This window comes from Odocoileus virginianus, chromosome 5, assembly GCF_023699985.2.
Source record: "Odocoileus virginianus isolate 20LAN1187 ecotype Illinois chromosome 5, Ovbor_1.2, whole genome shotgun sequence".
In the NCBI taxonomy this organism is placed as follows: Eukaryota; Metazoa; Chordata; class Mammalia; order Artiodactyla; family Cervidae; genus Odocoileus; species Odocoileus virginianus.
The window spans coordinates 48,413,035-48,557,213 of NC_069678.1; the positions used below are offsets into that span (position 1 = coordinate 48,413,035).

A 144,179-nucleotide genomic window follows, 5' to 3' on the forward strand; every position below is an offset into this window, starting at 1 on the left:
CTTCAGCATCAGTCCTTCCAATGAATATTCAGGGTTGATTTCCTTTAGGATTGACTGGTTTGATCTCCTTGCAGTCCAAGGACTCTCAAGAGTCTTCTCTAGCACCACAGTTCTAAAGCATCAGTTCTTCAGTGTTCAACCTTCTTTATGGTCCAGCTCTCACACTCCTACATAACTACTGGAAAAATAACTTTGACTAGATGGACCTTTGTCAGCTAAGTGATGCCTCTGCTTTTTAATACACTGTCTAGATTGATCATAGTTTTTCTTCCAAGGAGCAAGCGCATCTTTTACTTTTGTGGCTGTATGCATCATTCACAGTGACTTTGGAGCCCAAGAAAATAAAATCTGCCACTGTTTCCACTTTTTCCTCATCTATTTGTCATGAAATGATGGGACCAAAGGCCATGATCTTAGTTATTTTAATGTTGAGTTTTAAGCCAGCTTTTTAACTCTTTTTCAGCCTCATCAAGAGGCTCTTTAGTTTTCACTCTCTGTCATTAGAATGGTATCAACTGCATATCTGAGGTTGCTGATATTTCTCCCTGCAATCTTGATTCCAGCCTGTAATTCACCTTAGTGAGTGTGAATTGATGTCTTATTGTGGTTTCACAATGTTTTAATTACCCTAACATAATAAATTTAATGATTTCTGCTTTAGCAAGTATCTCTTCCTATTTTTTGAAGCAATAAACTAAATTTATTTATTTTTAAATGACCTTTATATTAATATTTTCAGGTTGAAAACAATTGTAATTTTCACTGGTACTGTGCTACTTTTAGTGATTAATTTAGGGAAGTTTTATATACTTACAACTTTTGAAGATTCTTTTGTGTCTCTTAATAAGATTTTGTATTTTTCATTTAGATCCTGAACATTTTTATTATGCTTATCCCTAGAAATATGACACCCACTGGTTTGGCTACCACACAGGAAAACTATTACAGGTATTGTCATTTTATTTTGTTAACTGGTAATCCAAAGACTGAATCCAGACTAAAAGCAAGATATTTTATTTTGAATTTTTTGTTTCAAAAACTTTAACTATTCCAGGTACTTTTGAAAAATTAAAAGATCTAGCCTCTTCCCAGAAGCTACCAGTTGGCTGGAGTTTAGGGGCACTGTTCCCCTTACATGGGAAATGCTTTACCCAGTTCACTTTCATCTCCACTACTCCTTGCTTTATTCCAAAAATTAAACTAAGGCTGAGTAAGAAGGGATAAACATGTGTTTTTAAGCTGTTGTTGATGTAGTTTTTCCAATAACAGAGCTAGCAAAATAGAACATTTCCTATAAATGTGTCTTGGTTGAGTTTCTCAGAAAGCATAGCCTGTGACAAGGACTTTGAAGGTGGAGAGTTTATCTGGGAAGGAATGAGGGAAGCCAGAATGAGGGAGTAGGAAGATTGAGAAAGGGAGAGAGAGAGAAACAAGGGAATATACTCTAGTGAACTGGTTAGTGCAGTAAACAATGGAGGCACAAGCCCCACAAGGACCTCTGAGAACTGTGTAGGTGTCACGTCAAAAAAAAGAAAGTGAAAATGTCGTCTCTCAGTCGTGTCTGACTCTTTGCAACCCCATGGACTGTAGCCCAGCCATCTTCTCTGTCCATGGGACTCTCCAGGCAAGAATGCTGGAATGTGTTGCCATTTTCTTCTCCAGGGGATCTCTCCGACTCAGGGATTGAACCCCAGTATCCCACATTGCAGGCAGATTCTTTACCATCTGAATCATTCCTTCAAATAAAGAGAGGCTGTTGTACTCATCCGCTGCTCCCCCCAATCTACATTAGTTGAGAGCTGCAGCAGGGACACTTCATCCCACCCCCAAATCAGGGCAGAATCAGCTCCCTTGGCTTTGGGGAAAGCCTTGAGGCAGAAAAATTGAGCAATACTGCTGGTGCTTCAGGCACAAAGCAGGAAAGTATCCATCACAGTCACATCCAAAATCAAAGCTTGAAGAGGATGTGGCTGGGGAAACCCAATAGCATCCACAAAACCATTTTTCTGTCAAAAGTGGGAAAATCAAGATAAAACCAAATGAACACATGTCTAAATAAAGTATCCCAGTGTCCAAAAAGATACAATTTAAGACTCCACTGTGAAATAAACCATAGTGACAACTACAGCTGTGGTACAAAAATATGCACATTATGAAAGTTAGTGTATAAGAAAAAAGACAAATTTCCACTGAGCTTTTTTTAATGCAAATAAAATACATGACATTGCTATATATATATAAAAAAATGATGAAGTAAGTGAAAAGTTGCCCAGGCATCAGAATCTCTTTACAGATAGCAAATTTATAAAAGAGTGGCCATGAATTACAGAAGAAATTGGATATCCTGAATGAAGATATGAACTCACAAATTTAGTCCCAATGGAAACATTAGATCAGATTGTTGAAAGTAAGGTGGATAAATCACAAAACATCTTTCATTTCATGTTTTTAAAAAGGTAGTAAATCATTTGTGTCTTCCCACACAGTTAATGAGTACTTAGTTACACATTAAAATACCTGGGGATCTATAGTTATTTGCAGTGTCAATGTGTGTTTTGGCGAGACTGAAGGTATTTAGGGCATACTGCTCAAGACAGATATAATACACAAAGAAGGCTTATACTTGTGTTGAGAAAATTCTGAATACCTCAGTATAACCTGCTCAGAAGTAGTATGTGTGCTATGTGCTTAGTCACTCAGCTGTGTTCTACTTTCTGCGACCCCATGGACTGTAGCCCGCCAGGCTCCTCTGTCCACAGGATTTTTCAGGCAAGAATACTGGAGTGAGCTGCCATTTCCTCCTCCAGGGGATCTTCCCAACCCAGTGATCAAACTCTTGCCTTCTGCATAGCAGGCAGATTTTTTACCTGCTGAGCCAAAGTAATATACATAATTAAAAGTGAAATTCCTTTAATAATTGAGGTTAACATTAGGCTCCTTAGAATATAAAATAGATAACAATTATCTACTAGGCAGTACTAGATACTGTAATGAGCTATGTGGGTGCATACATATATTTATTCAATTTATAATTTTTAATGTATAAAACCTTATGGGGGTAGGTACCATTACTACACCAGTTTTATAGATGAGGAAAATGAGGGAAAGGGAAATTAAATAGCTTGCCCAAGGTTACACAGTATGTCAGTGAGGGTTCTCCAGAAGAACACAACACATAAGATTTATTTCAGGAAACTGTCTCAAACAACTGTGGAGGCTGACAACTCTGAAATACATACAGCAGGCTGGCAGACTGGAACCTCAGGCAAGAGTTGCTTTTGCAGTTTTGAGTTTGAAATCTGTAGGGCAGGTCATCAGGCTGGAAACTCAGGCAAGATTTTTATATTACAGTCTTGAGGTAGAATTCTTTCTTTCCCAAGGAAACTTCAGTCTTTTGCTCTTCAAATGATTAGATGTGGTTCAACCACCTTATCAAGAGTAATATCCTTTAACTCAACTGATTGTAGATATTAATCATATATATAAAATACCTTCATTGTCATTTTAATGTCAGTATTGTATTATGCTAATGGCTGATGACTAGAATCAGAGACAGAAATGAAAAATAACTACCTTTACTTTTTACATCCATAAATTGTTTCCTCAACCAATTGTAATTCTCTCTACAATTCAGGAGAAGGAAATGGCAACCCACTCCAGTATTCTTGCTTGGAGAATTCCATGGACAGAGGAGCCTGGTGGGCTACAGTCCATGGGGTCGCAAAGAGTTGGACACAACTGAGTGACTAACACACACACTACAATTCAACTGAGAGGCACTTGGAATAGTAATAAGACCAGAGTGGACAGAGCATCTAAAGGAATATTCTCATTATAGTATATATTTATTCAGCTTTTAGTGAGAGACATGCCAGCACATTAGACCTTTAAGAGTTGTTATTGTTCAGTCACTAAGTCATGTCTGGCTCCTTGCCATTCCATGGACTTCAGGACACCAGACTTCCCTGTCCTTCACTATCTCCCTGAGTTTGCTCAAATTCATATCCATTGAGTCAGTGATGCTATCTAACCATCTCATCCTCTGCTCCCCTCTTCTCCTCTTGCCCTCAAACTTCCCCAGCATCAGGATCTTTTCCAGTGAGTCAGCTCTTCTAATCAAGTGACCAAAGTATTAGAGCTTCAGCTTTAGCATCAGTCTTTAAAATGAATATTCAGGGTTGATTCCTTTAGGAGTGACTGATTCGATCTCTTCACAGTCCAAGGAACTCTCAAGAGTCTTCTCCAGCATCGCAGTTTGAAAGGATCACTTCTTCAGTGTTCAGCCTTCTTTATGGTCCAACTCTCACATCTGTACGTGACTACTGGAAAAACCATACCTTTGACTAGATGGACCTTTGTCAGCAAAGTGATGTCTTTGCTTTCTAATGCACTGTCTAGTTTTTACACAGCTTTTCTTCCAAGGAGCAAGAATATTTTAATTCCATGGCTGCAGTCACTGTCTACAGTGATTTTGGAGACCCAAAAAATAAAACTTGTCACTGTTTCCAATTTTTTCTCAGTCTATAGGCCATGAAGTGATGGGACTGGATGCCATGATCTCAGGTTTTTGAATGCTGAGTTTTAAGCCAACTTTTTCACTTAAGAGTGCTCACTGCCAAATGCCTTATATGCATTATATTAAAACATTACAAATATGTCTCCTTCTTCAGATCTATAATTACTTCATTCTCTCTCATGTTTCTGCTGTTGAAGCTCAATGTTCAATGGAATTTAAAACCTGTCACTAGCTGTATCCTAAAGGGTATAAATAAAATAGAGTAATATGCTAATAGATTCATTGAGGGAATGAAAGGGCTTCCCTTGTGGCTCATCTGGTAAAGAATCTGCCTGCAATGCAGGAGACCTGGGTTTGATCCCTAGGTTGGGAAGATCTCTTGGAGAAGGGAAAGGCTACACACTCCAGTATTCTGGCCTGAAGAATTCCATGGACTGTAGAATCCATGGGGTAGCAAAGAGTCAGACATGACTGAACAACTTTCACCTCACTTCACTTCTTAGTCAATTGCTTCAAAATTGATTGGCAGTGCTTACAAAAAAGAGTATACTGCCCCAAGTTCCTTTCAGCTGATGAGAGACCTATAACTAAATTCTGGTCCTAAATATCAGCAGAAGTGTTTTGTAGGACTTGAGAACAATTGGTTGAAAGGTGTTACTAAAGTTAGTTGGAGTTCATTATTTTTCCTTATACTATTCCTCCTTCTGAGAAGGCAAAATGATAGGACACTGAAAGATGAACTCCCCAGGTCGGTAGGTGTCCAATATGCTACTGGAGATCAGTGGAGAAATAACTCCAGAAAGAATGAAGGGATGGAGTCAAAGCAAAAACAATACCCAGTTGTGGATGTGACTGGTGATAGAAGCAAGGTTCGATGCTGTAAAGAGCAACATTGCATAGGAACCTGGAATGTTAGGTCCATGAATCAAGGCAAATTGGAAGAGGTAAAACAGGATATGGCAAGAGTGAACATTGACATTCTAGGCATCAGCAAACTAAAATGGACTGGAATGGGTGAATTTAACTCAGATGACCATATATATCTACTACTGTGGGCAGGAATCCCTTAGAAGAAATGGAATAGCCATCAGAGTCGACAAAAGAGTCCGAAATGCAGTACTTGGATGAAACCTCAAAAATGACAGAATGATCTCTGTTCATTTCCAAGGCAAACCATTCAATATCATGGTAATCCAAGCCTATGCCCCAATCAGTAATGCTGAAGAACCTGAAGTTAAAGGGTTCTATGAAGACTACAAGACCTTTTAGAACTAACACCCCAAAAAAGATATCCTTTTCATTATAGGGGACTGGAATGCAAAAGTAGGAAGTCAAGAAACACCTGGAGTAACAGGCAAATTTGGCCTTGCAGTATGGAATGAAGCAGGGCAAAGGCTAATAGAGTTTGGCCAAGAGGACGCACTGGTCATAGCAAACACCCTCTTCTAACAACACAAGAGAAGACTCTACACATGGACATCACCAGATGGTCAACACTGAAATCAGACTGATTATATTCTTTGCAGCCAAAGATGGAGAAGCTCTATACAGTCTATACAGCTCTATACAGTCAGCAAAAGCAAGACCAGGAGCTGACTGTGGGCTCAGATCATAAACTCCTTATTGTGAAATTCAGACTTAAATTGAAGAAAGTAGGGATAACCACTAGACCATTCAGGTATGACTTAAATCATATCCCTTATGTCTATACAGTGGAAGTAAGAAATAGATCTAAGGGCATAGATCTGATAGACAGAGTGCCTGATGAACTATGAACAGAGGATCGTGACATTGTACAGGAGACAGGGATCAAGACCATCCCCATGGAAAAGAAATGCAAAAAGGCAAAATGGTTGTCTGAGGAGGCCTTACAAATAGCTGTGAAATGAAGAGAAGCAAAAAGCAAAGGAAAAAAGGAAAGATATTCCCATTTGAATGTAGAGTTCCAAAGAATATCCAGGAGAGATAAGAAAGCCTTCCTCAGAGATCAATGCAAAGAAATAGAGGGAAACAACAGAATGGGAAAGACTAGAGATCTCTTCAAGAAAATTAGAGATACCAAGGGAACATTTCATGCAAAGATGGGCTCAATAAAGGACAGAAATGGTATGGACCTAACAGAAGCAGAAGATATTAAGAAGAGGTGGAAAGAATACACAAAAGAACTATACAAAAAAGATCTTCACGAGCCAGATAATCACGATGGTGTGATCACTCACCTAGAGCCAGACATCCTGGAATGTGAAGTCAAGTGGGCCTTAGAAAGCATCACTGTGAACAAAGCTAGTGGAGGTGATGGAATTCCAGTTGAGCTATTTCAAATCCTGAAAGATGATGCTGTGAAAGTGCTGCACTCAATATGCCAGCAAATTTGGAAAACTCAACAGTGGCCACAGGACTGGAAAGGGTCAGTTTTCATTCCAATCCCAAAGAATGCTTAAACTACTGCACAATTGCACTCATCTCACATGCTAGTAAAGTAATGCTCAAAATTCTCCAAGTCAGGCTTCAGCAATACATGAACCGTGAACTTCCAGATGTTCAAGCTGGTTTTAGAAAAGGCAGAGGAACCAGAGATCAAATTGCCAATATACTCTGGGTCATCGAAAAAGCAAGAGAGTTCCAGAAAAACATCTATTTCTGCTTTATTGACTACGCCAAAGCCTTCGACTGTGTGGGTCACAATAAACTGTGGAAAATTCTGAAAGAGATGGGAATACCATACCACCTGACCTGCCTCTTGAGAAACCTGTATGTAGGTCAGGAAGCAACAGTTAGAACTGGACATGGAAGAACAGACTGGTTCCAAATAGGAAAAGGAATTCGTCAAGCTGTATATTGTCACCCTGCTTATTTAACTTATATGCAGAGTACATCATGAGAAACGCTGGGCTGGAAGAAGCACAAGCTGGAATCAAAATAGCCAGGAGAAATATCAATAATCTCAGATATGCAGATGACACCACCCTTATAGCAGAAAGTGAAGAGGAACTAAAAAGCCCCTTGATGAAAGTGAAAGAGAGTGGAAAAGTTGGCTTAAAGTTCAACATTCAGAAAACTAAGATCATGGCATCTGGTCCCATCACCTCATGGGAAATAGATGGGGAGACAGTGGAAACAGTGTCAGACTTTATTTTTTTGGGCTCCAAAATCACTGCAGATGGTGACTGCAGCCATGAAATTAAAAGACGCTTACTCCTTGGAAGGAAAGTTATGACCAACCTAGACAGCATATTCAAAAGCAGAGACATTACTTTGCCAACAAAGGTCTATCTGGTCAAGGCTATGGTTTTTCCAGTGGTCATGTATGGATGTGAGAGTTGGACTGTGAAGAAAGCTGAGCACTGAAAAATTGATGCTTTTGAACTATGGTGTTGGAGAAGACTCTTGAGAGTCCCTTGGACTGCAAGGAGATCCAACCAGTCCATCCTAAAGGAGATCAGTCCTGGGTGTTCATTGGAAGGACTGATGCTGAAGCTGAAACTCCAATACTTTGGCCACCTCATGCGAAGAGTTGACTCATTGGAAAAGACCCTGATGCTGGGAGGGATTGGGGGCAGGAGGAGAAGTGGATGACAGAGGATGAGATGGTTGGATGGCATTACTGACTCGATGGACATGAGTTTGAGTAAACTCCTGGAGTTGGTGATGGACAGGGAGGCCTGGTGTGCTGCAATTCATGGGGTCGCAGAGAGTCGGACATGACTGAGTGACTGAACTGAACTAAACTGATTCTTCTGCAACTCAAACAAGATGACTGAAGCTCCTCCTGCCATTTTGGATTGTGTGGTGACCTGAAGAAGGAAACCACACCCTTCCATGGTAGAACTCAGAATTAGTTTGGCTGCCTAATGAAGCTCTGTGACTGCCATACTAACCTCTGGATTTCATAGTTCCTTCTTTCTTTTCATGCCCTCCAATCTTCTACTGTTGCCACATGATAGACTACAGTAGTAGAGAAATCGATGAATGCAGTCCATTGATGTCAGCCTATGGAAGCATAGATTAGGGTAGAGAAAAAGAGAAAAGTACCTATCATTCCAAGGTGTAAAATTATGTTACAGATGTGAAACACTGATCTCAGAGAAGTTAAGGAGCCTCCCAAATTACAAAAATTATAAATGATAAGGTCTGGTCTTAAACTCATACTTTAATCCTTTCTATGGAGAAGGAAATGGCAACCCACTCCAGTATTCATGCCTGGAGAAGGAAATGGCAACCCATCCTCCTTGGACCGAGGAGCCTGGTGGGCTACAGCCCATGGGGTCACAAAAAGTTGGACATGACTGACCTACTTCACTTCTCTCATGCTAGCATGAAGGATTAATTAACAATTAATTAATGCAGTTAATTAATTGCATTAGGATTAATTAACACAGGATGAGAAAGAATAGGTCTAGACAACCGTGGAGTCAACATGGACCATAGTGGATAAATTATATAGAATGACGAAAAGAAAAGGAGGGTTGGAGGTGAGTTCCAGAAGAGACAAGGTAAATAAAAGATTGTCTCTTAGACAAAGTAACAGTCATTACATCACATTGAAATAATCCCCCTCTGATTGAAAGAACAGCAAGCAGAATTTACAAGCAACTGTCATCGTGTAATAGAGCTAAGGTTGAGTGTACAGAGTCTGAAGATTACCTTTACTCAGAAGATCTTATGACAGCTTCTCACTAACTGTGGTCAGCATAGTCTTTTAGAATGACTGTTGCTTCTGTCAGACTTTGGATGACATGAACAACACTATGTCTTCACTTTTGTATCCTCACTATCTAATGCAGGTCTAGACACATGGTAGGTGCTCAGTAAAACTTGCAGAATAAATTAACACAAATACATTGGTGGTAGTGTCATGCCCTCTGTAGGAAAAAAAGAAATGGCTAGATTGGACCCAAATTCTACAATTTAAGTTACTTGGAACAACTTTGTTAACTTTTACACTTATTAATCAGTAAATTGAGGAAAATGACATCTTCCTTAGATAATTGTTTGGAATAATAAATGAACACAGGTAAAACAATGCCTGGAATGTAATAAGCATTCAATGTGTGTTAACTCTAATTCTTACATGTTTTAAAATATCTTTTCTTAATTATGTTCCTTTGATTAAAAAAAATTTAGCCTAGTTGAATATGAGTATTTGGGAAAAATAAGAGAATGAGAGAAAACATTTTTGTGAGAGAGGAAAATTTGTGAGATAGTCATTGGAGAGAATGGGTTAGGACTCAATGTCAAAGAAACTGTGAGTTCATGGTGTTGAATACTTGATTGATGTTGGTGATCAGCAGTCTGTGGCCCCAGTAAGCTCTGCAAATGTGATGTTCCTCCAGCAACGTTCCACTGCTTAAGTACAGATACAAAGACAGTATGCAATTTGGTTTATTCAATTTTGCCAATCAGATGAGTTAAATAAAAGAAAGGAGTAAGGGATTGGGAGAACCTGAACAAATGATAAAGCATGACAACTAGCGAGGTTATGACCAGAATTCCTAAGATTTCAGAGGTGATTCTGTTTTCTCATGATTTATATCTCAGAGGTAACTACAGTATTGGACAGTGAAGTACAATGGTGGAAAAGACCATTAAAGAGATGGAGAGCAATATCTGAGAGACCAAGATATTGGTTAAACCATGGAAAATATCATGGTCAAGGTGGTAATGTTTCCACTATGTGATAATAATGTTTCTACCAAAAGATCTACATTGATTCCAGGAGTGGGTAAGGTGGCATAACAGGATGTTATTATAGGCTCTAAAAAGCTGTGGACTTTATAAGAGAAAGGGCTAAGAAACACAGACATCCTTATATCAGCTTTGTGGACTTTATAAGAGAAAGGGCTAAGAAACACAGACATCCTTATATCAGCTTCTAAGTCTAACCATCTATATTTAAAATAAGAAGTTCACACAGATACCTCCAATTCCAACCCATTAACTTAGGGATTATTTTACCCTTGCCTTGTCCCTTTTCATATTTATAAATCCCTTCCCTGACAGTGAAAAGCCTGACTCCCATGATCCATGGCCTACTTACTTATTTATTTAATCCCCACTGTATGTAACTAACTCCTAGTCAAGCGAGGTGAAATCTTAGCCCAGGACTCCCAGTTGTTCCTCACTTCCTGATGGGGAGGGCCAGGGGGCTGCTGGTTAAGACAGTTGGAGGAATAGGGAAGAAGGTAGAAGAATAATGTCCAGTTACAAAGCATGGCTTCAAGGAGTGCACTACAACTACTGATCCCATGCTCTAAAGTCTTTGAACCATAACTACTGAAGCCTGCACACTCTGGGGCCACAACCAATGAGCCCCTGGGCCACAATTACTGAAGCCCATGCACCCTAGAACCAGCAGGCTGCAACTACTGAAGCCTCTGTGCCTAAAGCCTGTGCCCCACAACAAGAGGAGCCACCACAATGAGAAGCTCTTGTACCATTGCTAGAGAGTAGCCCCCACTCTCCACAACTAGAGAAACGCCCATGCAGCAACAAATACCCAGCGCAACCAAAAATAAGTATTTTTTTTTAATTAAGTGAATTTAAAAGAAAGTGTGGCTTGGCACTCGCTGCTCTCCTGCTCTTGTGCAGAAAGTACTGAGAATTTTGTCTAGAACCAAAATCTCTGCCTCCCCTCGCCCCCATCCCCCTGTGAAGGGCTTGATCCCCATGGCAAGGGAAGAAAATATTTTCAGTTAGGTAAAGTTGGCCCCTTAAAGTCCTTTAAGTGTACTGCACTGACCTCTCCACATCTTAATTACTAATACTACTCAGTTAGAGATCTTCAACTTAGTAATTAGCACTACTGTTGTTGACTGAGACTAAATTAACTTTCAAAACTAGATTTCTTCTTCTTTTCCTATTTCTTCCCATCTTCCCCAGCTGCTCTGCCTTAGTGCTATGAAGTGTAGGCAGTGGCTGAGTGTCTCTGACCAATAGCTCCTGCCAAGTACCCTCTCCTGCATGGCTCCAGCCCTCTTGAACTCAGGTCACATTCATTCCCCTTGTTCCTTCAAGCCTCCATGAGTCATAACATTTTGCCACTGTTGCTGGGCTCCAGGCACTTCAGTATCATTTGTTGGCTCTCTTAATTCTGTCCTCACTTGTGTTAAAGTCTTTTCAGTAGATTCACTATGTGGAATTCTATTTTCCACCAAGATTCTCACTGATAAAAGATTAAAAACTGAGTGCAAGTTGCTTCCTAGAGTACCTTAACATATACCATGTAGCTATTAACAATAGCTCTTATAACTGAGTTATTATATTGCATCTCCAAAGTTTTCAACAGAGCCAAATATGTATCCAGAGGTAGGATTTGAAACATCATTTCCTTCTCATGTATTTGAAATAAACTTGATATATCAAAAGTATTTAGGTACAACACTAATATTTCATGGGCATCAGCAGCTTTTAATGCACACTTTTAAATGTACACCTAGGCCATCTTAAAAAAACTATTTTTATATATCACGTTAGCATGGGTATACATATTATTTATAAAAGTTTTCAGGAAAAAAAGCTTTTAGGATAAGAATAAATTAGATAGCATTTATTCTATTGGAATATAAAAATTTGAGTTACATTTATTGGAAGATTAGTTATGAACCTTACAAAATAAAACATATCTTCCCAAATATTTACTGCTTTCCAATAACTAAGTGTCCTAATTTGCATAGATTTACAATATAAGTTAGTAGAAAAAGCCACTGCAAGACTTCTAGCCAATAATAATCCCACGTATCCATCCAGTGCTTCTAACATACAAACTGAAAGTCAGTTCCCATGTACTTTAACTGATTATGGTAAATTTTATTTTTCTCTCATTCTACTCCATACTCTTGAGAGTCCCTTGGACAGTAAGGAGATCAAACCAGTCAATCCTAAAGGAAATCAACCCTGAGTATTCACTGGAAGGACTGATGCTGAAGCTGAAGCTCCAATACTTTGGCCACCTGAGGTGAACAGTTAACTCACTGGAAAAGCCCCCAATGCTGGGAAAGATTGAAGGCAGGAGGAGAACGGGACGACAGATGATATGGTTGAATGGTCTCACTGACTCGATGGACATGAGTTTGAGCATCCTCTGGGAGATGATGAAAGACAGGCAAGCCTGGCATGCTGCAGTCCATGGGGTCGCAAAGAGCTGGACATGACTGATTGACTGAACAGCAACAACCCTATACCATGCTCCTCACTCATCCCTAGCATATGTGTGTACATAATCATATGTGCATGCAGACAGTGACTGTTTAGGAGAGGCTACCCAAACTAGAATAGATAAAAAATAAGAACTAATAAAACCATTAAGTTCCACAGTGGATAAGGTGCTCAGCAGGTTTTGTGAGTTATGCCTTATACGCTCTCATCCCACCCTTTCCTTCAGAGTGGTCTCTGGATTTTCAGACAACCCAAAGGGTGTATGTGATCTAAACACAAAGTTCCTCTTGACTTTCCTCCTGCTGTGTTTCATTGTTCAGCTGCTATTTATTCCCATTGCTGCTATATGCCAGAGAGTTGTCACAGTCACAACAGTGCAGTAGCTGATTTATCAATAGCTGTAACTTTCCCAACTGCTGATCAGTGCCCTCTAGCAGAAAGGAGTTGTTCAATATGGGGGATACAGGTACCACGCTACAGCCACCCTGTCTCCTTACTGGCCATATAAGCTTCTATGAGCCTCTCTGGGCCTCAGTTTCCTCTTTCTCTAAAGTTTAGGATTGTCGTTATCTTATTGCTGTTGTTCAGCCCCTAACTCATGTCCGACTCTGCCACCCCATGGACTGCAGCACACCAGGCTTCCCTGTCCTTCACTATCTCAATTTACATAATCCTTTCTGTTCTTAAATTTAGATTAAAACAATTCACAAAATCATCTAAATGTTTTAGAGGCTTGAAGTAATTTCCTCCTTTGCCGATGAAACTAAAATGCTTCATTTGTTGGCAATTTGTTCATTAAAAGCTTCATTAAATCTGACTTGTTAGTTCTCAAACATAACTTCTACCAAAAATTCCTCCCAAATCTCAATGGTTAATTCAGTGAAGTTTATTCTTCACTCATGAAACAGTCCAATACAAAGTGGTAGGGGAGTGGATGGAGGGTGTCCCTCTGCTGCATGCAGCCAGTCAGGAACCCAAGCTGAGTAAGCCTCCACCATCCTCAACACAAAGTTCCCAAGGTTGCTGTAGGCAATGATATCCCCAGCACTGGAAGAAGAAACACAAATAGGATCAGGCAGAAGGCTTTAGGAGCCAGCGCTGGATTCAAGATTGCCGGGAGAAATATCAATAACCTCAGATATGCAGATGACACCACCCTTATGGCAGAAAGCAAAGAAGAACTAAAGAGCCTCTTGATGAAAGTGAAAGAGGAGAGTGAAAAATGTTGGCTTAAAACTCAACATTCAGAAAACTAAGATCATGGCATCTGGTCCCATCACTTCATGGCAAATAGATGGGAAAGCAATGGAAACAGTGACAGACTATTTTGGTAGGCTCCAAAATCACAGCAGATGGTGACTGCAGACATGAAATAAAAAGACACTTACTCCTTGGAAAGAAAGCTATGACCAGACTAGACAGCATATTAAAAAGCAGAGACATTACTTTGACAGCAAAGGTCCATCTAGTCAAAGCTATGGTTTTCCCAGTAGTCATGTATGGATGTGAGTGTTGGACTATAAAGAAAGCTGAATGCCAAAGAATTGATGCTTTTGAACTGTGGTGTTGGAGAAGACTCCTGAGAGTCCCTTGGACTGCAAGGTGATCCAACCAGTCCATCCTAAAGGAAATCAGTTCTGAATATTCATTGGAAGAACTGATGCTGAACCTGAAACTCCAATACTTTGGCCACCTGATGCGAAAAACTGACTCATTTGAAAAGACCCTGATGCTAGGAAGGATTGAAGGCAGGAGGGGAAGAGGAGGACAGAGGATGAGATGGTTGGATGGCATAACCGACTCAATGGATGTGAGTTTGAGTAAGCTTCAGGAGTTGGTGATGGACAGGGAAGCCTGGCATGCTGCAGTCCATGAGGCTGCAAAGAATCAGACATGACTGAGCAACTGAACTGAACTGAACTGGTAGGTAGAGTTTCAGTTGGAAACAAATGGTCAGCATATTATTTTTAATAATCATTTTATTTTGGAATAATTTTAGATTTTTTTAAATTTCAGCTTAGTATAGAGTTCCCATATTTCATCACCCTGTTTCCCCTAATATCTAATATAACCTTGGTAAATTTGTCAAAACTATGAAACCAATATTGGTACATTACTGTTACTAAATGCCAGACTGTATTAGGGTTTCACTAGTTTATCCACTAGTCTTGTTTTTTTATCATTGTTCCAGAATACAGTCCAGGACTTCACATTTCATGTAGTTTCTTCTGGCCTGTGACAATTTCTCAGTCTCTCCTTGTTTTTCATAACCTTGATAGTTTTAAGGAGCATTGATCAATGATTTTATAGAAAGTCCTACAAATTGAATTCATCTGATGGTTTGCTTATGATTACACTGGGGCTATGATGTCAGGAAAAAGTGCCACAGAGGTAAAACTGAAGTGCCCTTCATATCACAACTTATTAATGAATACATGCTATCAACACTCACCACTGGTAACGTTTATCAGGATCACTTGGTTAAGGCAGTACTTGCAAAGTCATTATTTTCTCCTATTCCATCCTTCAGAAGCAAGCCATTAAGCCCAGATCACATTTGGAGGATATTTTAGGTTAAAACCAAGCAGAGTAAAAAGTTATTGAAAAACACAATTCCTGTTCCATGTTATTCTTGTCTCCATTCATAGACAATAGACACTAATGTCTACATTACAGTAAATAATAAAAGGCTATCTGTATTTACTGTCTAAAAAGCACTTTGAACCAGATGAATTTAGTGTTGCTTATTCATTGTTAAATTTTAAGCTAGCTCTTTTAGTAGTATTTAATACAATCTTAATTGAAGCAAAAGTTCATTCACACAGAATTAGTCTGGGATAGCTTCTCCTATAAATCAGATAGAACCAATAGTACGTAAAGTAGAAAGTGTTAGTCACTCAGTCACATCCAATTCTTTGTGACCCCATGAACTGTAGCCCACATGACTCCTCTGTCCATGGAATTCTCCAGCAAGAATACTGAGGTGGGTAGCCACTCCCTTCTCCAGGGGATCTTCCCAACCCAGGAACTGAACCCTGGTCTCCCACATTGTAGTCAGATTCAATACCATCTGAGCCACCAGGTCACTCCTAAAATTACATTTTTAAAAATAATTCACATTGGCCTTCAAACAATGTTTTTCTAAATTACATGGAATTATTTCAAAGTACAAACCTTAGTTTAAAATACATTTATATTTACTGCTTAATATTTGCCTTTAAGAGCTTAAAATTTTATTTTGGCAAAGTAAACACTTTAAAAGCTGTTTCACATGTGAAATTCTCTTTGATGTGTAATTTAATAAAATGATCAACATACATGTGTTTCTACATTTTTTTTATAACAAGCTCTAAAAATCTGGCAAATTGTATTTAATTTTGTTTGTTTTGATTTTGTTCTGAGAATTTTTTTTATTCTTAAGTAACCAACAAGGGAATGGAGAAATGTCTCCAATGGATGAAACTCAGGATTCCTTCTATTCTTTACAATATATATGGTATATGTGGTAAATCTATTATTCTTGGTATGACAACCACTATGCTAGAGTTTTTTAACATTTCACAAGCTGAATGATTTGTTTGTTTAACTAATATATGGGGTGGGGGGGAATACTACAAAAATGTAGTACTGAAATCTCTCAACTCTTCTTCTTCCCCAGATTGGGAATGCTTAATTAAGATTCTTCAAAGAAAGTGAATTATTTCATTATAACTTGATGTACAGCAGGCCTTTCCTGAGGTTTACAAAGGTTTGCAAGGCTGTGTGTAGCCTATTACCATTTTATAAGTGGCTGGATGTTCTCTAAAATCAAAATAGAGGGAGACAAGACAGTAATTGGTCTTGTCATCAAACAATAAAGCAAATTAGCTTTTTGTTGGTTTTTTCTTCCCTTTAAAGTTTCCTTAAATTTCAAAGTCAAAGAAAATAAAATCTCTCTGGCCATCAAGCAAGCAGCCCGTTAAGAAAAACAACTTCTGATGACAGCAAAATGCTAAATAAAGCTCTTTCGATTTGGAGAAGCCTCTTCTCTGTCTCAGGGTGGATTTCACCAAAACCATCCCCGATCAGAAGATATCAGTTATGTTTTTAAAGATATTCACAGAAGTAAATTTCATTACTGCTCTTAGGAAAACATCTTCTGTTAACAAAATACCAGTGCAACAAACATTGCTGCCTCCAGCCACTGAGGTATGCTTTGTGATTCTATCTTCAATTTCTGAAGTTACTGAAATTTTAGCCTGGAAAGCTGGCAGTAGAAAAAAAATCAGAGAACAAGAATATGCAAGTAGCAAAGGATAAAATTGAAACTTATTCCAAATCTGGAAAAAATCTACCAAATTACAAATATTTTTCAGACAATTTAATTGATAGCATAGATACAGGTCTAATAAGTACTCATATAGTATTTATTAAATAAATAAATGCCATAAAATGTTTATAGCATCACCATGATATAGATCTCCCCTATCAGTATGATTCTTCCTGTGAGAAATTTATATGTAGCAATAAGCCAGGATAGGAATTTTAAAGAGGAATTTATTTTATTTTACCTTATAAAGAAAATGACACATAATATCTGAAATAACTGACATTTTTCATATTTTAAGCTTTTAGAACAGATGTATTAAAACAGCATAGTTATTTAAACTGATTTTGCTCTTACCTTTGAAGTCTTCCTTCCATTTTTATCTCATTAAGTATTTATTCCAAATAACAATGTGACAGACAACAAAGATATTGATAACGAGGTGAGAGGGGCAGAGGAGCTGATAAATGTTGCTTTCTATTTCTTTACATTTTGTGGCAAAAATTGCATAAGAATTAATAATGTATTATAGTCAGTATTTAAGTTCTAATTCTGACTCTCAATAAACTTAGTATCATTTGGCCTCCATTTGCAGAAATCAGCAACAGTAATAACCTACCACAGAACTATTATGATGATAAAAGGAGACCATGTATGAAAAATAATTCTGGCAGTCAGACATGAACTGAGTGTGTTAATATATGCCAGGCACTATGCTGAATTCTTTTCATGTGTTATCTCATTTTCAGTGTTTAAAGAACCCTACAAAAAGAAATTTTCTTTCTCTCAATGTGTTGCTGTGATTGGAGAAGGCAATGGCACCCCACTCCAGTGCTCTTGCCTGGAAAATCCCATGGACGGAGGAGCCTGGTGGGCTGCAGTCCATGGGGTTGTGAAGAGCCGGACACAACTGAACGACTTCACTTTCACTTTTCACTTTCATGCATTGGAGAAGGAAATGGCAACCCACTCCAGTGTTCTTGCCTGGAGAATCCCAGGGACGGGGGAGCCTGGTGGGCTGCCGTCTATGGGGTCACACAGAGTTGGACACGACTGAAGCGACTTAGCAGCAGCAGTTGCTGTGATTAGTCGCCAGCCAGACTCCTCTGTCCATGGGGATTCTCCAGGCAAGAATACTGGACTTGGTTGCCATGCCCTTATTCAGGGGATCTTCCCAATCCAATAACCAGGTCTCCCACATTGCAGGCAGGTTCTTTAGCGTCTGAGCCACCAGGGGAAGCGAAGAATACTGGAGTGGGTAGCCTAGCCCTTCTCCAGGGGAACTTCCCCACCCAGGAATTGAACTGGGGTCCCCTGCACTTCGGTCAGCTTCTTAACCAGCTGAGTTACCCGGGAAGCCCCTCTCCTGTGTTAATATGTACATTTTGCATTACAGTAGCTATACAGCATAGATGGGGAAACAACGGAAACAGTGAGAGACTTTATTTTCTTGGGCTCCAAAATCACTGCAGATGGTGACTACAGACATGAAATTAAAAGACACTTGCTCTTTGGAAGAAAGCTATGACCAACGTAATCAGTATATTGAAAAGAAGAGACATTACTTTGCCAACAAATGTCTGTCTAACAAAAGCTATGGCTTTTCCAGTAGTCATGTATGAATGTGAGAGTTGGACTATAAAGAAACCTGAGCATCGAAGAATTGATGCTTTTGAACTACTGTGCTGGAGAAGATTCTTGAGAGTCCCTTGGACTGTAAGGAGATCAAACCAGTCAATCCTAAAGTAAATCAGTCCTGAATATTAACTGGAAGTACATACTGAAGCTGAAACTGCAATACTTTGGCCACCTGATCCAAAGAACTGACCCATTAGAAAAGACCCTGATGCTGGGAAAGATGGAAGGCAGGAGGAGGGGACAACACAGGATGAGATGGTTGGATGGCATCACTGACTCAATGGACGTGAGTTTGAGAAAGCTCCAGGAGTTGGTTATGGACAGGGAAGCCTGGCATGCTGCAGTACATGGGGTCACAAAGAGTCAGACACAATTGAGCGACTGAACTGAACTGAACTGAGTTTAAGTCCTTCAGCTTAATTTTTCTTTTTCAAGATTGTGTTGGCAATTCTATAGATCTTTTACATTTCCATATAAATTTTAGAATTCATTCAGCAGTTGTTTTTTTTTTTAATCTGCCGCCTTATAGCTTATTCTAACATAATGTTTACGGTAATATATCATCATGATTTGTTTAAATACCTGTTTCTCTTCTACTGCGAGATCCCTCAAAGAAATGAATGTGTCTTGTTTATTATATTCTTAGAATCTAGACTCTTATTATAGAGAGTGCACTTTTGAGATTTCTGATTATTTGTTAATAATACAATTAAGTCAGCCTTGAGTTGGTTCTTATGGTGTCTATGAAACAGAGTACAGTCTTTCTCATAGGTTTTCCCCTAGGAAGCAACAATTCAAAAAAAAAAGTGTCCTTTGTATTTTAGCTATTTGAGACTATTGAGCTTGTCTCCCCACTCCTTACCTATGATATAATTCATTTTCCTAAATTGATCCATTTTCTCTAAATATCCAAATTATTGACTAATCTACTAAGGTTAGAACATATTGCCACTTACCCAATAGGTCAAAAAGGGCCAAGATACACAACACTGTTGAGAAAAATTAACAAAGACCTATATTATAAACATGCTGTGTTCATCGGTTAAAAGACTCAATGTTATTAAAAATGTCTATTCTTCCAAATTGATCAAAGAGTCAACATAATCATTACCAAATTTGATTTAGTAGTGAGAAATTGGTGAACTAATTCTAAAATTTATTTGGCAACATAAAGGATCCAGAATTACCAACATAATCTTGAAAAAAGAGAAAGTTGAAGTACTAATCTCAGATTTACTGTGAGACTCATTGTGAAGTTACTTCAGTACAAAAAAAAAAAAGTGTTATGATATGAGGATCTGTTCTGCTCTGTTCAGTCGCATGATATGAGGATCTGTTCTGCTCTGTTCAGTCGCTCAGTCATGTCCAACTCTTTGCAACTTCATGAACTGCAGCACGCCAGGCTTCCCTCTCTATCACCAAATCCTGGAACTTACTCAAATTCATGACCATAGAGTCGATGATGCCATCCAACCATCTCATCCTCTGTCGTCCGCTTCTCCTCCTGCCCCCAATCCCTCCCAGCATCAGGGTCTTTTCCTTTGAGTCAGTTCTTTGCATCAGGCGGCCAAAGTATTGGAGTTTCAGCTTCAGCATCAGTCCTTCAGTGAATATTCAGGACTGATTTCCTTTAGGATGGACTGGTTGGATCTCCTTGCAGTCCAAGGGACTCTCAAGAGTCTTCTCCAATACCACAGTTCAAAAATATGAGGATAGACCAATAGAAAAAATAATAGAATCTAGGGATAGACCCACATATACACATTCAATTGATTTTCAACTAAGGTGCCAAGACAATTCAATAGCATCAGTGTTTCTAATAAATGACATTAAAACAACTGAATATTCATATGGAAATAAACCGAAGGTACCCCATATACAAAAATTAATTTAATAAAGTCCGTGTACCACACAGAAAACCCACAACCAAAAGTTCTTAGAATAAAACATAAAGAAATATATTCTTTTCCTTTTATTAGGCAAGAATTTTTTGGATAACACACAAAAAAGAAAAAAATACATGTTTCGATGCTGTTCTCTTGAAACATCCCACCCTCGCCTTCTCCCACAGAGTCCAAAAGTCTGTTCTATGCATCTGTGTCTTTTTTTCTGTTTTGCATATAGGGTTATCGTTACCATCTTTCTAAATTCCATATATATGTGTTAGTATACTGTAATGGTCTTATCTTTCTGGCTTACTTCACTCTGTATAATGGGCTCCAGTTTCATCCATCTCATTATGGCTGCATGAGACAAGTGCTCGGACCTGGTGCACTGGGAAGACCCAGAGGAATCGGGCGGAGAGGGAGGTGGGAGTGGGGACCAGGATGGGGAATACATGTAAATCCATGGCTTATTCATGTCAATGTATGACAAAAACCACTACAATATTGTGAAGTAATTAGCCTCCAGCTAATAAAAAAAATTAAAATTAAAAAAAAGAAAAATAATAAATTGGACTTCATCAAAATTTTAAAGTTTTTTCAATCCAAAGACACTACTAAAGTGACAATAAAAAAGATGAATGACCCAATTAGAAAACAATCAAAACACTTGAACAGACACTTTACAAAAGAAGATATATAATTGGTCAACAAGCACATAAAAAGATGCTTAATGTTTTATTTCAACTCCTTTTTACTTAAGAGAAATTAAAACATAGATGTCTATCAACAGAAAAGCTTATCTTTGAATGCTCACAGCAGCTTTAATAAGCCCCAAACATGGAACAGACCAAATATCCATCAACAGGAAAATAGATCAGCAAATTGTGGTAAGTTCAAACAAAGAAATACCATTCAGTTAAAAAATAGAAGGTGATGCGAACAAATTACTAATCCATGAGTTAATATCAAAAACATTTTGCTGAGTGAAAGAAGGCAGACACAAGAATATACATATATAATTCCTTTCATGTTCCTTGTAAGAATAGACAAATTGATCTCCAGTGATACAAGTACATGGAGGATTCTACAAATGAGGCAGCTTTCTTGGGGCTCCATTAGCAGAAATGTAATAATAGCAATACTTTCCACAGAACAGTTATGATGATAAAATAAGACCATGTATGAAAAAATAGTTAGTAGCTGTCAGTAACATGAATTGAGTATGTAATATGTGCCAGGCACTATGCTGTTTGATTTATGGATTCTTCCAGGTACTTGAACTTGATCTGTTTCCATGCTGATTTCCTCAGATCAAACATGGCTTCACTCCTAAGTTTGTGAACTCAGGATTCTAAGCCAAAACTTAGGATTTAATAAGCATTTAGGCTCATCAAAACACCTTGAGTTATCCCAAGTGCAATAGCACCCCTGACCTAATCTGTTAAATAATTATTACCTCTAAGTTCTCACTCATCTTACACAGCACAAGATTCCAGATGTATTAACACACACACACACACACACACACACACACACACAAAGTAGATTTGCTGCCTTCATTTCCACTTTTAAGGTTTCCACACTGATTTCTAAAGTGCTCAGTACAATATTCTTCACCTAGTGAGTTCTGTCATGCATAGTGATGATTAACTGACATTGAAAAGGTACATACCAACAAGATTAGGTTGATTCTATTAATGATTAATGTATTCTATTACCCTATAAAGGATAAGCCTTTTGGGACTCTGATATTTTTTAAAAAACATCTTTAAAATATCATGTGCCTATTCAATATCTCAAAAATATCAAACACTTTGATTCCAGAAATACATTACTGAAGCATTCAAGAGATGAATGCCCAGTGATCAAAAACCTTTAGCAAAAGAGTTCCCATCATGGATTTTATTTTGCCAGTTCCAGGATGGGATGGGCAAGGGCTGGGGGAAGGGGATTGGTAACACTTTATTTGCCAAAAGCATCTAATAAAACGAATTGCTTTACAAACTAATGAGAAAAACCCTAAGAACAAAGCAGATCTTCTTGGAATATTACTTGTAGGATAAATAAACCATAGAGTAGGAGCAAATAACATGTTCAGCCACACAATTCACTTTTTTTCTTTCCAGCAACATGCATTATTTGAAAGTTGAACCAGTACCAAAGAAAGGCATTCTAGGAAAATGAAGCAGAGAAAGGAGGAAAGAAGAAGCTAGTATATTCACTTAGAAATCCTGAAGGCACAGAATATCAAAGTGAAAAAGAAAATGTGGATATTGTACCACAGCCTTTCCCAGTGTACAAGGCCGTTTTCAGATCTCTAAGACTGAGTGATTCCTGTAACAGCGTCTTGCTCTCCTGTCCCAAGTGCTAACATGGTCAATTCTCTGTGATTTTTCTTTAGATAACCATCATCCGCCCCAATGAAAGAAAGTGGTAAAATAATTTTTAAAACTGGGGATTTACAAGCTTCTAGCATCTCATTGCTTGTCACAGTTTGGTAATTCTCAAAATAAAGTCATTTAACATTCCCATTAGTTTGCCAACAAAGGTCTGTAGAGTCAAAGTTATGGTTTTTCCAGTAGTCTTGTACAGATGTGAGAGTTGGACCATAAAGAAGCCTGAGTGCCGAAGAAGTGATGCTTTTGAACTGTGGTGTTGGAGAAGACTCTTGAGAGTTCCTTGGACTGCAAGGAGATCAAACCAATCCATCCTAAAGGAAATCAACCCTGAATATTCATTGGAAGGACTGATGAGCTGAAGCTCCAATACTCTGGCTACCTGATGTGAAGAGCCAACTCAATAAAAAAGACCCTGAACCACAATGAGGTACCATTACATGCCAGTCAGGATGGCTGCTATCCAAAAGTCTACAAGCAATAAATGCTGGAGAGGGTGTGGAGAAAAGGGAACCCTCTTACACTGTTGGTGGGAATGCAAATTAGTACAGCCACTATGGAAAACAGTGTGGAGATTCCTTAAAAAGCTGCTGGAAATAGATCTGCCATATGACCCAGCAATACCACTTCTAGGCATACACACTGAGGAAACCAGATCCGAAAGAGACACGTGCACCCCAATGTTCATCGCAGCACTGTTTATAATAGCCAGGACATGGAAGCAACCTAGATGCCCATCAGCAGACGAATGGATGAGGAAGCTGTGGTACATATACACCATGGAATATTACTCAGCCATTAAAAAGAATTCATTTGAATCAGTTCTAATGAGATGGGTGAAACTGGAGCCCATTATACAGAGCGAAGTAAGCCAGAAAGATAAAGACCATTACAGTATACTAACACATATATATGGAATTTAGAAAGATGGTAACGATAACCCTATATGCAAAAAAAGAAAAAGAGACTCAGATGTATAGAACAGACTTGTGGACTCTGTAGGAGAAGGCGAGGGTGGGATGTGTCAAGAGAACAGCATCGAAACATGTATATCTAGGGTGAAACAGATCACCAGCCCAGGTTGGATGCATGAGACAAGTGCTCAGGTCTGGTGCACTGGGAAGACCCAGAGGGATGGGGTGGAGAGGGAGGTGGGAGGGGGGACCGGGATGGGGAATACATGTAAATCCATGGCTAATTCATTTCAATGTATGACAAAAACCACTGCAATGTTGTAAAGTAATTAGCCTCCAACTAATAAAAATAAATGGAGGAAAAAAAAGAAAAGACCCTGATACAGGGAAACAATGAGATCAGGAGGAAAAGGGGACAACAGAGGATGAGATGGTTGAATGGCATCACTGACTCAATGGACATGAGTTTGAGCAAGCTCCAGGAGATGGTGAAGGACAGGGAACTCTGGCATGCTGCAGTCCATGGGGTTGCAGAGTCAGACATGATGGAGCAACTGAACAAAGTTCCCATGACAAAAATTAACTTAGATCTCACAGGGAGATTGACTATATTTAGATTTCTCTTACCTGCCAACTACGACTTTATTAGTGCAATTCTCCTAATAGTTTTGGGGGGTTTTGGAGGGAGGGGTACTAACATAATTCCCCACTATATTAATATTTAATAGTAATGTTATGGTATGATAAATGCACAAAGCCTCTTGGAGATTTACAAAGCACTTTTTGTTTACTTCAGTTTCATTGTAAAATAGTGACAGTAATATATGTTTCATGGGATTTTCTTATTTTATTTTTGTTTGCACTGGGTCTTCACTACTGCACACAAACTTTCTCTAGTTACGAGTTGGGGTTACTTTTTGTTATAGAGCATGGGCTCTAGATTGCCGGCTCAGTAGTTGTGGAGCAGGAGCTTAGCTGTTCCATGGCACGTGGGATCTTCCTGGACCAGGAATTGAACCTGTGTCCCCTGCATTGGCAGGCAAATTCTTAACCACTCTACAACCAGGGAAGTCCTCAAGGGTTTTTTTTTGAGGGCTAAAAAATGTCCAAGTTCAACTATTGGAATGGAGAATACTCCAAAAATGTGTTTCCCACCCCTCTGGGCACACACACATATATCCCCCTTTACCCAACTGCCCACTTGCAATTGGTGTAGAGATATATGAACATTAGCAATGTCAAAGGATGTCATTAGCCCTAAATTTCTAAAAGCCAATTATCAATTAGAAATGAATATTTCTTTTTTAAAAGGTATATTCATCCTGTACATAAATAAAAAATATTTATTCTTTTTTTCTAGAAACCATAAATAAAACTTGTTGATTAAATGTACTTACAATGCAGAGTTTCAATTTAGGAAGGTGAAGAATTTGGGAGATGAATGCTGGTGAGAGTTGTACAACAATGTGAATGTACTAGTGCCATTGGACTGTATGGTTAAATATGATTAAAATATTAACAGTATGCTTCATATTATGTGACTACTGCAATTAAAAAAACATTTAAAGTATAGGCATAGCAAAAAAAAAGATGGTTGAGTATATTTCTAGAAGAAAACAAAGAAAGTGGTAAAATAATGAGTAGTATTTGGAGTATATACACTACATAATAGAAACCTTTAATCATTAAAAAAAAAAAAAAAAACACTAGGGTAATGGTGGTGCTAGAGGTGAAGAATCCACCTGTCGATGAAGGAGATGCATGTTTCAATCCCTGAGTTGGGAAGATACCTTGGAGTAGCAAGCAGCAACCACTCAGTATTCTTGCCTGGAGAATTCCATGGACAGAGAAACCTGGTAGGCTACAATTCATGGGGCCACAAAGAGTCAGATATGACTTGAGTGACTGCGCAATGGAATTGTCAATCATGGTATCAATGTCCAGTCCTATAAACTATGTAATTTACACAGCTCCTTAATTATACCACCACATTAAAAATTACTTTTCATAGCATCAGTGTAGCCTCGATCTTAAGAGACTGGTGTTTTAATCCTCTCTCTGTGCTTTTAAGCAAATATTTTCACCAAGTTACAGATTTTGTCTATTTAAAATGACGTAATAATATAATGGAATAATACTACCAAGTATGGATCAAATTAGATCACTGATAAGCTTCTAAATCTAAAATTTCAGGCAAGAGAATTTGATTTTCAGAACTTGATAAAGAGGCCTACTTGTGGTCAAATTCAATTAGTCTCAGAGCACAAGCACAATTAGAGGCTTCCCTGGTGGTTCAGAGGTAAAGAATCCGCCTGCAGGAGACGTGGGTTCAATCCCTGGGTTGGGAAGATCCCCTGGAGAAGGAACTGGCAATACACTCCAGTATTCTTGCCTGGAAAATCCTATGAACAGAGGAGCCTGTAGGGCTGTAATCCATGGGGTCGCAAAGAGTTGGACACATCTGAGTATGCAGGCATTCACAAGCATATTTATTGGTAAACACATCTGAAAAGTAGAAGGGGACTCAGAAATCTCAGAGAAGGGAAAATGGTTTATTGGATTACCCAGACTCTCCAGAAAGGACCCAGTAAAGACAAGATAATGAAGAACTTTGTTTGTCATGCTAAGTAATTTGGACAAATTTGATAGTAATGAAGACTGGAAATAATTTAAAATCAGTTTGTAACTGTTGTTCAGTCACTCAGTTGTGTACAACTCTTTGCAAGCCCATGGCCTGCAGCAAGCCAGGTTTCCCTGTCCTTCACTATCTCCTGGAATTTGCTCAAACTCATGTCCATTGAGTTAGTGATGTCATCCAACCATCTCACCCTGTTGTCCCCTTTTCCTCCTGCTCAAAGTGCTTCCCAACATTAGGGTCTATTCTAATGAGTCAGCCCTTCACACCACGCAGCCAAAGTATTAGAGCTTCAGTTTTGGCATCAGTCCTTCCAGTGAATATTCAGGGTTGGTTTCCTTTAGGATTAGCTGGTTTGATCCCCTTGCTATCCAATGGACTCTCAAGTCTTCTCTAGCACCATGGTTCAAAGGCATCAATTCTTTGGTGCTCAGCCTTATTCATGGTCCAACTCTCACATCCATACATGATCACTGGAAAAACCATAGCTTTATCTAGATAGACCTTTGTTGGCAAGGTGATATCTCTGCTTTTTAATGCACTGCCTAGGTTTGTCATGGCTTTTCTTCCAAGGTGAAAGCGTCTTTAAATTTTATGGCCATAGTCACCATTTGCAGTGATTTTGGAGCCCTAGAAAATAGTCTATCACTGTTTCCATTTTTTCCCATCTATTTGCCATGAAGTGATTGAAACAGATGCCATGATCTTTGTCTTTTGAATGTTGTTTTAACCCAGCTTTTTCACTCTCCTCTTTCACTTTGATCAAGAGGTTCTTTAGTTCTTTGCTTTCTGCCATAAGGGTGGTGTCATCTGCATATCTGAGGTTATTGATATTTCTCCCTGCAATCTTGATTCCAGCTTGTGCTTCATCCAGTCTGGCATTTTGCATGATGTACTCTGCATATAAGTTAAATAAGCAAGGTGACGATATACAGCCTTGACATATTTCTTTCCCAATTTTTAACCAATCTGTTTTTCCATGTTCAGTTCTAACTGTTGCCTCTTGACCTACATACAGGTTTCTCAGGAGGCAATTAAGGTGGCCTGGTATTCCCATCTCTTTAAGAATTTTCCACAGTTTTTTTGTGATCCACACAGTCAAAGGCTTTAGCATTGTTAATGAAGCAGAAGTATGTGTTTTTCTGGAATTCTCTTGCCTTTTGCATGATCCAGTGGATGTTGGCAACTTGGTCTCTGGTTCCTCTGCCTTTTCTAAATCCAGTTTGTACATCTGGATGTTCTTGGTTCACATACTGTTGAAGCCTATAGCTTGAAGGATTTTGAGCTTTACCTGGTAAAGTCTTTCCCTAGTAGTCCAGTGGTTAAGATTTTACCTTCCAATGCAGGGAGTATAGGTTATATCACTGGTGAGGAGATAAGATCCCACATGCCTAGAAGCCAAAAGAAACAAAACATAAAACAGAAACATTGTTGTAAAAACTTCAACAAATAAAGACCTTAAAATGGTCCACATCAAAAAAACAGGTAACTAAAATAGAAATATTTTTAGGAGGAAAATTCCACATTCAATGTAAATGGTCAAAGTGGTTATTTGTGCACAAAGTGGTTATAAAAAACAGCTAGGCAGACATAGATCAGGTGAAATGTAATACTTGATTGCAGAGGGAATTATAATGAAGAGCAAAATTTAAAAACTTACACGTTGGGACTCAACAGCCAGCTACCCTCTCTTAATCATCAGAGCAAAGAATGACTTGTGTCCATAAAGAAATGTGTCACTGGGCAAGTGAAGGTCGAACCACACAGGCTCAGATGGTATTAATAGTTACAAATTTAATAATGAGACTCTCACTGACTTGCAAAACTTTTCAGAATTACGATTGAAATGCTGAATTTCAGGGGGTCATCATCTTGTAAAGAATTACTGGCATTGCTTATGAGAGTTGAATTATTTCCAAGGGCAGTGTTGTAATATGATGGTGTATCATCATCCATTTCTCCTTTTTAAATTAATTTTTTGGGAATATAATTGCTATACTATGTTTAGTTTCTACTATACAGTCTCTACCATATATAGTATATATTCTACCATAGTCTCTACTATATATTCAATTCACCACAGTGCATTAAAAGTAGAATTCCCAGTAACCTGCCAGGCTCCTCTCTCTGTGGAATTTTCTAGGCAATGATACTGGAGCCGGTTGCCATTCCCTTCTCCAGGGGATCTTCCTAACTCAAGGATTTGACCCGTGTCTCTTATGTCTACTGCATTGGCAGGCAGTTTCCTTACCATTAGCACCTTCTGGAAAGCTCAGTAGTATATATATATATATATATATATATATATATGTATATATATATATATATATATATATGTCAATCCCAATCTCCCTATTCCTCCCACCACCCCACTTTCCTCCTTGGTATCCATACATTTGTTCTCTATGTCTGTGTCTCTATTTCTGCTTTGTTATGCTTCAGATCTGAAGAAGTTTTTCTTCTGAGGCTAAAAACAATAATTCTTTCCCCTGATGCTTCCTTCTCACAAATTAAAATTCAGAAAGCTTTCTAAATACCTACAGGTGAATGACTGCAATGCCAGCACATAAGCTAAGCAATTGATGCCGCTTCATTAGGTCAGAATGAATTGCTGTCTCACTTCTGAACTGAATCACAATCCATGATAGGTTCTCTTGAGAGGTAAAGGCAAGCTGGTCCAAAATGTATTTCTATTTTAGTCAGACATAAACTGTAATGGGTTTAAATCAGTAGAGGGCAAACAATATATCATCAAAGGCGTGAAGGATGGACTAGCATATTTAGAAAAAAAGCCAATTGATACCTCTGCGATAGCACAAAACCACAACCAATGCACAGATCCAAGCTGCCCTTCTCCTCAAGGCCTTGGCATGTGGAGTTCCTGGAACACCCGTCCCGATCACCACAAGTTTCTGATTAGTACAATTAATACGGGCTGGGAGATGAGTGCCACATGCCAGAAAGAGGGCAAGACCCACAGGAGCCAGAGTGAGATCATCTGGCACATGCTCCCTCATGGGAAATGCCACTGTTTCTTAAGGCATCACTGAAAGCATCACTTAATGACAATTTTAATATCTGCTTAACCACAGTTTGGAAAGCAAACAGCTATGTAGTGCTTCTAATTTTAGCTTCTTTAATTCTCAGGACCTTTTTATTCTGTGTAGCATTTTCTTTTGAGCATTGCTGTGAGGAAATCACTAATCTTATAAAATAAAATCATAGAGTGATGACAAATGTCACAATCTTCAGGAAACTGCATCCAGTTGCTATTTTCCACTCTTTTAATAGTGCCATGTTTTACAGATTAGTGTATTTGGCACTGAGATTTCAGAATGATATATTTATTTAAAGAAGTGGCTACTTAAAACATGTTTATCTGTGTTTATGTTGCTTTGTAAGTCTCCCAGTAACCAATGATACACTATTCTTAAAAGGGAGAGGAGCTTCCCTGGTAGAACCTTGTCTTGAAAAAGCACAGCCTGGGCCTTTGCTTCTGTAGTTTTTTCCCTTTACCTTAGAAATACCATTTATTTGGTCTTGCATAACAGACCTTGTACTTTAACACCTTTAGAATGAGATTTTGTGTTCAAGTATTTTTATTTAGTTTTGGTCTGTTTATTGTCTACAGTTAATCTAATTTAATTAACTTTACCCAAAAGCATTAGTATTACATTTTATTTGGAAACTGAAACATTTCAGTACCCCTCTGGGAAGCCAAAAACTGACTAAAGATTTATTTTACCAAAGCAGCAAATTATTTTAAGATTAACTGAACTCAAGCAAGAATGGAAAATGTGAGGATCAAAGAAGATTGTAAACATTGAAAGTGTAGGCAGGAAAATACAAAATTTATCCAAATAGCCTTGTAAAAGGTTTTTGGTTTGGGTTATAAAGGGTAAGCAATATTTTTGGGCTACTATGGGAATTTTGCCAGTGTACGACACAAAACTTCCCTTGACACCCATAAGAAATTTATAACCAGCTAAACTGTGGCCTCACTTATGTCTCCTTTGTCTTTTTGAATATGATTTTTACTGTCAATCTATATCATCCCATATTCTCCTAGCCTCTTTCTAGATAGCTCTTAAATTTTTCAAGGCAAATTTTTTGGGATTGGAGCAAAAAGAGTGTTTATGAAACGAATTAAATTACCAGTACTAAAACAGTGATACCATTTTTCCCTGTCAAAAAGTCGTTTCTTGGTTTATTGTGAGTACTTGATAGACCAGTGGTTCTCAGTGTGGTCCTCAGACCAGCGTTGCCTAGGGACCTTCCCCTGGATCTTGTTGCTACTGCTGCTAAGTGGCTTCAGTCGTGTCTCACTCTTTGCGGCCCCATAGACTACAGTCCAACAGTCTCCTCTGGCCATGACCCTCCAGGCAAGAATACTGGAGTGGGTAGGCATTTACTCTTCCAGAGGACCTTCACAACGCAGGGATCAACCCTCATCTCCTACATCTCCTGCATTGGTAGGCAGGTTCTTGTTCAGTTCAGTTCAGTTGCTCAGTCATCTTCGACTATTTGTGACCCCATGGACTGCAGCACACCAGGCTTTCCTGTCCATCACCAACTCCTGCAGCTTACTCAAACTCATGTCCATTGAGTCTGTGATGCCATCCAGCCATCTCATCCTCAGTCATCCCCTTCTCCTCCTGCCTTCAATCTTTCCCAGCATCAGGGTCTTTTCCAAATGAGTCAGTTCTTCATATCAGGTGGCCAAAGTTTTGGAGTTTCAGGTTCAGCATCAGTCCTTCCAATGAATATTCAGGACTGATTTCCTTTAGGTTGGATCTCCTTGCAGTCCAAAGGACTCTCAAGAGTCTTCTCCAACACCACAGTTCAAAAGCACCAATTCTTTGGCATTCAGCTTTCTTTATAGTCCAGTACTCACATCCATACATGACTACTGGAAAAACCATAGATTTGACTAGATACACCTTTGCTGTCAAAGTAATGTCTCTGCTTTTTAATATGCTATCTAGTCTGGTCATAGCTTTTCTTCTAAGGAGCAAGCGTCTTTTTATTTCATGTCTGCAATCACCATCTGCAATTATTTTAGAGCCCCTCAAAAATAGTCTCTCACTGTTTCCATTGTTTCCCCATCTATTCGCCATGAAGTTATGGGACCAGATGCCATGATCTTAATTTTCTGAATGTTGAGTTTTAAGCCAACTTTTTCACTCTCTTCCTTCACTTTCTTCAAGAGGCTCACTTTCTCCATAAAGGTGGTGTTATCTGCATATCTAAGGTTGTTGATGTTTCTCCCAGCAATTTTGATTCCAGCTTGTGCTTCATCCAGCCCAGCATTTCTCATGATGTACTCAGCATAGAAGTTAAATAAGCAGGGTGACAATATAAAGTCTTGACTTATTCCTTTCCTGATTTGGAATCATACTGTTGTTCCAGTTCTAACTGTTGCTTCTTGACCTGCATACAGATTTCTCAGGAGGCAGGTCAGGTGGTCTGGTATTCCCATCTCTTGAAGAATTTTCCACAGTTTGTTGTGATCCACACAGTCAAAGGCTTTGGCGTAGTCAATAAAGAAGAAGTAGATGTTTTTCTGATATTCTCTTGCTTTTCCGATGATCAACCAGATGTTGGCAATATGATCTCTTTTCCTATGGCATTTCTAAATCCTTCTTGAACATCTGGAATTTCACAGTTCACATACTGTTGAGGCCTGACTTGGAGAATTTTGAGTATTACTTTGCCAGCAAGTGAGATGAGTGCAATTGTGCAGTAGTTTGAACATTCTTTGGCATTGCCTTTCTTTGGCATTGGAATGAGAACTGACCTTTTCCAGTCTTGTGGCCACTGCTGAGTTTTCCAAATTTGCTGGCATATTGAGTGCAGCACTTTCACAGCATCATCTTTCAGGATTTGAAATAGTTCAACTGGAATTCCTTCACTTCCACTAGCTTTGCTTGTAGTGATGCTTCCTAAGGCCCACTTGACTTTGCATTCTAGGATGTCTGACTCTAGTCCAGTGATCACATCATTGTGGTTATCTGGGTCATGAAGATTTTTTTTGTATAGTTCTTCTGTGTACTCTTGTCACCTCTTCTTAATATCTTCTGCTTCTGTTAGGTCCATACCATTTCTGTCCTTCATTGTGCCCAACTTTGCATGAAATGTTCCCTTGGTATCTCTAATTTCTCTAATTTTCTTGAAAAGATCTCTAATCTTTCCCATTCTATTGTTTTCCTCTATTTTATTGCATTGATCACTGAAGAAGGCTTTCTCATCTCTCCTTGCTATTCTTTGGAACTCTGCATTCACGTGGGTATCTTTCCTTTTCTCCTTTGCCTTTAGCTTCTCTTCTTTCTCAGCACTTTGTAAGTCTTCCTCAGACAACCCTTTTGCCTTTCTGCATTCCTTTCTCTTAGGGATGGTCTTGCTCCCTGCCTCTTGTCTAATGTCAGGAACCTCCATCCATGGTTCTCCAGGCATTCTGTCTATCAGATCTAATCTCTTGAATCTATGTGTCACTTCCACTGTATAATCGTAAGGGATTTGATTAGGTCATACCTGTATGACCTAGTGGTTTTCCCTACTTTCTTCAATTTAAGTCTGTATTTGGCAATAAAAAGTTCATGATCTGAGCCACTGTCAGCTCCTGGTCTTGTTTTTGCTAACTATATAGAGATTCTCCATCTTTGGCTGCAAAGAACATAATCAATCTGATTTTGGTATTGACCATCTGGTGATGTACTTGTGTAGAGTCTTCTCTTATGTTGTTGGAAGAGGGTGTTTGCTATGACCAGTGCATTCTCTTGGCAAAACTCTGTTAGCCTTTGATGTTCTTCATTTTGTACTCCAAGGCCAAATTTGCCTGTTACTCCAGGTATCTCTTGAATTCCTACTTTTGCAATCCAGTCCCCTATAATGAAAAGGACACCTTTTGGGGGTGATAGTTCTAGAAGGTCTTATAGGTTTTCATAGAACCATTCAACTTCAGCTTCTTCAGCATTACTTGTTGGGGCATAGATTTGGATTACTGTGATATTGAATGGTTTACCTTGGAAATGAACAGAGATCATTCTGTCATTTTTGAGGTTTCATCCAAGTACTGCATTTCAGACTCTTTTGTTGACTATGATGGCTACTCCATTTCTTCTAAGGAAGTCTTGCCCACAGTAGTAGATATAATTGTCATCTGAGTTAAATTCACCCATTCCAGTTCACTGATTCCTAAAATATGTTCTCTCTTGCCATATCCTGTTTGACCTCTTCCAATTTGCCTTGATTCAAGGACCTATCATTCCAGGTTCATATGCAATATTGCTCTTTACAGCATTGGACTTTACTTCCATCACAAGTAACATCCACAATTTAATGGTGTTTTTGCTTTGCCTCCATCTCTTCATTCTTTTTGGAGTTATTTCTCCACTATCAGTGGAGTAGCATATTGGGCACCTCCTCACCTGGAGAATTCATCTTTCAGTGTCCTATCCTTTTGCCTTTTCATACTGTTCATGGGGTTCTCAAGGCAAGAATACTGAAGTGGTTTGCCATTCCCTTTTCCAGTGGACTACGTTCTTTCAGAAATCTCCACCATGACCTGTCCATCTTGGGTGGCCCCACACAGCATGGCTCATAGCTTCATTGAGTTAGACAAGGCTGTGGTCCTTGTAATCAGATTGGTTAGTTTTCTGTGATTGTGGTTTTCATTTTGTCTGCCCTCTGATGAGAAGGATAAGAGGCTTATGGAAGCTTCCTGATGGAAGAGACTGACTGAGGGGGAAACTGGGTCTTGTTCTGATGGGTGGGGCCATGCTCAGTAAATCTTTAATCCAATTTTCTGCTGATGGCTGTGTTCCCTCCCTGTTGTTTGACCTGAGGCCAAACTGTGGTGGAGGTAATGAAGGTAATGGTGACCTCCTTCAAAAGGTCCCCTGCATGCACTACTCCTCTCAGTGCCTCCAGCCTGCAGAAGGCCACCACCCACCCACGCCTCCACTGGACACTCCTGGACACTCACGGGCAAGTCTGGGTCAGTCTCTTCTGGGGTCACTGCTCTTTTCTCTTGGGTCCTGGTACACACGAGATTTGTTTGTGCCCCCCAAGAGTCTGTTTCCTCAGCCCTGTTTAAGTTCTGGCAGCTCTCTGGTGGGGTTAATGGTGACCTCCTCCAAGAGGGCTTATGCCATAGCCAGGTCTATGGCACCCAGAGCCCCTGCCCCTTCAGCAGTCCACTGCTGACCTGTATGTCAAGAGGAGACACTCAAACACAGTTCTGGCCCAGACTCTGTGGGGTCTCTGGGTCCTGGTGTGCACAAGATTTGCTTGAACACTCTAAGCATCTCTGGCTAGTGTGGGGTTTGATTCTAAATGTGATTTCACCCCTCCTACCATCTTGCTGGGACTTCTCCTTTGCCCTTGGATGTGGGATATCTTTTCTTGGTGGGAGCCAACATTCTCCTGTCTGTGGCTGTTCAGCAGCCAGTTGTAGTTTTGGAGTTCTCACAGGAGAAGATGAGTGCACATCCTTCCGCTCGGCCATCTTGCCACATCTTGTTAGAGATGTAAATTTGGTGGTTCCTCCCAAGACCTACTGAATAAGTCAGTGGAATAGAGTCAAGCAATCTGATTCAGCAAGGCGTTCAGGTTAAAAGGGTTTTCCAGGTGGCACAGTGGTAAAGAATTCACCTGCAATGCAGGAGGCCTGAATGCAGCCTCCATCCCTGGAGGATGAAAGATCACCTGGAAAAAGAAATGGCAGCCCACACTAGTATTCTTGCCTGAGAAATCCCATGGGCAGAGGAGCCTGGTGGGTTATGGGGTCTCAAAAGAGTCAGACATAACATATCAGTTAAACAACAGCAAGGTTAAATGAGATCCCCGGGATGGACCCTAATCCAATATTACAATATTATCCTCATCAGAAGAGGATATTACACACAGACAAAAGACCATGTGAAGATAAAGGAAACAGACAGGGAGACAGGCTTCATTAGAAATCAACCCAACTGACAGCTTGGTCTCAAACTTCTAGCCTCCAGAAATTTGAGGAAATACACTTCTGTTGTTTAAGCCACCTAGTCTGTGGTGCTTTATTACAGCTCCAGCAAAATAATATACCTCCTAATTAACCCACTTAACCACCTGGAAACTACTCATGGTCATGGAAGACATATGGCAAACAGGAAAAATGGTATTACACAAATATTCTTTACTCAAAAAACAATTCAAATGCTGAGTCCTACTAGTGATAGTGGCATTGTTTAATACTAAGGGTACTATTGTTTTATTATTGTGTGGTCTAGACCACTGTTACCCATTCTGAGTTAACAATAGAGGCCAGGTGAGCTAAGTGCAATATTTCAAAAAGCCTAGTGGAAATCTATCCAAGATAAGACTTCAAAAATATAACTTAGAAAAAAAATTCTGAAATTAATCTCATGATGTGGGATCTATTGGTTATATATCTGGAATTTAAAAAGAAAAATTAGAGGCCCGTTTCACATGACACACAAACATACATCCCATGAAAACTACACAGTTTAAAGATTAAAAACAAAACTCAACTTGTAGAAAACGACATAAGGGGATATATTTATAATCTTTGAGGACAGAAAGTCTTTCTAAACAAAAAACAAAAGAAGGAATCCATTAAAGTTTAGTTCTGCCTAAGTGAAAATGTAAAATTCTTGTGTGCTGAAAGACACCTTCAATGCAGAAGAAAGTGGCAGCCTGATAGAAAAGTATTTGCAGCAAACATAGAAAAGTATCAATACCTGCTGTGGACACAATCACGTTTCCCTCGCACCAAATTCCCACATGTAAGCCCTGTCTCCCAATGTAACGGTATTTAGAGATGGGGCCTTTGGGGGGTAATTTAGTCTTTATTTTTTAATTAATTTTCATTGGAGTACAGTTGCTTTAAAATGTTCTGTTAGTTTCTACCATACAGCAAAGTGAATCACCTATAATATACACATATCCCCTCTTTTTTTAATTTCCTTCCCATTTAGCTCACACGGAGCACTGAGTTTCCTGTACTGTAACAGTAGGTTATCATTTGATGAGGTCCTGAGGGCAAGGTCTTCATAAGGGAATTAGTGCCCTTAGAAAAGAGACCGGACAGTTTGCTTCCTCTCTCTGCCAAGTGAGGACACAGCATATAGGATACAGCAAGAAGATGCTTAGAAGGAGAGCCCTTGCCAGTTAATTGTCTAACACCTTAATCTTGGGTTTTCCTGCCTCCAGAACAGGGAGAAATAAATTTCAATTGTTTAAGCCATCTAGTCTATGGTACTTTGTTAGAGAAGACCAAGCTGACAAAGATAATATCCTTAATATGCACAGTCTTCCTGCAAGTCAAGAAGAAAAAATGAGCATATTAAAAATGGATAAAGGTCAGGGACAGGAAATTTACAGAGGAAGCGCAAATGACTCATAAACGTATAAAAAGTTGCTCATCTTCATTAGCAATGGAAAATGCAAGTAACCTCAAGGATGACTTAAATATAATTTATTTTTTGCCAATCAAATTGGTGACAATACAAAGATTGCTGGAATACACAATAGCTGATGTCATGAATAGGGCATCTCCTCTTAAAAGAGGATGGGGGTACACATTGCACAATTTAGCAATGCATATGAACATTGAAAATGAGCAGGTCTTAAGTTAGCAATTCCACAAAACACACATACACAAAACCATAAAGGTGTGCATATCAAAATAACATCATTTTTAAAAGGGAAATAACTGAAAACAAAAACAACTTTCCCTCAAATAGGAAAATTGTTAATTTAAATTATAGCACATTTATATTATGTAACACATTTATAAATGTGTATAAATACACATTTATTTATATTATTTATATTATGTAGTGCTATTTAGCTGTTAGCAGTATTCTGAATATATTGACATGGACTACAGGAGATCCAACCAGTCAATCCTAAAGGAAATCAATCCTGAATATTCACTGGAAGGACTGATCCTGAAGCTGAAGCTCCAGTACTTTGGCCACTTAATGCAAAGAGCTGACTCATTCAAAATGAACCTGATGCTGGCAAAGATTAAGGCAGGAGAAGAGGATGACAGAGAATGAGATGGTTGGATGGCATCACAGACTCAAAGGACGTGAGTTTGAGCAAGCTCCAGAAGACAGTGAAGGACAGGGAAGCCTGGCACCCTGCAGTCTGTGGGGTTGCAAAAAGTTGGACACGACTGAACAACTGAATGACAAATTGAAACTAAAAAGTGCAGAACACAATAGCATGTCTTATATGATCTTATTTGTTAAAACTAATATGATGTAGGTGTAAAATTGTCTCCTTTAACATGGGAAAAGTAGCAACATGACAACAGGTGCAATTTGCTAATTTGGAGTTTTACCAATCAGACATTAAAAATAACTCAGATGAAATTAAATATGAAACTCTAAGATTGAGTTTACATCCTAAGTAGAAAAGTAAAGGGCACTTCAAATCTAAAATACAGTTCCTTCAGATTTCAGTAATTCTATGTCTCCTTTTTAGGACTAAGATGCCTATAAAACCGATGCATAATTTTCCTTTGCCAGCTGGTACAGAGCTACTTGGAGGCTGGTAGGGGTGGTGAGGCCTGAAGCAGCTTCTGTTTTTCTGAGCAGCCCTGGTCAGTACAAAATGGACCCAGTAGTCTTGAGTTACATGGACAGTCTCCTGCAGCAGTCATCTCACTACTGGACCCTCCAAACTGGCTCAATGACCACATTATTGGGTTTTCCTTTCAGTACTTTGCCAACAGTTAATTTCATGACTGCTCTGACCACATCTGCTTCATCAGCCCCGAAGTTACTCAGTTCATCAAGTGGCTTGTTAACCCAGCAGAGATCACCGTGTTCCTTGAACCCTTGGATCTCCCCAACAAGAGAGTTGTATTTTTAGCCATCAATGATAATTCCAACCACACAGTTGGGGGAGCCCACTGGAGCTCGTTGGTTTATCTGCAAGGTAAAAATGGCTTTTTTCATTATGATTCTTATGGTAGCAACTCATTCCACGCAAAGCAGGTAGCAGAAAAACTAGAGGCTTTCTCAGGCAGAAAAGGAAACAAACTGGCCTTTGTGGAAGAGAAAGCCCCTGCTCAACAAAAACAGCTGTGACTGTGGGATGTATGTGATATGTAACACTGAGGCCTTGTGTCAGAACTCCTTTAGACAACAGCCAGAATCACTATTGCAGCGAAATCACTCCTACAAACATCACAAAGAAGAGAGAAGAATGAACATATCTCACTGCCAGACTCGCTAAAAATTAGCTGTTGAAATATATTTGACTTTTGAAGTCTCTTTTGCCTGTCCCCATGTATTGGAGGGCTGCAGACTCAGTGCCTGAGGGAAGATACCCGGGAGAGAAAAGCTTAGAATGTTTACCTTCCCCTGAGAGAAGGTTGTCCTCTGCACTATCCTAATGGAAAGTTTCACTTTAACCCTAACTTCAGAGCAATATGTTCTGTGAAGATGTCTTCAAAATATGCACCAAAACTGATTAATTCCCTTTTGGGCTCCCTCATCCACACTGGTTTATTACAAAGAAAAAAGGTTGATCTGTAAAACAAATTAAGAATACATTACATCTAGAAACAAGAAGAAAATCATAGAGCAACCAAAAACCAAAAACCACAGCCCACATGTTTCAAGAGATCAACTGGCTAGAAGCAGATTAAGACCTAACCTAATTCAAGATCAAAGTACTATCAGTTACTCAGTTCGATGACATCTCTTCCACTCAACAAGCAAAGGCTTTCCCAGGCATAACCTTTGCCAATACTTGATAAAGGTGATGTAAGCCCATAGTTGCCCATCTGATTCCTGGAGCACTTTAAGTGTGTTGAAATAAATGTCTGTGGTGGACCTCTTGTTTTGCTTCCGAAACTTACTATAAGTTGGTTTATTTTTGAGATATAAAAGAGAAAAAGTGACCTTTCTCAACTCTTTCACTTGATTCAAAATGCAGATAAGGTAATTTTTGAAATGTGGAACCAAGAGTAAAAAAGAAATGCTATTCCTTCTAAATTTAAAAAAAAATGCGTAATTTCACTATTTTTTCCACAATCTAGATGAGTAACTAAAAATTATGCTTTAGCAAATATGAAATTTTTGATCATATAAAAATCTTTCAACTATTAATACTTTTTCATAACTGCATATCATATCTTTATCATATTACTTTCAGTTGATATTTTTGCAGGGTAGAAAGACAACTCTGCCAGAAATTCTTTACAATAACTTCCTACAGAATCTCTGAGCAAAACATTCAGTATACATGAACTTATATCTCAAGATTCCTAAGATTTCAATTTTGCCAGGTTTCTGATTCATTTCATATACTGTCATGTTTGGGTTCAAAATGAAGCGACTTGGTGAAAAAGAAAAGAAATATAGTTTAATCTTATTCTAGTGCTATTATCCTACTTTGGATTTTCTAATAGTTTGATAAAATTCAACAGCAAAGAGTATATTAAGGTATCAAGATATTCTAAAAGTGAAAGTGAAGTCGCTCAGTCATGTCCGACTCTTTGCAACCCCGTGTTCTGTAGCCTAATAGGCTCCTCTGTCCATGGGATTTTCCAGGCAAGAATACTGGAGTGGGTTGTCATTTCTAAAGAGACTGAAAATGCAAAAGTAAAAGCAAATTTCAAACATCTTCATTTATTAGAAAAACAACTATTTCAGACAATGTTGCAACTAGGCTATTCTCGGCATTGTACAGAATGTTTACTCCCTGCATTTTTAAAAACCAAGCTTTTCACTTTTTATTCTATGGTGTCATCTAAAATTTCTATTAATTGCAAAATGCTTGTGGAATATATATGGCATTCATTCTGCTTTATCTTTGTAGATTACAAGATTCTTAAATAAATGAGACCTAAATATTTGCATCCCATGATGTTTCTACATACATTAAAAAAAAAATTTTTTTTAAACCTGGTTCCAGTTTGAATGCTCCTAGGAAGTCAATAATGAAAAAAAAAAACCCACAATAATTACCTAATATGGAAATCACTACTGCTATCCACCAATTTTTCTCAGCCCTCCTTTGAGATATTTCATAGTATTACACTTACCTGCCCTGCTTGAAGTTAGTAGGGCCATTTTACTTGCTTTGGCCAGAGATATGTGAGCAAAAGCAATACGTGTCACCTAAAGGCGGAAGCTCTTAGAGCCAGTGCCTGATTCATCGGGCTGTTTTTCCCTTTAGCACCACAAACAGCAACATCCAAGATTACTGCTGCTTCGTCCCAAGGTCTCCGAGGGCTCACAGTGAGCAGAGCTCCCCTTCTGAGTGGACAGTATCCACGGGTGAGATCCAAAGCTTCCTGGATTTATGGCACTGAGATTTGGGGGTTGTTGTTATTACAGGTATACTTGTGCCACTGTGTTTTGGAAATGATCAAATTCCCATCAGAATTATAACCTACCTACGTAAGATGAGGCACAGGAAAAAGAAAGAAGGCAGATGTCACAGAAGAGTGGACAGGAAAGGGACAAAAGGAAAATAAGCCGAAATCCTTAGTTTAGGTTTCAGGAACCTAAACCTGAAAGTTCAGGTTCCAGAGTTCCAAACTGTATGTAATCTTCCTAAAAATAACCAGTCTTGATAAACACCAAAAGTTTATTTTTTAGAAATCATTTGTTTGAAGTTTTAAACAAGTCAAAGCACTAAAATGACATGAGTTGCATACTGGTGGAAGACACAAAATATACATATCACTATTTACTCTCTTATACAATCCAACAAATATGAAGAGCATAAAATACATTTATTCACATAACACATTTCATCAACTGTTAAAATATGTCAATGACAAGTTGAAGTCCAACAATATTATTTACCAAGCAGTAGAATATTCTGATCCCCAGTGAAGCAGGAAAATGTACACTCCCATCCTTTATAGCCTCACCTTAGAAAATTAGTTTTGAACAATAATGATAACATATATGTGAAGCTTGCACTAAGTTTCACAAAAAATTCACTTCATTTACTAAATGATCTTACTTGGACTCTGAACTCAGGTTAGGCACAAAACTAAAGCAGGTTTATCATTTTCATACTGAAAATGATCAAACAAGATCATCTGTTTTACAAGACAGATATATCTATGTATACGTGTGTATGTGTTAACTTAGTATTTTTCACTTCAGCAACAACAGATAATTAGAAGCAACTTTCTGCTTTTATAAAAAAAATGGTTAAAGAACATATTTCTATCATCTAGCTAAATCCATCAGTAAAAAGTCCGATATTTTGGGATATACTTAAAGCTAATTATGAAACAGCACTCTCTCTCTGTACACCTAAACACGTCTGCTGGGGCTTTTTAGTCTTGTTTTCTTAAAGTTCACTAACATTAGAAAAAGCTTGCTTTTTTCAAGTAATCTGCCTAGAAAAACATTATCCCCCAGAAATAATGTAATCAAATTGTATATGAAGTTGCTTAGATACTATTTTATCCAATGAGAAGGGAAATTCAGTTACTCTGATGGTCTAATGATAAATTTGAAAGTAGACTGTAAAGCTTTAAAAGTGGTAAGCTTGCTGAACACTATTTCCAGTCATTTGAACAAATATCCTTCCCCTTTGAACAAATATATGAAAGTTATTGGTAGATGCTCCACTTTATTATTCATTATATAATAAATAGTCAAACCACATGGAAATACATATAATAACAGAAATAAAATTGCGAAGTCAGATATGCATATTATTGTGCTCATTTCATTTCATTTTCTGTGGACAAAAAAGCCTAACACAATGTAAGCACACATATTTCTTTGACTAATTTTTTTCCCGATTTTTGGTGTTTATTTCTTGAGTTTAACAGCATCATGAAACCCATCTAGTTGTTCTAAACCTAAGCTCAGATAATAGAGATAACCCTTCCAGGATATGCAGAGAATGACTGCCCTGTCACTCCCCAAAATCTTGCATGCTAAGCTCATGCACTCACATACACGGCCATGTCACAATATCTCCTCAACACAGACACACACGGCCAGAGCGACATCATAGCAAGAGAGAAACAATTCTGTCATTTGTCTTCTCAAGGAGAAGAGGCCTAAAACGGAGGTTTTCTCCTCCGTATATCTCCTAGATTAGACTCTATGGAACTGTTCACTGCAGCACCCCAACCAGCCTGAGGAGAAAGGATGGAGCTCTGATTCCTTCTATCTCAGCTCACAGAACACCAACACTGTCTCAAGGAACTGCAGGAAATACGTATCTCCTCTAAACCATCTATAAATTCTTTTAGTCTTTAAGTGCTCCTAAAACATGTGAGAACATTTATGTAATATAACAGCAATCACAAATTGCAACGGCTTTTTAAAAAGTATATACACTGGAGATAGATAGATACATATATCTTAAAATAACCAACATGTAGTTGTCAGCTTAAACTAAAAGTACACAAAACCTTTGCACTTCCATGCTCATTTGCACCAACATATCCTTTCCAGTAGTTCAATTTGGGAAGTATCAAGCATCTACTATGTGCTCTACATATGTGAGTGACCTAACTTGGTGTGATTCATCATTTACTGGTCATAAACTAAGAATATCATACACCAGTGTGTATATGCATGTTGCCCTACTTTAAATTCACTGGGAAAAAAAAACAGTTGTCTTTAAAGCTTCACTCAGGCTGTTTGCTTGAACAAACATTCTTCTAGTGTATTCATTACATTAAGCATACATTCTTTTAATGTATTCATTAGAATTTACCAACATTCACCAAAGTAAACAAGAACAAGAACTTTTAAACTACCAGTCAAAAGCAAAAATTTGTAAAAATAGTAACGTAAGTCTAATTGATCTGTACAGATTTCCTAGAGAATCTAGTCAGTTTCACAAAGAAGATTAATATTAAAACAGACCCCAACTAATGAAAAAACTAGTTTTTTATAGAAATGCATTTCCCGACTATAAAGCAGAACTAGCTACCCTATGCTCTGACAGACTCGGGACATTTTGAATGATTACTAAAATTCTTCAATTACACAAACAAGCAAAGAAAAAATTTAAAGCATTATTAGGAAATTTGGAGAGAGATTTTTATCTTTTGGGTAACCATTATAAGGGTCTCAAAATGCCTGGCTAATTGCCAAACTTCCCCTTGACACCGGTAGTACAGGCTTTGGAAGATGCCATCTTACAGATTTAAGGAATTCTTCTCAACTGAAATTTCTGATGTCCTTGGTTGTGTGTGAGAGGATGTGTGTGTGTACAAGTGAGAAGAAACACACTAGATGCAGATGGTCTTGAATATTTTCCTTTAAAGGTTGTGTTTCTTTTGTTCCCTGACATGGAAATGACACTGTGTCAATGGCGCTCGGGTAAAACACCTTTGCCAGTGTTCTGTGCACCCATCACCTGGGGTTTCACTCCTGCTTGTTTGCATCATCCGTGGCTGAGCTCCTTAGGAACCGCTAGAACACAAGTCACCTCTACACCTGCTCACACAGACTTTGTTTCTCTACAGATTACTGATGATACATGAGCATTTTCAGAGGAAATGGTGATTACTTGAAAACTGTGCAAAGCTATGACTTAAAATCTTCACAAAAACTGACCTTCATATCAATAAATGCAAGCAGTCATATCTGTCAAATATGACAAAGAAAAGTTCATTCTAAACAGGCTCACAAGATCAGGCAACCTGACAGCCAACCACATATGTGGAAGTCATTATAAGAAGCTACAATCAATCCCCTGTGACATGACAACTCATGTATTAACTGAGGCTATGTAATGAGGAGTAAAACAGACCAGATCAAAAGAGGGTGCCCCATTGCACTGTGCCTGGTCTACATAAAGCAGTGACCCCCTAATTAGCCATTTCACTGTGCAGGTAGTAGACCAAATACATGCTTCAGACATCAAGAGAGTCACTCATTGCAAAGGCCAACAATAGCACAGATAAGGCCCAAACTGCTTTCAGTTTGACTCCTATGGCATTATTTATCACATTTACCTCCAGTTGACAAAAGCATGTTAAAATATGTAATTATGCAGCTAATTTAACAAATTTAAAAGCCAAGTCTGACAAAAGCGCCCCCATACTATCTGGGTAAGGGCTGATTTTTCCAGTTAGACTTTCTCTATTTATACAATTAACTGAAATATTGCCAACACTTTTTAAAATTTGGTCCTAGACCTACCCTGATTTACCATCCTATTCAACTAGGTGCTTGTTTGCTGAGTTACTTTCTCTGTAACTGGTAAATCAGAAATAGCAGCAACCTTTAAGGAATTTTTAATGGAGCTAAGCTCCCAAACATGCAAGCTGATGACATGTACTCCACAACAGCGTCTGGTACACACATAGAGATTTCTAAGGACAGCCTTCCGGAGAAGAATATACACCCAAGGATCTAAGATTTGATTCCACGTTGCCATTCGAAGGGTAAACAGGGTTCTTTCACAGGAATCCTTAAAATCTTGTATATTCATTCCAATGCTGGCCATTGTCACCTGCAAAACAAACAAAATAGAGAAATCAGTTGATAAGACATTTCCTCAGTCCTACTGTTTTTTAACTTAACACACTGCTACATGGTATTTATTTCACTTTCCACAAAGTGATGTTGTTTTGCAAAACACTGAGAAAAAGAAATGATAGCAGAATAGCAGAAACATTGACATAGACATCTAAATCCTTTGAATTCAAACTGACGCCAGAGCTACAAAAACAACAACTTATATGGCAAGTCAAATGTGCACAAACAGAATGACCAAAGAGCAAACACTGATCCTAGTAACAGGCCTTTTCTTACTTCTAGGAATGGAACATTCAAAGCCAACATATTTGTAAATTTCAATGAAAAACTAAAGTTTATTTATGCAAATAGATTAAAGTAGAGATAAGCTAAAGTTTATATAAACTATAGATAAGAGTTTTAAAATTTTTATTTAGAACAGCTATACATTGTCACTAAGTCATGTCTGACTCTTTGTGACCCCCTGAAGCCCTCAAGGCTTCTCTATCCATGAGATTTCCCAGGCAAGAAAACTGAAGTGGGTTGCCATTTCCTTCTCCGGGGGATCTTCCCAACCCAGAGATCCTATCCATGTCTCTTGCATTGGCAGGCGAATTCTTTACCACTGAGGCACCAGGGAAGCCCTAGCTATAGATTAGAACTGGTCTAAGCACTGAGCCTAGCTTTAACTTCTCAATGAACATTTGCAGAGCAAACAAGATGTCTTTGAAAACACCTTGGATATAAAAACAAATAACAAATAAATGAACAAAAGGTAAAACTGAAAACTTAAGGGGGATTACACTGTTATGTCAGTGGGATTAAGAGACAATGTATGACAAAAACCACTACAATATTGTAAAGTAATTAGCCTCCAACTAATAAAAATAAATGAAAAAAAAAGACAATGTAAAAGCCTAAAACCCAAATGAAAAAAAAAAATCAAGTCTTCTTGGTCTTCTTGATGGGTCATTATCAAGAATAAAATGTTTCAATTTGGCTGGTGATACTCATGGTTGAAGGAGAAATGTCCCTTACCAAAATCCTCATTGTCTACACAACAAAATACAAACTCCTTAATTGCCTTCTTGATGACGCATCTGAAATCCATCTCTATAACCTCATCTCTGCTGCCAACATCCTATGCTCCAACCACAGTAAAGGCCTCAACTGTCCCAGATCCACCATGCCCTTCTGAGCTTTGGCTTGTATGACTCAATCTCTACTCACCGTTTCTCTACCTGACAAACTTCTATCCATCCGTCAAACCCCATGTCATAATGGGCTCACCTCCATGAAACTTTTCCCAACTTCACTGAGATGAATTAGCAAGTTGTGCTATCCCAGCACCCTGTCCCTACTCAGCTGTGTCATGTGCCACACTGCGTGATAATGATGCATTATTTACTTGCAAATCTATGATCATCTCTTCTTTTTATTTTTATTTCTAATATCTGGTACAAACCTGGCACCTAAGATGTTCTCAGCAAATGGTAAAATGAGCAAAATTATATTAGTTTTTACTCACTGAGGCTGTTTCTAGAAGAATAGCACCTAGTCATCAGAGAAACATCTGCTCATCCATCACAATGGTCTGATATTTTGAGGCCTAGAATGTTTCTAAAAGTAAAGGATTCCAAGGCAGTTTGTTGCCACTAAAAGGAACAAGATCTTGCAGTCCATGCAGATCCTTTGGGAAATGATTCTTTCCTTTATGGTTCCTCTTGTAGGGAAAAAAATGGTCAAAGTGCAGGTCTAAAGATTCTCTAGCTAATAAAATCGACCAAGTTTCACTGCACAAATAATTAGTCCTCAGACAACAGTACCTGGGTTAGGTCCAGATGCTTCTATCACTTCTCCCCAAGTTAGCTAACAGGATTGAAGAAATAAGCCTATATGAGCCCTGTTTCTCTTGAAAGAAAGAAGGGCCAAGGCCCAACTGGCAATTGACTTGAGATACTTTCATGTTATTTCTTTACTTATCAAATATTTGTTGATTTGCTATGTGCCAGGCAATGTGCTAGGCTCTGAGGACACAGTGGCAAATGAAGCAGGTATTGCCTGTCCTTATGGAACTTACAATCTATTTGCTTTGCTTTTTTTTTTTTTTTTTTGGATGGAGGTTGGGGAGGAGTGGGTTCAAGAATGAAAGAAGCAATAGTTCTCATGCCTGATAAATATTAAGTGAATGCATTTCCTGTTAATGACTACATGTGTTCCGAGAGATCTCAGAGCCCAGCAAAGACATTGCTCTCTGTAGCTGGGAACAAAGATGCTTGGTGCACTTGGATGAAACAGCTGGGCCTAGCTTAGAAACATGCAAGCTTAAAAGGCTTCAGTTACATGACATGCACTTCTCTGACTTTCCTCCATCCCTTTCAAACACCAAAGTGGTCAACAGCCATGAAAATACATTGTGTCCTCTGCTGAGGGCAGCCAGTACCCAGGGTTTTTTCCAGAATACCAGGGTAGTGGCCAGACACTCCTCACTCTCCCCTTCCCATGACCCCAGCCCCAGCCTGGAAACAAGGTTGCTCTGAACCTAGCTTGGGAGAAGCACCAACCAGTTACCTACCAATAAAGATGTGTTGGAGTATTTATGTAAAAGAAAGATCATTAGTATATTGTTGACAATAGTATATTATTGAAAATTCAGGACAACCCACGTATGCAACAAATCATAAATTACGGTAATTTCATGTAGTGGAAGATATGTAAGCATTTATGTTTGTGATTCAGTCTTATTTTAATATTTATTTTTATTTATTTATTTGGCTGCACTGGGTCTTAGTTGCAGCATACAGGACCTTTTCTTTTTAGTTGTGCCATGCAGGATCCTTTTAGTTGCTAACGCTCAGCTGTGGCACGTAGGATCTAGTTTCCCAATCAAGGATTGAACCCAGGACCCCTGTATTAGGAGCTCAGAGTCTTAGTCACTGAGCCACCAGGTAAGTTCTCAATTTTAATTTTTTAAGGCAAGTTACCAAACTATATTGGTTGTCTGATCCTGATTTTGAAAAACTTTGTGTAATTTTGTGCTCACATAGAAAAAAAGCTAGTGTATTTCAATGGGTTTTCTCGGTTAACGTTAGATAGTAGAATTGCAGAGGACTTTGATTTTCTCCTGTGTTTTGTCTCTAATTCACTACTATGTTCAATTATGAATCACTTCATAATCTGTACTTTTTTCCTCAAGTAACTTGTTGAAATATACAAGCATACCTTGTTGTATTGTGCATACCTTTATTGTGCTTTGCAGATACTGTATTTTCTTTTTTTTTTTCCCTACAAATTGAAGGTTTATGGAACCTCATGTTGTCAGATGATGGTCAGCATTTTTTTAGCAATAAAGTATTTTTAATTAAGGTATGTATATACATTGTTTTTTTAAACATAATGCTATTGCAAAGTTAAGAGCTTACAGGATAGTGTAAAACATAATTGTGTTTGCCCTGGGAATCTAAAATTTCATGACTTACTCTATTGTGATATTCACTTTACTGTGGTGATCTAAAACCAAACTCATGATATCTCCGAGATTGTTGTTGTTGTGGTTTTAGTTGCTAAGTCATGTCCAACTCTTGGCAACCCATGGACTGTAGACCACCAAGGTACTAAGTATGTGAGATTTCAGGCAAGAATACTAGAGTGGGTTGCCATTTCCTTCTCCAGGGGATCTTCCCAACCCAAAGACTGCATCTGCATCTTTTGCACTAGCAGGCGGATTCTATACCACTGAGCCGTCAGGGAAGCCCTTGATCCCCCAAGTAGGCCTGTACTATTGCGCTAAAGACTCAGAACTAATGTTGATCATTTATGAATGCCCATGTTTATGTGAGTGGGGTACTACAGAATTGCTGGGGAATTTCAGCCCTGATAAGCCTGATAGAAGGTTGGGAGTTGGGGTAAGAGCAGGAATGTCTACCATTTTCCCCAGGCTCCATCAACAGCCACCTCACAAACCTTGAAAGCATTCTTCTCTGGCTGGCTCACTGGAACTTGGATTCCAGAGAGCTGTGCATAGATTCTCATCACTCATGCAGTCTTTCATCTAGTTTCCAAGAGCTACTTGACACATAACTATGCTGTGTTATTTTCTAAAATATCTTCCTTTAGAGCTTGGCAGGTTACAGTCAGTCATCTTTGTTAGTGATTAGAACTCTAACTGAGAACTGAAAAGGCCAAGTGTTTGGATATTCTATGGAAAAACAAATTAATTAAGTTGATACTTCTCAAGACATGAAATCAAAGAAGTGTGTGGGCCAGAATGTTTGTGTTCATTGCTAGTTGCAAAGAGCAAAACAGACAGATGATATAATAAGATCTCCACTTATTTGGGCCACATAGTACAACTAACTGTTAAGGTGACTGCATATTTCCTAGGATTAACACCTAAAAAGATGACCTTTTCATCTTAGGGGATGGAAATGCAAAGGTAGGACATCAAGAGACACCTGGAGTAACAGGCAAGTTCGGACTTTGAATACAAAAGGAAGCAGGGCAAAGGTTAACAGAGCTTTGCTAAGAGAACACACTGGTCATAGCAAACACCCTCTTCCAACAACACAAGAGACGAATCTAGATGTGGACATCACCAAATGGTCAATACCAAAATCAGACTGATTATATTCTTTGCAGTCAAAGATGGAAAAGCTCTATACAGTCAGCAAAAACAAGACCAGGACCTAACTGTGGCTTAGATCATCAGCTCTTTATTGCAAAATTCAGACTCAAATTGAAGAAAGTAGGGAAAACCCTAGACCATTCAGGTATGACCTAAATCAAATCTCTTATGATTATACAGTAGTGACAAATAGATTAAAGGGATTAGATCAAATAGAGTGCCTGAAGAACTATGAATAATTATTCATAACATTGTACAGGAGTTGGTGACCAAAACCATTCCCAAGAAAAGGAAATGCAAAAAGGCAAAATGGTTGTCTGAGGAGGGCTTACAAATAGCTAAGAAAAGAATAGCAGCAAAAGGCAATGGAGAAATGGAAAGATACACCCAGCTGAATGCAGAGTTCTAAAGAATAGCAAGGAAAGATAAGAAAGCCATCTTAAGAGGACAATGCAAAGAAACAGAGGAAAGCAATACAACGGGAAAAACTAGAGATATCTTCAAGAAAATTAGAGATAACAAGGGAACATGTCATGCACAGATGGGCACAACAAAGGACAGAAACGGCAGGGATCTAACAGAAGCAGAAGAGATTAAAAAAAGGGATGACAAGAATACACAGCAGAACTATACAAAAAAAGGTCTTAATGACCCAGATAACCATCATGGTGTGGCCACTCACCTAGAGCCATACATCCTGGAGTGTGAAGTCAAGTGGGCCTTAGGAAGCATCACTACAAACAAAGCTAGTGGAGGTGATGGCATTCCAGCTGAGATATTTCAAATCTTAAAAGATCATGCTGTTAAAGTCTTGTACTCAACATGCCAACAGATTTGGAAAACTCAGCAGTGGCCACCGGACTGGAAAAGGTCAATTTTCATTCTAATCCCAAAGAAGGGCAATGCCATAGAATGTTCAAACTACCATACAATTGCACGCATTTCACATGTTAGCAAGGTAATGCTCAATATCCTTCAAGTTAGGCTTGAAGTACATGAACCGAGAACTTTCAGATGTTCAAGTTGGATTTAGAAAAGGCAGAGGAACCAGAGATCAAATTGCCAACATCCATTGGATCATAGATAAAGAAAGAGATTTCCAGAAAAACATCTACTTCTGCTTCATTGACTACACTAAAGCCTTTGACTGTGTGGGTCACAATAAACTGTGGAAAATTCTTAAGGAGATGAGAATACCAGACCACCTGACCTGCCCCCTGAGAAACCTGTATGCAGGTCAAGAAGCAACAATTAAAATCAGACAGGAACAATGGACTGGTTAAAAACTGGGAGAGGAGTATGTCAAGGCTGTATATTATCACCATGCCTATTTAACTTATAAGCACAGTACATCATGCAAAATGCCAGACTGGATGAATCACAAGCTGGAATCAAGACTGCTGGGAGAAATATCAACAACATCAGATATGCAGATGATACTACCCTAAGGGAAGGGTACAAAGAGGAAATAAAGAGTCTTTTGATGAAGATGAAAGAGGAGAGTGAAAAAGCTGGCTTGAAACTCAACATTCAAAAAACATCACTTCATGGCAAATAGATAGGGAAAAAATGAAAACAATGTCAGATCTTACTTTCTTGGCCCCCAAAATCACTGTGGACAGTGACAGCAGTCATGAAATTAAAACACACTTGCCCCTTAGAAGAAAAGCTATGACAAATCTAGACAGCATATTAAAAAGCAGAGACATCACTTTGCGGACAAAGGTCTGCACAGTCAAAGCTATGGTTTTTCCTGTAGTCATGTACAGATGTGAGAGTTGGACCATAAAGAAGGCTGAGCACTGAAGAATTGATGCTTTTGAACTGTGGTGCTAGAGGAAGACTCTTGAGAGTCCCTTGGACTGCAAGGAGATCAAACCAGTCAATCCTAAAGAAAATCAACCCTGAATACCGATTGCAAGGACTAATGCTAAAGCTGAAGCTCCAATACTTTGGCCTCCTGTTGTGAAGAGCCAACTCACTTGGAAAAGACCCTGATGCTGAGCAAGACTGAAGGCAGAAGGAGAAAGGGGCAACGGAGGCTAAGATGGTTGGATGGCATCACCAACTCAATGGTGTTCTGTAGTCCCTGGAATCACAAAGATTCAGACATGACTTAGTGACTGAAAGACGACAACAACTGCCTATCCCGGCTTCCCTGCTGGCTCAGTGCTAAAGAATCCACCTGCCAATGCAGGAGATGTGGGTTCAATCCCTAGCTTGGGAAGATCCCTTGGAGAAGGAAATGGCAACCCACTCCAGCATTCTTGCCTGGAAAATCCCATGGACAAAGCCTGGCAGGCTATACTCCACGGGATTGCAAATGAGTTGGACATGACAGAGACTAAACAGCAATTCTGTATCAAACATTAAGGTCACCAAATTAATCAGTCTTCCAGGCCACTCTACTCATACTCACAGAGCTCACATTCATTAAAGTTTTATTCTGGAAGTTACTCCATCATCCCCTACCCTGTCTGTTTTCTGTTGACTGGTATCAGCACGCCAGTGTCTATTAACAATTATAAGCAATGTTAAATTAAGAATTATCCTTTTGTTCCTCTGAGTAATCATGAAAGTAAATCAATCTATTAGTGAACAGTTTTTTAGTGTATACTCCGTCCAGTCCTTACAGTAGATGTCAGTGATACAAAGAACAATAGTTAGAGAAATCTCAACATACGATATATTTTGCTTCTTTATTTAGATTTTCTGTCTCTGCAACTAAAATATCATTTTCGAGGCATGTATTTTTATCTGGTTGTCTGTTGTATACCCAGCACCTGGCATACATAGGACAAGTCAATATTAGTTGAATGAATTAAATGAATGAAATCCCTATGAGTAGAGACTGATAAGAAAGCAGTTATATTATTGTAAGTAATATAATAGAGACATATAAAAGGTGCCACAGGCAGTTATTGCTAGTACATGATCACAGATGCAGTCATTAAAGTGGTGAGTTTTTGCAATTTTTCTAGTACATAAAAACTTCATTTAGTCAGACTTGAATAACTTTGCATTTATCGTGATTCTGCAGCAGTTTGTATTTCTCCTTGGCACCATTTTTTTTAAGGAAATTTAAATGAATATATAATTAAAAACCCATTTCTGATAGAATGTTCAGCTTCTTTAGATACCAAGCCATTTTTTAGAATTTTATCAACACCTATTTTCAAATGAACAATGTCTATGACAACTATACATCGGTCTCACCTAGTCACTAAAGCAGATAGTTTCATACATAGTTATCTCATTCCTGGGCTTCCCCGGTGGCTCAGATGGTAAAGCGTCTGCCTGCAATGCAGGAGACCTGGGTTTGATCCCTGGGTTGGGAAGATCCCCTGAAGAAGGAAATGGCAATCCACTCCAGTATTCTTGCCTGGAAAATTCCATGGACTTAGAAGTCTGGTAGGCTACAGTCCATGGGGTCACAAAGAGTCAGACATGACTGAGCGACTTTACATTCTTTCTTTCTTTCTATCTCATTCCTAGAAGCAGACCATTCTTTCCTCCTTTCCATCATCAGAGAAGATTTAGTTCAGGGACACTTTTTTGGGAATAAAAGCATACACAGAGGTACAGTCCACTGATTTTCAAGTTATTGTCCCTTATAACACTGTTATCCAAAGACTGATCTTTAGGTTTGGCACTTAAATAACCACAGAGATGAGGGCTAATTCTGATTATGCAATTACAATCCAGTCTTACCATATGATGACAAAGGTCCATTTGGAAGTTTTACCAAAGAACCACTTCCTTATGCCTCCATTTAAGAAGTTCAATCATTGTGTTAATTTAGATAACTAGTGAAAAATAATGATGCATAGGTGAGGGATTTTTAAATGTCATAGTACCTATGAAAATTCAAAAAGTAAAACTTTAATTTTCATTTAATTTCATTTATATTGCCATAATGGCAATTTTTAAAAGGTACATAAACACTGAGTATAATCACTGAATCTATCTCACTAGAACAGGTAACTTTTAAAGTTAAATATACTTACGGTGATTTAACTATAGCATTTATGCTTAAAATAGAATATTTGTGACTATAAGAACCTTGAGAAAAAAACTTAACTCTAGTTAAAAAAAAAACTTAACTACTATATAATATTTTTTAAAAGTAACAAATTGAAATGTAGAAGCTCTAGCAGGATATATCTTTCAATTATGAACTGTTTCCATATCTAAATTTTATAAATTCTACATTGTTGAATATAGAAGCTAATATTTCAATAATTTCCTATTTATTGAGTACTCATTAAAATTAAGGCAATATTTGTACTTGGTGAATGATGCAGAGATAAGTAAAACAGAAATATTACAGTGTTGGGAGAAATAGACAAAAACATATATTATTTCTTACAGCACAACTCTAGAACATCTGTGAAATGTTGCCTACCTCCAAAGTATACATTTATGCTGCATAATACAAACACTTGTACAAATAATTTTTTTTCTGTTTGATTTGTTGATAGATTAATCAATGGTCCAATCAACAGTGCATTTTTGTCTCTGTCTACAGACTCTGACAGTTACAAAGAAATGAGAAAAATGGGCATACTGCATTAAGACAGCTCCCCCCTAGAATGGGACTGTCCTAAATTATAATATTTTACATGCATCTTTGTTCCTTCCTGACAGCTGAGGAATGAGGTACAAAGCAAACAGCAGGAAAAATTTTCAACTGAACAGTATGTAGAGAAGAAAAAAAGTGTAACACTTGAAAAACAAAACTATTAATCTTTCCAGACAAGGGTAATTTGTAGAATACATGTATTATCATTTTGTATTCCAGTACCTTCTGCCAGACCTGTACTTTTTTTGAATCTTCTTAGAAGGAAAATTTATGCCAGAATTTCTAGGAATAATTGTCCACATAGGCCCCTGCTGCTAGTTTTTACCCCTGAAAAACTTGTAATTTTCTGACACTTTTCAAAGGAATAAAATATAGTCATCTGAGAATACCAAACATAAAAAAATTTCTCAATAAAATGTTTATATATATATATACACACACACACATACACACATAATACGTGCATGCTAAGTTGCTTTAGTCATGTCCAGTTCTTTGCAACCCCATGGACCCATAGCTTGCCAGGCTCCTCTTCCATGGGATTTTCCAGGCAAGACTACTGGAGTGGGTTGCCGAGTCCTCCTCCAGGGGATCTTCCCGACCCAGGGATCAAACCTGTGTCTCCGGCACCTCCTACATTAGCAGGTGGGTTCTTTACCACGGGTGCCACCTGGGAAGCCCATATATATATACATAGATATATATCACATGTGATCGTTTCTCTAAAGAAGGCTATTGTTGTTCAGTTGCTCAGTCACGTCTCACTATGCAACCCCATGGACTGCAGCACACCAGGCTTCCCTGTCTTTCACCATCTCCTGGAGCTCACTCAAACTCACATCCATTGAGTCGGTGATGCCATCCAACCATCCCACCCTCTGGAATCCCCTTCTCCTCCTGCCTTCATTCTTTCCCAGCATCAGGGTCTTTTCTAATGAAATGGCTCTTCACATCAGATGCCCAAAGTAATGAAGCTTCAGCTTCAGCATCAGTCCTTCCAATGAGCACCCAGGACTGATCTCCTTTAGGATGGACTGGTTGGATCTCCTTGCAGTCCAAGGGACTCTCAAGAGTCTTCTCCAACACCACAGTTCAAAACCATCAATTCTTCAGGGTTAAGCTTTCTTTATGGTCCAACAGTCACATCCACACATGACTACTAGAAAAACCACAGCTTCGACTACATGGATATTTTTTGCAAAGTAATGTCTCTGCTTTTTAATACACTGTCTAGGCTTGTTATAGCTTTTCTTCCAAGGAGCGAGCATCTTTAATTTCATGGCTGCAGTTACCATCTGCAGTGATTTTGGAGCCCCCCAAAAAACTAGAGTCTGTCACTGTTTCCATTGTTTCCCCATGTTTATGCTATGAAGTGATGAGCTTCCCTGGTAGTTCAGCCGGTAAAGAATCCGCCTGCAATGCAGGAGACCCCAGTTCAATTCCTGGGTCAGAAAGAACCCCTGGAGGAGCGCATGGCAACCCACTCCAGTATTCTTGCCTGGAGAATCCCGTGGACAGAGGAGCCTGGCGGGCTACAGCCCGTGGGGTCCCAAAAGAGTCTGACATGACTGAGGGACTAAGCACAGTACATCTTAGGAGAAGGAAGGCTATGGATATGTGCTATGCTTAGTTGCTCAGTTGTGTCTGACTCTGCGACCCCATAGACTGTAGCCTGCCAGGTTCCTCTGTCCATGGGATTTTTCAGGCAAGAATACTGGAGTGGGCTGCCCTTTACTTCTCCAGGGGATCTTCCCAACCCAGGAATCAAACCAGTGTCTCCTGCACTGCAAGCAGATTCTTCACCCACTGAGCCATCCAGGAAAAAAAAAACGTAAGAAATGTGAAACAAAATAAATCAAAAGATATGTTCCATGAATCAAACAGAGGTTGTACTGAGTTACGAGAGCAACTTATTCACAACTAAATAACAAACTCTACAGTTAAAATAAAATGTATTACCAACTGCAGACTCTACCATAGAACTGGACCAGCATCAAAACACATGCCAGGACCCAGTCATAGGAACTGGTCATACTGGTAGTTATGAGATACTAATTCTCAGGAAAGACAGAAAGCCTGCTGTAAACTAGAGCAACATGCTATAGAACCTAAAGCAAAAGATACGGCCATGAATAATAAAAACAAAAATCAGAACTGAGTATTGCCCTGGACTAGGAAAACTCTTTTACACAGTAGGTCAAATAATCTTCATAATGACCGTATGACTATGTACTAATGTCATCTACACTTTGCAGATAAGAGAACTGTGGTTCAATAAGATATGGGACTAGTCCATGTGAAGTGCTGGGCTTGAATGAAAACATACTCAGGACCTGTCCTTCTAATTACTACACTAGACTGCCTAGGGGCCCTGAAATTTACTTGCTCAATATTCTTGCCAAACTTCAGGAGAGTAAAGAAAGCTTCTTAGGGAGAGGGAGACACTGGGACAGACTCTTACCTGAGGGAACAGAGCTCTCACCACACCCAGGCCTAGGGAAGGAGGCCCCTGGAATCTATTGCTCCAGCCAACGTTTCCATCCACCTTGAGGAAGTGGTGGGGATGGAAGGAGAAACAGGTTCAGGATTGAAGTCCTGCTCCAGCTGTAAACATACCTGAAAAAGCCCTTCTCATTTTCCTTTCAGAGTAATACAGATATATCCAACTTGCCACTGAAAGAGGTCAAGAATGAGCTCCTCTGTCCATGGGATTTTCCAGGCAAGAGTACTGGAGTGGGTGCGATTTCCTTCTCCAGAGGATCTTCCCGACCCAGGGATCGAACCCAGGTCTCCCACATTGTAGGCAGATGCTTTACCATCTAAGCCACCAGGGAAGTCCTCAAGAATAAGGCAGAAGCTACAAAACAAGGTTTAGGATTGATGTCTCTGAGCCAGAAGGGTCTGAAGAACCATGTTAATGTTTTTGTGACCCAAATCCAGTCATGAGTAAATTAGTATGTGTTTCTGCAATCACTACAGCTAAGATCCATGTTCATGTTTCAAAGACAGAATTTAATTGATCCTGAGAGTAGAAAAACAACATGTGTTCCATTTATTATATACACATGGAACTGTCTCCATCACTTCACCTGAAAAGAAAAAAAAATCACAAAATCTTAGACAACACAGGAAAGTCTCCTTTATCTAGTCCAGTCTTCTCCACAGAGCAGAAATTCCTTAATTAACTGTGAGAAAGACTCAGCGTTACTCATGAAAGAACCTCCTCCACTTTAACTGTGTGGGTTGTTGAACATTCCCTATTATCACAAGTTAAAATTTACTCTGTGTATCTTATTTTTTTGCTCTCCAAAGCATCATGGATTAAGTCCACTTACTAAATGTCAGCCTTTCACATACTTTACTTTAAAAACAATACTGGTCTACCCTAATATAAAAAAGAAATAAAAAATATGAAATCTGAAAAAAAAGAAAAATAACACTGATTGGTCTTACATTTTCTTCAACTACTCCTCATACAACATGGTTTGCAAACTCCTGGCTGTCTTCCTCGTATGCCCTAGTCTGAATCTTCCTTTTAAAAAACTCACTAGTCAGAAATAAAATTAATGCTCTAGGTATGGTCTAATAAGTACAAAGTTCAGTGGAACAATTATTTCCTGGGATCTGAATAAACTGCCCACCTGTGCCTCCAGTATTACGTCAGCTAGTTTCTCCTTTGCGTGCAGCCGGTGAATTGATTCTAACTCCTAGTATATCACAGGAAATTTAATTCCTCCCTGGGAATGACCTATCCTTCCACACTTCCTACACCATCCTCATTAGGAAGCCTTACCTAAGCTGTCTATAGCTTGGTAATCTCTCGTTCTAGATTCCCATAATGCTTGGCACCACTTCATAAGCACTGACAGACACAGTATCAGTAGAATATGAAAAAAAATATATTACAAAGAGATAATGACAATATATGTATACTAGTCCTTCCCTATATTGTAAAAGCCTTGAGTAGGAATTATACTTTCTCAACTCCTTCTCTATACGATACACAGGAGAACAGGGAAAAGACTCCCATAGTTTAGATAAGAAAGACAAGAAGAAACAGGCAATTTCAAGAACAGAAGTTCAGAGATTTAAGCAGAAAGCAGGCCTGGCAACCCCAGATCCAAGTCAAGGACACAAAGTGAAAATCAACAGATGCAAAAGAAAGCTTATGTGGACGTGTTTCAAGGATTACCTCAGATCTCTGAGGAGAAGGCAATGGTAACCCACTCCAGTACTCTAGCCTGGAAAATCCCATGGATGGAGGGGCCTGGTGGGCTGCAGTCCATGGGGTTGGGAAGAGTCAGACACAACTGAGCGACTTCACTTTCATGCATTGGAGACGGAAATGGCAACCCACTCCAGTGTTCTTGGCTGGAGAATCCCAGGGATGGCAGAGCCTGGTGGGCTACCAGGCAGATCTTTGAGACCATTAATTTCTAGTCTGCCCAAAAGTGTCTATTTACTTCAAGAGACTTAGTTAAAGTGAGTTCTAAATACTTAAAATTTTTAAGGTTAGAAATCAAACATCTTCTCAGAAACCTTTCCTGTCCTTAGGGAAGGGTCATAATCTCAGGTCAAAACTGAGAATGATTTGTAAGGGTGAAGAGGAGAGATATAGATCAGAGATTTCTGACTGGCCAGATTCCAGAAGGACTAAGGAGCTTGGGAGGAGGGGAAATGGGTGCATCAAGGTGCTAGAACACAGACCTCTCTGTCTTACAGGTTAAAAAGCTTGTGTTGATTATCATAGTAAGTGAAATAAGTCAGACAGAGAAAGATAAATCTCATATGATGTCACATGTGAAGTCTAAAATAATGATACAAATGAACTTATTTACAAAACAGAAATAGAATCAGACATAGAAAACAAACTTAGTTACTAAAGGGGAAAGGGGGAGAGTTAAATTGGGAATTTGGGATTAACAGATACATACCACCATACATAAAATAGATAAACAACAGGGACCTACTGCATAGCACAGAGAACTAAATTCAAAATCTCATAATAACCTTTAATGGAAAAGAATTTGAAGTAGAACATATATATATACACATATATATATGTTATATACATACATATACATACATATATAATGATACATATGTTATACATGTGATATATATGTGTTATACACACATATACTTTTCTGTACCCTTAAAATACTGTAAATCACTATACGTCAATTTAAATAAATAAAAGCCAAAAAGCAAGCAACAAAAAAGAAACACTGCATATCTATACAAGTACTGTAAAAAAAAGATGTAGGACACTCGACATATCCTAATGGGGCAGTCTCCATGGTACATTGTTAAGGATAAGAAAAGCAAGGTGGTGCTTTCAGCTTGGTGCTCTGTGATGACCTAGAGGGCTGGGATGGGGGTGGTGGGAGGGAGGCTCAAGAGGAAGGGGGTATATGTATACACAGAGCTGTTTCACACTATGTACAGCAGAAATTAACACAACATTGTAGAGCAATTACACTCCAGTTTAAAAAAAATTAAGAATCAAGGTTGCAGAAAAGTATTACATTTTGCATGAAGGAGAAAAAAGTTTATACATATAAATTTATGTTTGCATGCATATTCATAAAATGTCTTTGGAAGAACAAATAAACCAATATCAGTGGTTGCCTATCAGGGATAGGACAAGAGTGAAACAGACTTACCTTTTTAAAGCTTTTGAATTTTGAACCAAATCAAAACATAATGCAAACAGTACTTCAAATGGAGACAAATAAAACTGGAACTCCCCCCAAAAAAACTTTTCTAAAACCCTGATAAAATAATTATCTTACTTCATTAAGATAAAAAAATTGCATAATCTTTAAAAGTAGGGAATCACTATACTGTACACCTGTAACATATAATATTGAACATCAACAACTTTGAAAAGATTTTTAAATTGTCTAAACATTATATCATTCCTTGAATAAGACTGTAGTGTTTGCTACCATTAAAAAAAAAAAGAGCTTGTGCTATGCACCTTCTACATAATACATTGTTAGATTCAACCACCGTTAAATCAAACTCACTGGTAATCACTTAGCTTGATTTAATTTTAGAGAAGCCACTAGCACCACTGGATTGGTACTAAGCCATGGGATACTCCCTTCTTTCACTGTCTGACACCTCCAGTCACAGGAGCGGAGCAGGAAGACGAGATCTGCTGGGGTGGCTTGGGCATAGTAGGAATAATGGAATTCTTTTACTCCACTCTGTCTTCAATGAAGGGCAGAAAGGGAAAGGAAAATTCATATTGGCACTTGATATATATTGACAAAACTCCCAAGGAGTTTTGAGACTATTTTTATAGTCTCAAATAATCAATAGTCTCCAATAGTCAATAGGGACTATTTTTCTGATACTACAGATAAGAAAACCAAATCACAAAGACATCAATTTGGCTAAGTTTACTCTGCTGGTAAACAGCAGAGGCAGGATTTAAATCCAAGTCCACCTGGCTTCAAAGCCCATGACCTTTCACTGTACCATTCCCAGTAATGAGACCAGTAGTGGTATATTATGTTCACAAACAAGATAAAAAGAAAATAAATAACATTTAGTGAATACTTATTATGTTCCAGGCATTGTTTTAATACTTTATATCTATTATCATCTTTAAGACTGTTAACAATCCTTTGAGGAAAGAAGCATTATTCCTATATCAAGATAAAGAAGCTGAGGCACTGAGAAGTTAGGTAACTTGCCTCAGGTCATGCAACTAAAACATGGTTGAGTCAGGATTTGAGAAATTGGAGATGATGAGGAACGATTCATGTACTAGTCTCCCTGGCATTGGTATGTCTCATTTTTAAATCTCTAGGTTTCTATTTTTGTCTGCCTATGTCTAGTTGTCTTTCTAGCTGATTCTAGCACTCTCTCATCCAGTATTCCTATTAATATACTTTTACTAGTATCATTTATTTAAATCAGAAACATATGCTTATAAATGCATTGCTCCAAATCTCTTGTGCCCGAAATAACACATGCAACCAACAGGTAAGTCATGTGAGTTGAGTACCACACAATTGAGGTGCTCTTCAGAAGGATGGTTGTCAAAAAGATGCAAGAGCAGAGGAGAGCTATCCACTCAGAAAGGAAAGGTATTTTTTAGCATCAACTGAGAGATGTTAAGTGATACAATAGACAAAGCTCTGCTGTGTGCTGTGCTTGGTTGCTCAGTCGTGTCTGACTCCTTGCGACCCCGTGGGCTGTAGCCCACCAGGCTCCTCTGTCCATGGGGTTCTCCAGGCAACAGTACTGGAGCAGGTTGCCATGCCCTCCTCCAGGGGATCTTTCCAACCCAGGAATCAAAGCTCAGAATCTTTTTATTTTCCTTTTTCATATCTACCCCATGATGAATGGCATGATTATTATTTTATTAGTCTCTTTCCTCTCATCCTTTTGACTGGTCTTCAAATACCCTTTCGGATCTTTTTTTTCAATTTACTTTTTTAAAATCCACACTTCTAAATTGTTATCCTTATTCGATTATTTCTGTTCTTTGGCAATAATGAAAATTAAAAAATAGTAGACAAAAATTTCAGGCCTTAGCAAAAGAAAACACCTGTATGAAAATACATGTTTCTTTATATGCCCTACCTGTTATAAAAGTGATATGAAGTATTTTACTTTGAACTATGCTATAGCAATACTGTAAACTCTGGCTTTTTCTAGCTATGATTATCTATCTCAAACCCATAATTAGACTTAAAAAAAAAGGTTATGCTCTAAACATTAGCAGTGGTAGATACATAAGGTATTTTCATCCTAAGAAATGTTTATCTTAAATGTCATGACTAAAGTAATTATTAGCAAGTCACCTATGACTTAAAGGGAAAACAACTAGTCCAAAATCAATTGTAGTATTGGAGGAACAAAAGACTACTTTGTTTGACTGCTGGCAACATTGTTTTAATAGCAAAAGCAGACTGTAGCAGTAAGGTGTTTCAGAGTGGATGTTAGGGTGTTTCACTAAAACATCCACCCGGAAACACAATGTTTTTCCAAAGGGAAATTTACAACAAGCAAAGTTGGTTTGTTACCGCAGAAGTTTGGAAAGATTTTCTAAAGCCTCTTTTAGGCTCCAGCACAATAATTTATTATGTAGCAGGAATTTTTAATGAAATGAATGTACCTTCAAAGAGAAAAGATATCCACCATTTTTAAGAGAAAACTGGTCATTGAAAAACCCAGAAACCAACTGCAAAGGCTCTCAACAACTTTATGGGTATGTTGGTCACATACTCTTTATAGATGAACAAATTGAGACACATAACACATAACTAGGTAGTCTGGGTCAGGATTATAACAAATGTCTATTTAACTAGAAAGCATAATATAAGTATAGTTCAAAATGAAATCAACATATGCTTCTGCTCAAGAGAAAGAAAACAGACCTTGCAGATTATTCAGTCAATTTAGTTAAAAATAATTCCGTTTCATAACAGCACTTGAGTCACGTGTCTGTCTTGAGTCTAGTTGTTTGGTCACAAAGATAAGTTAAAAATGAATTATCAATCATTTACTGGTAAATGATTAACAATAATATTAATCATTGAGATTATTTTTTACTTTCTGATCTTAATTATCTAGAGTTACATAATCACATTTTTAATTTTTCTTCAAGATATCTAAGTAGCAAACTAAAATTCATCTTCCTTAGTTGTAAGTCAGTGTATACACCAGCATTCTTTTGACAACAGGCTACTGGCCTAAATCCAATAAAATTCACTCTCTTCCATGTGATTTTCAACACTTAGCCACAAAGCTCTGTTCCAAATCCATTTCCTCTATGAAACAATCTAGTGCAATCATTATACCCCACATGGTTCTTTCCCTTGATACTTTGTTCTGTATTACCCAATCATCAACCATGTCACAAGCATATACCGTGGCCCCCCTAAACCACAAACTCTGCAAAGAAAAGGACTGTCTGGCTTGTAAATCTTCATCCTTAGTGCCCCCTCAGTGTGCAATACATAATAGTGAAAGTCGCTCCGTCGTGTCCGGCTCTTTGGACCTCATAGGCTATACAGTCCATGGAATTCTCCAGGCCAGAATACTGGAGTGGGTAGCCTTTCCCTTCTCCAGGGGATCTTCCCAACCCAGGGATCAAACCCAGGTCTCCCGCATTGCAGGCAGATGCTTTACCAGCTGAGCCACAAGGGAAGCCCAATAAATACCAAATGGAGGAATGAATGAGAAGAAATTTCATGGTCCATGAAAGCCACACAAACCATGACTCTTACTTGACACTGCACTGGGCACATAGTACTGCCTAACTGTTAACTGGCATACAACCTTCGCAGTAATGCCAAAAACGATCCCAGTTGGCTTCAATGGTTGCATCACCGTCATAAATAAATGAGTAGCCAACATTCATCAATTTTATGATACTGTTATGTTCAACATCCAATAGAAGGCAAAGTTAATGAGTTGTAGCATTTGGGAAGAGGGGATCTTTTAAAATTTATTTTATTTATTTTTGTCAAGAGACTAAGTGAAGTGGTAATCTTGGACCTTGAAAGTCTAGCATAAGTATGTCACTGATGTGTCTCTTTGGCATGATTTTAGGAAATGCAATTACAGTGACATTTTGCATTCCATTAATCATTATTTCCCTAAGACTTCAGAAAGGTTGTCATTTACTGGTGTATTAGCATCATCATCATCAAAATTTTACAATAAAACTTTTGTTAGTTTAAAATACAGTTAAGACCGAGAGGCCAGCAATCATTGTCTAAAAATTAAACCATTTTACTACAATATGAAAAATTATTGCTGTTCACTGGTAAAAATATTTAACCTTTTATCCCACAGCTTTCTCAAAAGTCATTAAAAAATCTAACTTTTAAATAAAAATATTTATTTTTTGTGCAGTATATACAGTTTTTAGGTTGAGTTGATAATCTTTCTGAAAATAAAGTAAATAAAGAACTGACTGCAAGATCTTTGTCTTTTATACAGCTTTTTATCTTACCTAAAAATTCATAGCTGATAGGAATTGTATGGCTTGTGGGAAAGTATAAGAAGATGACTTTGAGAATTTGCCAAAGCAGTCTACTAGAAAGGAAACATCAATCATGCTATTTGCTATTTGATGAACTTTTGTTCATCCTTAACAAGGGTTACACAGCCTTGTGAAATTTGCCTTTTATGAAGCAGATTGAATCCTCTACCTATTTTGTGGATAAGTTATGGTTGTCTACAAGTCACAAAAATGCATTCTATTCCTTTTAATGAGTGACTGAAACCCACCCATTAAAAACCTCCTTGACTCACTACTGACAAGACTTTTTCTCTACCAGACACTTCACTCCTATTACATCACAAATCACAGTGTCTGTCATGACTGTTTCTTGCTACACACTGACATAGGTGGTGATCTCATTCTTTTCATTTGTCCCAAATGAGAATCTATGTTTTAAAGAGTATGCAGAAATGCCAGTGACCCAACTTCATTCTGATAAAATTACTGGTGTTCTTGTCCTGCCCCTCCATGTTCAGGAGGACCTATACCTGAAACTGTTTGGGACGGTGGATGTCTGTGGCAAACTGGGTATTAGTGCTATTCACTAACACCACACATTTCGATCATTCCTCACTGACAAATGATGCCAAACAAAGCAAAAGGCAAGAGCACTAGGACACATCTAGCAGGATTCAGTCCTCTCATTTAAGATGTGTGGAAATGTGTCATGCCTATAATGGAGGTGCAGGAACGTTCCTGCCTTATCTACTCTCGGTGTGGAGTTACACTTGCTACATCAACCCTGCACTTCAGCAGCCTCTCAGAGAAATGTATTGGTTGTCTTCAATTTTTTATCACCACTTAGGACACCACTTTGAAATAAAGATCTAGCAATAAATTTTTAGTTTCAGGGAATAACATATTGTGTATAATTCTTGCAGTATTAGGAAAGACCTGGAATTTTGGTGTGTTTTTTGCTCTTAAAGGCATATTGCCAATCTAATAAAAATAAGTATCAGTAATAGATTAAAATCAACTAGAGTACCCCTTGGTCCAAGCCTTGGTCCAAGCATTATGTAAACATTTATTGATATTATACAAGCCTATCACTAATTTTCTGGTTTTAGAAAAGGCAGAGGAACCAGAGATCAAATTGCCAACATCTGCTGGATCATCGAAAAACCAAGAGTTGCCAGGAGAAATATCAATAACCTCAGTTATGCAGATGACACCACCCTACGGCAGAAAGTGAAGAGGAACTAAAAAGCCTCTTGATGAAGGTGAAAGAGGAGAGTGAAAAAGTTGGCTTAAAGCTCAACATTCAGAAAACTAAGATCATGGCATCTGGTCCCATCACTTCATGGCAAATAGATGGGGAAACAGTGGAAACAGTGTCAGATTTTATTTTGGGGGGTTCCAAAATCACTGCAGATGGTGATTGCAGCCATGAAATTAAAAGACGCTTACTCCTTGGAAGGAAAGTTATGACCAACCTAGATAACATATTAAAAAGCAGAGACATTACTTTGCCAACAAAGGGCCCGTCTAGTCAAGGCTATGGTTTTCCAGTGGTCATGCATGGATGTGACAGTTGGACTGTGAAGAAAGCTGAGTGCTGAAAAACTGATGCTTTTGAACTGTGGTATTGGGGAAGACTCTTGAAGAGTCCCTGGGACTGCAAGGAGATCCAACCAGTCCATCCTAAAGGAGATCAGTCCTGGGTGTTCATTGGAAGGACTGATGCTGAAGTTGAAACTCCAGTACTTTGGCCACCTCATGCGAAGAGTTGACTCATTGGAAAAGACCCTGATGCTGGGAGGGACTGGGGGCAGGAGGAGAAGTGGGAGATAGAGGATGGGATGGCTGGATGGCATTACCAACTCGATGGACATGAGTTTGAGTAACCTCTGGGAGTTGGTGATGGACAGGGAGGCCTGGCGTGCTGCAATTCAAGGGGTCGCAAAGAGTTGGACATAACTGAGTGACTTAACTGAACTGATCACTAATTTTAGAAGATTGCTTATAATTTATAACTAGTGAATTGAAACAGTTTCAAAGATTTCTAAGCAGCAAACAAAATATTGTGATACCACCCTTGGTCCTGTAGTATAATAAAGAATTTGGGTGGCCGTTGTCCCCTGGCTCCTGGGCAGTAGCCTCTAAGCCCTTGAAATTTCCCAAATGATAAACGTGTCTATTACTCATGGTGAGCCCCTGGAATCAGGCCTGAGTTTATGCTAATGAGGTGACTCATGGTGGTCTCTTAAATAATTTCAGGATGGGGACAAGCCATGCTGGAAAGACCATTCATGTAATTAGTGGGTTGGGGCTTTGAACCACGTGAGATCACCCTGACCTTCTGGAGGCTAACATGGTCAGTAATTCAATCAATCATGACTAGGTAATGAAACCTAATTAAAAACTCTGGACACTGAAAGCTTGGGTGAGCTTTCCTGGTTGATGTTGCACATTGGTGTTTTGGGAGGGTGAAACATCTTGAAGACATGTAAACTTGATATTGTGGGACCCTCCCAGATCTTGCCCAATGGGTCTCTTCCTTTGGCTAGACTAATTTGTATACCTACTCTACAGCAAAACACTAAAGATAATGCTTTCCTGAGTTCTATGAGTCACTCTAGAGACTTATCAAACCGGAGGAGGTAGGAGGAATGTCTGAAATTATTACCAGTTGGTCAGAAATGCAGGTGGCCTGAGAATCTCCAAGTCTGCAGTTAGTGTTTAAAGTGAGGGCAGTCCTACAGGAGACTGTGCCCTTAATCTGCAAAATCTGAAATAACTGTGACCAGTTAGCATCAGAATTGTATTACAGGTCCCTTGTTAGATCTTTGCACATGTACGTGTGATAAAGGTTAAGAAAGACTGGAAATATTTTAAAAGTCCTGAACTGCTTTAGTTTCGGCATCCTGATATTGATCTTACACATGATGGAATTTGTGATCAAAATACCATTTTCATACCTTTAAAAGGCAGTCAGAGGATATATGTGAACTAAGTCATGGTGGATACCATAGGCATTGTGCTCGTTCGGGTTGAGGCACTTAGTCATGTCCAACTCTGTGGCCCCATGGACTATAGCCTGCCAGACTCCTCTATCCATGGGATTTTTCAGGCAAGAATACTGGAGCGGGTTGCCATTTCCTACTCCAGGGGACCTGCCTGTCCTGGAATCGAACCAGTGTCTCCTGCATCAGCAGGTGGATTCTTTAGCACTGACCACCTGGGAAGCCCATCCTAGGCATAATCACTAGCAAAAAAATTCTTGCATTTGTTCAAAGTATAGAGTTTTAGATAAAGTTATTATGATTCCCTTCTGATTGACATAAGATAAATACTTTATTAGAAAAGTATAAAGGATGCAATCAGAAAGAACCTTAAAAATCATATACCTTGGCTGTTTGTTTCACAGGGAATAAAATAACTGAGGAAAAGGACATTAAGTGATTTGCCCAATAGCTATTTAACATCAGAGCTGGGACTAGATCTGTAACATCTCAAATCACACTGTGATGTCCAAACTCCCTGTAGTGAAACATGTTCAGTTACCAAGGCAGATAAATTGTAGTCTAGTTGTTTTGAAAGTGAGAGAAAGTGAAAAATAGCTATGTGGGATACAACCACATGCTTTGTCTTTCTTCTGTTGATTTATTAAAGTAGCACTTTTCATATTTTCTTTACATTTCTGCTGACTTACCTAACAAAAGAGGTAGCCAGTGCAGAAAACTACTCATTTTATAAGCACTTATAAAGCATCTATTATAAATCATATATTATAAATCTATACTAGGTACTTAGAGATGTCAAGATTAATTATTAAGCCCCTCTTTTCTAGTGAGGAGAACTTGATCCTTCATTAAAAAATAAACACAGTTGCATAAGTCCCATGGTGACGGCCATGAGAAAGCCCAGAGAAGAAGGCTGGGGATATCACAGGTGGGTCTTCTCTGGCCAACTAAGGAATTTGGCCATTATTCTGTAAGCCTGACAAGCCATTAAAGGGTTTTAAGCAAAACAAAACAAAACAAAAAATGGAGGGAAAAAACAAAACGTTCCCTATTGCATATTTCCCTATTGCATACATGGGATATGACTGCCAACTTGCTTGATGCTCTCAATAGAAACGTTTTCTTATCTTGCTGCTTTTCTTTCCACATAGCTCAACAGCCACAGTGGTTTTGCTAAAACTATGAAGAAAGCCAGGTATACTCTAACCTAGTATTTGTTCAATCTCTATCATGCTGCTGCTGTTGCTGCTAAATCACTTCAGTCGCGTCCGACTCTGTGCGACCCCATAGACGGCAGCCCACCCGGCTCTGCCATCCCTGGGATTCTCCAGGCAAGAACACTGGAGTGGGTTGCCATTTCCTTCTCCAATGCATGAAAGTGAAAAGTGAAAGCGAAGCCGCTCAGTCGTGTCCAACTCTTAGCGACCCCATGGACTGCAGCCTACCAGGCTCCTCTGTCCATGGGATTTTCCAGGCAAGAAGTACTAGAGTGGGTTGCCATTGCCTTCTCTGAATCTCTATCATAGAAGTCTTGTCGTAAAGAAGGCAGAACCAATTCCTTGTCTGAACAGTTAAAACTCAGTTCTGCAATTCCTGGCTCAAGTGAGAATCATGATGGAATCTGAACCAGGCAGACAGTAAAGGAATCAGGTACCCACCTGAGTGTGTAAGCACCTTCTAGAGCCCCTACACACCTGTGGCCCACTGCGTGTCCAAGGCACTGTCCAGGGAGAAACCAAGTAAGAGATTTCTGGTTGCAGAAAACCTTCCAACACATGGCTCTCCGTTCCATGAGGAACAGTGGGAGGCATGCTGCTGTTTGCAGAATCCTTGGGTAGTTCCTCAGGTTTCCAGGGACGAAGAATAATACAGTCCATCAAAACAAACACACAAGTATAAATTACTTACACAAAAAATTAATTCAGTCTTGGTTTAGAGGCCTAGCAGTTAAGACTATCAGTTTATGATCCAGAGCTAAAGCCAAACTGAGGGCATCCTACAAACTAATGATAAGAACTCTTCAAAAGTGTCAAAGGCATAAAAGACAAGGAAAGACCATGAAATTGTCACAAAGACTAAGGAGACATGACTAAGGAGTCACATCAGTGTAATACTGGATCTCAGATTGGACCTGGAACAGAAAATGGTCTTAAGTAGACTCCAAATAGAGTCTATATTTAAGTTAATTATATCATACCAATGTGATTTTCTTAGTTTTGATAATTGTTCTATGGTAAAGCAAGATGTTAACATTAGGGGAAGTAAGGTGAAGGGTTTCTTTGCAACTGTTAGTAAATCTATATATTAAAAAAAAAATAAGCTTGTATGGTTTTTTGGGGTTTTTTGCGGTTGTTCTGTTCGGGGAGGTTTTAGCTTCTTGTTGTTGTTGTTTAGTTTTTAAAGGAATATAGGTTTATGGCAAAAACTGCTACAATATTATAAAGTAATTAGCCTCCAACTAATATAAATAAATGGGGAAAAAAAGGAATATAGGTTTTAGAGTCAAAGTCTTGGGTTTAAAACTTAGTTCTATTTCTTACTAGCAATGTAGTCTTGGGCAAATCCTTAATCTCCTTTAATCTCTGCACTTTACTTTCATTATCAGTAAAATGGGAATGAGCTTCCCCAATGGTTCAGAAGGTAAAGAATCTGCCTGTAATGCAGGAGACCAGGAGAGGTGAGTTTCATGGTTGGTTTGGGAAGATGTGCTGGGGAAGAAAATGGCAACCAACTCCAGTATTCTTGCCTGGGAAATCCCATGGACAGAGGAACCTGGTGGGCTACAATACATAGGGTTGCAAAGGGTCAGACATAACCAAGAATGCAATCTGACATTTGAAAATAGGAATAGTAAAAACATATTTGTAAGTGAATACGGTTAACATATTTAAACACAGTATTGTGTCAGGTACATAAGTTCCTACAAAGTTATATCTAGTATTTGCTAATGAACATCACCATAATTATTAAATTTACCATTATTATTGTTGTTATTATTAGGATTTTCTGGTTCTGGAGTCACTCCAAGAACTAATAAATGGGCAGTGGTATTATAGATAGCATATATTTACTCTCTTGCTCATTCTGTGGGAGTCAGAAGGAGTAAATGGGCTCCAGTATCTTCTGGGGTAAATTAATTAATCAAGCCTAGAGTATGTAACGTTGCTGAGTGTGGTGTGAGAGGGATGGAGGCTGAAGTGGACAAGTACATGGATGGAGGTGGCTTCACCAGCCTATAGCAAATGCCCTCATCAATTTATATAATTCCTCTTTCAATGAACAGATGACTATCCTCAATAAGCTACTACACCAGCTGCCTGAAAGGTACCATCAAGATTAAGAAATCCATGAATTGTTGTAAACTGTCAGTTACAACCAGATCTTTGTGTTCCAAAGAGCTGGTGAGACTTTGTCTTCAGAAATCTGGTACTGATATTTTTACTGAATTGGAGGCCACTTTTAGACATACTAGGAGTACAGTTCCCAAGAGTTAAGAGTGTATCAGGACAGCATTTGAACAAATGAGTGACTGAGTACTTTAAAAACCTTCTGGACCCATTCTTTAAACAGTGAAACATAAACAGTCCCTGATATACAAACTTTTGAAATATCACTCATTTATCAGTTACTTTTTAGAGTACAGAATACAGCTCACATAACAATGCAGAATCAAATTTAAAATATTTTGCACTGACACAAAATATTAACTAAAATTCTGTTGCAATGTTAGTAATCCTTATACACACACAAAGTTATTTTCTAAATTGAACTTTATATCATATTTGAGGGCTTCCCTGATTGCTCAGTTAGTAAAGAATCCACTTACAATGCAGGAGACCCCGGTTCAATTCCTGGGTCAGGAAGATCCACTGGAGAAGGGACAGACTACCCCCTCCTGTATTCCTGGGCTTCCCTTGTGGCTCAGCTGGTAGAGAGTCCACCTGCAATGTGGGAGGCCTGGGTTCCATCCCTGGATTCTGACCCTTAGAGTCCCGATATTCTAGTTAATCCAAAGACACTTATATTGTCCTTCACATTCTCTTTTTCCCCAGATGCTATTCTCCAATGAGGAATTTTTATTCATGACCACCTCCCCATGAGCTCTGAATTGAACTGTTTCTCCTCTTTTGACTGCTTCAGGGTACTGGCCACCTTGGATTCAGTCTCTAAACGTATTACTCCCTAATTTTAAAACTTTTTAAAGATGTAAGTGAGACTTCTGGTAGAAAGGAGAGGGAAGTCTACAAACTAGTTTAATCTGTCTGTAGGACAATTTGGCAAAATACATCATATGTCTTTATAAGATATTTTCCCTTGAAACTATCAATTTTATGTCTACAAATTTATTCTGAGGGAGTAAATAGGAAGAGTGTGCAAAAATCCACAGGAGTCTCACCTCAGTGTTGTTTGTAAACAGAAAGCAGCCTCTAGAAAAACAGAAGCAACCTCTAATAAGCAGTAATTTGTAAAATAGGTTATAGAATAGCTACAAAATGGGACAGTGTGCAGTCATTAAAATGATGTTGCCTAAGAATGCTTACAGAAAAGACAAAATATTTACATTGTAGTTAAGAAAATAAAGAAAATTACAAAACAGTAGCATTTTAGTTTGATTACAATAGTAATGACAATAGCTGAAATTTACTGCATAATTACTACATGCCTTCTGAAATAAGTACTACTAATAATCCCATTTTAATTACAAGGAAAAAGAGACAAAATAAAATTAATCAACTTGCCCAAGGTCAAATGGTTAGTAAAGACAATCTGACTCCCAAAATCACACCCATAATACAGCCTCTCTAATACATGTGTATATGCTTTGAGAAAAGCATGGAAGAATTTAACAGAAAGATAACAGTACTTAACAGAGGTTGGGTATGTACCTGCCATAAGCAGAATTTCTAGACTGACCCCTAAAGATATTCCAACCCAATCCAATGTAATGAGATGTGCCTCCCATGATTATGCTATATTATAATAAGGTACACAGACCTTAACACAGTGAGATTGTCGAGGTGGACCTAATCTAATCACAAGAGCTCCGCTAAAAACATAGAACTTTCTTCAGCAGGTAGGAAGGAGTCAGCAAGATCCCAAGGATTCAGTGTACAATTTCTGCTTTATTGATGGAGGGGACCACATGAGAAGAGAGGTCAGCTGCCTCTAAGACCAGAGAGCAGCCCCCAGCTGACAGCCAGGAAATAGGAACCTCAAATCTATGGCTGTAAAGAACTGGACTCTGACAACAACCAGAATCAGTTTGGCAGAGGATTCTTTCCCCAGGCCTCTAGGCTGGAGCCCAACCTCACTCTTACTTTGATGTCATTCTCGGGGCAGAGAACCCAGGTGAAGTCACCCAGACTTCTGATCTCCAGAACTGCGACGTAATAATGTTGGCAACTTCACACTGCTAGGAAGGACTGATGTTGAAGCTGAAACTCCAATACTTTGGCCACCTGATGCGAAGACCTGACTCATTTGAAAAGACCCTGATGCTGGGAAAGACTGAAGGCAAGAGGAGAAGGGGACGACAGAGGATGAGATGGTTGGATGGCATCACCGACTCGATGGACATGAGTTTGAGTAAACTCCGGGAGTTGGTGATGGACAGGGAGGCCTGGCATGCTGTTGTCCATGGGGTTGCAAAGAGTCGGACACGACTGAAGTGACTGAACTGAACTGAATTCATTTCAGTTCATTCACTCAGTCGTATCTGATTCAGTCCATGGACTGCAGCAAATGAGTCAGTTCTTTTTAAGCCACTCGGCTAAGTTTGTGTGAATTTGTTATCTAGCGATAGAAAACTAGAGTACTCACAAGGGACTTAGAATTAGGAAACAATAAAATTTATATATTAAAAAACCTATAACAGCATTATACTTGAAGGAGAAAATCAAGTACAGACACTTTTTAAGATCTGGAACAAGGTAAGGACATCTGTTATTACTACCATTGCCTGAGTATTGTAATTCCTGGCCAATGCTATTTTTTAAATGAGATATATAAGAATTAGAAAAGAAGAGATCAAACTTTGTCATCTTGAAATGATTAGAATCAATAAGTGATCAGAAGCAATAAGTTTATCAAAGTTGCTGAATACACAACCAAGTCAGAAAGATAGAAAACTTTCCTCTACACTGACATTACCAACCACAAATATAAGAGAAAACTCATTCAAAAGAGCATAGAAATTATAAACTATCTACTTAAACAAGAAATAAAAAAGCCCAATAAAGTCCCTTACATTTTTTACCTCTCCTTTTCCATATTTTCCAAAATTTATTTAATGAACACATATGGCTTTGCTAATAAAAATATACCACATCAATGGTGATACTCAAAATATTTAGAACATTGGTACCAATGTTGGTACTGATTGGTACCAATCAGAATGGCATGGGCAATAAAGAAGTCGCTCAGCCATTCAGGTATTTGACAGGTGAAGAAGAGCCTCACAACCTCTAATTGTTAATTATTGTATTTCTCTCCCTGAATTGGCTGGGAAGAACAAACTTCAGCCTTACACTTTATTTGAAAATTTTCTCTCAATTAATTACTTTTTCCTATACTCACAAAGAAAGAGAGGACAATTAAATCAATAAGGCAAGCTGGCTTACTTTAAAAACACATGAAACAAACAAACAAAAAAAACACAACTGGCATAGAAGGGAAAAGGCTATGTTTAAATGGTTTCACATGGGATGGAGAATGAAAGAGTAATAAAGCAAAACCAGGGAATTCCCTGGCGGTCCAGTGATCAGAACTTGGTGCTTTCACTGTAGTGGCCTGTGTTCAACCCCTGGTCAGGGAATTAAGATCCCACAGGCTTCATGGCTCAACCAAAAAAAAAAAAAAGTAAAATCAGCCCATGTGGCCTGCACGTGATCAGCAGGCTGAGCATCTTATCCTGCCTGAGGGAACAGAGAAAACATTATGGCTCAGATTACACGTCCCACATGAACTCAGTCACTCAGAAATACAAACAGGAGGACCTTGCCATTACTTGCCTTCAAATTATGAAATGACCAGATTAAAAATTCTTGGAGCTTGATTTTCAGACCCCGGAGAAAGCAAAAAGACAGTAATTAAAGCATGTGAGCATATTAAGTAAATAAGTACTTTTTATAAAATCCACCAGAGTGGTAAGTGTAACAAAAAGTAACTTAAGAGGTCAAATTGGTTTTTTTCTTTTTATCACAATGCTGGTATCCCCAACCAATAGCTTGTTTCTCTTCATTCAGAATTGTTTTAGAATGTCAACACGTGACTTCTAAAAACATGCCATCTCAGAATTTTGCACTTACTCCTTTCCATCTATGGATAGTTTTCAAAATATTATTCGTGCAACTAGTTCACTATCAAACATCAATGGTGCCTAACAATAGTTGGCCTTGCACAAAGCCATAAAATATTTAAAACTGAGAAAATGCACATATCCACTTTACAAAACATAAACAGACTCACAAACTTAGAGAATGAATTTATGGTTACCAGAGGGGAAGGGATAGATTGGGAGTTTGGGGTTAACATGTACACACTGCTATATTTAAAACAGATAACCAATGAGGTCAAATTGTTTTCATTTTACAAAAACATTCAAGGAGCATCAGATAGAAACACCCTCTGTTTACTTTGACCACAATTGATCCCAAACTGAAGGCAGTTTGCTGCCAAATTGCACTAATTCATATCACTCAGAAAGGTCTAGTAAGTCTGAAAATGACCACCAAATGTATCAAGACTGTTCTTCCCTTAGGAGACTGTCAACAAATGCTCTGGAAATTTCATCCTTGCACTACCATAAAATTGTGGTTCCATGCCACTCCCTTCTTTCCAGTATATAAATTCCCTGTTATTTTTTTCCATCAAGCTACCAAGTTTTCTGGTATTATTTGTGAAACCAGAAAGCCAAGACCTTCCTCTGTGGTTATATAGAAGGTATTGTATTCCTAAGAGGTTTTGCAAATAGTACCACAAAAATGGTCTTGCTTAAAAGAAAATATTTCCCAGAAATAAACAAGAGGAGATAAACATATGTAATCAACAAGAAATTAGGCTTTGCATTCAGGTAAGTGTTTTGATAAAGACTGAACTAGCCTTCAGATTCCTCTGCCTGGGTTAACCAGTGAAAGATACAAGATCCAAAACCCTAACTTGCAGAGGTCCAAAATCCCAAAAGGTAAAATGGTGTCAGGTTGGCACCTTCGAGAACTGACCTTATTAAATGCATTCATATTAAGAAGCACATCATGAAAAGAAAGGATGCAGTACAAACTGAAAATGACATTTACAACAAGTTTATGGAAAAGAAATCAGCGTGGGGAAAAGATGAGATCATTTAGCCCAAGGAAGAAAAGAAAACAAAAAGTTTATAAATCAGTGATTGAATCATAAAACAAGATTTGCAATTCTAGACGTGCACTCAATCTCATGGTTGGTAGTTAAGAGCCTGCTTCACTCAACCTAAAGACCACCAGAGATCACATAAGCCTGAACTCAAGAGAGCTTTAGTCAAGAACTCTCTACCCTCCACTGCTAAGTGTAGACTAAATACAGATGAAGGTTCCAGCAAAGCTGCTCCTTGGAAGGTCATGGGCACTTGTTCACAGGGTACTTCTATAATACAGTTAGTTCTGCTCATGCCTCCCCAAATAAACCACAGATTCCTTTGAAGTTAGGATGCCATTTTATTCATGTTTATATACCCACGAAGCACATGTGCAAATGCCCATGGTACACACTTAGTGATAGTTCTTCAAATTACTACTTAGCTTTACTAGGGTACCATATGGAATAATGGTCATAATAATAAACAAAACAATCACAAGGCACCTCTCATTGGATGCTTACCAGGTATCTTGTGAAGATTCACAGGATACTTAATCAGTGATATAGTCAGTAATGTTATCCATATTTTACAGAAACTAAAACTGAAGCCCACAAAGATCCTCAATAATTTGCCAAAGGAGATGTGGCTAGTCATAGGTTGGGAATGAATGCTGATCCTTTCTTCCTAGCAACTGAAGCTGAAGAATAGTTAAGCACTTTGACTTAGAAGGCATAGTCTCTATACAAGTCAGAATTTGCTGAGGCTTTTTATGGGGGGCTTGTTCTTTTCCTCTGCCCTTAAATACTTTAAGCCCCTGTAGAAAAAGTCTATAAGATAAAATGCCCCGTGATGCTTCACACAATTTAAACAGTGGGAACTATAGTAATAAAATAAATAGTTAAATTTTTAAAAAGTGTTTCTTGCATCCAACCTGGGCTGGTGATCTGTTTCACCCTAGATATACATGTTTCGATGCTGTTCTCTTGAAACATCCCACCCTTGCCTTCTCCCACAGAGTCCACAAGTCTGTTCTATACATCTGAGTCTCTTTTTCTGTTTTGCATATAGGGTTATAGTTACCATCTTTCTAAATTCCATATATATGTGTTAGTATACTGTAACGGTCTTTATCTTTCTGGCTTACTTCGCTCTGTATAATGGGCTCCAGTTTCATCCATCTCATTAGAACTGATTCAAATGAATTCTTTTTAATGCACTGGGAAGACCCAGAGGGATGGGGTGGAGAGGGAGGTGGGAGGGGGGACCGGGATGGGGAATACATGTAAATCCATGGCTAATTCATTTCAATGTATGACAAAAACCACTGCAATGTTGTAAAGTAATTAGCCTCCAACTAATAAAAATAAATGGGAAAAAAAATAAAATAAAATAAAAAATAAAAGCACAAAAATAAATAAATAAATAAATAAAAATAAAAAGTGTTTATTATTCCAGAATCAAAGCCTGAAAACCCCAAACAACGGATCTGTAAATGCTTGGCTCATGGTCCATCTGACATGGAATATACACTCTCTTAGAAATACATGTACATACTCATTCTTCACACTGTAGTCACAGACACAGTAATGGTTGAATGTTTCTCTTTTGTAGTCAAATAATTAGTAGGGCATTTCAAAACTGATGTCTCTAGAGTCAAGAAACAGAAAATCACTTGTAACGAAAGCATGGAGTTATGTAATTTGTGTGTGTGTGTAGCTGTGTCAAACCAAAAAAAAAAAAAACTCATAATAAAGGGAATCAAAAAAGAGTCAAACAACCTCATCTCAAAAGCAACACAAGATGGATAACTGCATATTTTCAACCAAATGATCATCAAAATGCCCTTTGGTAAGTCAGTAGAGAAGACATACTGAGATTATTGACCACGTAGAACAGCTAAGATATAACTAACTGTTTTTCTTTAAAATTTTTGCCACACAATATAATTGCACATTAAGCCTTAAGAAGAATTGTTTTCAAAGTATTTCCTTTGTTACTCACAAGCTAAATCATGATTTATTATTTGCCTTATCTCCCAACATAAGTTCTAGAAAAGTATTGTATTCATTACACATATTTCAAGTGAAATTTTTCAAACAACTTTCTGCTATATTCCTGCACTGTTGTAATCCATCCTCTATGTTGCAGCCAAAGTTATCTTTTAAAATCATACATCAAAGCAACAGACAAAGGATTAATCTCAAAAATATACAAGCAACTCCTCCAGCTCAACTCCAGAAAAATAAATGACCCAATCAAAAATGGGCCAAAGAACTAAACAGACATTTCTCCAAGGAAGACATACAGATGGCTAACAAACACATGAAAAGATGCTCAACATCACTCATTATCAGAGAAATGCAAATCAAAACCACAATGAGGTACCATTATACGCCAGTCAGGATGGCTGCTATCCAAAAGTCTACAAGCAATAAATGCTGGAGAGGGTGTGGAGAAAAGGGAACCCTCTTACACTGTTGGTGGGAATGCAAATTAGTACAGCCACTATGGAAAACAGTGTGGAGATTTCTTAAAAAGCTGGAAATAGAACTGCCATATGACCCAGCAATCTCACTTCTGGGCATACACACCAAGGAAACCAGATCTGAAAGAGACACGTGCACCCCAATGTTCATCGCAGCACTGTTTATAATAGCCAGGACATGGAAGCAACCCAGATGCCCATCAGCAGACGAATGGATGAGGAAGCTGTGGTACATATACACCATGGAATATTACTCAGCCATTAAAAAGAATTCATTTGAATCAGTTCTAATGAGATGGATGAAACTGGAGCCCATTATACAGAGCGAAGTAAGCCAGAAAGATAAAGACCATTACAGTATACTAACACATATATGTGGACTTTAGAAAGATGGTAATGATAACCCTATATGCAAAACAGAAAAAGAGACTCAGTTGTATAGAACAGACTTGTGGACTCTGGGAGAAGGCGAGGGTGGGATGTTTCAAGAGAACAGCATTGAAGCATGTATGTTATCTAGGGTGAAACAGATCACCAGCCCAGGTTGGGTGCATGAGACAATTGCTCGGGCCTGGTGCACTGGGAAGACCCAAAGGGATCGGGTGGAGAGGGAGGTGGGAGGGGGGACTGGGATGGGGAATACATGTAAATCCATGGCTAATTCATTTCAATGTATGACAAAAACTACTGTAATGATGTAAAGTAATTAGCCTCCAACTAATAAAAATAAATGGAAAAAAAAATAAAATAAAATCATACATCAGATCATATCTTTATCTTGTTAAGAAAGCATTTCAACCAAATTTAATCCAAACTCAGTGACCGAAAACATCCTTGATAATCCAAGGTCCCCGACAGCCTGACCCTCGCCTTCCTCTCCATCCTCAAATCCTACCACCCTCACTGGTGCACCCCTTGTTTCAGTTAATGGTCTTCGCTCTGTTTCTCATTACAAGGAGTTCATCCTCACTGCTAACTTTTTGTGCCGTTTGCTCCCACTACCCAATCACCCTGCCAGTATATCTTCCCGTGGTGGGCTTCTTTCTGTCATCCAGGGTTAGGCTCATCATGAGGCCTTCCCTGACCACCCAACATAAAAGAGCCCCAGACCCACTCTGAGTAACAGCACTTACATCTGTACGAAGTTATTCTGTTAATTTCCTTGGTTACATCTCTCTCTCTCTCTCTCTGTCTTTCTCTCTCTCTCTCCGAACAGTCCCTACCCCTGGCAACCACCACCATTAGACAAATGGAACCTCCATGAAAGAGGGAATATTGCTGTCTTGTCCAGCACCATGGGCTTCCCTGGTAGCTCAGCTGGTAAAGAATCCTCCTTCAATGTGGGAGATCTGGGTTCAGTCCCTGGGTTGAGAAGATCCCCTGGAGAAGGGAAAGCCTATCCACTCCAGCATCTTAGCCTGGAGAATTCCATGGACTGTATGTATAGTTCATGGAGTCGTAAAGAGTAGGACACTCACCATCTAGCACCATAGTCCTAGAACACAGAACAATGCCTGACACATGGAAGGCCCTAAGAAAAATATTTATTGAATAAATGAACATTTCTAGACATATTATACTTATGGATGCATTTTAGTTGTTTTTAATAGTGAATTTTCACTAAGGCCCTATCTTCAACTGTCTAAAAATCAAGGACGATTTGCAACTGCAAATATGCCTAACTATGACTGACTGCAAGATATTTGGAATAAACAGCCTGTTCAGTGAGAGATGAACACATTTTCAACATAAAAGTTTGCTTTGTAGTAATCAAAATTCTGAAACTGGCTCCTCATGGCACCCTCTGGTTTTAATCAAGCCTCACTGGTCCCTCCAAACATTCAGCAAGGACAGTCTCTGGTTTCAACTTTCAATGGCAGAAGAGCAGAGAAAAACACTTCTAAGTGGGTAAAAAAAAAAAAATCTGTACATTATCTAGGCTATTTTTGATACTTAATACCAACTAATAGAGCTGCCATTATTTTTTTTTTAATTTATCCAGATAAACGAGGACCCATTTAGGTTGAGGACAGCAGAGAAAGCCAGAAGACTAACGACATCGTCAGTGCTCTGGAAGGGAGAAGAGAAGCAAATTCTTTTTTCCAAATGTTGAAGGCAGACTTGTTAGTATACTTGTTCAAAGACTTACTCCTAGTCAGGCCTATGTCAGGATAACAGTGGAGTACAAAAATAATCCTCCTTTTAGTCCTGTTCACCTTTTTCTACAAATCACAACCTGCTCAGTGTCTTTCAGCTATCTTCATGTCAGAGCTCTTATCTGTGAATCTTGACTTAAATCTGAAGATATTTTAACTAAAATTTGCATTGCAACATATGGCCGGTGATGTTACAACTGCTCATAATGCTAAATGCAAATAACATCCAGTCTTATATTATTGGATTCTTTGGGGAAACCCTCTGAACATAGAAAATTATAGTTTCCTTGTATGAGGAAATATATAACTGAAAAGGCAATAGGGATTCAGTGCACTAACATCTGTAATAGCTGCCGCCATGAAATTAAAAGACACTTGCTCCTTGGAAGGAAAGTGATGACAAACCTAGACAGCATATTAAAAAGTAAAGACACCACTTTGCCAACAAAGGTCCATATAGTCAAAGCTATGGTTTTTTCTCAGTGGTCATGTGTGGACGTGAGAGTTGGACCATAAAGAAGGCTGAGCGCTGAAGAATTGATGCTTTTGAATTGTGATGCTGGAGAAAACTCTTGAGAGTCCTTTGGCCTACAGGGAGATCAAGCTAGTCAATCCTAAAAAAAAATTAACCCTGAATATTCATTGGAAGGACTGAAGCTGAAGCTCCAATACTTTGGCCACCTGATGCAAAGAACTGACTACTGGAAAAGACCCTGATTCTGGGAAACATTGAAAGCAAAAGGAGAAGGGGGTGGCAGAGGATGGGATGGTTAGAAAGCATCACCGACTGAAAAGATCACAAATCTGAGCAAACTCTAGGAGATAGTGGAGGACAGAGGAGCCTGGCGTGCAAACTCTAGGAGATAGTGGAGGACAGAGGAGCCTGGCGTGCTGCAGTCCACGGGGTTGCAAAGAGTCAGACATGACTTACTGGCTGAACAACAGCAACAACAAACATTTGTAAAGTGCTAAGAGTGTTGTCTGGCATATATCAGGAGTTATATATGAAGAGTTTTAATTAATTTTTATATTACAAAACAAAATTTCTAGGCAAAAGCTTTACATTTAAAATGATCACAACAATTACAGTTTCTAGTTATATTTCATGGAGAAGGAAATGGCAACCCACTCCAGTATTCTTGCTTAGAAAATCACATAGACAGGGGAGCCTGGCTGGCTAAAGCCCATAGGGTCACAAAGAGTCAGACACAAATGAGCGACTAACACTTTCACTTCAAAACTAACATTTAAAAACAAAATCCTGATGTGACATCATATGAATTTAATAACCACCATTATAAGGATGCTGTTTCATTCACTAATTTCATTTGTGATGAAAAGATTCTAAGAGATGAGCTTCATTTTCCTTGAACCTCTGTAAGTAGTGTACCATGCACAGCAGGATAAATAAAGTAGAAAAATATGGCCTTGGCTATGTCATCAGGGGCTCCTTGTTTGTTTGCGAGATTAGACAGTTATAAGACAAGTAGTGCAAATTTACAACTATATAGAAATTTGATGGTATACTTTCCCCATAGGAAGAGAGATAAATATGGGCTATAATAATCAGAATAGGTCATGAAGAAAATTATTAGATATAAAAAACAAATCAAGACTTCCAGAACTGTAATTCCCTAATAAAAACAAAATCAGATTTGCATCAGTGTAACATATTATAACAACATATTCTCCTAGAGAGATGATCTTTAGCCAACAGCCGCATATACATTTGATTATACTTCATGCTAAACCATGCAATTTGGACATTTTAGTTATGAAATTCAGTTTTTCTTTAATAAATTTTGGAAGGAAAATTACATTACTTAATCAACATTTGTATATGAGCACTCTGATTTTGGGCTTCCCTGATAGCTCAGTTGGAATACAACCCGCTTGCAATGCAGGAGACCGGGTTCGATTCCTGGGTCAGGAAGATCCGCTGAAGAAGGGATGGGCGACCCACGCCAGCATTGCTGGGCTTCCCTTGTGGCTCAGCTGGTAAAGAATCCGCCTACAATGTGGGAGACCTAGGTTTAATCCCTGGGTAGGGAAGATCCCCTGGAGAAAGGCTGATTTAATTATAAAAGCATACTCCCCGGTTCTTAAAGTCATGCCAGCACATTAATTTCTCCCTCCGCTCCTCAAGCTGTCTGTCTCTGAACAGGGAGGCCTAAGACCGAACTTCTCCCTCTACCCACCTCAAAGAAGGCTCTTGTTTTCCACAGATCCCAACGGCCTTTGTGAACAGGAAAAATGCAGACCTTCATCCTTCAAACTGAAACATTTCTGTTATGGCTGTGGGGGAGGGGTGATGGGGCATTGGACCAAGAAACCCCTTAGGACTCATTAGGTTCTATTACTTTGCTCAGGACATGAATATACTGGGCATCCTTCAGAAATCACTTTGATGCATGAATTTCAATTGCTTGTTTGCTTGTCTCATTATCCTGTTTAGCATATAAATAATCTCTGGATGATTGGAACTGATGTGTATTTGAGTTTTCAGCGGCTATGTAAAACAAAGCAAGAAGTCCAAGAGAAAGGTGACACCAATGCCATGGTTAAGCTTAAATCAATTCATACTCAAAGCAGATATTCAAGACAAGGGCACTGATACAGGTAAACCAGGTTATTCATTCATCTTAACAGCCAAATATAAAATGGCTTGCTAAATCAACCATGAAATCCACATCAATATAAAACCATAGAAATAAGCAGAGTAGCTTTTGCATTCCTACCATTTATCTTAGACAGACCTAAAGCGGGCAATCAGGAGAAGGTCAATAGCACACAATGGAAATTACAGCTCGACAGACAGACTACTGTCTTCTCTACCATTCAGGAGAGATTTTAGCAAGTAGTTCTGGCATCCATAATCACACATCATCCTGCTATGAGCTGAGAGAGATGTACTAAAAAGGCGAAGATCTCCTCTAAATGCATGCATTTTAAACTGCCTAGTTTTTTGGTTTGTTTGTTTTTGACTGAAAACTGCAATTCTTTACATTGTTCAGTTGCTAAGTCGTGTCCAGATCTTTGCAACACCATGGACTGTAGCTCGCTAGGCTCCTCTGTCCATGGAATTCTCCAGGCGAGAATACCGCAGTGGGTAGCTATTCAATTCTCCAGAGGATCTTCCCAACCCAGGGATCGAATCTGGGTGTCCCACTTGACAGGTTGATTCTTTACCATCTGAGCCTCCAAGAAAGACCCAAGGTCCACTGTGGTCTGCAGCAAATTCGTGGGATCAGGCAGAACTGACTTACTTTCTACACTGGAAATTAGCCATGCTTTTCCCTTCACTGACCTGCTCCCCTTCTAATTTAACTTCATACTTCTCAAATTAGCAGAACTAAAGTATCCACCAGACTACGGACCACAGAAATGAAAATTTACTCCCCATGTTGTATTTTTTTCAATATCAGAATTCTAGCACCCAACCAAGAGTTATTAGAGGCATGACAGAAAGAGAAAGAAAACTTCTTATTCTGCTTGAATGTTATGATGATGCTATATTTCATTAATAAGAATGGCATGAAAAGATTCTTAGACTATTCCAATAATAGTAAATGCACAAACAAAATCCAAAATAGTCAAAAAGTCTATTGCTGTCATTGCACTAATAAAGCTCACCTTCAGTATAAGATAAAGAATTTAAAGCAAAACATTTTTAAAGGGAGAGGGAAGATCGCTTTATATTTATAAAAGGAATAATTTAAACAAAGATATAACAGACATGAATTAACCCATGATGACATTACATTGAAATCTAAATCTTTGAAATCCAGCGAAAACCATTAGAAATACAAACTAACAAAACACAAATATAATGAAATCTAAGTTCTCATACATATTATTTGACAGAGCAATTAGAAAGAGACATAAGAAAATAAGATTCTATAATAATTTGATTTAATAGCTGTATATTGAACTCTGTAACTTAAAAAATAGTATAAATCCTTTCCAAATGCTCATGGATATTTATAAAATCTGATAATAAGAGCTTAACTAACTTGAAAACAGTAAGATTTATAAGTTGATATAAGACATTTTTAAACTATTAAACAATCCTCTGTGAAGACTAACTTAAAAAGAAAAATTTCAAATTTCATACAAAATATTCATAAAGTACACATATATAAATGTATATCCATATTTGTATATATATAATAAATATATTAATAAAGAATCTTAATAAGCAAATTCTCAAAACAAAAATTTACTACTAAAGTTATACTCTCAAAAATTGATTAAATTATACTAAAATGTACCAATATTGGATCAAGAAAAGTATGAACCTCAAACCAATAGACAGAAAAAAACTAAAACTTTAAGAAAATAATACTGAAATGATTCCATATCATCACAAAACAGCTGATATCCAAGTTATTTCAATTATTCCAGAACACAGAAAAAAATTTTCCTACTCTTGGTCAAAACTAACATAATTCTAGTATTAAAAGCAAAAGAATAAAACAAGTGAAAATTATGGACAAATAAAACTTTTATAAACATAAAAACATGCATGAAAGACCTCTCCAAAAATATATGCAAATACCAACATGTACATGAAAAAAGTGTTCAACATCATTAGTCTTTGTGTGTTAGTCTCTCTGACGTGCCCAACTCTTTGTGACCCCATGGACTCTCGCCCACCAGACTCCTCTGTCCATGGAATTCTCCAGCAAGAATGCTGAGGTGGGTAGCTATTCCCTTCTCCAGGGGATCTTCCCAACCCAGGGACTGAACCCAGGCCTCCCGCATTGTGCTACCCAGGAAGCCCTTCATTAGCCTTTAAGGAAATGCAAATCAAAACTAGAAATGACTTACCACATCAACTAGACATAATATACAATACAAAATGTTTTAATAAAATAAGTGTTGGCAAAAATGTGGAGGTACTAGAACCCTCATACATTGTTGACAGGAAAGTAAAATGGTCCACCATGTGGAAAAGAGTTTAGTGGTTCCTCAAAAACTTAAACATAGAATTACCATATGACCTAGCAATTCCACTCCTAAGTATAAACTCTAATGAACCGAAAATAAACGTTTAAACAAAAATTTGTACACAAATGTTCATAGCAGCTCTATTCTCAACAACCATAAGATGGAAATAATCCAAATGTCCATAAGCTAATGAATTGATAAACAAAATGTGGTCCATTTATCTGAATGAATATTATTCAAAAATGGAATTTTTGAATTCCATTCAAGAAATGGAATAATGTATTGATACATACCATTACATGGAAGAACTGTAAAAAAGTTATGGTAAGTGAAAGAAGCCAGATACTCAAGGTATAAGCTTCCATTTACATAAAGTATCAAGAATAGGCAAATTCATAAAGACAGAAGAAAAAGTAGTGGTTGCCAGGGATCACAAAAAGTGGGGAATGGGAAAATGATTGCTTAATGGGTATTGGGGTGTTTTTTAGAGGAAAATTAAAATTCTCTGGACAAGACAGGGATAATGGTTGCAGAATACTGTGAATGTACTAAATGTCACTGAACTGCATCTTTTAAAGTCAAAATAGTGAATTTTATACTATATGAATACTGTCAAGAGTAAAAATAAAAAATAAATGTATCAAGATCGGTGCTTTCTTATATAATGATATGAAAAATAAAATAAAATAATAAAATAAAAAGATTTTATTATTATGATAGGAAAATATTTTAAAATCTTAGGATAAAAATGATGTGAAGCACTGTTATGAAGAAACTACAAAATTATTATTCAAAACATGATTATGATCGTGAAAGGAAATACTCATACTGTAATTGATAAACTGAACACAAGTGTAAATAAAATGTGAAGAAAAGTTAAAGTTAGGTCAATAAGATGAAATAAAGGGTATAGAAAGATTCAAACACATTTAAGAATTTCATATATAATAAAGGTAAAAATTTAAAACAGTTGCAGAAAGATGATTTAATAAATGATTTGGGATAACAAGCTAACCATTCAAAATGAAAAAAATGTCATGCTATTAACTTGTAAATTAAATCAACATAAATTTTAAATGTATTTAAAAAAAGACAAAAAAATGAAAAAGCAAAAGTGATAGGAGAAATGAATACCAATACCATCTTAGCCAGAGAAAGTATTTCTTAACATGAAACAGAAAGCAGTAACTACAAAAAAATTATTGACTCATTCACTACTTATAATGAAAATACTAAATTAAAAAGCTAACGATGAACATGGAAAAACAACTACTTTTGTAACAACTGATTTTATAATTATTTTTACATATTAGCATTATCTAATCTTTGTCATCCAAAGACTTCCTGAAAATCATTTACAGATAACCATACCTTCACAAAAGAAAGGAGATAATGCCCAACAACATAAGAAAAAAGCTCACTCTGTTAATCAAGGCACTTAACTAGGATGTAGTCTGTTTCTGATGAGTAAAAGGATGCACCCAGTATACTGACAGTGTTTATCTCTGGGTAATGAGATTTAAACGATGTTTTTAAATTTTAATTTGTACTTTACTTTCTTACAATAAAATTTTATGGTTGAGGAAAACCTTGCCTTTTTCAGAGTAGCTTGAAGGAATATAACACATGAAAGTCAATATTCCTCAATAAGGAGAAGATGCCCATGGAAATAAAGGGAGGTCTTTTCTTTCCAGTGGAGTTTCTACGACAGGAGAGCATCTCTCCACCCTCACACCCAATAAGCCAGTTTTCTGTTGCCTTCACTGCCTCTTCCCTGCTAGTCTCCCCATCCCATATTCTGTCTCTCTGTCATTCATATGGTTTTATTTTCCTTGTTTTCTGGTCCTCCATCACGAACATAAATGTAGGAAGCAAAATAAGGAAAGATGCAACCATAGTAATAACAAAAACAGTTACTGCTGCTGCTACTTGAAGTGAAAGTCACTCAATCATGTCTGACTCTTTGTGACCCCATGGACTCTACAGTCCATGGAATTCTCCAGGCCAGAATATTCGAGTGGGTAACCTTTCCCTTCTCCAGAGGATCTTCCCAACCCAGGGATCAAACCCAGGTCTCCTGCATTGCAGGAGGATTATTTACCAGCTGCTGCTATTTAATACTAATGCACCTTTGGTCCCAGAGGTTCCTCCACTATTGCTAAAGAAATTAACCCTCTGCTGTGCTCCAAGGCAGGGCCAGAAAAATATATATAGTTATATTTATGTCATATTAAACAAAGAAAGAGAAGGAAAAGTAGGATGTACATAAGAGAGATTGGAGGAGCAAGTACAAAGCTCACAGATAAACTGAAGGAGCAAGAAAGCATGATTTCTAGAATTTGGCTCAGGAATATTTCCCCAGGTCATGTCTTTATCTCCATGCTTTACTTTTCACCTAGAGAGATATCCAGCCTTTTGCTCAACAAAAAGCTGCTGAAAGAATAAATCAGTGAATAAGTTAACAAGTAGATTGACGCATAAATGATTTAATTTCCTTCATTTATATTTATTAATGTTCACAGCAACTTGCTTTTAAGTCCTTGCTAACATTTTCTTAACCTAACTTCTTGGAAAGAGTTAATTGCTTTTGTAATGCTTTCACCAACATTTATTTCTCTTCTATATCCTGAGTCACTTTCCTTCTCAAAAGATAATCTAAAAATACTAATTTGAATCATTAAATTTTTATTATCTGATTCAATTTTTCTACTAGTCATATTTTACTTGAAAAATCATCTAGCTTTTAATATTAGTTTATTACAAACTGCTGTACTTTAATCTTGTTCAAGCCTGTTCCAAATACTAAAGAGTTTATTTGTACACTTTTATATCTCTAGTAATTATATACATTATTATCTCTTTTCTCCTGGTTTTACAATACAATTTACATCACTTGACATTGGATCACAGTTTTTCCAGTAATTTTTCTTTGTAAATGATATGCTATAGATATTTACAAGTTAACAAAACAGTCTCATCCACTACATTCATAACAGAATATCTGCTATTCTTTTTTGCCATAGTTTTTTTTTTTTTCATGCAAAAGCATTTATTTGGTTATTCATTTTAAATACAGCAGAGGGATAGTTAGGGAGTCCAAACTTGACTGCACCTGCTATAGTATCTGCTATCTTATTCTAACATAAAGTATAATCAAATATCTTCTTATCTCAATTTTCTATATATGTCCTCCATTTTCCTTTTCTATAAATACTATTAATTAAGGCCATAGATATCATTACCAATTAGATCACAGACATTGTTATTCTGCATTTAGAATACTGCCTGGCACCTGGTAGTGCTCAATAAACATTTGTCAAATAAATAAACAAATAATTCCCTGTGGACCACCAATTTGGGGGTAACAGCTTCCTGCTATAGCACGCTTATTCATTTAACAACTAATTAAAAAGTGCCTTTGATCATCTTGTTGACAAATGATCTTTTGTTGGCTTTTACTGGTCTTAATATTTAACAGTAACAGCAACAATAATGATAACACCATAGTAACTGAAGCATACGGTATTTATTCTGTCAGGCACTATATTAACTTGGTGGTGGTTTAGTTTTGATAAGTTGTGTCCAACTCTTGCGACTCCATGGACTGTAGCCCAACAGGCTCTTCTGTCCATGGTATTTGCCAGGGAAGCATAGTGGAGTGGGTTGCCATTTCCTTCTCCAGAAGATCTTCCCGACCCAGGTTCTGAACTGATGGACCCACGTCACTTGCTTTGCAGGAGGATTATTTTACCGTGGAGTCACCAGAGAAGCCCAATTATTTTAACTCACGTCTATTAACTTACTTAGTCCTCAAAAACAACTCAATGAAGTGATACTGTTACTCTAACTATTTTACATATGAAGAAACTGAGGCCCAGAGTGGTTAAGGACACATAGAAAGTGGAAGAAATAGGACTTGAACCCAGACTCTTAACCACTAGATAATGACTCTCCAAGACCTAGTATTTTAATTCTTAGGGTGTATCTTTTACTCCAACTAAGTTATAAGCTCTTTAAGGAAAGAGCTTAATCTTTTACCTCCTAGAATCAGTCAGAGCCCCAAGAGTAGTGCCTTATATGTAACAGGCTCAATAATTTTTTGCTAATTTTAGCACTGATCAATAATGCATAAGTTAATATCTAATAAATTATACTATAATAATAAAAATTTGAATTCATATAAGATGGGAAAGATTAGCATGAAAGATCTTTATTTCTGGTAAGGCAGTGAAATGAGGCACAATAATCTGAACCATTGGGTGAAATTGTCCAGGAACATTATCTGAGCTATGAGCTCCCTCTGTTCCTGTCTAATGTAACCAAACCTTCTCAACAGAGGAAACATGGAAAACATCCGAACTACACACAGATGATTATTTCTAATTGAGATTGTGTGTGGTAATGACAGCAAAAGATTTTTGAGGATTTGGGGATTGTGTTGAGCATACTATGTGCTAATCACCATGTTATGCGATTGTAAGCAAGGCAGATCATACCTACTGACAGTACTTGTCAGTAACTACTATTATCATAATCAGTTCACAGAGGTACAAAATAGACTTAGAGTAACTACAGGTCACAGCTAAGAGGTGGTGGGGTTGGGACCTGGCCTATGCTTAAGTAACTAGAGTATTCTAAAAGGAAGGTTTGACTGGGGATTATGCACCAAAATCTAAAATCATGGGACAATAGACTGGTTCCCAATTGGGAAAGGAGTATGTCAAGGCTGTATATTGTCACCTTGATCATTTAACTTATACACAGAGCATATCATGTGAAATGCCAGGCTGGACAAAGCACAAGCTGGAATCAAGGTTGCCGAGAAAAATATCAATAATCTCAGATATGCAGATGGCACCACCGTTATGGCAGAAAGTGAAGAAGAACTAAAGAGCCACTTGATGAAAGTGAAAGAGGATAGTGAAAAAGTTGGCTTAAAACTCAACATTCAGAAAACTAAGATCATGGCATCTGGTCCCATCACTTCATGGCAAATAGATGGGGAAATAATGGAAACAATGAGAGACTTTATGACTTTATTTTTTTGGGCTCCAAAATCACTGCAGATGGTGACTGCAGCCATGAAATTAAAAGATGCTTGTTCCTTAGACGAAAAGCTATGACCAATCTAGATAGCATATTAAAAAACAGAGACAATTACTTTGCCAACAAAGGTCCGTGTGGTCAAAGCTATGGTATTTCCAATAGTCATGTATGGATGTGAGAAAGAAAAGAAAGCTATAAAGAAAGAAGCTACTATAAAGAAAGTTGAGTGCTGAAGAATTGATGCTTTTGAACTGTAGTGTTGGAGAAGACTCTTGAGAGTCCCTTGGACTGCAAGGAGATCCAACCAGTCCATCCTAAAGGAAATCAGTCCTGAATAGTCATTGGAAGGACTGATGCTGAAGCTGAAATTCCAATACTTTGGCCACCTGATGGGAAGAACTGACGCATTGGAAAAGACCCTGATGTTGGGAAAGATTGAGGGCAGGAGAAGGGGATGACAGAAGATGAGATGGTTGGATGGCATCACCGACTTGATGGACATGAGTTTGTGCAAGCTCTGGGAGATGGTGATGGACAGGGAAGCCTGGCCTGCTGCAGTCCATGGGGTCACAAAGAGTCAGACACAACTGAGCAACTGAACTGAACTGACTGACCAAAATCTAAAATGATTCCTTTTACATAATCCAATTGTCTCTGTCTCCTCTGCCATCACACCTAGCCACACTTCACTTTGGCATTTCACTGTCTGAATTTAATTTGGGGGTTCAATAGCTTAGCAGGAGTGAGAAAAACCACCACCTCCCCACCTCTGGATAAAACCACAATTGTACCAACTCCTCTGTGGCATCACCATCCTGACACCCAGCACTGACAAATTTACCCAAACTTTGAAAGGTAATATCTGCAAATATCAAAAGGCAAATTTCTCCTATTGAATGAAATTCTCTCTGAACACAGTTAAATGACATTGATAGACCTGGTAAAATCTGGTGCAGCTACGAATGCCTTCCAAAGCAAATATAAATGAAATGCCTTTTATACACCTCCTGTAAGGATAAGACTAAGCAAATAAAATTGAAACTGGCAACCCAAAGAGATTCGGGGCACATCAACGTCTTGAATTGTGCTTCAAATGTTTTGGGGCTTAACTTAAAACTCCAAAGCACATTAAGGCAGAAGACTTTCAGATACATGATGGTATAAATTTAATCCACATGTGTCTGATTCATTTACACTTGAAGCATTCAAGTAATGTTTTGTAAGTGCTGTCTCAATGTCTATGACATCTCTGGGCATTTTTATGTCTTTCTCCTTAAAAAACAGGAAATCATGCTTTGGCAAGAGTAAATAAACTTAAAATACCAAAGTATTACAGACCACCAAGCACAACTAAATCAACAGAGTTTTGTGTAAATTCTCAATCCAGCAGTGTCTTTTTTCTAATTAGATTGACTTTTGCTGGTCCAATTTTACACCATTCATTTCCATGAAGGGAGATGTTATACTCAAATATGAGTTCAATTCCAAAGACCTAGAGACAGCTCAATAGATTTACCAAATCACACTGTAAAGCTATGTGTAATATACTTTATATTGAGATAATGTGTGAATAAATGGACTTCTAGAAGAGGGTCCTAAGTCAGATTCTGTGGGAAACAGACTTTGAGACAGTGATCTACACGCAGAAAATTTTCTGAAGGGTGTGAGGAAATGAGGAAAGCAGGATTTGGCAGAAGGAGGCGCAGAGCTGGAATGCAGTTACAAGCTCTGAAGTGCACAGGACCCTTCAGAAATGTCCCACAGGAGGCAAGGGTGTGGTTTAGGTCCCCACACCCACCCATCACTGTCCACAGAATGACCAAAGAGAAGGGGCACAACCACAGACAAGGCAGCGCCCTTCGGCTGAGGGTAATTTCCCTGAGGGGAAAACTCACCCCATAGGGGATCCAAGTGGAATACCAGTGTCTACTAAACAAGGCTGTTGGGAATTTCTGAGAATTAATCCTCTGTGAATATAAGACCTACTCAGTCTTTTAGTCTGATTAGCAATACAAATTGAGCCATATATTCACTCAATCAGCTAGCAAAGGCTTGAGGTAAGCAAACTCATTTTATAGGGAAATTTCAACATTTACTATGGAGCTTTAATTTATGACAATGTACGACCAGTGTCTGTAGGTCTTACTCAAAGTAATTTTCTCCTCCTGTGTCCTGAAATAATCCCTTCAAAGATAAAACACCAATAAAAAACACATCTTGAAGGAAAAAATTCTGCACATAGAGAAGAAGGCAGTGCTAAAGATAATAATGGGGCAAAAGTAACTTTGAAGAAATTGTATCACCTAGCTTTTTCCCTTTGCCTTCGATAATTCACATTTGATACCTGATTCCTTTTCATTCATTCATTCAATAAACATTGGTTATGACCTACTTCTTGTAGAAACTAAAACATAAGCCAGAAAATAGCTCTTAAACGCCAAGAACCATCGAGACTAAACAGAGGAAACTGACACGTAAACAACATAACAAAATAATATCAATCCCAGTTTATCTACGAACTTATTTCAGATTGCTGATGAAATTCCTAAATTCTAGCACCAGACTCAAATTGTAGAATGTTCAGGATTCTCCAGGATGCAATTCTAATACTCCTGGGAAACCTCTGAACACACTTTCACCTCTCAGATCTCTCCAATCCAAATCCCAATCCACAGTTTTGAAGTATACCCAAGGCCAACCAATCAAGTCCTGACCCCATCAGCAGACTGAGTCCAAAGTGGAAATGAGAACCACTACCCACTGAGCCCTCATTTACATTAGATTCATTTAGAAAATACTTATTGGGCCCAACTCTGTGCCAGCCATTGGTCTTAGAATTAAGGACACAGCAATAAACAAGGTTCCTTCCTTCAAGGAGCTTACATGCTAGAGTCAGAAGCCAACAACCACCAAGTAAGCAGATAAGTGTAGCCCATATTATCTGATACTGCTAAATGCTATGAGAGAAAATAAAGTAGAGGCATGGAATAGAGAAGAGAAGGGTTACTTTCTAAGATAGCCTGGTTAGACAATACGGTATTTAAGAGAGGAGTCAGGGAAGAGCCACATGGAAGTCAGGAGGAGAGTACTCCAGGCAAGAGAACACCAGGCTTCAGGCTCGGGATGTGTTCCGTCCAATGGAACTGCTCCTCTGCCAGCTCCTGTCACTGACTTCACACCACACATTTCATGTCCACCCAAACACAAGAGCAGCCTGCATACCCATCATAGAAACTACATTTAACTATCTCTAAAATGTGCCTTATCTTCTGGATATGAATTTTGAGTTGTATGTGTCTGGGTTGTTTAAGAATTTCATAAAAGCGGGGTTTCCCTGGTGGTCCAGCGGTCAAGAACCTGCCTGCCAGTGCAGGGTATGTGGGTTAGATCCCCAGTCCTGGGAGAGTCCACACGCTGAGAGGCAACCAAGCCTGTGAGCCACAAGTACTGAGCCTGCGTCTGGGGCCCACGCTCTGCAACAAGAGAAGCCACCACAATGAGAAGCCCACACACCGCAACCAGAGTAGCTCCCGCTCACCACCACCAGAGAAAGCTTGCATGTAGCAACAAAGATCCAGTGCAGTCAAAAATAACAATAATTTTTAAAAGAATTTCATAAAAGCAGAACTCAAGTATTATCAGTCCTTTCTCCAAACATCATCATTGCAGCTTCCACATTCTAAACCAGGGAGCACTCCCACAGGGAAACCAGCTAAAACAATTATCAACAATATCATCTCTAAATTAGTAGCAATGCAAGAATAGCCAAAAAGATCTGACATAAAGCTATAAAACAATCCAGTTTGTTTTTAATTTTAAAATGAAGCTCACTCAAAGTCCTTTATTTGGACAGTGAGATCCAATGATGGATTGGCTAATTAATTTTTTTAGTTTGGGAAATAACTCAAGCAGGTACACATTATGTATGCATATATTTATACATTTCCACATTTTCATTTGAAATATGTAAACGTACATCCATTCACCGTCTTTTTGCTGTGGAGCCAGGTGGTCAGGACACACACACAGATTGTTATTACACAGACTTTACACATGATAATGAGGGCCAGCCTCTCAAAGAAACCAATCTTTACTAACAGTCAAAATGTTCTATTCTGTTGTGTTGTTCCACCATTTGCCACTAGCCCTGTAAGATCTGGTCTTTATGACGCCAATACCTTTAGCAATTCAGTAGAATTCAATTAACCATTCAGTTATTTGATTTATATCTGGCAAACATCTTAGTGACCAAATGTTTAACTACATGACTAGAAATACTAGCAGAAGAGTAAAAACCTTAGAAAAATTAAAATCAAACTCTATGTATGAAACAAAACACATTTCTTGGGTAAATTCACCTATATAAGTTATCATTTTGCTCTTCATATACTTTCCAGTTCAAATTGATCCTTCCAGTAAAAGACTGCTAAAGTTGAACTGTGTCATAACTCGACAGTTGCTCACTTACGGAACAGATTAAAAATTACCATTTGGTTTCAATATCTGCTTAATTAACTTACCTACAGAACTCAGAACCCACATTCTGGTAAATCATTTCCCATCTCTTGACATTCATACTACTTAAGTTACAGTCAACCAGTCAACAAGTATTTATTGCTCTGCCAAACTAGTGAAATAAGTATAGGAATAATAATAAGTTCTTTTTAGGATTACATAGTCTAGAAATGGAATGTTAAAAAGACTCACTACCTGAAGAAAGACAAAAGCAAAGAATATTAAGGAAATGTTACTTAGAAGTGCTGGTAAGTGTCTTCATTTTCCACATCACTCTAGAAACATCAGAAAAATATCTTCAAGGTTTATTTATTAGGAAAAAGTGGTTCACCTAAGATGCATGCAAGACAATTTTATAATGGCCATTTGACTCTCAAAGATTTTTGTATTAACTTGTTGCTAAATAGAATTGTAAGTTAGTCAGTACCTATTGCATTTCCCTGTGTTTTTCAGTTGGGATTGTAATTAAATGAATTTATGTGAATTAACAATGTTTAAAACTATAAAATTCAGATATTGAACATTTTTACAGACATTAACAAGTTATACTTTAAGCTAACATTATGATTATGTTTCTAAGTATCAATTCCTGAAAATAAACATATACAGACACACACAAACACATATATTCCTCCTTTTGTGGGGAAAAAAATAGGGAATTTTTAGGGCAGTGAAACTATTCTGTATGATACTGTGATGGTGGATACATATCAACATACATTTGTTAAAACCCACATGCTATACAGCACAAGGAGAACCCTAATATAAACTGCAGACTTTATAATGTACTCATATTGGCTCAACAATTGTAACAAATGAACTACATCAATGCAAGATGTTTATAATAAGGATTACTGGGTGTGAATGGATGGAGACATGAGGAGGTATGTGAATTCTATGCTTTCTACTCATTTTTCTGTAAACCTACAACTACTCAAGAAAAATAAAATCTATTAAAAGAGCTTTCTAACAAACATCATGATCATCTTACCTTTGTATTAAACTCAATCATCAAAATTAATAAAGTATCCCCTTTTTCATCAGCCACAAGTTTTAAAAGTTTTAGACATTATGCCAAAACTATTGATAAGTTTTGATGCAGTAAATCCTGCCAATCCCAGACATCAGCACCTGCATTACTCACTTCCTCCTTTCAGTTTATGCAGGCACCTGTACCCTTATTCCAGTTTGAGGCTTGAAAAATGACAGTGAACACAGGTCAAAGACTGTCTGCAGATGTTCGTTCAAACGACAAACTCAACATTTCATTCTTATCAGGATGAAAGAAGGCACAGTGTAGAGTAGGGCATTGACCTGGAAGATGTCACAATTATAGTGCATCTGTGGGAATTTAGAAGTTCAGTTTCAGAGATATGTTTTAAACATTTAGAAGCTTCTAAAATGTAGGGTGCAGAATGATGGCTCAGTCATTAACACCTATGCAGTTCCTCCTGGGCATTCAGAAGATAAAGGAAAAAATGGTTCTATAGGGAAATCAGTGTTGGGTGTTATTTTGGCATTCCCAAGCCTGGGGTTTTCATTCAAGTTCCACTTAGAACTGTCTGAGGGCCTTAACAAAACAAGTAAGGCACTTGTTATAAGTCACAGGTTATAAATCCTTTAGCCAGAACTTGCCATGAGGACCCAAGGCTTCACAAGAGAAAGAAACTAGGAATGCAAAGAATGCTTGAAACAACTTAAAACATCAATTCAGCATGGGCTATCTGTGGTAGACCTATTACCCATCTGATGCAGAAACAATTTTCCACACTAAAAAGCACTTTAGAAGTATTGATGCATTGGGGTCATAAGTGTAGCAATAATTCACAGTTAAATAGAACACAGACCTCAGAAAATATTTCATAAAAATAAAATTATATTTCCACTAGGATATATGTTTAAGATATTAACTAAATTGTAATATCTATTTTAGCAGTAAAGAAAACCAAAACTTCAGGAAAAGAAATTAGAGAAAAACATAAATTCAAAATATTCCTGGTGAGGATGAAACTTTGTTACCTTCTATTGCCTGACAGTAACTAACCTAAAACTCCTATTTCTCAAAGTCAAAAGCCAAAACTAAGTAGAATTTTAAGGGTGACTTGAAAAAAAGAAAGCAAAAACCAAAACACCAGTGATTAGCCCAGGGTTACCTGTGTCTCATTAAGTTCACTACTTCATGGTTTTCAGGAAGCTTCATTTTTACATTCTCTTCAAATATTTTCAGCTACCTCTTTTCTCCCTTTCTTAGCATTCCCTTTCCAACCCTCAAATCAGTCATTTTTACTCAGACTCACTTTTATTTTAAAAAGCTACTCTATTTCAAGTTTAAAAGAAAAGGAGAATTATTCTAAGGGAATTCCCCTTGTCAAGTAGCATAAATTAAACTCTCCAAGAATGAACACTGAAGGGATTCCAAGTGTTGACAGAACTTTTCTCAGCTATTCACATTCAAACAACTAAACTATGAGTTCAGATGAAACCCCAAGTTGGGTTCACCTAAGGCCTCCTAAATTAACAATAAGCAAGCTTCGACATGTTGATTTGCCATTGACAGATGTAGCCTATCCTCCGCTAGATTGGGCACCTCAGACCAATTCCAGAATACTGTGTAAAAAATAGTTAAATGATACAATTCCAGTAGCTAAATTCAAATTGTAAGGAGATAAGAGGTATAGAAATAAAGAAATATTTTAAAAGCAAGTCAATCCTTTTAAAATTGACTACCATAGGATCTACCTGCAGCAGCAACTCTCAAGACTTCTGTTCACCAGGACCATCAGGATTGTTTATTAAAGCTCTACTGACCACAATTCTTAGACAATGAACCCACAGGGGCCTAGAAAAACTGCATTAAAACAAGCAAGAACAAGCATTTGCATATCACTATGCAAGGTACAACCGACCATGACCTTTGTGTTAAGGCTACCTTTGTCTTAACAATTTTGCCTTACCTCTACCTGAGTATCAGCTGTATTACTAGCTTTGAATACCAATCTGCTTCCCCCTTGGTAAACAGAAAAAGGAATGGAAATAATCTTTACTGCCATCAGTAGCTACATACACAAGGATGTTTTCTCTTTCATTGTGTGTTATCACCTTTTCCATCAGAAACTGTTGCACAGAGTTATGGCCATACTTATCAATCACAAGTATTTTTTGTCTTCTATTTAGAAAGTCATATAAATGATTTACGTTTGTTGCTAATTCTTTAACCTTAGCCTTCATTTCTAAATAAAAATACCAAGATGTTAAATATAGCTGCTGGAAAAAGAGGCAATGAAATGATGAGAAGATTCCTTGGCTCCCTCCCTGCATTACTATCATCCTCAGTTAATGAACTAGAGATTTCTTTGCCTGATCTACCCATTGAGGTCACCTGCACTATCCAACTATCTCAACTCATCACTTCCCTTTGCAAACTGAGACCTGGTCATTGTATGTTGGAAGAAGCCAATCTATAAATCACAAGCCCATGTGATTTTCTATCAAGACTTACTGGAGTCCATTCCAGTATTGTTTTATAGTCATTTTTTCACATTTTAGAAACTAATCATATTCAGTATATTAAAACTGTCATTTCTGCAAAAATTACTTTATACCACACTGCAACAGGTAACACTATGGTTAGAATTGTTTAGTGAGATATTTCTTTTATTTCCAGGCTTGTGGGAAAATAACCATGTGTCATAGTTAGCTTAATTCTAAGCCAGAGATGAGAACTAAAATAAGTTCTGAATAGGAGTAAATTCCAGCACTCAAAAGATGAAACAGCATTGCCCATCAAGACTAATATCTTTGAAAAAGACAACAAACCATATGTTGAATATGGGTTAACTGAAAAAAGCAAAAAATTGTCAAAACCATAGATCCTTACCAGAAATGGACTCCAACAAATGCAGGAAACACACATTATACCCAGAAGCTGGATGACCATTTCAAAGTGATGAGACCTGCCTTGTCTGTGCTGCTGACTTCTAAATTTAACTTTCAAAAGTGAAATTCCCGTGATGGCATTGCAAACAAATGAAACACCGAGGGCTAGGAGCCCCAGAAAAGCAAAAAGTAAAAGATAAAACCTATCTTCCCAGTCTTTGATTTGATCTGTTTTGTAGAAACACCAGGTCCTTGAAGCTTGAATTTTATAGTCACGATGCCCAAGGATGGGCAGCAAAGCTACAAAAATAGCAAAAAAGCACACCCCACTCAACATCATTTTAACATGTTTGGTTGTAATTTTTGTAGAGTGAAATATTGGTTTGGTGACTCCAATACATCGCTCAATGGCCATCAAACTGCCTAGAAAAAGTGGGCACAGACCAGAGAACACCATGCAGATACCAAAAATACTGCAAAGGATATTTGACTTGTCAAAGTAGATCCAGTCTTTATCAGAAGCATACACAAAGACGGCTATAGTTCCATTGATGAGGTGCCCAAAGAAATCTGTGATTACTAGAGCACTAGCCAAAAGCAAAAACGATGACTTGTACTTCTGTCTAAATCTCTGGTATGCCTTCATGAGAATAGCAATGGCAAGGCTGTTCGATAAGATTCCCACTGTCATGAAGATTATTGAAAAAGATATTGAAAGGTCTTCTTCCAGTTGGCAAGTTGTATTTGAAAGGAGCTCAGATGCAGGAGACACTGACTGTATAGAACTGTTTGTGGACATTGTTGTGGAGATAAGAGCCGGCCACTCAAGTCATCTCCCTCTCAAGAGTTTAGGCTTGCAGTCCAGAGATCTGTAGCATAAAGACAGAGAAATCATGAGCCCTGGAAAACTGCTCATTTGGCATCCCAGCACCCTATGGTGGGAATCAGATTTATCCAGCCTATCAGGAGCCAGGTTGCATCATGCTGAAAACAACACACATCTGCCTGGAGTTCCACATCTTATTTTCAAGGTAAAGAAGCTACCAGAACTGAGACCTCTTGGTTAACTTCTGTGTCTATTCTGCCAATGAGTACCTCCAAAATCTCCTCCTGACACTTCACTGACACCCTAAAACTTCAGATTTACCAAGTCACTTAACAAGACTAGATTTAAACCCAACTGAGTTTTTAAAAGTATGATAGTCTATTCTAATAACTAAGTGGCAGTCTATACTTTTTGCTTTTTCCTCTGATGAGCTTTGCCCCAAAAGTACAGATTATTCCTTTGGGAACTTATGTCTGTTTGCCAGGCAGACAAAAACCATCATCCCCAAACTTTGGAAGGGTGCCGGGTGGAGCCACAAGCGCACTGACGCTGCATGGGCTTCTCTGAATAAGTTCTGAATTCCAGCTAAAACTGATTTAGCTCAAATAACAGCAAACCACACACATCAGTGACCCATGGAAGGCTACCACCTGTGCAGAAATGCAGGTGGGTGACAGCAAAGGAGACGGGCCACCCTCACTGTGGGCACTTCTGCCTAGATGCTGCTGATCTTAAGTTACAGCTTCAGGGCAGCAATACCCAAAGCGAGTAATTCATTTGCAGCTCTTTCCCTAAGGCTTCCTTGGTAGCTCAGACGGTAAAGAGTCTGCCAGCAATGCAGATCTGGGTTTGAACCCTGGGTCAGGAAGATCCCCTGGAGAAGGACATGGCAACCCACTCCAGTATTCTTGCCTGGAAAATCACATGGACGGAGGAGCCCGTGCGGGCAACACCCCATAGGGTCGCAGAGACGGACACGACAGAGAGGCTAACACACACACAGCTCTTTCCCTAGTGAGCTGAGACCTGAGTCACAGACCCTCTCTGCCCACCCCCGCCGCCGCCCCGCCCCGAGCTCTTTCGGCCGGCGTTTCCCCAACAGCTTTCCCGGAGGCTAGGAATTCCGAAGCCAGCCTTTCCTGGGACCGGACCAAGCGGGGCCGCCCCGATCTGCCCGCAGGGCGGCCGCCTCCTCCGAGTCTTACTCACAGCTTTACTTTCGCCCGCAGCTACCCCAACGCCCCCAGGCCTCTGCTTGCAACATCCTTCCCAAACCTCTTAACTGGCTGAAACTTTCTGCGATTGCTCAAACTCCAGAGGGCCGGTCTCCCTCCCACCCCCGGGGCGCCGAAGACCTGCGCTGATCCGGATGTGGGGGTCGAAGTGTCGCGGGCAGGGAAGCGAGGGGTGAAAGGGGATATTTTCCTTCACCCGTTTCCCTCCTCTTAGACCCGTTCTCCTGGGTCCCAGTCGCGCACCTCAGAATCCGGACGGGTCGGTCTTTTCTCTGCGACTGTATCCCCAGCTGGGGGCATCTGTTCCAAACTTGTTGGCCAGCGCAGGCTCAGGTACCCTCGGGTGCGGCTGCCTGCCGCCGCCCCGGGCGTCCGAGAGTGGGGTGGCTAAACCTCAGCCGGCTTGAGCATCCGGAGACCAACGCGTGGGAATCTAGCCGCTAGAGGGGTGGTGACCTTGGCATCCCCGGCTGCGGGCAGGGCTCTAGGCGGAGCAGAAGGGCGCGCCGGCCCGTGAGCCATCCCGCGCCCCGCTCTGCTTCGCCGCCGCCGCCGATGCCGCCTGAGCGCAGCGCCGCGCCCGCGCCACGGCTCCGGCCCGGACTCGTCCTCACCGCGCGTCCTCCCGCGCGCTCGGCCAGCGCGGAACCTGCCTGGTGCGCGCGGCTCGCTGGATCCTTTAGCACCTAGCGGCGCTTGCCGCCTGGGCGGGGAGGAGGGCGCGGTTGACCTCCGCCCCTTCCTCCCCGCCCCTTTCGCCTTGAGCCGGACCCAGAGAAACTTCAGCACCGTGCTCAGATGCTACAGCCCCCCTCCTCAGCATCACTACGGCCCTCTTAGCTGCCCGACCACTTGGGGAAAAGTTTTGTTTTAAACTCATTCTCCAGCTAAAGGCGCCATCCTTACGGCTGTAAAATAGGAATCAGAAGAGCCGAGGAAAGCGTGCAGACAGCAGTCGTGACAGCGTATTGGAACTGTCAGATTGTAGTTTGCCGACTGCTCATTCCCAAAACCAGCTTAAAATGAACAAACCAGGTACAAAGAAAGAGATGATACATTTGAGATGGTGGGCTTAGGGGCCGATATCCCCAAGAAGTGAAAAACATTTGGGCCACGTGTTGTCAATGGGAAGTCGCTGCCTTAGGATTCGCCGTCACTTAGAGGACTGGACTGTTTCTAGCTTTCTAAAGAAGGTGAGAAGGGAAAGGGTGAGGCGTATTCTCGAAGGACACATGCAGATAAAGCAATAACATTTTAGTGATTTTAAAAGCCCAATGGTGAGAGAATTTCTAGTGGTGTGTTCACTCAAAGAAACTCTAATAAATTTTGCTGAAATCGTTTTATAATCAAGTAAAGAAATATCCACTATTTCATTAGGAATTGTAATTCGAGTCATTTTAATGTTGAAACCACTTTTTGCTTATATTGTTTTGATCTGTACCTATTGACTTTATGTCATCTTCATAGTTTATGGAAATGTATTACTGATCTTTGCTCTTTTTGTCAGTAAAATATTGCCACAACTTATGTGAAAAACCAATGCCACATGGAAATAAACCCTCTTTTCTCTGTTCTAAAATCAGAAGGGGCCTCTAAACTCCTGGAAATTAAAAAGAATCATAAAATGCTACAGTGAGATAAATAAATTAGCCATTAACTATAGAAAAGAATGATTGCAGTTTTTTTTTAATTGCAGTTTTTCTCTATGGTAGACACTGAGATTTTTTTTTTAATGATATGATCATAACTTGTAAAATAAACTATTACTCAGGTAGAGCCACTTGAAAATTCTGGTTAATCAAATATTCTAGTTAGTAGAGAATAGTATGTCTGAATGACCGGTGTCCAAAAACAACTATGTAACAAACCACATGGCAAATGTGAATCACACAGAGCACTAGTCTATCCTTTAGTGATTAATATCACTTGATCACATTGGATACAATTATCTATTTACTTACGCCTCTCCCACTGAACTGCATTTCTGCAAAGGTCTTATTCATCTCTCCATCCTCACCTAGGACTATCCTCCTGGTCACTTACTAACATTGTTTGAATTCATCAGTGGTACAACCAACATTTCTAGGATCACACTTCAAGATCTTAAAAAGTCCCCATCTCTCACTGGCACATCTCACTAACAACAGCTACTTAATCTGCTGAGTAAAAAAGAGAAAATTCTCATGAATGCAATTTCAAGTCATGTTTATTATGTATATTCAAAATATTATTAATTTATTTTTCAAAGTGCTAGATAAATCCTATTTTTTTAAAGTATCTACTTTGAAAAAAAGTGTCTATTTGCATGTATTCTTGGAGTTCCATTTTTAGAATCCTTTCCTTAATCAAGATACATTTCACCTGAATCTTAATAAAAGATTCTAAAGAACCTACATCTCTTCTCAAGATAGAATATATTAGTATCAGAAGAGAAGGTACTAACTAATATGGAAGAGTAAATAATTAACTAACAACTCTTAAAAGAAAAAAAATACATATCTGGCCTTATTGCACCCAAATCTGATCCCTATTCAAAGTTCCCAATGGCAGCCTCTGACTGCTTATATAAGGAAGTGCTAAGTCACTTTAATCGTGTCCGACTCTTGGTGACTCTACGGTCTAATAGCCCACCAGGCTCCTCTGTCCGTGGGATTCTCCAGGCAAGAATACTGGAGTGTGTTGCCATACCCTTCTACAGGGCATCTTCCAGATCAAGGGATGGAACCCAAGTCTCCTGCGGCGCCTGCAGGGCAGGCGGATTCTTTACTGCTGAGCCACCGGGGAAGCCCCAGTGTAAGGAAGAAGAGCTGGCAAATCAGCAGATGAGAGAAACAAACAGATCAAAAATTAGTTGGTGGGTGAAGGGGGTGAGAGATGGTGAGGGGGGAGGTGGCAAGGGGGGTGGTTGATAAAATTCTTCTGTAAAACAGTAGTTGGTATCATTACTGCTGAGAAGCAGATGCACGTAAAACTCAACTTACACATTCATTCAACAAATTTCTTGAGTGTCTATTTTGCATCCCACACTGTTTCTAAGAGGCAGAAATACACAGCTATGTGGACAAAGCATCCAAGCCCCTGCTCTGGTGTGGCTTTGAAGTGAGGGAGGGCACTTACTTTTGTGGCGCTTATGTCTAAAACCTTGATGTGATTTGGTGGCTTCCCTTTAATGGAGCCAACGCTGATGTCAGCCTGTCGACAGGAGATAACATGACAGGTGTGGGCTTGGCAGTCACCTTCCTTCAGGATTAGATGCAGAACACTGTGCTCAGAGAAGTGTGCATGTTCTAATTAAAGTCAGAGAAACCAGGACTCAATGACACTGAGGACGAAGTAAAAAGTCCATAAAAATTAAAAGGCGTGTTGGAAGTTGATTTTTATAGTTTTAATAAAACTGTCTAGGAAAACTTTTCTGGAATTTACCATTGACATTCATGCTAGAAACTATGTCCCAGTTTGGCAGTAATTAAAATAACAACTTCCTTTTAAAAACAAAATTATTATGTAACTCTTTGAAGCACCAAAAGTAACATATGTAATGCATTTGTAAGTTGTGAATTATTATATAAAATAAACACCCATGTACCTACTATCTAATTTAAGGACTATATGGATTTCCTAGGGCTGCTGTTACAAAGTACTACAGACTGGGCAGCTTAAAAAACAGAAACATATCTTGCACTCTGGTGTTTAGAAATCCAAAATCAAGGTGTTGGCAGGGTTAGTTCCTCCTAGGAGCTGTGAGGGAGAATCTGTTTCATATCCCTGGCATGGCTTCTGATGATTTGCTGGCAGTCTTTATCATTCCTGGATTTTAGATGCATCACTCCAATCCCCACTTTCATCTTCACATGCCATTCTCTCTCTTTGTCCTCACATGGTCATCTTCTTATAAGGAGACCAGTCATATTGGATTTGGGATCCACCCTACTCCAGTACGACCTGATCTTAATCGATTACATCTGCAACAACCCTATTTCCTAATACAGTCACATTCTAAGACACTGGGGGTTTGGATTTCAATTTATTTTGGGGGGGTGTAGGGGGAAAGAGTCATTCAATCTGTTGCAAAGGCTATACAAGAACATTACTAACATTGTTACATCTATCTTCATGTTTCTGTCTCCATTTCATTCTTCTGTATCCCTCCCCCAGAGATAATGGAGATAACCACTATCCTAAATTGTATGTTTGTCATCATTCTCTTGCACTGTATTGTTTTATTACATAAATATGCGTATGAACCAATGTATTATTTAATGTTCCTTGTTTTGTAACTTAACCTCCTGTAACTTGTTTTTTTAACACAAGATTTATAAGATTCACAGATATTGTTGTATGCAGTAGGAGTTATTCGTTTACAAAATTCTACAGTCACAAAAATGTGGATATCCAAATTTTTAAAATATCATCCTGTTAATGGTTATTAGGATTATTTCCAGTTTTCTGTTCTTAGAAAATAATCTACTATGAATAATCTTGTATTTATCACTTTGTGTAGGAGTTTCTCTAGGACATATACCTAGAATGAAATCACTGGGTCACAGAGTTTGAGAATGTCCAACTTTCCAAGATAAGGCTGTGCCTAGGAGTTTTCTTTCATATTTGTGACAACACTTGGAATTGCCTATCTCTTTAATTATTACCAACCAGATGGTTGTAAAATAATATCACATTGGGACCTAAATTATATTTCTCTTTGCATTCCTGTCTCTTTTTCTGTGAAATATCTGTTTGTCTCTTTTGTCCAAATTTTTATTGGATTTGTTGTCTTTTTATTAATTCTTTATGTGTTCTAGATACTAATTCTCTATCAGTTGTAGAGAAAACATCTTTTTCTAAATCATAGCTTGCCTCTTCATTTTCCCTACTCTCCTTTCTTTGCTAGCATTGGTTTACACACTGCTTAATTTAATGTGATCAAATTTCAAGATCTTAAATCTCATCTTTTATGCTGTACTTTAGCATCTTTTCTGTCACATTTTAAAAGCCTTTCCAGAACCTGGATTATAAGATATTCTACTATATATTTTCTAAACATTTTAACATTTGTGCCATCCACATTTAAGTCTTTAATCATACAGATAATTATTTTTGAGTATTTGTGAAGTAGGAATCCAGGGAGTTCCTCTATACAGATAACAAATATTTGTGGTGCCATTGGTAAATAATCTCACTATTATGGGTTGCATTGTGACCTTTAAAATTCATATATTGAAGTCCTAACCCCCAGCACCTCAGAAAGTGACCTTATTTGGGGATACGGCCTTTACAGAGGTAACCAGGTTAAAATGAGGCCATCAGGATGAGTCCCATTCAATCTGAGTGGTGTCCTTATAAGAGAGGGAGATTCGGAGAAAGAGACACGTACAAAGAGAACACCACGCGAATGTGAAGATGGCCCAGTTACAATTCCTGCCATGGAAAGAGGCCTAGAACAGGCTCTTCCCTCACAGCCCTCAGAACAAATCAATGCTGCCAAGAGCTTCATCTTGGACTTCCAGCCTCCAGAGCTGTGAGACATTTCCGGTGTTTAAGTCACCCCATCTGTGATACTCTGTAGTGTCAGCCCTTACAGATTTGGACATCCTCCCTTCCTCACGAATCTGACATACGTATCTCTCATAGACCAAGTTTTCACATATGCATGGGAAAACAATTATTCCTTGACAGAACTACCATACTCACTGGGTTCCACTGGACTCCGGTTCCCCTGGAAAGTACTGTTAGGGGAGTGCTATTGTTACCCTTAGGATAAACTGAATTCTTTAAGGTGGTTTTCAAGACTCTTCTTAATCTATGTTCCTACTTCTGCCATGAGGCTTAACTCTCCTTCCTCAGCCCTAAAACTCTTTGCCCCAGTCACACTGACATCCTCAGCTCCTACAACCTGTCCCTTGGCCTTCTGCCACCACTATCTTTAGTAATCTTCCTTCAATCCCTCACACATTGCCTGATCCCTATTCAGACTCCAATGTTCAAAAATTAGTGTGCTTTCTCTGTTTATAATAGCCAGGACATGGAAACAACCCAGATGCCCATCAGCAGATGAATGGATGAGGAAGCTGTGGTACATATACACCATGGAATATTACTCAGCCATTAAAAAGAATTCATTTGAATCAGTTCTAATGAGATGGATGAAACTGGAGCCCATTATACAGAGCGAAGCAAGCCAGAAAGATAAAGACCATTACAGTATACTAACACATATATATGGAATTTAGAAAGATGGTAACAATAACCCTATATGCAAAACAGAAAAAGAGACTCAGATGTATAGAACAGACTTGTGGACTCTGGGAGAAGGCGAGGGTGGGATGTTTCAAGAGAACAGCATCGAAACATATATATTATCTAGGGTGAAACAGATCACCAGCCCAGGTTGGATGCATGAGACAAGTGCTCGGGCCTGGTGCACTGGGAAGACCCAGAGGGATCGGGTGGAGAGGGAGGTGGGAGGGGGGACCGGGATGGGGAATACATGTAAATCCATGGCTAATTCATTTCAATGTATGACAAAAACTACTGCAATGATGTAAAGTAATTAGCCTCCAACTAATAAAAAAAAAAAAATTAGTGTGCTTTCTGTACATCATGCTAACTGCACGTCTGTCGTTGCCACTGTATGTCCAGCACTTTGCACATGCTGTGGAGGTGCTCAGGAAAGAATGAAAATGAAGTGCACATCCTTCAGAAGCGGAAATCCAAGCACAAAGAAGTAAGTTGCCTGATTAGAGTGACAAATACATGTGACAAAACCACATCTATCTGACCAAAAACCCATACTCTCACCAACTCTTCTATGGCCTCTGGGTTTACTGAGACATAAAGTGCTGTCCTTTATGCAGTTTGTTGCTGCTAAGCCTACCACCAGAAGGGCAGATGCCTGTATTGTTTTTCTTTTGGTACAAGAAGTTTTGCAATAATCCATCTACATTCTTTCATAAGATCCAAGACCCACAATGCCACTGTTCCAGCACTTATGCTTTTGTTAATTCTTCAAGACAGGCAAAGTGGAAAATCTATGTGGTGAAAAGAAGGGAAAACTTGGAAGGAAGCAGAAGAGAAAAGTATTGATTTTCTGCCCTTTGCCCAGCACTGTGATGTGTTCTTTAAGTGTATACATCAATGCCACCAGGTGGTTATTCTATCCTCATTGCACAGAGGAGAGATGAGGAAGCTGAAGCCCAGAAAAAAATAAATTCTTTGCCCAAGATTACACACCTATGCTGAAAGAGAGGTGCAAATCAAACCATAAAATACTCAGCAATTTCTGCTTCATTCAGGGATGGGGGCCAGTGCAGATCCTCTTAAATCTCCTATCCATCCCCATATCTCCCCATTAGCCTGGACCCTGCTATTGGCTACTCCCACTGGAGCTCTGGGTGCCTATCACCATTCACTATTTATTCTACACATGTATTAGACTCAAAGTGAGCAACGTGTTATGCTAACAAATTTTGAAATGCCGGGATCAGATAGCCCCTGTTTCTGCCCTCAAGGAGCTTAAAAATCTAGACTGGCATGCTAGTTCTTGTTCATGACCCCCTGTTTTTTTCCCTCTTTGTTGCATTTCATCTTCATCCTTTTCCAGGATTCAATTAGCCCTCTTCACATTTTTCTTCCTGTCTTATATGACTTCAATATTTCATATAGATATCTAGGATTCAACTAAGAAGCAAATTTAATCCACCCAGTACCCTATTATCTTTAAGTGGTCCCTGAGCAGGTGAGACACAAGACATACAGTGTTTGGCAAAAGTGAAGTGACAAGGACAAGTTTGCACCAGGGAAGAGAATGGACGAGACACAGCATCACAGAAATTCCTGAAGGCACTGGGGACCACAGACAGGGGCCACAAAGGAAGACTGTTTTGCAAAGAAACTGCCACCTTCACTTTTTTCTGCATGCTTGCATATGAAAAGATATAGGATTTACATCTATGGAGGACTGACTGTGTCTCAATGCTAAATGCTTTACATATATATTAAATTAATTTTCCCAAGAACTCTATTTAGAAAAGGCAAAACCATCGCCTTCACTTTGCAGAGAGGTAATTGAGGCACAGAAAGATTAAAGAGTTAAACTGCTTAACACAGAGTGAATTCAGTACCTGGTCTGCCCAACTTCTTGATCCTAACTCCTGGCCCAACTGCCTCACTGGCAGCTGACACCCTTGCACGCTGTGGTCTAACACGCAAGGTTTCCCAGTATTGGCAGCTGTCACGGAATGTCCTTTTGTGGCTAAGTGGTTATCAGGGGTCATCTTGATTCTTTATCTGCATTCAATACTTGTCTACAATTTTCTCATGGATTTTACTTCAGTGAAGTTTCAAAACACCCACATCCAAACCCAGAGCAAATCTGAAACCACCACAAAAGATCATGAGACCATCCTTGCCAAAGTAAACAAAATCCCCCTTAAAAATAAACATTAAAAATGAGTCCCTTGCTGGAAGAAAAAAATATTGATACATTCACTTTTCCCCCAACTTGGCATAAAGGAGAAATTGCTTTCTCTGAAAGATGGAGCCATCTCAGGGGTGTAAAAAAAATATCCAAAAGCTGAACTCAAGTAGGACTGCCTGCTTCACCATGCAGCCAGTGCCATCTTGAAATTTCTCAAGCTTTGAATTGTGTATTTAAGTAAAGTCCAATGAGACAATGGAGCCTGCACCCCCAGCTGAGACCTCCAAATCCGGTACACACCCACTTCCCTAAGATGGGCTTCCCTGGGATGGGTTCTTGGCCACCCAGTCCCCTGCCCCAGACCTCAGCCAGCCTCCATCGACACCCTCACATGGTAACTGCTGCCATTCTTCACCGAGGAAGGGGCCTGGCCGTGAGATTGGGTAGGGTGGGCATAAGGGTCACTCTTCACCAAGGAAGGGGCCTGGCCATGAACTTGGGTAGGGTGGAGATAAGGCATCTCAGGGCCAAGCATGGCTGCTACACTCCCACTCCAGGTGAGCTTATCTGGGCCGGGGCAGGGCAGGCTTCTCACCCCCTCATCCAGCTACTGAGCACATCTGGGCACAGAGGTTTAAGATCTTCACATGCTCAATGGCTCAATCACGTCCAACCCTTGTGACCCCATGGACTGCAGCCCATCAGGCTCCTCTGTCCATGAGATTTTCCAGGCAAGAATACTGGAGTGGGTTGCCATTTCCTTAGGGGTCTCCCATCTACTATGAACTAAGACCGTAGGCCCACGGAAATAGGGAGCCACCTGGTTCGACCCCCCTGGCCCAAGCCCCCTACAGACAATGCACATGGGTCCCTAGTTTGATGGGAGAAGGAACCCAGTAGCCATCAGGCTCAAGCAAATTCACCTGTGAGGGCTTTGTATTGGCCCCTGAGCCCCAAGGGACCCTCAAAAAGCTCCAGTTGGGAATTTTCTCTTCTTCCTTCCAAGTCTTTCTCATTCTGTCTTGAGTTTGTCTCTGACCAGCTCGAGGCAGCCTTGAAGGACAAGCCACAAAATAGAAATTGTGTAATTTTGGTGACTCCACAGCCAAGTGAAATGTGATATTTGCATTTGAATTGGCATTGCACAATATAGAAAGGAACAAGAAAATTCATCTAGTAGTCTAACATTTTATTTTCTATTTCTTTAGAACATGAAGTAGCAAATAAACACCACCACGACAAGTCCAGAGAGAGACCAAAAAAGGGAAAAAATTTATGTTGTAGTATTTTTAAGTGTACTTTCCCCCTACTTTTTACATTTCTTTCTCAGTTTCCACACATCAAACACTGGATCCCAGTTTTCTGGGTTCCTCTAGGCTACAACATACAATCAATAAACATTTGGTAAGTGAATGAATAAATTTCTATAACAATTTTCCCTTATGGAGCTAAAAACTCTCTACCTGCTAAACTGACAGTGAGGCTGTGTCCTCTGTATTTTTGTATTTCCCTAAAACTCAGCATAATTCCTTTGTTGATGATCATTATAGTGTATTGAATCACCACATACACTTTTATTTTCCCTTGTCTCAGTAACTGTATCTCTCTAGACATTGTGAAGTGGAGATCAAAATTATAGGCTAAATAAATAAAAACAAAAAATACTCTCAAATTATCCAACACACAAGACAGAAAAAATTGAGAGGAAAAAGTCATTCTCAGATGGAATTGTGCAACTCAATAGCCATCTTCTCCACAACTTGCTTCCTACCCAGGCAAAGCTGAGGCATCAAGTCTCATTTTTCTAAAAGCCAGTTAGAACTTAGGGTAATATGGTTGATGTTGTTTCCCCTCCTATCATAAAATTTTTTAAAATCAAATTGAAAGTTGAAAGCTCCACATGGTCATAAATTTTTTTTAGTTCAAAAAAATCTTGGCTCTCAGATGTGACTTCTCCAACAGTAAGAGGCTCTCATCTTGTGAAAGTGTCTGCCAGAACCAGTTATCACTAACCAGAGGGAAAACACTGCTGTCAGAACGCTGTGTCCTTGACAAACAGAAACTTAGCTTTTCCACACATGTTGGGAGTTTGTCTTTGCACATCATCATAATTGAGAATAAATCTTTATTCTCAACAGGACAATCGTCAGACGGAAATGTCTCCCTTTCCAGAACATTTCTCCTACACGATGAACACCTTCTGCATCTCCACCACAGCTGATGGTCTAAGCACAATTGAATGAGGCTGGAACTTTGTCTCAAAACGTGAACATTCTTGAGATATTTCTGTTCTTTTTAACAATCCCAAGTATCCAGTGGGTCAACATAATAGCCATTTGCGATGCCCCCTCTCTCCCTACTCCAACAATGGCTCAACATGCCAACTTAGTCATCAATTTGCTGATTATCTTAGACAAGTCACTGGACCCTTCTGATCTTCAGATGTTTCATCTACACACTGGAGAACAAGAGGCAAGGGAGAGAGAAAAAGAGAAATGGCAGGGCTAGAATAGTCTTTAGGATTCTATGTTGTTTAGTCATTCAGTCATGTTCAACTCTTTTGAGACCCCATGGACTGTAGCCTGCCAGGCTCCTCTGTTCTTGGGATTTCCCAGGCAAAAATCCTGGAGTGAGTTGCCATTTCCTCCTCAAGGGGATTTTCCTGACCCAGGGATCAAACCCGCATCTCCTGCATTACCCACGGTGGATTCTTCACTACTTAGCCACCTGGGAAGCCCTAAGATTCTGGATTAGTTCTCCAGAAAAACAGAATAAATAAGGTATGTGTGTGCTTGTGTGCACATGTATGTATGTGCACATATACATTACAAGTATATACAACACTCATATTCATATATACATCATATATAAAACATATATTACATACGCATACTTAATATACTACATGAGTATTCAGCCCACAGGCAGAGACTCAACAGAACCATGCTCCAGTTCGAGTCCAAAGGCAGACAGCTGGAGAATTCCCTCTCACTTGGGGAGGCCTGCCTTTTTGTTCTATTCAGGTGTTCAATGTATATATACACACACATACAGCCTAGTGGTTCTCTTTCTCTGCAGAACCTAATACAAAATCCTAATCCTACTCTTTGACCTCTACATGAGAACAACCATTCCATATACCAGGTGGGAGGTCAGGGCACCAGAATCTGGATAGCACTCCATACAGAATATGAGTCACGCAGGGAACTAGAGGACAGAATTAAAAAACTAAGGGGAAAGCCATTTGTAAAGACTAGGTGAATGTAGTGGGATTAGTGGAAATCAGCTCACTGGACATGCAAGTGCCTAGGACTCATCCCACATACTCCATGGGAAATCTACTCCAGTTCCCCCTGGCTTGTGATCTGAGTCCACTGATAGCTCCATCAGAACAAGCCCAGGAATCTGCTAGAGAAGATTCTAGCAAGGACAGACACACCCTGCTAATTCTACCACTGGCTTACTCATTTATTCAACAAATTTTTATTTGTTTAGCTTGAACAAAGTTCTGGATGCAATGATTTTGGGCTTTCTAGAGTGAGTTTGCCATCAAGTTAACAGTTAAAACTTAAGTGGGCAAGAGACCTTTGATAGAACTGGCATGATAGTCACCACCCAACTATAACTTGAAAGAGAAGTTGAGCTCATAATCCACACCACATCTGCATGTTATCTTAGAATTTAACCGCATCAGGGTGTGGTATAGAAAACACACTGGGTAAGCCATGCTGCCCCTGAAAGCCTGAAGGTGCTTGGAATATGAAACAAACCACTGGTCCAGGATTAGACTGGCCATCATGGTGTCATTGTGCCTTCAACTTGCCAAGAAATCTCCTCAAGTGGTCAGTCTAGGCTGTTTGGTCAGGAAGGCCTGAGGCTGACCCATCTAACTAAAATTTAATTACCTTTGCCTCATATATAGATTCTACCAGTTTCAGATACATTAAATTCAGACATCAGTTCAGTTCAGTACAGTCATTCAGTCATGTCCGACTCTTTGCAACCCTATGAACTGCAGCACGCCAGGCTTCCCTGTCCCTCACCAACTCCCAGAGCTTACTCAAACTCATGTCCATTGAGTTGGTGATGCCATCCAACCATCTCATCCTTCGTCATCCCCTTCTCCTCCCACCTTCAGTCTTTCCCAGCATCAGGGTCTTTTCAAATAAGTCAGTTCTTCACATCAGGTGGCCGAAGTATTGGGGTTTTGGCTTCAACATCAGTCCTTCCAAAGAATATTCAGGATTAATTTCCTTTAGGATGGACTGTTTGGATCTTGCTGTCCAAGGGACTCTCAAGAGTCTTCTCCAACACTTGTTGGAGAACATTGTTCAAAAGCATCAATTCTTCAGCCCTCAGTTTTCTTTATAGTCCAACTCTCACATCCATACTAGAAAAACCATAGCTTTGACTAGATGGACATTTGTTGGCAAAGTAATGTCTCTGCTTTTAAATATGCTGTCTATTGTACTTTGTACTTTGTAACAATAACAAAATAACATAACAAATGAAATAAAGTAAATACTGTGTGCTGTATTAATGGAAAAAAAAATATGCTATCTAGGTTGGTCATAACTTTTCTTCCAAGGAGCAAGCGTCTTTTAATTTCATGGCTGCAGTCACCATCTGCAGTGATTTTGGAGCCCAAAAAAATAAAGTCTCTCACTGTTTTCATTGTTTCCCCATCTATTTTCCATGAAGTGATGGGACCAGATGCCATGATTTTAGTTTTCTGAATGTTGAGCTTTAAATCAACTTTTTCACTCTCCTCCTTCTCTTTCATTAAGAGGCTCTTTAGTTCTTGTTCGCTTTCTGCCATGAGTGTGGTGTCATCTGCAAATCTGAGGTTATTGACATTTCTCCTGGCAATCTTGATTCCAGCTTGTGCTTCATTCAGTCCAGTATTTCTCATGATGTACTCTGCAAATAAGTTAAATAAGCAGGGTGACAATATACAGCCTTGAGAATATAAATCCAGACATAGACTATACCAAAAGTGCATAATATAATCCAAGACTATATGCCAGAAGAAGAAAAAACTTGAGAAGAAATTACTTCATCAGAATTAAAAGCTTGACCTTAAAATAAGCAAATATTTATAAAATTAAAAGAGGCAGTGGTATCTGCTAAACTTAGTTGATTTCAAATACAGTCATTATATATTTACACTCAAAAGCAATGGAAAACTTTTTTCTCACATACATCATCAGTTGATTGATTTCACTCTCCCAAACTGGTATTTTGAAACTAATTTAGAAGTTGTCTGTATGTCTACAGTTATCCCCTATTTAACTTAACAGACCAGATATTAATGGTTTCCTCTTCCTAACAGTAGACTCTACAAAGGCTTACATAAATAGCCTGAAAACTACTTCTCTAATCACCCTCTGCCGCTCACCTTAATCACCTTGGCTATTTTTCCTGCCTTGGGGTATGTGTATGGTTGTTCTCTCCATCCGGAATAATTTTCCCACAGATATCCACTTAGCTAACTCCTTTACCATCATCATGTCTTTGTCAGATCTCACCTCCTCAATGAGGCCTGCCCCCCAGTTATGCCGTAAAGTGTAGGCACCCCACCATCCCTCACCCGCGCCCTGCACGGATCAGGCCCTCTCCCTCCCTCCTACTCCGTGCTCCTTTTCCATAGTGCTTTCTACCTGCTAACAAAATATGTGATTTCCTCATTTATTATAATTTTTTTGCTATCTCCTCTTCTGGAATGACACCTCCATGAATGCTTTAGTGTCCCATGGCTGCAATAACAAACTGCCACAGACTCGGTGGGTTAAGCAACATAAATGTGCTCTTATGGTTCTGGAGGTCAGACGTCCAAACTCAGTATCCAGAGGCTTCCGTCAAGGTTTCAGAAGGGAGGCTCTGATGGAAGGATCCATCTCTTTCTCTTTTTCAACTTTTAGAAGCCATCCTCATTTCTTGACTTGGCCTTTCTTATAACTTCAAAGCACACTACTCCAATCTCTACCTTCTCCTTTACTGAAGGAAAATCCCTGTCTCCCTCTTGTAAAGACACTTCTAATCACACTTAGAGGTGCACCAGGATAATTCAGGCTAACCTCACATCTCAAGGTCCTTAACTTAATCCCACCAGCAAAGTCCCTTCGCCACAAAAAGTAACATATTCACAGGTTCCTGGGACCATGATATCAACTATTTTGGTGGGCATTTCTCAGCCTACCTCAATGAGAATAGGAATCTTGTCTGTTTCGTTCCCTCAGGTTATCTCAACCCAAACCTGGGACACCGTAAGGACTCAATAAATGTCAATTAGCAACGTTAAACTGCATAAGGTAAAATCATACCAACAGTTTAAAACATTTAGTTGAGAATTTGAATGTATAATATCTGATCTTGAGAAGCATCCACAGATGACTACACAATGTGCTTTTCGTCGTTGTTGTGCTCAGTCATATCCAACTCTCTGTGACTCCATAGACTGTAGTCCACCAGTCTCAGTAGGATCCCTTTCGCCATGAGATCTCCCAGGCATGAATACGGGAGTGGGTTGCCATTTCCTTCTCCAGGGGATCTTCCCAACCCAGGGATGGAAGCTCCATCTCTTGCATTGCCTGCATTTACAGGTGGATTCCTTACCCCTGCACCACCTGGTAAGCACCTCACAATGTGCTAAAGCATCCAAAGAAGCTAGACAGCCGAGTGTCACTTGCATCATCTTTAACCTCCTTCACATCTTAGAACGTTTCTTTTTGTGAAATAAATGAACTCTCTATTGCATTGAGTGGCCCCTGAATGATGAGACTGAAATATGACCTCTTTTTGTTTCTTTTTAAAAAATTCTTCCACCTTTTTGCATTGTCTATGTGCTGTACAATTCTCTGTGAAGGACTGCTTCTCAGGGTGCATACATTCAGAATCACTAATTCATAATGCTTAACTAACCATTAGTCAACAGTTATCAAATGACATATTCCTCTTGGCATGCTCTTAAAATGTTTATTACCTCACAGAAAGGAATTACACCTCCAGATAACAACCCACAATATTGACACTCAAAAATGTATATTTTATCACTTGATTATTGGAGATTCATAAAGACTTGTGGAAACAACCAGAAGCAGTGATCACTCTCAATCAATAACTATCTTATCTTTAACCCACCCCGTGAAGCAATGAATCAAGCTATGGATATAGGCTTTATTTATTTATTCATTTGTCTTGCTCCACAAAAGATCTGACTATGGCTTAATGGGTGCTGTTTGAATAAAACACATGGTTAATTTTTATTTTATCTTTTAATTTACTTTTATTGAAGTACAGTTGATATACAATATTAAATAAGTTACAGGTGTACAATATAGTGACTCACAACTTTTAAAGATTATATTCCATTTAAAGTTGTTATAAAACATTGGCTATACTCCCTGTGTAGGACAATATACCCTTGTAGCTCATTTTATATCTAATAGTTAAATAAAAAATCCAAATTCAGAATTAAAAATTATGACAGGGCAAAATACCAATAAGAGAGTAGACATCAATATCAGGAAAACAAATATGCAGTTTATTAGCATTATAGAATTACTGCATTTAAGTCTGCATTGGATCCAAGCTTCTTAGTAAGAACCACTCAGTAAATAGAAGAAGTCATGTAGTTGTTTCAGACAAAGAAAGAAGGGAGAAATGTCGGTTCTTTGGGGTGGGGTGGGGAGGATTGCTCTTGGCATGTGAATGAGATATCATGATGGAAGATGCATAATATGATGTCACACACAATGTGCAAACATGACTAAGAACACTAGAATCATAAAGATCTGGCTTTGAAAACTGGCCCCACTACTTAACCTCTCTAACCTCAGTTTTCTCATCGGTTAATAGATATTTTTTAAGTACTCACCTAACAGCATTATTGTAAAGAGTAAATTATGCTAAAATGCAAAGCAGTTTAACATGGATAGTAATATCTACTTGAAAGGACTGCTGTACAGAATAAGTGATGCAAGTGATGCAAAGTAATGCATCATTGTCAGACACAGCAACAGACGCTATGCCAAAGGTTCAAGCAATGTAGGCTATTATTAACATCCACTAGCATTTTACATCTAAGATAAATGTCCTACCTGGAATCTAACTGGAAGCTTAAAGTTAAATGTGAGGCTCTAGTGTACTGTACACTGGGCTGGAGGAAGCACAAGTTGGCATCAAGATTGCCGGGAGAAATATCAATAACCTCAGATATGCAGATGACACCACCCTTATGGCAAAAAGTGAAGAAGAACTAAAGAGCCTCTTGATGAAAGTGAAAGAGGAGAGTGAAAAAGCTGCCTTAAAGCTCAACATTCAGAAAATGAAGATCATGGCATCTGGTCCCATCACTTCATGGCAAACAGATGGGGAAACAGCGGAAACAACAGCTGACTTTATTTTGGAGGCTCCAAAATCACTGCAGATGGTGACTGCAGCCATGAAATTAAAAGACATTTACTCCTTGGAAGGAAAGTTATGACCAACCTAGACAGCATATTAAAAAGCAGAGACATTACTTTGTCAACAAAGGTCCATCTAGTCAAGGCTATGGTTTTTCCAGTAGTCATGTATGGATAGGAGAGCTGGACTATAAAGAAAGCTGAGCACTGAAGAATTGATGCTTTTGAACTATGGTGTTGGAGAAGACTCTTGAGAGTCCCTTGGACTGCAAGGAGATCCAACCAGTCCAACCTAAAGGAGATCAGTCCTGGGTGTTCATTGGAAGGACTGATGCTGAAGCCGAAACTCCAATACTTTGGCCACCTGATGCAAAGAGCTGACTCACTGGAAAAGACCCTGATGCTGGGAGGGATTGGGGGCAGGAGGTGAAGGGGACGACAGAGGATGAGATGGTTGGATAGCATCACTGACTCAATGGAAATCCGGGAGTTGGTGATGGACAGGGAGGCCTGGCGTGCTGCGATTCATGGGGTTGCAGAGTCAAACACGGCTGAGTGACTGAACTGAACTGAAGTGTACTGTTTTATATAAATAACAATGGCATGGGATTAATTTGATGATTTCTAAATGTATTGCCAACTTTGCTCTTCAGCTCAGTTCAGCCACTCAGTTGTGTCCGACTCTTTGCAACCCGACGGACTGCAACATGCCAAGCTTCCCTGTCCATCACCAACTCCTGGAGCTTGCTCAAACTCATGTCCATTGAGTCAGTGATGCTATCCAGCCATCTCATCCTCTGTCATCCCCTTCTCCTCCTGCCTTCAATCTTTCCCAGCATTAGGGTCTTTTCCAATGAGTCAGTCCTTTGCACTAGGTGGCCAAGTATTGGAGTTTCAGCCTCAGCATCAGTCCTTTCAGTGAATATTCAGGACTGATTTCCTTTAGGATGGACTGGTTAGATCTCCTTGCAGTCCAAGGGACTCTCAAGAGTCTTCTCCAACACTACAGTTCAAAAGCATCAATTCTTTGGTGCTCAGCTTTCTATATAGTCCAACTCTCACATTCATACATGATTACGGGAGAAACTATAGCTTTGACTAGATGGACCTTTGTTGGCAAAGTAATGTCTCTGCTTTTTAATATGCTGTCTAGGTTAATCATAGCTTTTCTTTCAAGGAATAAGCATCTTTTAATTTCATGGTTGCAGTACCATCTGCAGTGATTTTGGAGCCAAAAAAAAAAAAAAAGTCTCTTACTGTTTCCATTGATTCCCCATCTATTTTCCATGAACTGATGGGACTGGATGCCATGATCTTAGTTTTTTGAATGTTGAGTTTTAGGCCAACTTTTTCACTCTCCTCTTTCACTTTCATCATCTTTGCTTTCTGCCATAAGGGTGGTGTCATACGGGTATCTGGGGTTATTGTTATTTCTTCTGTCGATCTTGTTCCAGCTTGTGCTCCGTCCAGTCCAGCATTTTCACATGATGTACTCTGCACAGAAGTTAAATAAGCAGGGTGACAATATACAGGCTTTATGTACTCCTTTCCCAATTTGGAACCAGTCTGTTATTCTATGTCCAGTTCTAACTGTTGCTTCTTGACCTGCCCCCTCATAGTCAATAAAAGAGTCTGAACTTTGCTGTAAATAATGGCAATATCTGATAATTCACACAGACTATATAACTGAATCTTCACTACAAATACTATCCTGTTCCTCATTGCACAGATAAAGAAACTAAAGTTCCAGGAGTCTAGGTAGCTTGCCTAACTGCCCAGCAAGGAAGTAACTGATAACTCTAGTTCTCTCCAAATTTGATTGAATAACTATCCCCATCTTAGAATAACAGTAGACTGGAAAGTTCAATTAGAGAAGCTTGAATGTAACTCCTCATTTTAAAGATGGAGAAACAAGTCCCACAAGACACTGCAGACTTGTCCAAAATTCTCAGGTAATTATGGCAAAACTAACATAAGAAGCTCTTCACTCTGTGGGGGAGAGCAGGAAAGGTGTAAGGGATAACTCTGTCAGGGAGACGTGTGGTTGGTGAGTGCATTCAAATGTATGATGATGAGAATGGCTCCATACTGCTCTGTGGCAATATACACTTGACACTCAAAAAAAAAAAATCAGTGAAAAAAACTCATTAAAATTAATTCATGTTTGATTAAGTCTGATGACTGTTCTAGTGGCTCATTTGATCTCCTCATTAGGCAGGACCACTGTCTTATTCTCCCCACAAAATGAGTAATGAAGCACAGTGTTGATCATCAAGGGCACAGTAAACCAGGCCCCCTTTTTGCTACTTTGTTTTGACCTTCTGCTCCGCAATTAACAAGATGACTAGATCTCATTCAATGGGAGCAGTCTCTTTTATTTCTCTCAGTCTCTCACCAGACATCTAGTAACAGTTCTCATAAAGTATCACACGCTTTGCAGATTCTTACTATTGTCTGTTTTCATACTGGTTTTCATAAGTAAACTTTAGGTGGTCACCAGAATGCTTTGACTTTCAGAAGTAATCAACATTTTTGAGCATTTTCTATGCTTCCAAGAATTTCCTTAAGTAATTTATTTGTATTAACCTCACTAACACATTTTATTCTCAGGACAGTACTATGAGGCAGGTCCTCTTATTATCCCAATTGTGGAGATGAGGTAACATACAAAGAGGATAAAGAATGTGTCCAGGATAAGGATAAGGAATGTGCCCAGGGTTTCAAAGTTAGTAGGTGGTAGACTGAGAGACAAACTCAGGCAGTAATGATCCAGAGTCCACACTCTGAATCAAACCTTGCTGACTAACCCAACAGCAAAGATGCTAAAAAGAAACTGGAATATATTATTACAGTCATTTTGTTCTACAGAAACTGAAGTGATCAAAAGAGGAAAAGGCAAAAAAAAAAAGAAAAAGAGGAAGAGGCAATATGGAAGAATGGAGCTCTTCTCACTGAAGAATTTGTACATTGCCTGTGCCCTGAAAGGTAGACTCATCTGCCCAGAGCACCCACCAACTAAGTGCTGTGCTAGACATGGGACACGATCTTGTCCTCCTGTAACTGATGAGTCCACAGCTAGAACACTGCTTCATGCTCACTCAGATTTTAACCCCATACACGCAGCCATGCTCTCATCCTCCCTAATAAAACCAACAAGAGATCAAGGCTAAAATAACATACGGTCGGGAAGAGAAAGAATTAAAGGATCTAGCGAAACTTAGAGCACAATTACTGCATGTTTTTATCCATTTTGCGATATGCAACACCTTATGAGTTCATAATATTTTCTCACATTACAATTTTCATGACTTAGTATATAAAATGTATATTTATAATATATTCATACTTCATATACTTTATATATTTGCAACATTTCTCACATCACAATTTAACTGAACACTTTAATAAACTCTTTTCATTTCTTTTTAAATCAAACTATTTCCAATTTAAAATGGACTTACATAGTTTTCCATACCTTTGAAAACTAAAAAAAATATATACCAGACACATTCTATTGCAGTTTTCTCCTTCATGGTTTCTGAAGTTCATTTCACAACTGAATTTCTTATAGATATCATTTGTGATAGAGGCTCAAGCAGCTTGATATCCATTTTAGAGTTCATTTGCCTCCCTTCCACTCAACCCCTATACCATTCGTTGAGGTTTAAGATAAGGAGAACACTAATTATTAGAGAAATGCAAACCAAAACTACATGAGGTATCACCTCATACCAGTCAGAATGACCATCAACAAAAAGTCTACAAATAATAAATGCTGGCGAGTGTGTGGAAAAAAGGGAACCCTCTTACACTATTGGTGATAATATAAATTGGTGCAGCCACTATGGAAAACAGTATGGAAGTTCCTTAAAAAACTGAAAATAGAGTTACCATATGATCTAGCAATTCCACTCCTGGGCAAACACTGGAAAAGAGTAAATGTCTAATTCAAAAAGATACATATTCATAGAAAGCACTATTTATATTAGCCAAGACACAGAAGCAACCTAAATGTTCATCAACAGTTGAACAGATAAAGATGTGGTATACATACAATAAAATATTACTCAACCATAACAAAGAATGAAATAATACCATCTGCAGCAAAATGGATGGATTTAGAGATTATCATATTAAGTAAGACAGAGGAAGACAAATATCATATGATATCACTTATATGCAGAATCTAAAAAATGATACAAATGAACTTACTTACCAAACAGAAACAGACTCACAGACTTAGAAAACTTATGGTTACCAATTATGGAAGGAGGTGGGGAAGGGACAAATTAGGAGTCTGGAATGAGCAGATACAAACTAGTACATATAATAAACAAGGTCCTACTCTATAGCACAGGGATCTACATTCTATATGCATAGAATAGCCCATAATGGAAAAAAAAAACTGAAAAAGAAAACATATACATGCATATGTGTGTTTGTGTGTGTGTGTGTGTATAACTGAATCACTTGGTGTACACCTGAAACTAATACAACACTGTAAATCAACTATACTTCAATTTTAAAAATAAATAAATAAAATGAAATTTTAAACTTAAAAAAAGGACAAGCAGCACACATCTCTCTGAAGCTGTATCACACACTAAGAGCACAGGTCCTGGCGCCAGCATCCCTGTTTCACCTCCATCTGCATCATGCTTTAGTTAGGACCTTCAGTGAGGTACTTGATCCCTCTGTGACTTGATTTCCTGCAAACTGGGGCTAATAACAGTGCCACCACTAGTACTAATATTCTTCACCATGCACCAGGAGGGGAGATCTGGCTCCTTAAAACACTGAAATACTTCCATGCCAGTAGATAACCTGCTGCCATCTCAAGCATCACAGTGCCCACTCACACAGCCTCCACCCAGGGCTCACCCGCTGTGACCTCTATAGTGTAAACATCAAATTTAAACATTGAAAATCTAATGCTCTGAATAGCAGAAATCTGACAACCTTGATTCAGCTGTGTACCCCAAATTCATTCCAGTGGGCCAGAATCCAAGCCTTATAGGTTGCTAAATGCTTTCTATCACTTCTAACTACCTTATAGGGTTGTTACAAGGAGCAAATAAATTGCACACATTATAGGAAATGCTCAAGAAAACTTTATTACTACTCTGATCAAAACTATTGATGAATAATATGTAGTGACAACTATATGAACCACTTAAAAAATGTTACCGGTAGTATTTTCTTATTACATTGCCTCAATCCTTAAGGCTATTTGAAAGACAAAGCAAGTGCTTCTCAGACTCACGAAAATCAAGCAGTGAGAAGAATCCCTCTGAGAAAAGCTCAGTTGTAAATACATGTGCTTATTAATATTAATAATACAAAACAAATAGCTTTTCTTAAAAATACAGATATGAAGGGGTTAAGAGGATATCCAATAACAAGTGATGCTGCTATCTTTCTAACATGATCTTTTCTAATATAATCAATGCTTATTTAAAGTGTCTTTTCTAGATGCTCAACATCACTCATTATCAGAGAAATGCAAATCAAAACCACAATGAGGTACCATTACACGCCAGTCAGGATGGCTGCTATCCAAAAGTCTACAAGCAATAAATGCTGGAGAGGGTGTGGAGAAAAGGGAACCCTCTTACACTGTTGGTGGGAATGCAAACTAGTACAGTCGCTATAGAAAACAGTGTGGAGATTTCTTAAAAAACTGGAAATAGAACTACCATATGACCCAGCAATCCCCCTCCTGGGCATACACACCGAGGAAACCAGATCTGAAAGAGACAAGTGCACCCCAATGTTCATCACAGCACTGTTTATAATAGCCAGGACATGGAAGCAACCTAGATGCCCATCAGCAGACGAATGGATAAGAAAGCTGTGGTACATATACACCATGAAATATTACCCAGCCATTAAAAAGAATTGATTTGAATCAGTTCTAATGAGATGGATGAAACTGGAGCCCATTATACAGAGTGAAGTAAGCCAGAAAGATAAAGACCATTACAGTATACTAACACATATATATGGAATTTAGAAAGATGGTAACGATAACCCTATATGCAAAACAGAAAAAGAGACACAGATGTATAGAACAGACTTTTGGACTCTGTGGGAGAAGGCGAGGGTGGGATGTTTCAAGAGAACAGCATCGAAACATGTATATTATCTAGGGTGAAACAGATCACCAGCCCAGGTTGGATGCATGAGACAAGTGCTCGGACCTGGTGCACTGGGAAGACCCAGAGGGATTGGGCGGAGAGGCAGGTGGGAGGGGGGATCAGGATGGGGAATACATGTATATCCATGGCTGATTCATGTCAATGTATGACAAAAACCACTACAATATTGTAAAGTAATTAGCCTCCAACTAATAAAAAAATAAAAATAAAAAGTGTCTTTTCTTTAGAGTCCAATAAAAACTTAATTAAAAAGTAAGAACTCTTAAACACCATTAGAAGGTAAAAATAAAGTTTTAAAATAGTTCAGAGAGGGTTTTTTAAGTATTAGAATGAATATTTGAGCTAAAAAAAAGTTAAATTGTATAGATCAATTCTTAAAATCATGTCATTATAAAATTACACAAAAAGCTGTATTTATAACTTGACACCATTTTCTCTCTCCTAATGGTTCTTGGCATTTAAATGCAAAAATTGAATTTGCATATGTATATGTATGTAGCAGGGTAGAGGTAGGCTGAAGCTGGTACAAGCTAAAATAACCAGCTAAAATAAGAAGAACCAACTGCCTAAATGAATGCACTTTTTTAAAACTAAATAACAATTTAGGAAAAGACATAATTACTGGAGCAATAACAATCTTAACTGTGAAACTACTACTATGCCCAATAGTATTTTCTCTCTATAAGCACTGAAGACAGATTTTATGATTCCTAGCTCTAAAAATTCATCCTTGATATTTTTATGAGGTCCAAGATGATTTTATAAAAACTAAGACCTAGATTCTCTGAACATTTTCCAGAAAAGAAAGGTTTAGGGTTACTATGATAAATAATGTCTACCATTCACCAGCATTTCTAGAAAACTCAGGAAAGTAGATGGAGTGATTCAAGGGGGCAGAAAGTAGAGGTCCAAAGACTTTGGGAAGATCCTCCTATTTCAGGCTGTTTACAGCAGCTGCTGTCAACTATGAGCCATGCCATGCAGGGCCACCCAAGATAGGCGGGTCACGGTGGAGACTTCTGATAGAATGTGGTCCACTGGAGAAGGGAATAGCAAACCACTTCAGCATTCTTGCCTTGAGAACCCCATGAACAGTATGAAAAGGCACAAAGATGTGACATAGAAAGACCAACTCCCCAGGTCAGTAGGGGCCAAAAATGCTACTGCAGAAGAGCAAACAAACAGTTCCAAAAGGAACAAAAAGGCTAAGCCAAAGCAGACACAGTGCCCAGTTGTGGTGAAAGTAAAGTCCGATGCTGTAAAGAGCAATACTGGAACCTGGAATGTTAGGTCCATGAATCAAGGCAAATTGGAGGTGGCCAAACGGGAGATGGTAAGAGTGAACATCGACATTTTAGGAATCAGTGAACTAAAAGGGACTGGAATGGGAGAATTTAATTCAGATGATCATTATATCTACTATGGTGGCCAAGAATCTCTTAGAAGAAATGGAGTAGCCCTCATAGTCAACAAGAGAGTCCAAAATGCAGTACTTGGCTGCAATCTCAAAAACGACAGAATGATCTCTGTTCGTTTCCAAGGCAAACCATTCAATACCACAGTAATCCAAGTCTATGCCCCAAACAGTGATGCTAAAGAAGCTGAAGTTGAACGGTTCTATGTAGACCTACAAGATCTTCTAGAACTAACACCCAAAAAAAGATGTCCTTTTCAGCAAAAGGAACTGGAATGCAAAATTAGGAAGTTAATAACTATCTGGAGTAACAGGCAAGTTTGGCCTTGGAATAAAAAATGAAGCAGGGCAAAGGCTAACAGAGTTTTGCCAAAAGAATGCACTGGTCATAGCAAACAGCATTTTCCAGCAACACAAGAGATCACTCTACACATGAACATCACCAGATTTCAATACCAAAATCAAACTGATTATATTCTTCACAGCTGAAGATGGAGAAACTCTACACAGTCAGTAAAAACAAGACTAGGAGCTGGCTGTGGCTCAGATCATGAACTCCTCATTGCCAAATTCAGACTCAAATTGAAGAAAGTAGGGGAAACCACTAGGCCTTAGGTATGACCTAAGTCAAATCCCTTACAATTAATTACACAGTGGAAGTGACAAATAGATTCAAGGGATTAGATCTGATAGACAGGATGCCTGAAGAATGATGGGCAGAGGTTCAGAACATTGTACAGGAGGCAGTGATCAAAACCATCCTCAAGAAAAAGGAATGAAATAAGGCAAAATGGTTGTCTGAGGAGGCCTTACAAATAGCTGAGAAAAGAAAAGAAGCAAAAGGCAAAGCAGAAAAGCAAAGATATACCCAACTGAATGAAGCGTTCCAAAGGATAGCAATGAGAGATAAGAAAGGCTTCCTCAGCGATCAATGCAAAGAAATAGGGGAAAACAATAGAATGGGAAACACTAGAGAAATCTTCAAGAAAATTAGAGATACCAAGGGAACATTTTATGCAAACATGGGCACAATAAAGGACAGAAATGGTTTGAACCCAACAGAAGCAGAAGATATTAAGAAAAGGTGGCAAGAATTCACAGAAGAACGATATTAAAAAATCTTAATGACCCAGATAACCATGATGTTGTGATCACTCACCTAGAGCCAGACATCCTGGAGTGTGAAGTCAAATGGGCCTTAGGAAGCATCACTACGAACAAGATGGAATTCCAGCTGAGCTATTTCAAGTCCTAAAAGATGATGCTGTGAAAGCGCTGTACTCAGTATGCCAGCAAATTTGGAAAATTCAGCAGTGGCCACAGGACTGGAAATGGTCAGTTTTCATTCAAATCCCAAAGGCAATTCCAAAGAACATTCAAACTACAGCACAACTGCACTCATTTCACATGCTAGCAAGGTCCTGTTCAAAATCCTCCTCCTTCAATAGTACATTAAACAAGAATTTCCAGATGCTCAAGTTGGATTTAGAAAATGCAGAGGAACTAGAGATCAAATTGCCAACATCCGTTAGATCATAGAAAAAGCTAGAGAATTCCAGAGAAACATCTTTTGCATCACTGACTATGCTAAAGCCTTTGACTTTGTGGATCACAATAAACTGTGGAAAATTCTTCAAGAGGTGGGAATTTTAGATCACCTTACCTGCCATCTGAGAAACTTGTATACAGATTAAGAAGCAACAGTTAGAACTAAACATGGAAAAACAGACAGGTTCAAAATTGGGAAAGGAGTATGCCAAGGCTATATATTGCCACCCTATCTATTAAACTTACATGTAGTGTACATCATGTGAAATGCAGGGTTGGATGAAGCTCAAGCTGGAATCAAGATTGCCAGAAATATCAATAATCTCATATATGCAGATGACACCACCCTTATGGCAGAAAGTGAAGAAGAACTAAAGCGCCTTTTGATGAAAGTGAAAGAGGAGAGTGAAATAGCTGGCTTAAAACTCAATATTAAAAAAACTAAGATCATGGCATCTGGTCCCATCACTCCATGGCCAATAGATGGGGAAACAATGGAAGCAGTGGCAGATTTTATTTTTTTGGTCTCCAAAATCACTGCAAGATGGTGATCACAACCATGAAATTAAAAGACACTTGCTCCTTGGAGGAAAAACTATGACCAACCTAGACAGCATATTAAAAAGCAGAGATATCATTTTCCCAACAATGGTCTGTCTAGTCAAAGCTTTAGTCGTTCTAGTAGTCATGGATGGATGTGAAAGTTGAACCATAAAGAGGACTGAGCACTGAAGAATTGATGCTTCTGAACTGTGGTGTTGGAGAAGACTCTTCAGAGTCCCTTGGAGTACAAGGAGATCCAACCAGTCAATCCAGAAGGAAACCAGTCATGAATATTCATTGGAAGGACTGATGCTGAAGCTGAAACTCCAATATTTTGGCCACCTGATGTGAAGAGCTGACTCATTTGAAAAGACCCTGATACTGGGAAAGATTGAGAGCAGGAGGAGAAGGGGATGACAGAGGATGAGATGGTTGGATGGCATCACAGACTCAATGGACATGAGTTTGAGCAAGCTCCAGGAGATAGTGAAGGACAGGGAAGCCTGGAGTGCTACAGTCCATGGGCTCGCAAAGAGTCAGACACTACTGAGCAACTGAACAACAGCAGCTGAGGCCTGGCAGGGCAAAAGTCTGCACTGAATGATCCTGTTCTCCCCACTTGCAGTGCCTTTAGAAGAGAAAGTGAAAATGTTAGTCGCATAGTCAAGTCTGACTTTTTGTAACCCACTGGACTGCAGCCTGCCAGTCTCCTGTCCATGTGGTTCTCCAGGCAACATTGGAATGGGTTATCATGCCCTCCTCCAGGGGATCTTCCCAACCCAGGGATCAGACCCTCATCTTATGTCTCCAGCATTGGCAGCCAACTTCTTTACCTCTAGTGCCACCTGGGAAGTCCTTTAAGGGAGAAGTGAGTGTTAAGCTTCTCTAAACTGACTGCAAAGAAGCTTCCAAATAAATGCTTGGGTCTTAGTATCACTTCCTTCATTAAAGAAGGGAAGAGTCAAAAATTTCCATTTGAAAAATAGACATTTTTCATTGTTTATCAGAGGAAAATCTTAAAATATGAAAAATTAGATTTTCATTTTTGCTGTTTAAAAAACACAGTTTATCAATGGCTAATGGAATTTTGGGCTTCCCAGGTGGCACTAATGGTAAAGAACCCTCCTGCCAATGCTGGAGACATAAGAGATGCAGATTCGTTCCCTGGGTTGGGAAGATTGCCTGGAGGAGGGCACGACAACCCGTTCCAGTATTCTTGCCTGGAGAACCACATGGATAGAGGAGCCTGGTGGGCTGCAGTCCAGTGGGTCCCAAAGAGTCAGACATGACTGAAGTAACTTAGCATGCACACATTCAGTGCAGTCTTAGACTTTCAGCTAATCGCAGTATATTTCTCTTATTATTTCTTAAGTCGAAGTTCAAAAAATTTCAAAATAAGAATGCATATTCAGGATTAGATAATATTTCCCAAGAAATGGCAAGATTACCCAAGAAATGGCAAGATTAATGTTCATGAAGAAAAAGGATGTCCATAGAAATAAATTTTTGTAATTTTTTCTATTATGTTTTAATGAATATTACAAATGTTAATATGCACACTTAAGAATAAAATATCAAATTGCAAAAATAATTGAATCACAAAATATCACTCTGCTACTTCCCTCTCCTTCCCTTTTTGAAGTGAATAAACACAGTTGTGGAAAGATCTTAAAAATATAAAGCACAACTAGAAGGTAGAATAAAAAAGAATAAGATTGTCAAGGCAGAGAGAAGTAACAGTGGACAAAAACAATTATTACTTGCAAAATTATGAAAATTTTTCAAGTAAAATTTTCATAATTTTGCAAGTAATAATAATAAAGTAATAAAAAATAAAATAAATAAAATTAAAAAATAATTAAAAATTTTCACAATTTTTATATGAGAAGTTGTACGACAGAAATCCATAGGCTCCCTGTTATGAGATATCATTAACAGTAAAAATTTATTAACTTAACAAATAATTTTGAAGGCATTTCATGACACTTTGAGGATGTGTGTTTGTGTGTGTGTGTGTGCATGCATGCATGTGCGTGTGTTAGTCAGTCAGTCGTGCCTGACTCTTTGTGACCCCATGGACTGTAGGCTGCCAGGCTCCTCTGTCCATGGGATTCTCCAGACAAGAACAGTGGAGTCAGGTCCCATGCCCTCCTCCAGGGGATACTCCTGATCCAGGGATAGAACCCATGTCTCCTGCATCTCCTGTACTACAGGCAGATCCTTTACTACTGAGCCACCGGGGAAGTCCTCTGAGGACATAGCAGTGAACAAAACACCAAAATCCCTCCCCTTGGAAACCTTTCATTCTCATAGGAAGAGACCTGGGTCCTGGCACTAGCTGTTCCCACTGGCGTGGCTGCTCTTACTGTGATTCTGTCAAGTTCCTCTCATACTTCAGGCCCCCAGTTTGGAGGTAACCAGACTAACCCACAAAGGAGATGATGGTGGCTTGGACCAGGTTGTGGAAATGTGAGAAGGTTGAATATATTTTGAGGGTAGAGTCAATAAGATTCACTGATGGATTGGACATGGAGTGTAAAGAAGAGTCAAGATGCCTCCCAGATCTTGGCCAAAGCAACAAAAAGGATGAGGTTCCTAATAGCTGAGAAGAGTTAAGAATAGGTGTAGAGATGGTCTGATAAGGTAGATAGGAATTCAGCTGCAGATGTGGTAAGTTTTAGATGCCTGTTAGAACTAAGTAGATATGTTGAGCAGGCAATTGTGTACATAAGCTTGGAGATCAAGCGGAAGATGTAAATTTGGGAATTGTCAATATTTACCTATAGATGACTTTTTAAAATAGGAGACTGAATGAGATCATTAAAGGAGCGACTGTAGATAGAAGAAAGAAGAGGAGGACTCTCCGTTGAGTTCAGGCTGATGACAAAGGAACAGCAAAAAAGACTAAGAAGTAGCAGGTAGGTGGAAGGCAAATCAGATAGGTGTGATATTCTGTGGGGCACAAGTAAAGAAAACAAGTAAAGGTAAAGCACAGAAAAGTAATCAACTATGACAAATGCTACCAGGAGGTCAAATAAATTCCTAAGAAGTGATGCTTAAGAAAGTAGAAATACATGGTGACTTTGACAACAAAACCAACTAAATGCTATATTAAATACTACACATGCATGCAAGATAAGTCGCTTCAGTTGTGTCTGACTCTTTGCAATCCTATGAACTGTAGCCCACCTGACTTCTCTGTCCATGGGATTTCCCAGGCAAGAGTAATGGAATGGGTTGCCGCTTCCTTCTTCAGGAGATCTTCCAACTGAGGGATCAAACCCAATCTACTGCAGGTGCAGATTCCTTACCAAGAAATCCCGGAAGAAAGTGAAAGTTGCTCAGTCATGTCCGACTCTTTGCGACCCCTTGGACTATACAGTCCATGGAATTCTCCAGGCAAGAATACTGCAGTGGGTAGCCTTTCCCTTTTCCAGGGGATCTTCCCAACCCAGGGATCAAACCCAGGTCTCCCACATTGCAGGCAGATTCTTTACTAGCTGAGCCACGAGGGAAGCCCAAGAATACTAGGGTGGGTAACCTATCCCTTCTCCAGGGGTCTTCCTGACCCAGGAATTGAACCGGGATCTCCTGCCTTGTAGGCAGATTCTTTACCAACTGAGCTATCAGGGAAGCTCAATATAGTATACAGTATACAGTTTAGAGTACATAGCTTAAGGCTCAGTGGTAAAAAATCTGCCTGCCAATGCAAGATATGAGGGTCCAGTCCCTGGGTTGGGAAGATCCCCTGGAGAAGGAAATGGCAACCCACTCCAGTATTCTTGCCTGGGAAATCCCATGGACAGAGGAGCCTGGTGGGCTACAGTCCATGGTATTGCAAAAGAGTCAAACATGACTTAGAAATTAAACAACAAATATACTATATATTTAATAAACATATATCAAATACCAAATTCTATAATTTGGATTTGTACTATATTATAAGAACATGTGGAAAGTCAGTTATAAAGTCAGGTCTCCAAAAAAGGTCATCAGACCTCACCTTTATGTTTATATAATTTATAAATCTTAGTATGTAGAGATAAATCTCAGTAATACTGTGATCTGCAGGGAATCCCTATATGACTCTTGGGTTACTTTTTGCTCAAAGTTGTCTAGCAAAGGGAGAGAGTGGGGCCCAAAGTGTTTGAATCTGCAAAGCTGGGAACACACTGTGTACTGTTCTGTAAGTTACTTTTCTCTTGTACCACATTGCAAGCATTTCTCCTGTGGTCACACTTGGACATTGTTGACATGTAGACAATGTTTAAAACTTAGGTAAGAGTGAAATAATCTTGGGAGAAATAAAAATAAATAAAAGAGGAAGGCTACTAGGATGCTGAGCATAAGAGAAACAGAAAAAACAACATGGAGATCATTAATGAATTTAACAAAAGAAGTTTCAGTGGGGTGATGGGGTTTATAGAAGCCAGATTAGAGTTGGTGTAAGAGTGAATGGAGTGAGAAGGAAGAACAACATGTAAGATGACTTTCAAAGAGTGTTGTTTTACATGCATTAACTCATTTTATTCTCTCAACAGCCTTATGGAATAGGTACTCTTGTTATTCTCATTTTACACATGAAGTAATTTGCCCAAGGTCACACAGCTACTAAGTGCTCGAGTTGGGATTTGAACCCAGGTCACTGTAATTCTTAAGCCTGTGCTCTTAACTGCTATTCAATATGGCAAGGTACATAGCACAAGATAAAGTACAGATTTTGATATTCACTGATTCACTCATTTAATGTATGAGTTAAATCACACAATAAATTCTTATATGTTTACCTAACCCAGAAGCAATTTTTGAATATGTGAAAAACTAGATTTTGTGTTCAAAATCTGGTATTTATAATAGAGGAATGAAATGCTAATAAACTCCTTAAATATTCGCTCATTACTTCTTATGTACTTACGATAATGGTGAGGTAACACCAAGTATGAGACTTGTCTGTTCTCAACTAGCTGAGCCCACTTGGCTGCTACCTTGATAAAATAATGAACCAAACCATCAGCACTGTGTGTAATCTAGATAGAATTTGCTGATATTAGTATATGGGACAGTGGAAAGAGATATTTGCAAGGCTATTATAAACTCATTTTAAAATACTCAAGTCTAGTTTATTTTCCAGGCACTTTTAAAACTGTGAAAGGTTAAGGTTTCAATACTCTTTATCCATTTTTCTCTTTTATCATCTGATTACTTGAAAATTACATATATTAGGTATATATGTCTGGCAGGTCTGGCATATGACTTTACAGGTCATATGGTTATAAAATATGTAGTAACACATTGTTAAGAGTAAATGATTCTTATGTCTTGACTTTCCAATGTTGATTTTAAGTGGTGTATAACTGAGTGTTTTATATCCATTCTCTGTTCTTGAGAAGAATTTCCTTCAGTATTAAGTAGTTTCAGCAATTATCACACTATAATGTGTCCTTTCTTCTACACCAATCAAAATCATAAAGTTCTTTTATTAAATAAACCTGTAAATTTTTATACTTTTCCTTGCATTGCTCTAGTGTTCTTCCAGATGATTTAATTTTATCATAAGATTTTCCATGGGTAAACTTCAGCCAAATTCTTAAGATTCATGCTTGGTTTTTATACTGCATTGCTTCCCAAATTCTCTACAAGTGATTTACAACAGGACTGACAAACCAGAAAATTCTCTATGTATACTTATAAATAGTATCTGTAATATACAGTACATGTGTATTCAATTCCACTTAACAGTTAGGAATTATATACATATATACATATATTAATATATATCAGTATTTATGTTAATAAGAATATTATTATCATTATGAATAGCACATGTTCTCTGATACATATTTGAAAATAACAAATATTTTCAGAAAAGAATTCAATATAAAATTGATAAGAATCTAAACTCTAAATTAAAGTAGAGCAATCCACTTATATATATATATATTTAAAATATATAGATGGAATATGCTATACTCCTGTTATATATAATTATATTTATTTATTTTAAAATTAGTTAAATTATCGCTTTTTGGACTTTTGGCTAAGATCAAGTGTAAAATTAGTTAAATTATATTCATTAATTTAAATCACATGAATATATACTAATTCACTATATAATTATATATTTATGTAAATATTGTTAGTGGGCTAGAGCAACTGTATTGTTCTACCTTGATTTAGAATTCAGACTCTTATCAATTCAATATGTTGGATTATTTTCCAAGAATATTTGTTATTCCCAAATAGGTCAGAGAATATGGTTCCTATATATGAAAAGAATGTTGTTGAACAGCCAAAACTTGTCATCTTCCTTGACTGGGAGATGCTGCAAGACTTTATCAATCAGTTGAACAGCAATTGAGCTTCTCCTGATGCTGGAGAGCCACTCACAACAAAAGCTCTAGCACAGCTCTATTGTCATGCTCACATCATTTCATGAACAGCATGCCCATGAGATTACGCTCACCAGATCAAGGATAATTCTGGGACTCAGCTGAGAACTGGCAAGTGATCTCAGTCATCTTTGCAACCCTAGTTCTTGGTACACAAGGTTTTCTGCAAATGTTTGCAGAACGAAACAAGAATAAAGAAAAAGAAGGGTGTCTCTAATACTCCACTATAACTCTGTACCTCCTTTCCACCAACTGAATAGTTTGAAAGTCTGTTTCCCTAATTCCTCTAACTCCCCAATCCCTTTCACCTAATCTGTTGGTAAATTTAATTGGTCCTACTTCCACTATAAATCCTGACTCCATCTAGTCATCTCCTCTCCTCCTCCCCACAACCTAGCCCAAGCCATACTCTAAACCTCACCTGAAACACTACAACAGCCTTCTTCCTAGGCTCCTGCTTCCACTTTGTCTACCTCCAATGTTCCATACATACCACTTCCAGAATAGTTTTTTTTATATATAAACCTAATTAATGCCACCAACTTGCCTAACGTGCACCAACAACTTTCAAATATGCTTAAACGAAAGCCAACCTCTCTCCTCCAAAAATTCTGCATAATCCAAGCCCTGTCTACTTCCCAACTGTCATTGGGAAGTTGTTGGAAGTCATTGGGAAGTTGGGAAGACATTCCCAACTGTCTACCTCCCTGTCATTCTTCCCCAAGCGCACACATTTCCAAGCACACAAGCCCAGCTGCAGTTTCCCAAACACACAAAGGTCTTCAAGATTTGCACACACACTCTTTCAACTGCTAGTTTGAAAACATAAGAGAAAAATCCTTCCCCAACAAGGGCTTGATTCTTTAATGTCAGGGAGTATACCTAGACATTTTCTGGTGAGATTTTTTTAATTCCACAGATATAAAGAAAGTGCTACATACTTAAAAAATAATTTTTACAAAATTATCCCCAAATGAAAGAGAATCAAAAGGTTTTAGATTTCTATCTTATATTATTGAGTATAGAATTTAAAAAGTAAATCTCTTAGCTACTACTAGAAAAAAAATAGAATTCTGAACAAAAGAACTGTGACCTTAGAAATATTTATTAGATCGAGGAGAGAAAAACTAAATAAAATAACAGAAAATTAGAATAACTTGACAAGCTTGATTTATTAACATGTAGAATTTTGTACCCAATAAAATACTCATTCTTTTCAGATATCACAGAATTATCTTTAAAATTAATAATACAGGAAACCATAAAAGAAATCATAATAAATTCCAAAAAGTAAGAATATTACAGTGTGCCTCACTAACCACACTGCTATAAAAGCAGTTATTACTAGGAGGTATCCTCCATCCTCCCACCATCCAGCTAATGATCTGTGACTTTAAAATCTTCCTCCAAATAACTTGGGCTAAATAGAAATTGATTCTGAAATTATAGAATTTTTAAAGGGAAAGGCAATGATAACACATTGAAACTCTAAGATGAAATCAAGGAGTATGGAATAAAAATAATATAACTCCAAATACAAACATTAGAAAATAAGAAATATCAAACAGGTAATTTCAGTATTCTGCTAAAGGAGCTAGTGAAAGAATAAGTAAGTAAGCCAAAAGGGAATCAAAAGGACTCTGTTGAGACAGAAGCAGGAATTAATAAACTAGAAATGCAATATTTCCAGAAATTGTGAAATGGCATTAAAAACCTTTTCTAGCACAAATAAGACAGACAAAGATTTAGCAAGTCTGAATAAAAATTAAAAAGGGAAAGAACAAAAGATATGCAAAATTAGCAAAAAGAAAGCCAATACAGTCACAGATACAGGTGAAATTTGAAAATCTAGGTAAAATAGGTGATACTCTTAAAAAAATAATAAATTATCAAAATCATCCCAAAAGGAGAGAGATGACCTAAGAGAGCTAATTCTAAAAAATAAAATAAAAATCTGTCAAACTTGTACCATCCTAAAAGTCACCAGGCCTTCGCCAGCTACCATTATTAATATTCAACATAAGCAAGAGGGATTGTTAGCAGTTAGCACTTTCCAGGCATTGTTTTGAGCACTTTGTTAGGTGACTGTCTACAATCTTACTTCTTTCTATAATCAAAGAAGCAGAGACAGACAAAGTAATTTGTCAGCTTTCACACAGCTATTAGGGGGACTGGAACACAGACATAAACATATACATTGCATGGTATGTAGTGACCACAAATCTAACATCTTGACCTCTAAATTATGTGCAAGAGTAATTTCACGTGAAAACAAGGTATTATTTTTAAGAGATACAGAAAAAACATTGATCATGTCAATAAAAGTAGAAAAGGTTTTGATAAAATGTAAAAGCTATTCCTGAGTTTAAATAGAAACGTTCAACATTCTATACTGGATAAGAAAATACTTCTCAGAAACCACCAGCAGACACAAGACTCAAAAGTGAAACAAGAGAGCAGAGATCCTTAAACTGTTATTAAGGGAGGAGATGTGCCCAGGTATGTTTAGAAAAAAACATCTTTTGCAGAACAAATAAGTTGGTTTGTTTAGCTATTAAGCAAATTAAACAGGGGCATGTCTCAGGGCTTTAATATGCTAACATGTTTGTTCCTTGACTCCTCTGGAAGAGAATTTGCTGTGATGTTTCCCAAGCTTCTTAGACGACTGAACCCTTTGTTCTCCCCACTGGGATCCAGGGTACACACCTACACAGTTTAGAAAACGCAGCTCTGAAACCTGATAGTGCTAAAGGTATTGGCACTAAAATTACTAATAAAATAAGGATTCTCACTCCGATGCCTACTATTTGCCATTACTCCAGTAACCTAGCCAATGCATAAGAGGAGATAAATAGAGGTAGATATTGGGGAGGAAGAAACAACAATATTTGTAAATGATATGATGGCCTACATAGAAAATTCAAGAGCAAAATAGCCTATCAAATTATTGTCTTAAAATGACAATAACTTAGATATATTTTTAGATACAAAATAAGTATATGTAGAAACTGGCCTCCACACTCAATAAACTCACAAGGCAGAATTTATATGCAGTCAGAAAGGGGTGAAAATAAGGATAAGAAAGGGGAAAAAAAAATCACTGAACATAAAATACATCAGTTAATAATTTCCCCGTTTTATCTCAAGATTAGCAACAAGATTAGAGGAAAAACACATTTCCTTTGTTTTGAATTTTGTATTCAAGGAAAATTAAAACAAGCCACATGATAGTGGATAATACAATTAAAAGTAAATCTGCTTATAATTAGCTATGTAAACTTTTGACAAGTTAACTTTCCTAGCAGAATCTCAGGATTTAGAAGAATACTACAGATCACCTAATATGGATCAAAAGCCTTATAAATATTTACCTTGATATATCATAGCCACTTCAGAGAATTTATCATTAGAAAGAAGTCAAAAATATGCACAATGCCCAGATCACATTTTAAGAGTGCAACATCACAAACTTCAGTGCACGCAAAAGGCTATTTTCTTAAAGAAATTACAGTACATTCACACTGTGTACTGAAACTGTGTTTACTACACTGACCTTAAAAATCCCATGACCACATGAGAAATATTTGCAAAGTGGCACAAGAGAAAAGTAACCTACAAAACAGTACACAGTCGTTACCGCAACTTTGCAAATTCACACACCTAGGGCCTCACTCGTTCTCTTTTTTTAGGCTCCTTCTAAGCAGAAAGTAACCTAAATAGCCACATAGGGATGCCCTACAGATCAAAATATTACTGATTCTTATCTTCATGTACTAAGATTATATTAAGATGATTTGTATTTTCCTCTTAGGATTCCCATATCTGCAAAGTCTACACAATTCTTTGTAACCAAAAAAAGTTAACAAATAGCATTTTTAATTTTCTAGGTTAACCACAAAGCCTGTTCCTAGTCCTCTTGAATTATACTCCTCCGGCACCTTCTACCATTCCATATTCAAAGGCCTCCAATGACATGACCTAAAGACTCCCAGGAAGATTTTGAACACTTCTAAATTGTGAGAGAATTTGTTCTTGTTTTGAGCTGTAATCTGATTCCCTGTAACTTCCACACAATGGCCATGCAAAATAAGTTTATTCCTATTATAAGCAAGAGTTCTTCCAATGTTTTTAAGATATCAAACATGTAGCATTTATTCTTCTTTTCTCCAGATAAAATAGCTCTCAATTTTTTACAACTTTCCTCTTAGTGGCATAGATTTGTAATATTTCTGTCAATGTGTGGAAAGATCTTTTAATATATACAGAGTGTGAAAGAAGTTAACATAGCCTTGGTCAGTTTCCCCAACCAGAATAGGCATCATAAAAATAATGGCTGAAGTGTCATTTAATGATGTAGCATTCTTGCTATACTGCCTTTGCTAATTTAAAACAGCAAATGTTTTTTTTAAAACATGTTGTTCAAATTATTAATCTATTTGAAAGAATCAATGCCTGCCTATCAAGTATGTAAGTGGGGGTTAGGGTATGTCACAGCCTGAAAGTTGTTCAAGTAGTGAAGACTAAGACCTTTCTCATTCTGTTCTCTTAAGAACTCTCATAATGATTCCTTCTCTTGGGTAAAGAGTCACCAGAAAGAACTCTCCTACCCATTTCTATATGAGAGATGAGAGACAAAAAGAATGAGACACATTATTAATGAGAAATTTCCTAGCCCCCAAAGGATTTATAAAGATTCCTAATAACAGAATATCTTAACAGAAAAGTTCCAATAAAAGCAAACAAAAGTATATAAATCACCCATGCAAGCTTGTAAAACCTACTTAGTCATAGAAACAGATTTACGGTGTAAAGAAAGTAGACAGGAGAAAACAGAAGTATGGAATTGAAATATGGGGTTGAGGGAAATGTGGTAACATTCAAGTATGAGAAAGACTAAAGGCATTACCACAGTCACATGTCTGGACCGAGGGGTGCGTGAGAACCATTGGAGGAGGAAGGAGGAAAGCACAGCTGTCCTCTCTCAGCTCACCTCAAAGCCCTCCACTCTCCGTCACGGAAACACTGGCGTATAGGGACGATGACTCCACCAAGCAAGGTCTGGAATTGTCTTCAGTTTCCGGTGATAATTTTTCAACTAGGAGATTAAGACACAGGCATCTTCCCCAAACCTTATTCTGCAGTTATCCCCATTCTGCCTTTTCAATCTCACCATCTCTATTCAATCATCCTGAAGCATTTGGGCATGCTCTAAGGTCTTCCTTCCTGGACCTCACCCATCCCCAGCTACGGTCCCACATCCTTGCTCTGCTTCACAACAATGCTTAGCGAAAAGTCCGAGTACCCGGTCACCACTTTGTTATCCCCCATCCCCTTTTCTTTTCAACATTTTTATTAATTTTTAATTAAATAAATATGTTTATTCACTTTTCCTCATAAAGAAATGCAATGGTCTAAGGATGTCTTATGTAAGGTCACAAATGTTAATAACATGGTTTATGTTGATCCACATCCCCTTCCATCTATGCAAACATATATGCTTTTATGAAGAAACTTCGGTATCGTTTAACAAACTGAAACTGCACAGCATAAAGTATTTGCCATTTGCTTTACTGATTTGAGAATTCATGATAGAATCCACTTCAGTTGGGCTTCTGTCCTCCCACAATCCTGAAACTGTTTGTCAGTCTCACTGTATTACCCCTGTGTTGAGGCCTCTCAGGTGGCTCAGTGGTAAAGAATTTGCCTGCCAAGCAGGAGACCCACATTCGATCCCTGGGTTGGGAAGATCCCCTGGAGAAGGAAATAGCAACCCACACCAGTATTCTTGCCTGGGAAACCCCATGGACAGAGGAGCCTATCAGGCTACAGTCCGTGGAGTTGCAAAGACTCAGACACAACTTGGCAACCAAACCACCACCACCACCACCCCTATCAAGTACGACCATGTAAGTACTTCCATGCTGTCAAGTACAAGGATCACTTCTCTAGTTTTCACCTTGCCCTGGCTCCTGGCAGAGTATGAAAAGTGACTACTTTCTTAAAGCACAGTCTTAACTTGGTTTTGTGATACTCCAATTCCCGGTATTCTTCCTATCTCTCTGGATGTCTCTGCAGTCTCCTTTGTTGGCCCCTCCACTATTGACCATCAAACATTGGACGTCTTGGACTTTTTTTCACTTTTCTACCTCTGCAACCTTTATTTGACATCTAATAGAAATACTATATTTCTCATGTTCAAAATTTAATTGATCTTCATCTCCAACTACCCATTCACTCCAACACACATCCAAGTGGGTCATTAGGAGGGTAGGGAGTGGACTTACAAGTTTGGAGATCAGGGAAGAGTGATGAGTCATAGGATAGATGACTTTAAAGCCATGGGCATGAATGAAATAACCCAAGAAGAGATTGGAGTCAGAGGCTTCCCCCAGTCCTTTGAAGAAATCGAAGAAAGGAGTCTTTTATTAAAGTTTGAGTGTTTTTTAAAATAATAATGCAGCATGGTGACAGCAACCAATTATTTCATAACAATGGGTCAGCTCTTCAGTACTAAATTTGAAAGGCCCAGACAAGACAGCCAGGAGTTGTAGAGGCCTACAGGACCCACACTGAACCTGGCTGCCTCCAGCTAGGGCGACACAGGCAGGCCAGGGGCTCCTTTTCCTAATCGGCTTTCACACATAAACTTTACTCCAGTCACTTCTTTGTCAAAAGCCAAAGAGTAACTATCCAACCATTATTTCTTCATTACCCATAGAAAGAAGTTCATTCCTTGAATTTTCCGTTGTTTTGAGAAAAGAAAAAAATTGTAGGGAGATTCTCTGGGCTTCTTATCTGAAAATCAGTCCCAATGCTACAGCCAACTGAGCCAGATGAAATGTTGAAATCAAATTGCTGGCCTAGAGAACATATGGGCTGAACAACAGTCACATAAAATCAATGAAATAACCATTAAATTCTTGTCTTCCATGTCAAATGAACTTGTCTTAAAAAAAATTTCATTATCATGATCAGACTGCTCATGATAGTGATCAGCCTCTTTGAAGAAGATAACGTGATTGTGTAGTTTGAGATCTGTGTCTCTCCCTGAGTTACAGAAAATTCATTGATTTTGAAGCTGAGCCTATATAACAATACTTAACCAATAATGTGTCCAAACAAATGTTTAATGTCATATATTCTGAGCATCAGGAGAATGAATTACTGTTTTGAGGAAATCAAGAGTATCACCTATGAGTAGTCACAGTTTAAAACTATTCATAGTCTACCTTAGCAATTCATTCCAATTCACTGTCATACCAGATATCAAGTAAGTTCTGGGATAGAAGATCTGCAATCTAGATGGGGACCCAAAGAAGTTACACCTCCAAAAGCAACACTCATTCTTCCATTCGATAACCAAACACTGGTTGTCACCCACTATTTATTAGACACTCATCCCTGGAGAGACATCAGCATGACACCCACTCCCTCAAGGCACTCACGGTCTAATGGAAACACAGTTATGAACTCAGAATATTATATATACAATGATGGAATGTGTACGTACTATGAGGATGTGTTTTTTTTTAACTTCAACCCTTAGAAAGGAGCTTACAAAGGACCAGGGAACTTTAAAACACTAGTAAATTGATGATGGTGAAGAAAGGGTTCACCATCAGCAATTGAAAAAATTTCAAGAAGGTCAAAATTCTAAAAGGTAATAAAAAGAGATAAACATAAAGAAAATTGCACCATGTCAGAGTTGAGAAATTTGACTTATCCTTAAGAAAACAATGCTGACAAAAGAAAGAAAAAGAAAACAATGCTGAGTATACGAGAAAATATCCTCCCTTTTAGAAGAAAGTTCAGCAACCTAGAAATAGTGCTGAACAAAGAGGGTCTAAACATCAGAAATACAAACACCAGAAAAGCAACTCATGAAATAGGGTTGAAGAGCATAAGACCTAAGGGTGGGGCCCCAGACAGAGATCGCAGGTTTTAACTCTGAGCCTACTGTCTATTACGTTGTGTGACTTTGGGGCAAGTTATCAGACCTCTCAGTACCTTATCTTCCCTGGTTGTACATTAAAACTGTATACCTGATGCGAAGAACTGACTCAGTGGAAAAGAGCCTGATGCTGGGAAAAACTGAAGGCAGGAGGAGAAGGGGGCGACAGAGGGATGATATGGTTGGATGGCATCACCAACTCAACAGACCTTAGTTTGAACAAGCTCCGGGAGTTGGTGATGGACAGGGAAGCCTGGCATGCTGCAGGACACGACTGAGCAACCGAACTGACCGGAATAGACTGGGTTAAAGATTTATTTTGAAGCTGAAAGTAAGTGATCTACTTAAAATACTTAGCTCAGCTCCTGGCACATAGGTAAGATCCACACAAACATTTTCTATTATTACTAGGTTTTCTGGAGAATTCGTGCTTTTATTTCTCTTATATTTATAGAGTCCAGCAAGTAGATGATACACCGCCTGAGGTGTCACTGAGAAAACATTGGGCAAACAATATTGACAAGAATCGTGTCCAAGAAGGGCTCATAACTGGCAACAGAGAGAGAAATAACAGGTAATCACAGTGCAATGTGAACTCAGAAAAGGGAAGTAGGAATGTTTATAATTCCCATAAAAATAATAAAAACTAAAAAATTTAGTTAACCACTGCATTGACCGACCTCTATTTATTAAATGCCCTGAATGGTTAGGCAAATTGAATTTACCATCTATTTTAGCCTCCTAACAGAGCACACCAGTTCCCTAAGTTAACACAGAAATGGTGGGGAGAAGGCAAGTAGAATACCCTGCAACAGGAATTAGGCTGTTCAGAAGAGTTGGTAGAGAGAAGGCCCCATCCTTCCTCCAAAGAAAAACAGCAAATGTGAGTTCTCTTCTCTATATTTGCTCCTCTTCTGACCTCATCTAGAATAAAAATCTGCAAATTAAAAAGTTGGTAATGTGTTATGGGGAAATCAGTCCAAACAATGAACATCTGAATTAAAGAATTTTCCATTGCAGTTTTACTACTTTTAAGCATGTAAAATAATGAAGCTATTTCACACACACAAGGAAGGATATATATCTTGAAAGCAGGAAGGACATAGATCTTGAAATATGCATGTATGATGTGTGTGTGTGTATAAAATCATAGCCCCTGCTTTCAAGATGCCCAAAATTTACAGAAAAGAACTCAGGCTACTATAATTGTGTCTAACTTAACTCTTTGCCTCTGTTCTTGCTGCCTTCCAATTCATCCAGGAGCCTGGGTAATCTTTCTAAAATCAATTTGATTGAGACTCTCCTGCTTAAATGGCATCCCTAGTGGACCAGACAGTAAAGAATCCACCTGCAATGCAGGAGACCTGGGTTTGATTCCTGGGTTGGGAAGATCCCCTGGAGAAGGGCATGACAACGCACTCCAGTATTCTTGCCTGGAGAATTCCATGAACAGAGGAGCCTGGTGGGCTACAGCCCATGGGGTCACAAAGAATCAGATACAACTGTGACTAACACTTCATGAGACACAACAACTTCTCTGTTTAAAAGCCTGCATTGCTGTTAGAATAAAATGCAAACTGCTGAGCATACCACAGCCAACCCTAATCTAGTTGCCACTACTTCTGCAGCTTCATCCTCTGTCATCACCTCACCATCGTTCTCCTCCTCTCTTCCTCCTAAAACCTATACTCCCAGCCACATGAGTGACAGACATTTCCTTAAAAGTGCCTGTCTTTGTTCATGTGTCTCTATCTGCCTAGAATGCCATTGCTTCTATTCCACCTGATAAACCTCGATCTTGGAAGGCATTCCCCACATCATCTCTTCTATGAAAACTTTCACTGACAGACACATGTACATACACACACATGTGCCCTTTCATTCTTCATGGTACCCTAACCCAGTTCCATCACTGAGTCATAATACTGTGTACCCTGCTGTAGTGTGTGGTGTCTGGATCCCCACTTTAGAACTGAGATGCTGAGTCTCAGCTGAATGCCCCAGCGAAATTTGCCTAGGCCAGCTCAAATCCAGGATGAGTCAATAAAAATAGGATACAAAGCACCTCTTGCTTCAACGTAAGATGATTCTGAAGTCCATTCCTGCTCCTGAGCTCCTGGGAGGACATAACAGTTCAACTCCTTTCACTGCTCGATTCTCTTCCTGCCGCTTCCCCACAGAGACCGACCAGTGCACTCACTCCCCAGCTAACTCCGCCTTGGAGTGTATTTCCCAGGAGCCCTAACTTAAGACACTGCTTTACACTGACTTTTTTACAGCTATTTTCACATACCAACTGTAAGTATTTTAAGGCATGGGCTCTATGTATTTGTGTCCCTCAGCGTAGGCTGTCAATAAAGTCTTACCAAAATAATGAATAAACATTAATATGAACCAAGTTGTACAAAGATTGCTCTTGGTCAAAAGTAACAAAGACTGCATAGTGTCTCCAATAACAATTTCCCCTCTTCTCTACTCAAAACATCTTTGCATTTAACTGGACCCATGGCCACCCAGAAAGGAAACTACATTTCTCAGCTTCCCATGGACCTAGCTGTGGCCATACGACCAAGTACTGGTCAGGGGGATGTTAGAGCAAAAGTGATACATGCAACTATTACTCCATGTCCCTATAATAGATAAATGTGCTCTCCTTTATCCCAGCTTTGTCCTTGCCACTGTGATATGAATACCGTGATTATAATTTGGCCCTTCTATGACCATTTACACTGGGCCAAAACCGTGGGATGGCAAAGCCTGGCTTCTAAATATCAAGGAGCTATTCTATCAACATTGGGCTCAGAGTGTTAAAGG

The 144,179-nt window shown here is 38.6% G+C and overlaps 1 protein-coding gene and 1 pseudogene across 1 annotated transcript; one reads left to right on the forward strand and one right to left on the reverse strand.

The window, feature by feature from the left end:
* Positions 1-38,064: 38,064 nt before the first annotated feature.
* Positions 38,065-38,701, forward strand: LOC110134966 (sentrin-specific protease 8-like; annotated as a pseudogene).
* A 2,339-nt stretch (positions 38,702-41,040) lies between these two features.
* On the reverse strand, positions 41,041-101,214 carry PTGFR (prostaglandin F receptor). The gene is made up of 3 exons (XM_020889674.2): positions 100,788-101,214; positions 98,485-99,352; positions 41,041-44,916 (listed from the first exon to the last, which is right to left on the reverse strand). The coding sequence occupies exons 2-3, from the start codon at positions 99,280-99,282 to the stop codon at positions 44,626-44,628; spliced, it is 1,089 nt and encodes a 362-aa protein (XP_020745333.1). The 5' UTR covers positions 99,283-99,352; positions 100,788-101,214; the 3' UTR covers positions 41,041-44,625.
* Positions 101,215-144,179: the final 42,965 nt, after the last annotated feature.

Bases quoted from the DNA above. Each gene is read 5' to 3' on its own strand.
- PTGFR (XM_020889674.2), bottom strand. From the start codon at position 99,282: ATGTCCACAAACAGTTCTATACAGTCAGTGTCTCCTGCATCTGAGCTC. The intron at 44,917-98,484 runs GTAAGGATCTAT...TTTGTTTTGCAG, and splicing joins TTTGTTGGAGTCCATTTCTG to GTGACAATGGCCAGCATTGG.